This window comes from Scyliorhinus torazame, chromosome 3 (genome assembly GCF_047496885.1).
Source record: "Scyliorhinus torazame isolate Kashiwa2021f chromosome 3, sScyTor2.1, whole genome shotgun sequence".
In the NCBI taxonomy this organism is placed as follows: Eukaryota; Metazoa; Chordata; class Chondrichthyes; order Carcharhiniformes; family Scyliorhinidae; genus Scyliorhinus; species Scyliorhinus torazame.
The window spans coordinates 178,124,863-178,269,041 of NC_092709.1; the positions used below are offsets into that span (position 1 = coordinate 178,124,863).

The following is a 144,179-nucleotide window of genomic DNA, read 5'->3' on the forward strand; positions in this document are numbered from 1 at the left end:
CATCAGGCCCTGGGGACTTATCTACCTTAATATTTTTTAAGACACCCAACACCTCGTCTTTTTGGATCTCAATGTGACCCAGGCTATCTACACACCCTTCTCCAGACTCAACATCTACCAATTTCTTCTCTTTGGTGAATACTGATGCAAAGTATTCATTTAGTACCTCGCCCATTTCCTCTGGCTCCACACATAGATTCCCTTGCCTATCCTTCAGTGGGCCAACCCTTTCCCTGGCTACCCTCTTGCTTTTTATGTATGTGTAAAACGCCTTGGGATTTTCCTTAACCCTATTTGCCAATGACTTTTTGTGACCCCTTCTAGCCCTCCTGACTCCTTGCTTAAATTCCTTCCTACTTTCCTTATATTCCATGCAGGCTTCGTCTGTTCCCAGCCTTTTAGCCCTGACAAATGCCTCCTTTTTCTTTTTGACGAGGCCTACAATATCTCTCGTTATCCAAGGTTCCCGAAAATTGCCGTATTTATCCTTCTTCCTCACAGGAACATGCCGGTCCTGAATTCCTTTCAACTGACAATTGAAAGCCTCCCACATGTCAGATGTTGATTTGCCCTCAAACATCCGCCCCCAATCTATGTTCTTCAGTTCCCGCCTAATATTGTTATAATTAGCCTTCCCCCAATTTAGCACATTCATCCTAGGACCACTCTTATCCTTGTCCACCAGTACTTTAAAACTTACTGAATTGTGGTCACTGTTCCCGAAATGCTCCCCTACTGAAACATCTACCACCTGGCCGGGCTCATTCCCCAATACCAGGTCCAGTACCGCCCCTTCCCTAGTTGGACTGTCTACATATTGTAGAGTATTGTAGGGTATTGAAGCATGGCGTTCATCCTCCTCCTCCAGCACGTCGCCCCTCTGCTGCATGTTGTTGTGCAGGACACAGCAGGCCACCACGATGTAGGAGATTCTTTGTGTGCTATACTGGAGGGTGCCTCCAATAGCAGTCCATGTACCTGAACCACATCTTCAGGATGCCGAAGCACCGCGCGATCACGTCCCTGGTCCCCGCATTAGGCTTTGTTGTAGAAGGTCTCCGCATTGGTCTGTGGCCTCCGGATAAGCAGCATCAGCCATGACAGCAACAGATAGCCCCTGTCACCCAGGAGCCAACCCCTCAGCTGGGGAAGGGGTAGGGGCCTAGAAGAGGTCAAGAACTGTTGAGTGTGTTGGGATGAAGGCCTCATGCCCGGGTATCGTGCGTAGACGTGCATGATGTATATCTCATGGTTACATACCAGTTGCACGTTCATCAAGTGGAGTCCCTTTCAATTTGTGTAGACCAGCCTGTGATGGGCCAGTGCTCATAGGGTGACATGCACCCTGTCGATCACCCCTTGCGCATGGGTCATCTAGGCGATGCCGTGAACCCTACTGCCCTGGCATCCTGGCGGGCTCAGTCCACAATTAATTTGATAGATTTTGCCAACTGGACATATAGGGCCGCCGAGATGGCATGCATGTACCTGTGCACTGAGGTTTGTGAGATTCCAGCCAGGTCCCTACTCGGCGCCTGGAAGGAAAGGGTGGCATAAAGGTTCAGGGCGACCGTCACCTTGACGGCCACTGGAAGCGGGTGTCACCCCCATACCCCTGCGGTGCCAGGTGTACCATGATCTGGCAGATATGTCGCACTGCCCTCCTGCTCAGTCGGAGTCTTTGGCGACACGGCCAGTCCGGTAGGTCCTCGAATGACAGGTGCTGCTGGTACACACGAGGCCTCAAACGGTGCCTCTTTCCCACCTCCTCCTCGGCCAGTTGGGCGGCTGGTTGCATCCTCACCGGCTGCCTCCTGGTCCTCTGGGGCAGGCTCCACTGCTGCAGAGTCACCTCGAGCAGCTCCAGCTTGTACAGCGACAGTGTATCCCCACGGCTGCGGCAACTAGGATAGAGGCCGCCATTCCTGGTTGGATTCCGAAGTACATTATCTGTAGGGGATTCAAGGCAGACATATCAGCATGGTGCGTACCCCTGGTGTCAACCAGGTCCATCGGGCTAAACCGTGACCTCAATCTGAACTGCAAATCTTGCCCCAGCATGTCTCCATTGCACCCCCATCCCCACACCCACACCCAGCTGTTCCCACTGGCACTCTTCCATCCGCATCCCTAGCCCTGTCAGTGCAAAGCACCATGGGGCCTTTGGCTCTATCGCCCATCGCTGCTGCTAGGAGTACCACTGGCTGCCATTACCCATGCCAGCGGTATGCTCCATGGCCACCCTGCATATACTACCCCCTCCCCTCGCCTACCACCCAGCCAGCTCTGCATGTCCTACTCCTCCCTCTCCCTCATCAGCCATGGAGCTTAAAACCACAAGTGAAACTCACTGCTGGTAATTCCTCCCACCATAGCCGGAGCACTGCGGAGGCCCCGGAGAATACCGGGTCAGTTCCGCGAATGATACGTGGATGGTGTTTACTGTACGTGTGGGGTACAATGCATTGACGCCACTGTCGAAGCACTGGAGCATGGCATTCTGGTGGGCGCCCGGCGTCGGCCATGATTTTGGCCTCTCCGCCCAGTTACCTTTCCCGATTTTGGTGTCGGTCGACGGAAAATCCCGCACAATTATTTTAATAATCTTCATTTGTACCGATCATTCTGCTTCTCCATTGGAGTTGCTCTTTTCTTGAATATAGCAAGTGTCAAACACAAAAGTCCATGAGGGTTACTCCTTTCATGCATCCCATGTTGGGATACATGATCTTCCTTCGATCTGGCATTACACAATAGAAAACATATATGCTCCATTAAACACAAATATATTCACATTTCTACTTGCAAGGCTGCCACCAAGTCCTGCTTGAATTAGCAATTTGTTAAACTCCTTAAGATGTTTACACAATCTGAAGCATACATCATTTGAGAAGTCAAAGCAGTAAGACAAAATTCTCATGATATATTGTTCACCAATTGATTAAACAGAGCAAGAACACTCATTATTTGTTCTCAAAGACAGTTTTAAAACGTTAACGCCATGGACCACATCATTAGCAGAAACAGCTGAGTGACTATGACACAGATCTTAAATGTTGCCTGAATAGACCTTTTTTGCAGGGATTAAGAAGATTTTGTTGGCCTACATCATATAGATCGCGACAATGATATTGACAGGGAAATCAATATATAGCTTTATCCAAATTGTAGAAAGTTTTGATTAAGGGAGCTCAGAACCAGCCAAAAAGTCACTACATGGTGTATCATAGATCTTGACAAACAAGCCAACCTACGAAGACTTAAATACCCTCTGAAATCAGCTGGGAAGTCACTCAGTTCAAGGGCAATTAGGGATAGGCAATAAATGCAGGCCCAGCCAACGATGCCCACCTCCCAAGAACGGATTTTTAAAAAAACAATAGAATCAGAACGAAGACACCAGAGAAAGGGAAATAAAAGCTCGATATGAAACAAAAATAGAAATTGCTGGAAATTTGCAGCAGCTCAATCAGTCGCAAAGAAGAAAGTAGTTGTCAGCATTCTTTTGGGGAACGACACAAAATGTTGCTCTGGGTGGGATTCTCCAGCTTCCCAGCCGCGTGTATCTTGGCAGCGGAGGTGGTGCCCTGTTAATTGGTGGTGGAATTTCCCGCTTCTTCCGCTGTCAATGGGAATTCCCAAAGAAGCCACACCGCCGGGAAACCCGCGGATGGGAGTGCGCTGCCGGCGGGACCAGGGAATCTTGCTGCCAGCGAATGACCAGTGAATTCCGTCTGTCTTCTTTCAGATGTTGGCTTGTTGGCATTGCCTTTCCATTCTGCAGACAAGTTTTTACTTCTTGCTGAGAACCCTGATCATATTGTACATTGTATATAATTTATTCACCTAATTAAATCCAAAATTCAACAATAATTTTATATCTAATCATATATTTAACCAAATAACAAAGCAATTAAACTCTTTCTAGCAACATATATGTTTGCTTTTTACAGTAAAACCTTTCATCTACATTAAAGGTGGATTGTCCTTCTCAACAGTCCACAAATATGCCAGCATGATACAAAATTTCTATCAAATTAGTAACCTGCTGTGATGTAATAATGTCCACTTAAGTTGTACAAATTGCAGTAAGTAGTGTGAATGAGATTCACTTGCACAGCTATCTAGCTGTGCTTGGTTTCCGAATGGAATGATATTGTTTTTATAATATTACTAATGTTGACTCTCAGGAAACTTCAGTTTTGCTTCACAAATTAAGTTAAAAATATTTATCTCATATAAATATTTAATTAGTGCTCGCTGTTGGAAAGATTTTCCTGGTTGATTTTACTAGAAGGCTCAGTCCAGCAGAGTGCAAGAGGATTAATTATTTGTTATTGTTGCTTTAGCATCCACTGCGGACGCTACCATCATTTCAAATGTGACTTTGGCTCGGTTGTCAGGAAACACCTATCCCTACTCCGAGGCGTGAGCGCATGATCCACAATTTTCAGTACCGAGGAAGTGAAGTGCTGTACAGTTGGGATTGCTGTTTTTTTTCTAATCAGGCATTAAACCAATTATTGTGACTATAAAATATTCCATGACCCTATTTGAAGAATAGCTAGGACTTTGAAACATTAAATCATAGAATTGTACAGTGCAGAAGGAGGCTGTTCAGCCAATTGAGTCAACACAGACACTCTGAAAGAGCACCCCATCGAGGCCCACTCCCCACATTATCCTCATTACCCCACCTAGCCTGCACTTACAGAAAATTAATAAAATTGAACAGCTTGCCACTTTTCACACAGAAAAAATAGTTTTCTTGAATTTAACTCTGGGACCAATACCTGGAAGTTCCCATGCTTTTGTGCACTTTAGCCCAGATATTGGCATGATAGAAAGACTCTGGCGTTGTGAAAATTACACAACTCCCTGAAAATCACCACCCGCCCCCAAATATGGCATGGCACTTCCCATTTGCGCGAGACCATGGAAGGCGTTCGGGGTGGGGAGCATGCGCAGTTTACAGAAGTAGCGAGCCATTTAAATCATCAGCTGCCTCCATTCTAGTCTGATTTTAGTAGCCTAAGAGTGTGTAATCTGAAGTAGACTGGGTAAGAGCAGACCTGAACTTGGATAACCAGGAGAGGTTTGGAGAAGGGAGGGTACCCCTGATTCACTTCCCGGATGTGGCACAAAGCAAATTCTAACTGTCTTCCCTTAACCCAAGGGAGTGGGAAAGTGAGGCTCCTGGACTCGCAGGAAATTATTGTTCCCCCTACTGACTCATGTACGCAGGTGACAGTAAAAACTTTGTGCTGGCGAAGAGCACGTGGTATTTTGTGCAAAAGCACAAGACAGGCATGGCACCCTCATACATAGAGGCCACAGAAGTCAGTCAATGTGAGCAGCCACAGGCTGGTGGGAGGGCAGAGGGTCGGGAGGGAGAGGCTGCTGTCCATTGAACAGATAGGAGGATGAAGAGGGACAGGGCATATGGGATGGAAGTACAGACATCGAACATTTGTCAGTGGAATATCTTCTCTGAAGGGGAACCAGTGCAAAATGCGACTGACGCTAAGCCGTGAGGTGGTGATAGCTCCTCAAGCCACAATCTACCAACTCCCAAGCCCTGCCACCGGCTGTGAAGGTAACCATTGCTCTCAACTTCTATTCCTCAGGATTTTTCCAGAGATCATCAGGAGACCTGTCCAGTATATCCCATTCAGCAGCACACAGCTGCATTAAAGCTATAACTAATTTCCTGTGGGGATCACTTGAATTTCCTTATAGATTTGACAGCTCAGATGCAGAGACCTAGGGCTGGATTCTCCGATTCTCCGGCTATGTCCGCAGGATTTGTCTGGTCGGCACCACCCCTTCACCGATCCTCCGTCCGGTGGGGGTCTAGCAGCCGCGCTGCGTAAATCCCCCGGCTTTACCTGCGGATACGGCCGCAGAATGGCCGGGTCCATGGCCACGCATGCGCACAGCTGCGGCCTACAGCGGCCGGGCCATACAGCATGGTGCCGGCCGTGGACCCGACTGCCAAAAACTGCAGCCCTGTAACCCCTCTCACCACCCCTGGACCCCCCTACCCTCCCACCAGTTCCCCCAGCACCCGCTGAAGCCCTCCCTGCCAGAAGAACGGCTCCTTCCTGACTATGGTGGCTGGACACAGTCCATAGTCGCCATGCGAGGCCCCGAAAGTTGTGAGGACACATGGCTCACGTCGTTGGGGACTCAGCCCATCGGGGACGGAGCATCGGGGGAGGGCCTCAGGTGACGTCCTGAGTTGGGGGGAAGGAGACCCTGGAGGACAGACATTTGGCAAGCCCATAATGGATGTCGCTCACTTGGGTGGGGCCTTGCCAGTGATTTGAAAGAGGATGGACTGAAAGATTATTCTGACATCTTTGAGGAATGGGCCTGTCAGAGAGTTTAGGGGGTGCCCTCTCAAGGTCAGCGGAAACCTTAACACTTTCGAAATAGTTTCTAAGTTCCATTAAATTGCACCTGAGAAGTGCTCCCAGTGCCAGTGGGAAACACTGCTGACTCCCCACTGATGGCAACACTTAAGAATGAATTCAGCAGAATCGCGCCCCTTGCTTCTCAGCCAAATATTTCTACCACAACGTTTTCAAAGGGGCTAAACAATTTGACTCTCTTATCCATCTACACACTGTGCTTTCTATTGAAGGCAGACTATTCAAGAAGGAGAAGATAAATATACACTGAATGAGCATTTTGTGAACTATACTTTATGCATTTTTAATAATAATCTTTATTCGTGTTACAAGTAGGCTATCATTAACATTGCAATGAAGTTACTGTGAAAAGCCCTTCGTCGCCACACTCCAGCACCTGTTCGGGTACACTGAGGGAGAATTCAGAATGTTCAATTCACCTAACAAGCACGTATTTCGGGACTTGTGGGAGGAAACCGGAGCACCCGGAGGAAACCCACGCAGACACGGGGAGAACGTGAAGACTCCGCACAGATAGTGACCCAAGCCTGGAATCGAATCCGGGTCCCTGTCGCTGTGAAGCAACGGTGCTAACCACTGTGTTACTGTGCTGCACTATTAGAGCTCACTTCAAAGTATAGAACATTGCCGGCAGGGATCTTGAGAACCTGGTTGAGATCTAATTGAGAGCATTGCAATTGTCAGTTGTCTGCATAATTATAATCATGCTTTGATCTTCCTGAGCTACATCATTCTAGTTTCTCCTTTTTGGGTCTCACTCATTCTCAACTTTATTCCTTAATTCTCATTTATTGCATTTGCAGCAGGTTACTTACTCAATTCAGGTCAAATGCATTGTTGTGCCCAAGTAAACTCATCTAATGCTTCGCAATAAATCACTGTGATTGCCATTCTGAAACCATAGCAGGAGATAGTTTCCACACATTGTTATGATCCTTGTAAACCAAAAGAACAAAATTTGCCAAAGGATGGACAAATGAAGAAATTACCAACAAGATTTCACTTTTTGTAAATTTGATATCAACATGAATTAGAAACAAATAAATTAAACATGAATTAACAGAAAAATGGTGCTTCATCAGAAATAAAGTTAAGTTTCACTTTAATTAGTTATTATAGTAAAGATACATATCACACAATCACAAGAAACTACTTCACTCCCTGCAGCCATGATGCACCCCGTGCAGTTCCAAAGTTCTCCAACTCGGCCTCTAATATGTAGGATATTTAGCTTTTTCACTCAATTTATCTGGTCCTCAAATTGCAGACATCGGCAGCTGTATTCCATCCGAGATCCCTACAAATGATTGTTACTTGAATGGCGCACACTTGCAGAACTTCCTTCGCCAAGTTCATAACAGTCTTGATGGCATAGAATCCTGAGAGACTCCTTTATCTCGTCTTTATTAAACCATTTTAATCAGTCTTGTGGACCCTGGAAAAACTACAAGCAGCTTTAAAATTGCCTAATTTGTAATCTCTGCATTAACCATCTTTGACTTTATATCCTTCTTAGGAGTATTATATGCACGCAACTCCTTGTAAATGTACCTCATGTGTTCTCTCCTTTGTTGCAGCTTTCCTTTGTGTCTGGTCACATAGTTCTGTCTTAACTTCCTTCCTGTTGGTATTGCTTCCATATCCGAGACTACCAGGTCATGCATGGACCATACTTTATAATTATTTTAGAAAATTGTAATTGATGCCTTTACAATTGATGCACACTCTGTAAGTCCTTTTTGAACATTCTTAAAAACAGTCACAAATTTCTTAGATATTTGAAAGTAATTATGGACACGATTTAACCGGAAAAATATATGTCCGGTTTTTGGCACTTTTGGCAGTGAATTTCTTCGCGGCTGTACTGCTGAGAAATGCCCTATTATTCAACGGCACTTTGTTCTTTCTTTGGCCTCGGGGAGTTTCTCTCCACCGAGGCTGCACTTTGAATAATGTCCTGCTGGCGAGCCCAGCAAAAAAGACTCCTCGCAGATCAGCGCGCCATTTGTCTGACTGCCTGATGGTCTGGGAGATCCCCTCCCCCCACCAAGTGCCATTACAACTGGTTCAAGTTTGTGGAATCCAATACTAATCGGCACCCTGGCGAGGTCTCCCAGGTATGGCCGTTAGGTCCTGGGCACGAGGGGAATCCCGCAAATGCATATTTAAATAAGCCTAATGAGCCGAATAAGCCAGTGTGGCGAGATCCAGATTGCAACATCTTGAGAGATTCTGATAAATCTCGCGAGGCATTTCAAGCATCGCAAATCGCACAAGAGGCCCCTCACGAGATTCAACGGCCGAGTCCAGACACCAAGTCGGGCGCGCGGCAACGTCGGTAATTCACACCTGTCATACTTTCCTTAATCTATTGCTTCCATCTCATAAGCTTGTTCCGTTTTTCGCCTTGAAAGAAAAGAAACATTGACTGTAGATTGTAAACATTTCCCTCGAACAGTGTTTGAAATGTAGCAAGTTGTTAACATCATAAACAGTTTATGAACAAGCATATCACATGGTACGCAGGTAAAAACAATGATTGTATTTACAAAATAAGGTTAATAACAATGATGTTTGTTTTACCATCTTGTGGAGCCCAATATGTTATTGTGACTTCAAGCCGTTGGGTGGAATTCTCTCATCTGGGACGAAGTCCCATGGAGGGGTGGGAAAGGGGGGTTTCCCCCACTTTGGAGGTCGGTGAGAAACCATGCTATATCTTCCAGCCCTGACTTCATTAAATATGCAGCAGTGGGTTCAGTGCCATTTTCTCTGGCGGGGTAGGATTGTATGTGTGCATCCTGCCATCATATCTGGGTGACATAATTAAAAGGGACCCAGCATCACTGATCCACTGTTGAAGAAGGTGAAACTCCTGAAAAATAAGACGTATGTCGGAACATGCTGAATCTGGGGGATGGACATCCTCAATGATACCTAATATAGAAGATCCACCTGATAGATGCTCCCCCTGCTCCCACTGCTGTGGTGTTTTGGAGTCCAGGATCACTGGCGGCCTCCAACCTGATTCCAGTAGACCTTCATTCGCACTCCATTCGAGAGGTGCATATCAATTTCATGCTTTCCACTACAGTGTTTCCGGATCCACCATGGCAGGCACCAGCGGAATATCACATGGGAAATTCACGTCAGCATAAAACTGATTTATGGGCCTTGTGCAGAATTCTCCCTCCTCCCCTCCCCCACTTACCATTAAAACCACCGGTAGAGTCATGGGAGAATTCCGCCCTTTGTTATTGTCACTTGTTCTTTAAACTCTGAAGAGGGCATCGATAAATCAAGGCCGTGATTCACTGGAAAAATTTCCAAGTCCGGTTTCGGGCACGTTTGGTGGGATGGTTCCCGTTGGGTGTAGTGGCGAGATTGGGGAGAAACTCCAGGCTGAAAGTTCCAAGGTGCCCAAGTGTCGGGGTGAGCTTGTTACCCTATCCCCTACCACCCAAGGACTCTGATAGCCTGCAAGACTCCCCAAAGGTGCCATCACACCTGGTCAGCTATTATGGAAACCAACGCGAAGTGGCACCAGGTTGAAGCCTCACAGGCATAGCCGTTGACTACCGCGCACCGGGTGAATATGTCATTGGGATATTTGAATGAGCCGAATGGTTCATTTAAATATCATTATCTGGATTACGACCAGGGAGGGTGTGATCCAGATCATGCCAAGCACCGCGAGTTGAGTGACTCACGTGGGGTTTCACGCCCAGTGTGGAGCCCGGTTTGTGGTTCTCTTACAATTCGCCCATCACACTCTGCCAAAACAACCTTTGATTCTTGGCGAGAAGATTGTACCTTTGTTTTGCATTCTTCATGTTGTTTTTTCAAAATTTATATTGTATTGGACACAGTCTGGTTCTGGGCTAGTATTCATGATGGGTCTAAGGATGCAATTCAGTGGCCATTCGACTCATTTTGTATGGATCCGCCTGTTAATCCCTGTCTGTCATTGTTTTTTCCTTTTAATTTCTTTTCTTTTGGCTATTTGAATTTCTGTACCTGGACAAATAATGAGATCTATTAAGATGGACTTCATCTTTAATTTAAAAGAAAACAGGGTCCTCCAGCAGGATGTGATGTTTGATCTGACATCAGCGATGCCACCTCTTGATGGACTTGGCTGCCGGGCAATAGACTGTTTCAGATTGCCGGGGCTTAGCTGATTATGATTGGTGCTGACCGTTCTGGACTGTTCCTTTCTCTGTGAGTCTGTGTTTCAAGTTTTTAGTTTCATTTTGAACTCAGAGTTGGAGGAGGCACTTTGGGTTTCTCGCTACCTGAAAGAGTAAATCTTTCTCAGATACCCGATTGGAGACTTTGTTTTCTCCTTAGCACAGCTGAAGGACATTCTAGTGAGACTGGAAACCAAGTAAAAGTAAAATTTAGGCTGAGGCAACTCTCAGTGGTTTGAGGAGAGACAAAGAAAATCTGAAGGAAATCAAGGCAAGCCATCAGCTGAATGCAGGGTAACAGCTCAGAGTCTCAATCTATCATCTGATGGATTCAGTCTAAAGATCCAAAGTAAAGACCTTTCTCTCAGTACAGCCAGATTGAACTGGAGGAAATATCCGATCCAGTAGCAGCTCAAGGCAGGGTCAGTTGTTTAAAAACTTTTTAAAACAATTTGTGTGGGGAACTCTGTTCTTATCTTAGAAAGGCTGTTGGTCATTCTGGTGGAGTAGGAAACCAATAAGACTTACACAGGCCTGAGACAGATCTTCAGAGTGAAGACCCAGGTTAATACAAATGAAGTGACTCCCCAGAGAGATATCAACAGCTGGAGAGTACTGACTGAATGTACTTTCCAGGAGATCATCTTTAACCACACACTGTCCTGAGAGGACAGCCTGCTACAAAAACGATTTCAACATCCGAAGCCAAGGCACTCATCTTCAATTTCATAGTAATCCTCTTATTATTTTTACGCTTTGCCCTCCCACTGTGAGGGCAGGACGGTAAAAAGGAGTAGTAAATTAGCTGGCAGGTATTCTATTGTAAGTATTGCATGTTTTATCTCTATTTTTGTTATATATAGATAGTTGTATTTCACTTACAAATCAGTTGCCTGTATGTCACTGGAGCAGCCAAGGGCCAAAGATCTCAGAAACTATACACAAATGATTGTTTCACTCACTTGTGTTGGGAATCCGGGGTCTGTGGGGCTGGAATCGAATATATATTTGCCAGATTCCCTTCGGGCCCAGGACTCACTGGCCTTGCCTGGAAGACCTTGCTAAGGCGCTGTTTAGTACTGGTCTTCAGAAATATGGACTAGTTGCAACAGCACCTGGGGTGTCTCCCAGGCCATTGGAGGTCCCAGGTGGTCAGGAACAGGGTAGGTTAGCACCTGGGCACCTTAGCACTCCTGGAAAGAACATTGAAACAGTACTCTTTGGCTGTAGATTTCACTCTGGGGAGTCCCTTCAACTTGTATTGACCTGGCATTGCAAGTGTGCTCAGTGGCAATGCCAGGTGGAAGGGGCCCTGCCAGGGTACCAGGCTAGCAGTGCCAAGGTGCCCATGTGCCATGTTGCACACACCAGCAGTTGGTCCCGGAGGGGCCTTGCCAATAAGAGGTGTGGTGAGGGGGTGGGGTTGCTTAAGGACCCTGAAAGATGTAGTTTAGGTGAAGTGGATCCAGAGGCTGCGGTGAGGCTCTGAGGGGTGTCGAAAGATCAGGGCTGTCTTTAAAAATGGCACATTTATCTGCGAATAGTCTTCCTGCACCAGCGAGCTTAACTTAGATTGCCAGTGCAAGAAATGACTTAAAGTGCGGCCTTGATGGGAGTTTCTCGCCAAGGCCAAAAAAACAGCAAAATGCCATTGAATAGCAAGGTCTTTTGCGGTGCTGCAGGCACCAAGTAACAGCCTGCTAAATGCACCATTCACCAGACTTTAACTCAAACCTGCAGAATTGCGCGCTAGTTGTTTTACCATTGTTTAGTCTGGTTAACTTTGTCAACAACAACATTACTGACTGCCTGCAAACACCTGGCCACGGATGGTTGTCAAGACACTAAATTTCCACCAGCATTTCTCTTGTAGGCAATAGACTCTGAACCACTCTGTCCAGAGTTTTACCTCCTGACCTCTATCTCCTTCCATGTCTACATTTTTTTTGCATGCCCAGGTCTTGGAAAAAGGTTTTAACCAACCAAGCACCTTTAGTGAAAATTGAATTCAGTCTTTAAACTCAGGATCATTCCTAGTTTCAAATTCTTCTCCCTGATGGTTTTCTTTTCCTTGAGATGCAGGTTTAACACACCTTCCTTTTGAGCAAGTAGTTAATCGGTCTGCCACGTAAAATACGAATTGGATGCTTTAAGAATTTCATTAAGTTTCTGTCAATCTTCAGCTAAGAAAACTTGATACACCTGTATGTTTATTTCATGAACTTTCTTTCTTTATTTTTTCTTTTTGTTCTTCACTACCATCAAGCTTTTTAGCAAGGATGATTGCTACTTTGTTTTGAAGTTTTAATTTGCATTCAAGAATTCATATTATTTATTGTTGCTCTATAGTGTCAGCACTAGACACACTCTCCTTCAAAGCATGTTCTACTTATTTTTCATCATTAGCTTTCAGTACTGTTCCTATCAGCTGTGACTCATCTTTCTCATACTTTTTCTGCATTTTTAATTCAGAGGGTTCAACATTATCTCCAACTGCCATTTGTGGTGGAATATGCATCACTGTAAATACACAAGGGGTTAATGTAAATACACTACGACTAAGTAAACACTAGAGGGAGCACCAGAGATGTCATGACATGCAGACATACAGCTAATGAACACATAGAATAGGACACAACCAATGAGCAGTCAAGACACCCAGAGGTGACACTACCACAAGGGGGTATTATACAATCCATATATAAGGACAGGGCACACATGCTCTGTCTCTTTCCACAGGCGACACTTAGGGAGTAGGACAGGGGCAGATCAAAAGCATCACACCCGCCACGTGGCTTAGAGCAAACTGGTTAGTTAGACTGAGTTACTATGGCAAGATTAGCAGGAGAGTCGAACTCAAAGAGAACTGTGCTAATGGTTCAATAAATCACATTGAACTTACTTCAAAGTCTGGAGTATTTTTTGGTCAAAGCTGCATCGGGTTGCAGCCTGTGTTATCCCAGAGTACATAACACATCATGGTACCAGTAGTGCCTGATGAATCTATATAGTTCAACTCAGCAAGATCCAGGACTACCAGCAACAGCACCCAGGCAAGATAATCGAGATTCCGGTTCCTCAGCAGCTCAGATACCACGGCAATCTCAGTGCCAACTAGCGTGCATTCGACCTAGATGGCGTGACCGATGCTGAGAAGATAGATCTTCTACTCACCACTGAGGGTGAAAGTGCAACAGAAATCTTCAACTCCTTCAAGTACTCGAAAGGGCAGGAAAAGAGAGACTTCCAGACAGTCCTGGACAAGTTTGAAAACTACTGCGAGGTACACACAAAAGAAATCGGTAAAACTGGTGCCAATACTCACCACGAGGCAAAGGTAGGCTTGCAACAGAAGCAAACAGGAATTTTGATTGGCAGCCATCTTGCACAAGGAACCGCAGATACGCAGTTGCGAAAAGAGCGCACAGTGAAGGAAAAACGATCTATGCATGCGCAATCCATTCCTCCGCTCTACATCACAAGCGTCATGACGTCAGAGGACCCGGACCATGGCCACTTAAAGAGGAAATGTCAGAAAATAGTGAAAAAAAATTTTAAAGCCAGAAAACACAATTCCTTCACCTGGAACGATAGCACAATGCCTGAACTTCGACCAGTAGCTGAACATAACCTCCGCAGAACCCTGCAACAAGCAGTTAGCACCGCTCTAAGAGATGATTTTGTCCTTGAAGACTACGACTCAGACGATGATTTCACATTGGACGTGGCGACCTCAGTACCAAATCCAAACCGCAATAAGATGTGTTGTACATTGAAGCATCCGACTCAGTCGTGGACGAGTTCTTCAGATTTGAGGATCGTCAGCACGGCATGGACGACATCCCGACCCATGAGTACAGAATTCTGCTGCGGCCTGACGCCAAGAGACAGAGAGCGGCACAAGCCCACAGAGAGCGGCCTGATGACAAGAGAGTGGGCCACGCACCACAAAGAGATCCCGACTCCACACAGAGAGTGTTCCACGCACCACGAAGAGTCCCCGACTCCGCACAGAAAGTGATGACAGACTCCACAGCGAGACCACTGCACGACTCCATTCAGAGCACACAGATCGACTCCACAGAGAGACCACCGCACGACTCCACACAGTGTACGATGCCAGAATCCACAGCCAGAGCGATACAAGCCTCCACAGCGAGTTCGTTGACAGACTCCACGATGGAAGAGACGCAAGACTCTAGAGCGCAGTCCTTGCATGGACAAGACCGTGAAGGTCTAGCAACTTTATCTGAGCAACCAGCAGCAGACGATGCAAGTCTACCACGCTCAAGTGCACAGCAAGACGGCTATGACAGTCTACCACGCTCACGTGAACAACAAAAAGACTATGACAGTCTACCCAGATTATTTGAGCCACCAGAAGAAGACTCTGACAGTCTACCCAGCTCATCTAACTGACAAGAAGACACTGAAGGTCTACCCACTGTATGTGCGACAAGTGACAAAGGCTTCACAATTCCCATACAAGATGTGCGACATCTCAGCGAGACTGATAGATCTCAGCTAGTATGTACAGAGGCACTCGACACTCAAAGTGAGGCTACTAGTGACTCCAGTGGCACCACATTAATTCAAACCTCATCTCCTCGAGCCTCTCCACAAGAACCTGAAATGACTCCAGACGGGGAGCATCAAGAAACCAAAGGTGATTCAGGTGAACCAGAAAGGGCTCCAGGTGGGGAGCATCGACAAGCCAAAGATGATTCCAGTGAACCGGCCATGACTCCAGACAGGGAGCGCCGAGGAATCAGAGACGACACGCTCAATGAAACAGCAGATGCCACAAAGGACACTGACACAAGTAACTTTGTGAAGGACTCGAATTCTCCACTCGGTGTGGTCACTGAGTGCAACAAACACAACAACAAAACCTAGAAAAACAACAACACCGACAACAACAACAAGCGTACCAAAGGCACCAACGTCAACAACAAGCATGACAAAACCAACATCGCTGGAACAACAACTGGTACGACATGGTGCAACTCTGCCCATGAAGAACAATGTTACTGCTCAACTCAGAACAACGACGAGAGTGCAAACATACCATGGCATGTCAACGCATCTTACCAATTCACGTTTGCTACACCACGGACAAACAAGCCAGCTCTCAGGAAAGATGTCATCAAGAATTGCTACCACAAACATTTAAAAAAAAGAGAGTCCACCTCAGACAATGAAGTGATTTTACCATTTGAACACCTCCTGATGACTTCTTGGTTACATAAACACCTGACGGCGTTCACAAGGGAATGACAACATCAATATCGACACTTCCATAACAGCACAAGAAAGCCACTCGACCGTGTAAATTCATGAACTTTGGACTCATAATTATTATTTGGTATTGTATAATCCTCAATGTCATCATAACTATTCTTTGATCTTGTATCGTCATCACAGTCATCATAACTTGTACATGTCATCACTTATTTACATGTTTTTGTTCAATTTTTCTTTAACACTGTACAGAAAATATGTAACGCGAAAAAAGGGGGGATGTGGTGATATGCATCACTGTAAACATACAAGGGGTTATTGTAAATACACTATGACTAAGTAAGCACTAAAGGGAGCACCAGAGATGCCATGACATGCTAATGAACACATAGAATAGGACATGACCAATGGACCGTCAAGACATCCAGAGGTGACACTACCACAAGGGAACATTACACAACCCATATATAAGGACATATACTCTGTCTCTTTCCACAGGCGACACTTAGAGAGTAGGACAGGGGCAGATCAGAAGCATCACACCCACCGCGTGGCTTAGAGAAGACTGGTTAGTTAGACTGAGTTACTATAGCAAGATTAGCAGGAGAGTCGAACTCATAGAGAACTGTGCTAATGGTTCAATAAATCACATTGAACTTACTTCAAAGTATGGAGAATCTTTTGGTCAAAGCTGCATCGAGTTGCAGCCTGTGTTATCTCAGAGTACATCACCATTACCTTTTCCTTTTCAACCTGATACTCATGGGCTGGATTCTCCGTTTCGGAGACTAAGTACTGACACCGTGTGGTGTTTTACGACAGAAAAATGGCGCAACAGGTGCACCCATTCAGCAACTCTAAATGGACCAGCACCACCGCCACATAGAACGCAACCAGTTCCTAGCGAAACGGCGCCAGATTCGACGCGTCCGAGATTGGCGCACATGAGGCTCACACGCAGCAGTCGCACTTAAATGATTCTTCCCACACACACACCGTCCCAGCCAACAAGATGGCTGCAAGGAGACCAGCGCCACGGTCAGGGCCGTGGAGGAGAGGCGGATTATCCTGTACCCAGGCCTGGGAGGAAGGCCACAAGGCGCCGCCGTTCGCCATGCCTGGGTGCAGGTGGCAGACGCGGTCAGCGCCATGGGCAACGTCGTCCGGACAGCCGTCCAATGCAAGAGAAACTGCACAACCTCCTCAGAGCGGCCAGGGTGAGTAGGCAGCGCTGTACCCCTGGCACTGACCCTGCCCCCCCCCACACACATATAATCCGGCCCCTCCCCCACAGGAGACAGCCGACCCCTCACCCTGCCCCACATGCTGGCACCTATGCCAGCCGCAATGGCCGGGTGCCCTGGCCACTGATGCCATCACTTACCTAACCCCTAGGCTGCATGCGTCGGAACGTCTAACACTGTTGTTGTTTGTGTTTGCCCCCGCCCTGCAGAAGAAGGCCGCGCACAACCGCCAGGAGCGGGAGAAGACCAGAGGGGGCCCACCAGACCTGTGGCCCCTTACTGTGCCCGAACAGAGGGCACCAGACATTGTCTGCGGACCGGAGGAAAGGGAGGTCGCCAAGATAGTGGGCGAGCAAGTGAGACCCTACTTAGTTGCGGATCCCCATGACACATGTGTGGGCACCCCCCTCACCCCCCTCGACCCCCAATCCTCAACCCCTCCCTCCCCTTTCAGCCCCCTACACCACCCTCAGACCCCTTACCCCCTCTCAGCCCCTCTCACCCCCTCACCCCCATCACCCTTACCCGCATGCAGAAGCAGGGGGTGGTGCCGGTCATGCATGCCACCCAGTCCGACACCGCACGGGTGGCATCCGCGGTGGAGACAAATGGGTATGACGGTGTCGGATATGGGTCAGAGTGTGCAAGGCCTGGGGCATTCTGTGCAGGCGGATGCCAAAGCCCAGGACAGGGCTGCCCTCTTACAGCCATGTGCCAGAGCCATCTGGACATCACAGCGGTGCTCCTCAGCGTGGCCCAGTCACAGCAGGCAAACAACCAATCTAATCATCCATCTCTTGATATTTCATGCAGTTTCTTAACCTCTTTGCGGATATGATCCATGAGGTGGGTAATGTTGTCCGAACTATCGGGGATGTAGGTGCAACTTTCCGAACCGATCACGGCACAAGTCCCACCTTTGTTTACAAGGTGGTAATCGAGGGCCATTCGGTGACCCAGGCTGCTAATGCATCGGGCATACAAGTTTGCCCTGCCGGGGTGACCCACAATTTGTTTACAGGATCATAACAACATCCCAATTCTTCCCATAGTCTTTTTACACAGGCAGGAGCGTCCTCCTGTAATTGAATGACATCAGTGATGGTCAGCATTGGCTTTTCAGAGGGAGACTGACCCTTAGAGCTTTTAGTCTGGCTCATCATTTTTGGTACCACCATGTCTTTTAAGCGAAGCCTCTTTGGCTTGGTAGTCCGCCTGCCGATTACCCGCGTCCACCAGGGTTTTGCCTGACGTATGGGCAGTGCACTTTATTACGGCTATTTGTTTAGGGAGCATTAAAGCCTGTAGTAATTGTGTAACTAACTGTTTGTGGGATATCTGAGTGCATGCAGATGTAAGAAATCCCCTGTTCTTCCATAATTGACCGAAGTTGTGTGTGACTCCAAATGCATATCTGGAGTCTGTGTAAATGTTTATTTTCTTATTCTCTCCTAACACACACGCTCGGATAAGTGCAAATAGCTCGGCTTGTTGGGCGGAGAACGGCGTTTCAAATGCTGTTGCTTCCAAGGTTTCTCCCTGCTGATTACCTATAGCGTACCCTGATAATCTATCCCCCCTTTCGCCGACAGAAGTACTGCCGTCGGTGAAAACAGTTAAGTCTGCATCGGGCAGGGGAGTGTCACTGAAATCATCGCGCACGGAGGCTTCCTCTCTGAGGAGCGTCAGGCAATCGTGGCCCGGCTGTGAGCATTCCGAGGGTGGTTCGGAGAGAAAACTTGCTGGATTGATAGTGGTGCAGTGGCAAAATTGGAGCTTGGGATTATTCAGGAGATAAATCTCGTATTTGTTCTGCCGAGCCATGGTTAAATGTTGGGTTTGGAGCTGTCCGAGCAATGCCGTGACAGAGTGGGAACTGTAAACCACAATGTCCTGCTGGAGGGTAAGGTTAGCCGCCGACTGGAGGCTGTTGTAAATAGAAGCAAGGGTCTGAGTGCAGGCGGTATAGTCAAGAACTGTCAACTTAAGAAAACTGTCATTCTGAATATTGCTTTATTAATTTTAAGAAATTAACATATCTTGTTAGTAGTGCTTTCTTTAATAGAATCGACAAATTCATCTACAGAAAACCAAGAGACAGCATGAGATTGGTTCAGTTATATGTTTAATAAGTTATTGTGTTTGATATTTTAAAATAAATGTTTAGAATTAGCCTGGAAATTAAAACTTCAAACAATGTGGAAGCTGGTTTTAAAAAGACCAAAACAACTCTGATTAAAAGCAAATCTATATTCCAAAAGAAAAGATCATTCAAAGACATTTGATAACGGGAATTTGGCAGCAATCCAACTTTTACTCCCAGTCCACTTGAGAGACAAACATTTTTTTTTAAGTTTAGAGATGCGAATTGCATCATTCCAAGCTATACGCCTCTTTTTGTCTCTGCAAGAAAATTAACCCTTTCAACAAGCTTTTGTGTATAATCCAGAAGATGTCAAAGACTTGACAAAATCGAATGGCATTTGACTATGTGCTAGCTGAAAAAGGTGGCACCTGCGCCTGATTGGTGCAGAATGTTGCACTTTCATTCCCAATAACTCTAAAGAAGTTAAAGATTTGGCATGACATATCCAAAAAGAAATCAAAAAACTTGATCCACCCCAATTTATCTCTCTCTGGGATAAAATTTGTAGGTGGCTTGGACACACTGGAATGTCCACAATAAGAATAATCCTATTCTCCTGTGTAGCTGTATTCATCATTTACATAACATACCAATGTGCTAAGTGCATAAAAAACTATTCGCTAAACGCAGGGGACCAACTAAACTTGATTCAAACTAACCCAACTGTACCCCCAATCGATGAATTTGAGCTGAAATACTATTATTGAAATGTTACTGATCAATCAACTGTTTGACTGTATTATTAATATATTGTATAATTTATGAATACTGAATCAGTAGTATCAAATTTGATTAATTTATTAATTATAATAATTATTTTGAAATGCCTGGTTGCTGGGCCCCGGGGGTTGGCAGGGTTGTATGCTATATTGGGAACTTGCCAGACGGGGAACTGGCACTGCGGCTGATAATCGTCTGGGTAATCAGGGAAATCCACCTCCGGGACTAACTCTTGATTCATCTGTGGGAATTGATTAGCACGGGATTTAGAACGAGTGCGAGTCGCCGGACCTCCTTGCGGCGGAGGTGGTGGTGGTGGTGGTGGGAGCGGTGGATAAAGGGCTTGAATGTAAGGTGGAGGCGGTGGTAGTGGTGGGGGAATGGTCGGTCGTCCCCTATATTGCCAATTTTCAAGGTCATCCTCATCGTCTCCCTCGGTCAAGGCAAGGCCGGCCATTTGACCGCACGATCCTGATTTAGAAATGGGGGTTTTTACAGATTTAGGTCTTTTTTTATGGTGGGCACATTCCTTTCTCAAAACCTCCGCAGTCTTAACAATTCCCCCTTCTGTTAATTCAATACCCAACTTTAAAGCGTTAGCCTGCCAATAAAGATGTATTTTTTAATTTTTGGCAGTACTCCCGCCATAACTCAATTTCTTAGCCGTGGAGCTACGGTTATGTCGCCAAATAATCTGCTGTGCCTCCATACCGTGGGCAAATCTTTTGATCCTCCCAAGGGCCATTTCTCCTTTCCCAAATTCTTATGCAATTCCCCCGACAACTGCCGCAGCTGCTTAGAATGTTCCGGATACTGTTCGCAAAGAGTCTGAAGCCCGCTTCCACTATCAGAGGTGCTATCCAGAGTATTACCCATTGTCTCCTATCCTCGGATGATACTTGTGGTTACCTACTTAATTTTGATGGCGATCCTAAATCGCTTATTCAATCAAGAATTTAAACGGGGTTGTCCTGCCCCGTTACCCAATCAGGAGGCTTCGGCAATTGTTTGAGTGTTCCGACAGGGTACGCGATGGTGAAACCCTGTTTATTGTGGAGTTTAAGGCGTCATCCGCACCTGATGGGAAGTACTATAATTTGGAAGGAGTTATCCGTTCTCCTCTGTAGCCAATAGTCAACCCGGAGTGTCGAACAAGTCAAGACACTGGTTGAGACAATCACTTGTTTTAAGGGCAACCTTTTATCGCGAAGGTATCAAGCAACCAGAAGGATCATCAACAGCCAAGCACCTTTCTTCGGCCGAGGGCCTCTAACCCTCGCGCACGGGCCTTTAACCCTAATTCGAAGAGGACTCTAACCTCTTACAGGCCTCTAACCCTGTCTCGAAGAGGACTCTAACCTCTTACGGGCCTCTAACCCTGTCTCTAATGGGTTCGCCGGACTGACCTGATCTCGTAAGAATCTCTTCAGAAACAGATGGTAGGACTAGGTCGCGCTCGGTACAGCGGAGGGGGAAACCAAAGTGGTAACAAGGGCACTCACATTTGGGGGCCCAATCCCTCCTTCGCCTCCGGACACGATCTGTCAGTTACACCGACTGCTCCTGGCGAGGCTCATTGAGATCCTACCGCTGCCACCAAATGTGAATTTGTTTCCCCTCAGTCCGGATGAAATAATCAATCGAACACCAAGTTTCTTAATCGTATGTTTATTCTCGGCCGGAGCTACACCACTGTATCTTGGAGAGGTAAACAGCAAGCCGAAGTCAATACATCTAACAGCAGTTTATATACCTTTTGACACTGTTTCATTTCTGAGAACAGCCCCCTCGCATTCTGTCTGTGCTTTCAGCTCAATTATTATTATCTTTAAAGCTAGCAACCATTCCCAAGGTCGTTACTGCAATTTGTCTGGTGCAAAAGCAGAAGTGATTACAGCTTGCTAAAAAAGCCTGTCTTGACATTCCAGCACACAAAGCTTTATCTAACATTTTGTTTTCCCATAAAGTTCCAATCCATCTTGAGCCAAACTCTCAGAACCAGGTACGGGGTCCGCCCCGAAGGGCGGGAAGCCCCTGGGGACTATAAAGTAAAGCCCCCAAGTTCAAATCATTCTTCTTTGGCAGAGTCACTCAGCAACTTGAACCAACCCTTGACAGTGACCTGTCCTGTTGCCGCCAAGCAAGTAAGTCTCAAGTCAACGCTCGCTATGAGATAGGCGCTCCGAGCTACCAGTCCATACCAGCTTTTGAATCCTGCAGACTCAGGACCTGAACGAAAGGCTATTTGTTCCCCTGACCTGGTGGGCCAGTCCAAAGCTAAGTATAGGCCTTTTAGTGATAGGATTAGTCTAGAAAGTAGAGTTTATGCATGAGTAGTGATTTACTGTGTATAATAAATGTGTTTTGATTTGAATCTTACTAATTGGTGTGTTGAGTTATTGATCATTACTTGAACTTGAACCTCGTGGCGGTATCATAAAGATACCTGGCGACTCTAGAGCAATGGTTAAAGAAACAGAGCAAATTACAATTTAAGAGCCAACCAAAAGTTAGCAACACTCCACCCAATCGTGAATCCCCCCCAGGATCTCTCACTTTCTCATTGAATAGATTTGGCTCTTGAGTCACCTTCACCAGCAGTCCTATTCCAGGTGAGGTCCCCAGAGATGACCATCACCAAAATGGCGCACTTCTGCTAGATTCACAACTTGATGACCCAAATATCCCAGAAACTGCTTTACCTCCCATCTTTTAATAAACATTTGTTATGGACCAGGGTTTAGAAAACTCCAAAGTGTATCATGGAGTTCACCTGACCCACAACTGTTTATAGGTTTTGGTTATGAGGAGCACAAGGGCCGACCTTTCAAGTGTTGTTCAACAGAGTCCTGAAGCACTTTTAAACAAAAAAAAGTTTATTCTACAAATTCAGTTAACATGTCTATCAACACACACAGTGAGCATTTTTATCAACCACGAACATAAATACCTTAAACATCTACAGTTCTCTCTCTATATATAACACTTAATAACTTCCCTTTCAACTGTTTGAATTTGATAACAACATCCAATAAACCAGAAAAACCCTTTTCTGAAAACAGTAAGTTTGAATTCTTTCCAGAAAACAGTTATCACTTTTAAATTATCAAGTGATCTGGACACCTTTTAACATGCAGAGAGAGAAAGACAAGAGAAACCTTCTTTGTCTGGATCCAGCTTCCAACTGTGTAAACCAAAAGTAAAACTCAGAGCCACAGCCAGCTCCCAGTTCAAAACAAAAGTAAAAGCCAGAGCCACAGCCCAGCTCCACCCACACAATGACATCATTGAAGCCATTTGATAAGACAAACATTTCTAAAAGGGTCACTCCCATGACACTTTGTTAAATGGTCTGGTTAGCTCTGGTAACATTAACACAGCAGTAGTAAAATTGTCCAGTTCTCAATCTCTGTTGTAACCTTATTTTTGGATTTCTACCCTATTTCAGTGTATCTCTTGTAAGGGTCCTTCCTGTTTATTCCCTTATTTTCCCTTCCATTTATTTTGTCATTGTCATTTTTGATTCATGGATGATTAGTGGACATGTATCTTCAGAAGCAGCAGAGAGGAGTGAGGAATTCATAAGGTACAGGGGAGAACACTGCTTGTTGCTGCTAGTTTGAACAGCAGATCTCAGATGTCTCAGCACCAGAGAGAAAGGGAAATGGAGTGGGACTCAGTTTGATTGATTGGCTGGTGGTCAATGAATTGGCCCAAAAGGCGGTACTCTCCCCAGTAACATGTGGTGATTGTATCCCATCCTACTGGAATGATTTTCAGAGTCCCAAGGAGCTCAGTTGAGTCCTAGGCACACAGAGACAGGACCTACTCTCTCTCCTCTGTGTTTTCACCAGAAAGGCTAGTGGTGCTGTATTTCTGGAGCTGCAGAGAACCTGAATGAATAAAACTGCAGGAAAACCCATTACAGGTAGCGGACTAAGACAAGAAGCCCCTCTCTCTCTCTCTCTCTCTCCAGAAGGGCTATGAGTGCTGTATTTCTGAAACTACAAAGATGAATGAATCTACAGTAAAAAAAACTCAAACTGAAAGCAATATTTGAAGAGGAATAAGGTGTTGGAAACAACCACCTGAAACCAAGACTCTTTTTTCCTTTTACTTATGATTTATACCCCTTTCCTCCCCTCTGTGTTTGTCTGTCTTTTGTGTGTGTATGTGTGTGCGTCTGTGCAAGATGGGGGGAAAGTTGAAGTGGGGAATTAGGAATTAGATAATAGTAAATCAGTTGTATTTGCTGCATATTTCATTGCAGTTCTTGTTATTAATAAAAAGTAATTGTGTTTAAATTTACAAACCTCATGACTATAATTATTGGGCTGCCAAGGGCCAACGACTTTGGGTATTTTTACAAGAACTTACAAGAATTATTGGTTGATTCACCTGTGTTGTAACTCCAGGTCATATGGGGCTGGAGTTGACCGCACACTGGCCCAGAGTGTCGGAATACACTAACAAACGTACATGCATGAACACATGAACACACACATACACACACACTCTGCAGCTCTTTATATCTGGCCACACAACTCCATCGTAACTTTTTCCTGTCAGTCCTGTTTCCAGATCAAGCATCACCAGGTCACATAGACCATTAAGTCTTATTATTCAAGAAAATTACAACTAATGCTTTTACAATTGATGCAAAAATCTTTTCAAAACATTCGTAAAAATAATTTCGGATTACCTGGGCCTTTGAAAGAAATAACAAATGTTCCTTATTGTACTGTTTCTAGATTAAACATTACCACAGCACATAAAATCTTACATCTAACAATTTGGATTGGAAGAGTTAAATTGCTACTGTGCATCTCGTAGGAAATATGCCTAAAAATCCACATGCCACATCCAGTTATACTAACTTACAGAAAGAATAGTTCAAACTTTAGGACAGCTAACACACTACAGTGAATGTAACAGGATTTAACAATAATACCTCTGATATAATCCAATATCTGAGCACACAGCTCCCTTAGTGAGTATAGTATTTTTTTAAATGGCAGCTCATTTACACATGACCATAAATGATTGTTCCACGTAAATTTATTTCTTACATCTTTAAATATAATTAACTTTCCCTCATGCCTGCAGGCCAATCACTACCGTGTATAATCTTAACTTGTAAGCAGCTTGATGTGGCGGTCAATGGTGAGATAGTTGAGCAAGGAGGCAGCTAGAAGGATTTGTTTATGAGAAATGGCCTTACACAGAAGAAAATCCACTGACAATTCCTATTTGTAAGCACTAACCAATGATGTCTGCAGGAAAGTGAAGGCCAGTTGACATTGCGTTTCATTCTGATGCAACTTTAAACAAATTAACTTGATGACATTCACTGACTAGGCTCATAAATGAAGAATAGCCACCGGGCTAACTTATTAGAGATCTAGCTCCTTTGAATGTGCAAATAATTAATTAATGGAGCAAAATATTTTTGAACCCCGCCTCCCAAAGAAAATTACCAGACACTCAAAGAAGACTAACTGACCAGGCCAGGATACCATTTGGAAGATAGCATGAGTGACAATGTGTAAAATTTTAGAGATGGAACAGGACAGAGGACTCTTTAGTCTATGCACACACATCTTACAACGTGGCAGGCAAATTGCGAACACTGTTAAAATAAGTGTATGAGATCCATGACATTATTAATAGAGGAATAGTGTTCAAAATCAAGGAGTTATGCAAAATATTAGCGGCTTTCATTGCAAGGGGAATGGTGTATAATAATAGGGAAGTCTTGCCACAACTGTACAGAGCATTGGTAAGATCAATCCAAAAGTGTTACGTAGAGTGGTCTCCTTAATTAAGAGATTGCATTCATATACTCGTAGCAGTTCACAGAATGTTCACTAGGTTGTTTCTTGGGGTGAAGCAGTTATCTTACGAGTAAAAGTTGAGCAGGTTGTGTCCATACTCAAATGAGTTTCGAAGAATGAGAGGTGTTCTTATTGAAACATAGAAGACTCTGAGGGCGCTTGACTGGGTCGATGCTGAAAGGATGTTTCATCTCCTGGGGCAAATATAGAACAAGGGGGCACAGATTCAAAATACTATGGAGGTGAGGAGGATTTTTTTCCCCTCAGAGGTTTGTTAATTTTTGAAACTGGTCACCCCAGAGAGCAATGGAGGCTGGGTCACCGAATTTATTCAAGGATGTATTAGATGGATTTGTAGGACGTCATTCTCCGACCCCCCGCCGGGTCGGAGAATGGCCGTTGGCCGCCGTGAATCCCGCCCCCGCCCCCGCTGAAGTCTCCGAAGGGAGAAAAGTCGGCGGGGCGTTAATGGCGCCGCTACCGCGGAGAATGTCACGGGTCTGCGCAAGGCAGCCGATTTTCGGCCTGCTGATATTCTCCCTCCTGGATGGGCCGAAGTCCCGTCGACGTGATGACCGTTCACGTCGACGTGAAACAAGCCTCCTTTTCATCGGCGTAACCCGGTGCTCCAGGCTCACGCCGACCAGCGAGGAGGTGAGTGACGGCCTGGGGGGTTGGCTCTGGGCAGGAAATGGCCTGGCCGCAGACTGATTGCGTGAGGAGAGGTGTGTCTCGGCTTGTGTGTGTGTGTGTTCGGCGGGGGTGGGGGGGGGGGTGGTTAGAGTAGGCTGGGCTCCGGGGGAGTGCCGGGAGGGAGTCCGTGCCGGGGTGGAGGTTGTGGAGGGGGTCCGTGCCGGGGTGGAGGTTGGGGATTGGGGGGGGGTCCGTGCTGGGGTGGAGGTTGGGGAGGGGGTCCGTGCCAGGGTGGAGGTTGGGGGTTGGGGGGGTCCGTGCTGGGGTGGAGGTTGGGGAGGGGGTCCGTGCCGGGGTGGAGGTTGGGGGTTGGGGGTGTCCGTGCTGGGGTGGAGGTTGGGGAGGGGGTCCGTGCCAGGGTGGAGGTTGGGGGGGGGTCCGTGCTGGGGTGGAGGTTAGGGAGGGGGTCCGTGCCGGGGTGGAAATTTGGGGTGGGGGGGGTCTGTGCTGGGGTGGAGGTTGGGGGTTGGGGGGGGGTCCGTGCTGGTGTGGAGGTTGGGGAGGGGGTCCGTGCTGGGGTGGAGGTTGGGGGTTGGGGGGGTCCGTGCTGGGGTGGAGGTTGGGGAGGGGGTCCGTGCCGGGGTGGAGGTTGGGGGTTGGGGGGGGGTCCATGCTGGGGTGGAGGTTGGGGAGGGGGTCCGTGCCGGGGTGGAGGTTGGGGGTTGGGGGGGGGGTCCGTGCTGGGGTGGAGGTTGGGGAGGGGGTCCGTGCCGTGGTGGAGGTTGGGGGTTGGGGGGGGTCCGTGCTGGGGTGGAGGTTGGGGGTTGGGGGGGGTCCGTGCTGTGGTGGAGGTTGGGGAGGGGGTCCGTGCCGGGGTGGAGGTTGGGGTTTGGGGGGGGGTCCGTGCTGGGGTGGAGGTTGGGGAGGGGGTCCGTGCCGGAGTGGAGGTTGGGGGTTGGGGGGGGGGTCCGTGCTGGGGTGGAGGTTGGGGAGGGGGTCCATGCTGGGGTGGAGGTTGAGGGTTGTGGGGGGTCCGTGCTGGGGTGGAGGTTGGTGGTTGGGGGGGGTCCGTGCTGGGGTGGAGGTTGAGGAGGGGGTCCGTGCCGGGGTGGAGGTTGGGGGTTGGGGGGGGGTCCATGCTGGGGTGGAGGTTGGGGAGGGGGTCCGTGCCGGGGTGGAGGTTGGGGTTTGGGGGGGGTCCGTGTTGGGGTGGAGGTTGGGGAGGGGGTCCGTGCCGAGGAGGGTGATGGGAGGGCAAATGAGTTGGTCCACCTGGCCAGGTGCCAGCCTCCAACAGTTGGACGCATGCGGTCCATGCCACCTGGCTGGGGGGAGGAGGGGATATGGGCAATGATGACATGTCGTCGTTCCCCTCCCCCCCCCCACCAGGCCGTCATGTTTTCAGACCATCCAGTGATGTTGGCCGCCGTGGTGGCAGCCGCTCATGTCTATGTTGCCCTGGATGAGGAGGAGGAGGAGGAGGAGGAGGAGCGTGCCAGAGAGGCGGCGCAGGCTGCCGCAGAGGGGCAGGTGGCAGCCGCCCAGGCTGGAGGGACACCTGACCGACAGGATGAGGAGGGGGAGGAGGACGTCGCGGCCCCACGGCAAAGGGGGCACCCGAGGGCGCCCCGTGTGTACCGGCCCCGGCAGTCATACCAGGACCTCACGGACCGGGAATGCAGGAGGAGACTCCGGATGAGCCAGGAAACCGTGGCACACATCTGCCACCTGCTGGCACACCTGTCACCGCGTGGCACTGTCGGGGGACACCCTCTCCCCGTGTCCGTCAAGGTTACGGTGGCCCTGAACGTTTATGCAACGGGGTCATTCCAGGCACCGAGTGGGGACCTGTCCGGCATATCACAGACATCAGTGCATCCGGGCAGTGACAGATGCCCTTTATGCCATGGCACACCGCTACATCCGCTTCCCCGTGGACCGGGCCAGCCAAGATGCCCGGGCCGTGGGCTTCTCTGCCGTTGCCGGGTTCCCCATGGTCCAGGGCGCGATCGATGGGATGCACGTCGCCGTGCGGCCACCTGCAGATAACAGGGCCGTATTCACTAATAGGAAGGGGACCTATTCGATGAATGTACAGGTGGTCTGCGACCACCGCATGATGATCCTGCACGTCTGCGCCCGTCACCCAGGCAGTGTACAAGACTCATTCGTGTTGTCGCGGTCATCCATCCCCGGCATGTACGAGGGACGCCATCCCCGACTGAGGGGCTGGTTGCTGGGCGACAGGGGCTACCCATTGCGATCGTGGCTGATGACGCCTATATGGAGGCCACGCAATGAGGCGGAGAACCGCTACAATGATGCCCGTGTAGCGACAAGGGGAGTGATCGAGAGGTGCTTTGGCGTGCTGAAGATGCGTTTCAGGTGCCTGGACCTCTCTGGGGGCGCCCTCCAGTATCGGTCAGATAGGGTCGGCCGCATCATTGTGGTGTGCTGCGTCCTGCACAACATAGCCCAGCAGAGGGGCGATGTGCCGCAGGCAGAGGAGGGCGGAGTGGAGGAGGCGCAGTCCTCCCAGATGAGGGGGATGGGGGTAATGGTCAGGGAAGACGGGGTAGACACAGGCGGGTGGCTGTCCACCGTTACCGGCTGGCCCAGCGGGCACGGGACAGACTGATAGCCGCCCGCTTCACTGACTAGATGGGCGTGGGAATCGGGTAGTATGGCCACAGACCGCACACCATGGCAACAGCCGACCACCCACACCCCCCACCCATCCACCCACCCAGCACCCTCACCCCCCTCCCCAACCCCACACACCCCACCCGCATGCACACCACCCCCCCCCCCCCAATTGCCGATCCACCGGCGGCACAACGGGCCGGGCTCACCCAGTTGCGGGTGGACGCGTGTCTATCGCAGGCCATGGAGGATGATGACAACCCGCCCTGCGATGAGCTCCTGGCTCTACATCGTTGGACTATGTCTGACCCATGGCCACAGTACCACCATCCACCCGGACCATCCCTGCATGCGGCTGTGACACTGCAGCGCACGGTCCCGTCCTCTGCCCGGGGGATGTTGATGGCGGCCCAGAGGGAAGGGGGCAGACTCACCTGGGGCTGAGGTAAGACCACCCCTCACACACACACTTGCGCTCAACGTACATGACACGCCCGCACGCTTTGGACAGAGCACAAAGGCAGCTTCGGTAGGTGTAACATTGACTTTAATAACCAAAGGAGTTCATGCACGTGCCCTAGCCCCTAAAACTCATCTGTGCCCTGCACCCGTGCCAACTTACTCAGTGTCAAATTGTTTGGCCTTACGGGCCCTTTGACTACGTCTACGTGGTTCCCCAGACGGTACAGCAGAACTGGAGGTGGACTCCTGTGATTCCTGCCCTCTGACACTGGATCCCTTTGGCGGCCGTTTCCTGGGGCGTCCTGGCCTAGATGGGCCACGCTGCGGCCCGGGCGACTGGGATGGCGAGCTGCCAGCCTGTCCTGCCCGTTGCCCACCCGATGCACCTGGGACGGAAGGGGGGGAGTCTGAGGTGTCGCGGTGTACCGGGACCACCCCTACAGAGGGAGCCGGGACGGACCACACCACCTCCTCCTCCCTTGGGGTACTGATGGCCCCCAGGCCTCTACATGGGTGGGGGATGCGAACGGACTGGCCATCCGACGCGCCCCCGACATCTGGCGCTGCCAGTCCTGGAGGCCCGTGCTGGTATCGACAGGGGTCTGCAGGTTTGCAGCCATGGAGCCCAGGGGGTTGTCAAACCCTGTCTGTGACAGTGCGACGCCGGCTCGCACATGGCCACTGGCGCCGATGCCCTCAGCGATGGCCTGCTGAGACTGGGCCATGGCCTGCTGAGACTGGGCCATGGCCTGCAGAGACTGGGCCATGGCCTGCAGAGACTGGGCCTTGGCCTGCTGAGACTGGGCTATGGCGTTGAGCGCCTCTGCCATCTGGCGCTGGCACTGGCTCATGGCCTCCTGTGAGAGGGCACCCATTTCCTGGGCCACAGACGCCGCCTGCACGGAAGGCCCCAGGCCTCGCAAACCGTTCCCCATGTCTGACACCGTCGCACCCATTGCCTCCACCGCGGACGCCACCCGTGCGGAGGGCCAGCAGGACGGCCTTCCAGACCGTTCCATTCTCCCTTTCTACCTGCCCGTTCCCCCGGGGGTTGTAACTGGTCGTCCTGCTCGAGGCTATGCCCCTGCTGAGCAGGAATTAATGCAGTTCGTCACTCATAAAGGAGGACCCCCTGTCGCTATGGATATAGTCGGGGAAACTGAACAGTGTAAAAATGGTACCGAGGGCTTTAATGACCGTGGACGCTGTCACGTCGGGGCAGGGGATGGCGAAAGGGAAACGGGAGTATTCGTCAACGACGTTCAGGAAGTACGCGTTGCGATCGGTGGAGGGGAGGGGGCCTTTGAAATCCAAACTGAGGCGTTCAAAGGGTCGAGAGGCCTTAACCAGGTGCGCTCTATCTGGCCTGAAAAAGTGCGGTTTGCACTCAGCGCAGATCTGGCAGTTTCTGGTGACTGTTCAGACGTCCTCGACGGAGTAAGGGAGGTTGCGGGCCATAAGGAAGTGGTAGAAACGAGTGACCCCTGGGTGGCAGAGGTCCTCGTGGAGGGCTTGTAGACGGTCCACTTGTACATTGGCACATGTGCCGCGAGATAGGGCATCGGATGGCTCGTTCAGCTTTCCGGGACGATACAAGATCTCATAATTGAAGGTGGAGAGTTCGATCCTACACCGCAAGATCTTGTCTTTCTTGATCTTGCCCCGCTGTGCATTATCGAACATGAAAGCAAACGACCGTTGGTCAGTGAGGAGAGTGAATCTCCTACCGGCCAGGTAATGCCTCCAGTGTCGCACAGCTTCCACTATTGCTTGTGCCTCCTTTTCCACTGAGGAGTGGTGGATTTCTGAAGCATGGAGGGTTCGGTAGAAGAAGGCCACAGGTCTGCCTGCTTGGTTGAGGGTGGCCGCCAGAGCTACATCCGATGCGTCGCTCTCGACCTGGAAGGGGAGGGACTCGACGATGGCGCGCATCGTGGCCTTTGCGATATTCGTTTTGATGCGGCTAAAGGCCTGGCATGCCTCTGTTGTCAGGGGAAAAGTAGTGGACTGGATTAGTGCACGGGCCTTGTCTGCGTACTAGGAGACCCACTGGGCGTAATAAGAAAAGAAGCCCAGGCAACGTTTCAGGGCTTTGGCACAGTTGGGGAGAGGGAACTCCATGAGGGGGGCGCATGCGTTCAGGGTCGGGGCCTATCACTCCATTACGCACTACGTAGCCCAGGATGGCTAGACGATCGGTGCGGAACACACATTTTTCTTTGTTGTAAGTGAGGTTCAGGGCATGAGCGGTCTGGAGGAATTTTTGGAGGTTGGCGTCGTGGTCCTGCTGTTCCTGGCCACAGATGGTGACGTTGTCGAGATACGGGAACGTGGCCCGTAAACCATGCTGGTCAACCATTCGGTCCATCTCTCGTTGGAAGACCGAGACTCCGTTCGTGACGCCGAATGGAACCCTTAAAAAGTGGTATAACCGCCCATCTGCTTCGAAGGCAGTATAGGTGCAGTCAACGGGACGGATGGGGAGCTGGTGGTAGGCAGACTTGAGGTCCACGGTGGAGAAGACCTTGTACTATGCAATCCGATTGACCAGTCGGATATGCGGGGGAGAGGGTACGCATCTAGCTGAGTGTACCTGTTGATGGTCTGACTAGAGTCGATGACCATCCTCTGTTTCTCCCCGGTCTTAACAACTACCACCTGGGCTCTCCAGGGACTGTTGCTAGCCTGGATGATGCCTTCCTTCAGCAGCCTATGGACTTCGGACCGGATAAATGCTCGGTCCTGGGCGCTGTACCGTCTGCTCCTTGTGGCGACGGGTTTGCAATCCGGTGTGAGGTTCGCAAACAAGGAAGGCGGTTCAACCTTGAGGGTCGCGAGGCCACAGACAGTCAGTGTGGGTATAGGGCCGCCAAATTTAAATGTTAAACTCTGGAGGTTGCATTGGAAGTCCAACCCTAGGAGTGTGGGCGCACAGAGATGGGGGAGGATATACAGCCGGTAATTTCGGAACTCCCTCCCCTGCACCATTAAGTTAGCGATGCAGAACCCTGTGATCTGAACGGAGTGGGATCCCGCCGCCAGGAAAATTTTCTGGGTGCTTGGCCGAATTACGAGGGAACAGCGCCTTATCGTGTCCGGATGAATGAAGCTCTCCGTGCTCCCAGAGTCGATAAGACACGGCGTCGCGTAGCCATTCACTAGGACTGTAGTGGTTGCAGTCTGGAGCGTCCGGGATCGCGACTGGTCAAGGGTCGTCGAAGCCAGACGTGGTTGTTGAAGTTGAGCATCGTAATCAGGCAGTATGTGGCCGTCTGTGTCGGGGTCCTTCAGCCAAGATGGCGGCGTCCACGGATTGAGCGCGGTCGGGGGTGAACAAAATGGCGGCGCCCATCTCTCCTTCGTGGCGTCCGGGGTCCAAAATGGCGGCGTCCGTTGGTCACACGTGGATCGCTGGGGGGGCTGGGTCTGTGGTCCCGTTTCTTCCCCGGAGATAGCGGCGACCACGCGGGACTTGCACACCATCGCGTAGTGGCCTTTCTTCCCGCAGCTTTTGCAGGTAGCCGCGCGGGCCGGGCATCGCTGCCGAGGGTGTTTCGGCTGGCCGCAAAAATAGCAGCGGGGCCCCCCCGGTTGGTCTGGTGTTTTGGCCGCGCAGGTTTGCGGGGGTGGGGGGTGTCAGAGAGTCGACCGTAGCGGGGGTCCACGGAGCCCAAGGGGCTGTAGTGCGGTCGGGGGCGTAGGCGCGGGCGTTACACGAGGCCACATCGAGGGATGCCGCCAGGGCCCAAGCTTCTGTAAGTCCCAGAGATTCTTTCTCCAGAAGCCTCTGGCGGATCTGGGAAGAGGCCAAACCGGCCACATCCGCATCGCGGACCAGGAGCTCTGTGTGTTCACTCGCTGTTACCGCCGGGCAGTTGCAGTTTCGACCCAGGATCTGCAGGGCGTTATAAAACTCGTCCAGCGATTCCCCCGGAAATTGCCGTCGTGTGGCAAGCTGGTAGCGAGCAAAAACCTGGTTGGCGGGCCGGATGTAGATATCCTTCAGCGCGGCGATGGCACCGGTGAAACCGTCCTCGTCCTCGATGAGGGAGTAGACGTCAGGACTCACCCTGGAATAGAGGACCTGCATCTTTTGTTCGTCAGTCGGTGTGCCGGGGGCCGTTCGGAGGTAGCCCTCAAAGTATGCCATCCAGTGTTTGAAGATAGAGGCCCAGTTCGCTGCTTGGGGTGCGATGCGCAGGCACTCCGGGGTGATTCGGAGCTCCATGTTCCCACGTCATTTTCTTAAATTTAAATTCTGCTTAATAAATTGTAGCACCGTCAATATGACGCGAGGCAGATTGAGGTAATGTCAATTGAAGGCTTTATTAAGCAGAACTTTATCCCCAGCAGCGTCGTTACAGAATACAACTGCTGAGGGAAATGGAGGGAAAAACTGGGTTCTTATACCGGCATTTCTGGGTGGAGTCCAGTAGGTGGCAGGTCCTATCAGGACCTGGCATCCCTCCACCAATAGCCTGTCGACACGTGGTGTACCGTATTACCCCTAATACATACCACCACAACCCTCACAACCCAAAGATGTGTAGGATAGGTGGATTGGCCACGCTAAATTGCCCCTTAATTGGAAAAAATGAATTGAGTACTCTAAATTTATTTTTAAAATGTGTTAAAAAAAAAAATCATTCAGGTTTTGACAGAATAAATAGATAGGATGGGACTTTCTGTCCCTGTCACGGCAGGGCGGGGCCAGAAAATGCATCAAGCCATCCAAAGGTCCATTGACTCTTTCGGGACCGGGAAATCCCGCCGGAGGGAAGGGCTGTACAATTTCACCCAAGAAACTGATCCCAGTACTGAGGGGTCAGTAACCGGTGGGCACAGCTTTAAAATGCCACTCATGGCTCACTTGGCAACATTTTTGTCTCACAATTACAAGGTTCTGCAATTGAAGTCCTGCTCAAGGGCTTGAACACAAAAGATCGAGGCTGTCACTCCAGTGCAGTACTGAGGGAGTGCTGCACTGTGGGAGGTGCAGTCTTTTAGATGAGATGTAAAACTGCCCTTACTGCAGAAGATCCCATGGCACTATTTTTGAGGAGAGCAGGAGCGTTATCCTTGGTGACTTGGCTTATGTTTATCCCTCAGCCATTAGCACAAAAATAAATTATCTGGTCATTCTCACATTGTTGTTTGTGGGAGTTTTTTGTGTGCAGATTGGCTGCTATGTTTGCTACATTATAACAGTGATCACATTTCAAAACTTCCCCATTGGCTGCAAAATATTTTGAGATGTCTGGTGGTCATGAGAAGTGCTATATAAATACAAGTCTTTTTATTTGACAAAACAATCAGGGGCCACATGGGAAAGCTTTTCGAACCCGGGTCCCTGGCGCTGTGAGGCAGCAGTGCTAACCACTGTGCCACCATGCTGCCACATGACCCATTGAGTCTGCTCCACCATTCAATTTGTTCATGACTGACCTTGGGCTTGAACTCCACTTTCCTGTCCACTCCCCAAATCCCTTGATTTTCAGAGAGATCAAAAGTCTGTCTATCCCAACCTCAAATGTATTCAACAATGGAAGATCCACAACCCTCTGGGGTAGAGAATTCCAAAGATTCACAACCCTTTGAGTGAAGAATTTATTGATCCACCTCTTATCTTGACATTTTGCTGCTGTGTTTTAGATTCCCCAAACAGTGAAAACAACCGTTCAGCTTACTCCCTCTCAAATCCCTTTGAAATGTTGTATGTTTCAATGAGATCGCCTCTCATTCTTTTAAACTCCTGAGAAAATAAACCCAATTTGATCAGCCTCATCATAGGACAAGCCCCTCATCCCAGTGACCAATCTAATGAACGAACCTTCACTGTACTGCTTCGAATGAAAGTATGACAGAAGATATCCAGTGCTTCAGATGTGATTTCACAAAAACCCAGTACAACTGCAGCAAGACTTCTTTATTCTTGTACTCCAATCCCTTTGTAATAAAGGGCAACATGTTATTTGCCTTCTTAAGTGCTTTCTATACCTGCATGTTTACTTATTTGCGTGCCTTGTACGAGGACACCCCAAGTATCTTTGAACATCATCATTTACAATTTTCTCACCTTTTAAAAAATATTCAGCTTTCCGATTCCTTCGAATAATGTGAATAATTTCACACTTCCCTGTATTATAACCCATCTGCCATCTTGTTGCCCATTTTCTGAACCTGTCTCCATCTCTTTGAAGCGAATAAAGTTTTATGCCTGCACCAGAATGTCAGAGAATTCCATGCATCAGCCAAAGGCATTTCATGGCAGAATGGACAAAAGAGGTGGGAAAAGGTGCAATTGCCATGTTCTACCTTCTTGCATGCTGAAAGTTGATGTAAGTCATTTTTTTTCCATTTCTGTTCCTCTGGACTTCAAAAAGCAAAATATATATGTACTTTTCAAAAGGCACCACTGGGTGTCTGGAGCAGGATTATCAAATCCATTGCAGGAAAATGTAGGCTGGCACCTTCACCATCCAAGAAAATAACAGCGGTAGATTAGTTTTTGTTTGTAAGTACAACACGTGGAATTTAATCAACATTCCACCTGCTTTCCGTCGAGCGAAAGGGGCTAAATTTTCCCTTCCATGCTCTTCTTTGAATAACGTGGTGTTGTAAGACTTTCTACTTCTTTGAACTGTTACTTATTAATTGAGACTGGGAACTATTTTCAGAGCAGATGTCACAAAATAAAATTTGTAACAGCTTGGGTGATTCTAATTAATTTAAAATGTTAAGACCATTAATCACATCTGTTTTGTCGGCTTAATTTCTTCCACATAATAAGGACCTGTGCTGAGAAATCCAAACATAACAAGATTGGTTTTCCTCATTAAGTCATTTCCTTTAAATGGTTTTGGCAAAATCATTACTTTCAAAGCCATGATAAAGGTAATACGTAGAGTTATCCGCAATCTAATGATAAAAATCTAACTGTTACAATTCGAGAGGGATAGAACACCTTAATATTCTATGTCAAGACTTGGAAATATTGTGAACATCGAGGAGAATGTCAAGAGGAATTAGATAGATTGGTGAAATGGGTGAACAAGCAATTGAGCACAGAAAAGTGAAATGTGACACATTTTAGTGTATTTCAGCATTGCTGAAAAGCCTGTTAGTTTGCAGCTTATCAAACAACTTGTGGAAGTCCACATACACTACACCAATGGTATTGCTATGACTAAATTGTTGTTAATTTATGCTTCTTTTGACTTGAATAGAGCAGAGCCTTGCCTGAGGCCTTTTATTCAGGAGCTTCTCATTTCAGCCATTAATTAAGCTGTGCAAATAATAACATATGAATACATAACACATTTACGTGAAAGCTTTTTGAGCACTGTTTTAACAAACATCATGGGCGCGATTCTCCCATGCCACGCCGTATGGGAGAATCGCCGTTCGCGCCATTTTTTCCAGCGACGCCGGTCCGACGCTGGCAGCCGATTCTTCTAGGAGCGGAGAATCGCCGCCATTTGCGCCAGCGTGTTTGACGCGGCGCCGGTCGTGGGCCGCTGTCCGCGGCCGGGCCGCTGATTCTCTGGCCTTGATGGGCCGGGGGGACATGCGGAAATGACAGAGTCCCGCCGGCGCCGTTCACACCTGCTCACAGCCGGCGGGAACTCTGCGCGTAGGGTCGGGGGGGGCGGCCTGTGGGGCGGGGAAAAGCGCTCCTTCACCGGGGAGAGACCTCCGATGGGGTCTGGCCCGCGATCGGAGGGCTGGCCTCTCCAGCCCCGGCCCTATTTTATTATGCGGCCGGCCCCTGAACCCCCACGCCATGTTGCCTCGGGGCCGGCGCTTTGAGGAAGTCCCCAGCGCATGTGCGGGGTGGCGCGGCGCCACTGCGCATGCGCGGGTTGGCGCGGAGCCCAGTTGGCGTCGGGAAGGGAGGCTGGAGCGGAGTGAACCACTCCAGCGCCCTGCTGGCCCCCTGTGGGGGCCAGAATCGGTAGAGCCCGCGCCCGTTTCACGCCGTCGTGAAACGCGACGGCATTCACGACGGCGCGAACACTCTGTCTCCATTTTGGAGTTATTGTCTCGCATTCCAATCAGACCATGATGCCTTGACAGTGTGGGAGGCAACACGACAGAAGCAGCAGTCAACATCTGAGCTCCAGCACCGGGGACATATTGATGACCAGAGGGTGAGTGTGTGCACCAGGGAGGGGACCAGCACCCAGTGCAGGTAACATTATGTGCAGGTGTCTGGGGTACTAGATGTGGGGTCTGGTGACCACTGACCTCAGCTGCAGCCGGAAGTGCATAGGCAGGGCGGATTGGATGGCAGGGGATGTTGTGGAGGGGGTGGAGGGGGCAATGGGGGATGAAGGGTCCTGGGGAGGAAGACACTGCTAGTTGTCTGTCTCATACCCTCTCCAATTCCTTACAGATATTACATGGGATGGATGATAATTTGGACCCTGCAGAAGCTGCCCTCGTGGTGCTGCTGGCAGGCCAGGTGGCCAGACTCGGGAGAAGGCAATGGTAGCAGCGTCAACAGTGGCAGCGCATGTGCAGCCTGAGGACCCAGCGCCCATCAGGCCAAGGAAGGACCCGGGGGGGGTGGGGGGGGGGGGGGGTGGGGGTGGGGGGGGGGGTTGGGCAATGGCTCAAGGTGTACAGGCATCATTGGTCTTTCGAACAAATGACGGACAGTGTGTGGTGCAGGAGGCTCCACCTCAACAAGGAGACTGTGTGGCACCTTGCGGATTTGGCACCACGTAGAGAAGGAAGATACCCGCTCTTAGTGCCCATCAGGGTAACTGCAGCCCTGAATTTCCATGCCTCAGGATCATTCCAGGTCACGAGCGGAACTTGTGTGGCATCTCACAAGGTACAGCCCACAAGTGCATCCTTGAGGTCACAGATTCTCTGTTTGAACAGGCAGCAAACTGCTGACGTTGTGCTCTCAACTGCCGTCGCCACCCTAGCAGTGTTGGCCTCGGTGCCACATATTGCCGATGCCATCTCCTGTGCTCATAACTTCTGGGACACCTCCAATTGGCAATGGACCTGTTGGAGGGTCGCTGAAATCTCCTCTTTAATTTCATGGCCTATTGTCTGTATCAGCTCCGGGTAAACCTGGCCCAGAAGCTCAGCATCTGACTGGGAGGATCAAGCAGACCTCTGACTGCTGTCTTGCTTGGGCGTTCCTGCCTCCACCTAATTTGCATCAGCAATTGTGTGGTGCTCACCAAATTGTGCCCAGAAGGCTGTCCACTACTGTCGCCCACCCAGATGCGTGTCTCTGCGCTGGTGGAGGGTGGGGATGATAGCTGTGTCGCCAATACAGTGGTCTCCTTGGTGCTCCCCTCTGAGGGGTTCCCATGGGAGGCGGGGCGGGGGAGAGCCATCGGATGAGGATCCTGCGGGAAACTGGACACGTGGTCAGTGGGAGAGATGGGTCAGTCTGTATGGTATTAACTCACATCTGACAGGTCATCTGGGTGGGGGCCAGTGTAACCTCACCTCTGTGCCGCACACCAACCTCTACGTCCGTGACAGATCTGTCTTCAGCCACCTCTGCCTCCCCGAGAACCCTTCCATCCTTATAGGGTTGAGGACTGTGATATCCGGCACCGCAACACCACTGTAATCTGTACTTTCTGACCTGGTACTAATGCTGTTAAAGTCTATTCTGGAGTTGTACCAGTTTTTCTCTTTGATCATTCTTTAAATTTCATACTCACTCATGTTTGTCTCATGTTACATTCTGTTCTAAGTTCTGCTTCAAAATTGGAATTTGTGTTTTCAGCCTACAGTCCATAGAATACAAGGCCAGGGATTTACTTCTGAGGCTATATAAAGCTCTGGTCAGACTCCATTTGGAGTATTCTGAGCAGTTTTAGGCCCCTTATCTAAGGAAGTTGTGCTGGCCGTTGAAAGGGTCCAGTGGAGGTTCACATGAATAATCCTTGGAATGAAGAGCTTGTCGTATGAGGAACGGTTGAGGACTCTGGATCTGTACTCATTGCAGTTTAGAAGGATGAGGGGGCGATCTTATTGAAACTTACAGGATGCTGTGTGGCCTGGATAGAGTGGACGTGGAGAGGACATTTCCACTTGTAGGAAAAACTAGAAGCAGAGGACACAATCTCAGACTAAAGGGACGATCCTTTAAAACAGAGATGAGGAGGAATTTCTTTAGCCAGAGGGTGGTGAATCTGTGGAACTCTTTGCTGCAGAAGGCTGTGGAGGCCAAATCACTGAGTGTCTTTAAGACAGAGATAGAGAGATTTTTGATCAATAAGGGGATCAGGGGTTATGGGGAGAAGGCAGGAGAATGGGGATGTGAAAAACATCAGCCATGATTGAATGGCGGAGCAGATTCGATGGGAAACACGCAGCAGTTCCCACTTGCTCCACTCTTAGAAATGCTTTCATTAAATTGCGCCCGATATTTCCAAGTTTTGTAATCTCTGCGAATTTGGAAATTGTGTGCTGCACGTCCAAGCCTAGGCCATTGATATGTAACATACAAAACTCTGGGAAACCTTAATATATATCTTCCTCCAGTCCAAGAAATAACCATTCAGCACTCCACTATATCCCCGGTCTTTTAACTTATCTATTTGGTATCACAGTGTCTTTGGCCATTTTATTCCTTGGGCTTCAGCTTTGCTGAAAAGCCTGTTAGATTGCATCTTATCAAACAACTTCTGGATGTCTACGTACACAACATTAACTATGTTACCCTCAGCTTCGGCTAACTTGTGGCCTGGAAAGGTTTCCCCCTACTTATGACTATCTTAGTTTAACTCCGGTTGGTTTTTTGAAAAACCCCTTTCTTTAGACCATCGTACATTCAAAGCTCAGAGCTCTTGTGGTGCAGTGGGTAGTGTCCCTGTCTCTGACCCAGAAGCTCCAGCTTAGAGTTACATTTCAGGAGTTGATGTCAAGGAAGGTGCGGCCTTCGCGTGGCCAATAGTTTGGGTATCAACCCTGCAAAATCCTTCCAGCACACCAATGGCAGGCAGTAAGTATGGGAGAGACTTCTGGTCAGCCATGTTTGATACGGAATGGTGCCCCTCAAATTATAAGCCTCTGTCAATAGGCGAGTGACTTGTTCCGGGAAAAACCTCACCATGGGAACAGATGAAAATCTGCCTTTTGTACCATTAGGTGTGAGAAGAGCAATAACAACTTTCTGAGCTTCTAGGTAAGTTTCTCTCTCTTGGACAGACAATTCCCGGGGTTTTCAAACTCAGGGACGCGACACGCGGGTGAGTTGCAGTCAGGTTTCGGGAGGGTCGCAGAGTTCCTGATCGCAGGAGGAACGGCAACTGCCTCGACTGGTCTTGAAAAAGGCTGGCCGGAACGGACTTTTGAGATTGGCGACCATTATTCTACATCTCTCCCCCCCCCCCCCGCCCCCCCCAGTATAATCTCAACTTTTTTGATAACAATCTTAAACTATTTTTAAAAACTGTTTACATCACCACAATCTCCCACCCAAAGTCTGAACTTCACGGATTTGCAGTACTTTTACAGCTCTCCCTGATCTTGTTCTTGTCATTGTTGATTGAGGATGATAGTCTTTAATCAGTTCACTGACTGGATCACCATTCTTTGAGGTGATTGATGGAGTCTTTGTTTCATCATGCAATAACTTGTTATTATTCAAACTCATTTGTTCTTTCAGCCGCCAATAACATGAGAACATTTTGGTTATTCCTTGTTCCAAATGGAGTTTGAACGGTATAAGAATGTGGTTGGTCTGTTGGTTTAAGGACTGTGTCTGCAGACTTTCGATCTGTAATCTGTACTTTCTGACCTGGTACTAATGCTGATGAAGTCTATTCTGGAGTTGTACCAGTTTTTCTCTTTGATCATTCTTTAAATTTCATACTCACGCATGTTTGTCTCATGTTACGTTCTGTTCTAAGTTCTGCTTCAAAATTGGAATTTGTGTTTTCAGCCGACAGTCCATAAGCAAATCTGCCAGTGAAAAGCCATTATTTAAGGTATTGCTCTAGATTCAGTAAAGCTAAATGCCAATCGCTATTCTTTGTCATTAGCATTTTTATTGTTTTCTCCACTCTCTCGGACTCCCCATTGGCCTGTGGGTGAAGAGGTCAAGAGATAACATGATTGATTTCACAATCTGCTGTAAATTTCTTGAAGTATTTGTTCAAGAACTGTGCGCCATTTTCTAAAACAATTTTGTCAGGCAAACCATGCATTGAAAAGATATTCCTTAATGCTCTTATCGTAGTGTGGAGTATGACACTAAATTATAGAAAGCTACAGTGCAGAAGCAGGCTATTTGGTCCATCAAGTCTACACCATCCCTCTGAAAGAGAACCCTACTTGGGCCCATTCCCCCACCCTATATCCGTACCCCCACCTAACATTTGACCACAAAAGGGGCAAAGTTATTGTGGCTAATCCATCTAACGTGCACATCTTTGGACTGTGGAAGTAAACAGGAGCACCCTGTGGAAACCCATTTAGACACGGGCCAAATATAATAATAATAATCTTTATTGTCACAAGTAGGCTTACATTAACGCTGCAATGAAGTTACTGTGAAAATCCCCTAGTCGCCACATTCCGGCGCCTGTTCGGGTACACAGAGGGAGAATTCAGAATGTACAACTCCATATAGATAGTCAGCCAAGATTGGAATTGAACCCAGATGCCTGGCGCTGAGAGGCAGCCGTGCTAACCACTGTGCCACCGTGCCACCCCATTCTAATCACCTTAAATAATATTCAACTGTGATAAGGCATGCTTTTACTCTGAAGTCAAAGAGATCTAATCCCAATTTATTCCAAAGCCTGTCTGGAAAATAGACAGTTAGAAAAATTCTGGGTGTTTGGTCATTAATAGCACATGAAAGTATGACATGAATGAATTGCTTTTAAAATTACGGGTCACCACACAGATTGATGTGCAAGAGCTCTGCACCACACTATTCCCAAAAGACCACCATGGATTCCATGAAGAATCTCCTCCCTCATAACCTTGGGTATTACCAGTCAGTGTATTACCAGTCACCAATAGTGACATATAAGGGGCATCTTGATAAATACATGAATAGGATGGGAATAGAGGGATACGGACCCAGGAGGGCCGAAGGGCCTGTTCCTGTGCTGTACATTTCTTTGTTCTTTGTTCTTTGTTTTGTTAAATACTAGCCATTAGAGGTTTCCTCTGTTCATGGTACTTTTGTAAGAACTGACCGATTGGACTATATTTTGACAAATGTCTCGGCAAAATGTTCCTAACCTGCAAACATCTTCCTTTGTGCTTCCTGATTTCTTGCAGTTTTTTTTCTCAGGGGCTGGCAGAGAATTAATTTAGACTGATGAAAATACTTCCATGTCTGAAATAGATACCAAGGGCATGATCGGACAGCCTCATCGCACCCGACTTGGCCTCTCGTGAGATTTGCAATGCTCGGAACAGCTCGCGAGACCAAATGGGATCTCACGAGGCGTAATGATGAGGACCTCACCCTCGCTGGGTGAGAACCAGATTTACATATTCAACTGAGCAGTTAAGCTCACTTACATATGTGGGCACCCGATACTCCCGAGGCCCGGGAACAAACGTCTGGGACCTCGCCATGGCACCGTTGAGCAGTGATCCACACAAACATGAACCAGCTGGAATGGCACTTGGCGGGTGGGGGAGGGGTCTACTAGCCTCAAGACAAGGTGGTACCCTGGCACTCCTGCCACCCTGGCACTTTCAGTGTGCCTCGGTGCCATTGGCAGGCTGGCAGGGTGCCAAGGGGCGCTACCAGGGTACCAGGCTAGAAGTGCCCAGGTGCAAGCTTTCCTGTGGCAGGGATCAGACCCGGGGCTAACTGCCCTTATGAAGTGGAGTGAGGGGGGATTCAAGAACTCCTCAACAAGTAAGTTGGGGGACTGGTGGTTGTCCAGAGGCCATGGTGGAGAGTCCGAGGGGTTTGAGAGATCGGAGCGGCAATTAAAATTAGAAATTAAGTTAAGTGCAGCATTGGTGGGGCATCCCTTGCCGAGGAATCTTGTGGGTTACAACTTGATCAACCGTAGCTCTAGTTAATTGCCTGTAACTTCCTGGCACCCCAATGTTCGATTTGTGGGGTACCTCTATAGTGACCCTCTCAGAAGTTTCAGGTTATTTTTTACGCAACAATTGTCCAGAAGCCCTGTACAATTGCCTTACACTGGGAACCATCTGACAAAGCATTTTAAATAACTAACTTGAGACGAGAAATAAAAGCACTTGTAACTTCAGCGTAACTATTTTAAATACCTTTAAACTCACAGGCTTTGGAATTTTAGCACATGCCAATGTGTACGGAGTGGCAATCCGATGTTGATTGCCACTCTAAGAAAGTTATGGCGCTTTTAAAGTGTCTGCTGTGATCTGCCTAGAATATATACAGCAATATAATGATAAACCATCAGCCTGAGTCTAAAATATTGTCAGAGTAGAGGCATTTTGACAATCCCTGTAAAATTCAAGAGGCTAACAAATGGTTTATGGCCTGTCTTGATTTGAAATTGCAATCCCATCAAATAATCAGAAAACCTCTCAGGTGCCCAGATTACTGCCAACACTTCTTTGTATATAGCCACAGAGTATTGTTCTGTTTCAGTTCATAACCTAGAAGCATAGTAGGCAGGTTTCCTGTTATCATTCTCCTGGATCTGAATAAGTACAGCTGCAAGGCCTGTTGATGCATCTACAGCCACCACCAGGGGCAATCTGGCATTAGAGTGATCTGGCATGTCTGAACAGAGGAGTCTTTCCTTTATCTTCTGAAATGCATTGGTTTGTTCAATACCCCCAAACCACTGCTGGCCTTTGTGCAAAAGGTCTCTCAGTCTCAGTTATCGTAACTAAGTTCAAAATTAATTTACCAATCCTATTGTCGAAATCTCTGGATATCAGTAACACACTTTTGTTCTGGTTGCTGCTGGCTTTTGTTTTTTGAGGGCCTATCATTATGCCTTTGTATTGTATAATGTGTCTCAAGAATGTGCACATTCACATTGTTAACAAAAGTTAACAATGAATCCATTATTCTACTGCAGCCTCATCAAAAAACTCAATCAAGCTGGTAAAGATGATTTACCTCAGAACATCTATACTGCCTTACATTAATTAATCCACGCTTGTTTCGTTTTATCGCAGATTACAATTTCCTAAATGTTCTTCCCAACTAAGAAAATGCTGATTGACTTGCAGCTGCTGTATTTATTCATAGAATTTACAGAGCAGAAGGAGGCTATGTGGCCCATCGAGTCTGCACCGGCCCTTGGTCAGAGCGCCCTACCTAAACCCACCCACCCCACCCTATCCCCATAACCCAGTAACCCAACCTAACCCAATCCAATCTTTTTTGACACTAAGTGCAATTTATCATGGCCAATCCACCTAACCTGTACATCTTTGGACTGTGGGAGGAAACTGGAGCGCCCTGCTTGAACAAGGGGGTAAGATTTGTAATTCTCTGTCCTCTGGCCCTACCCCTGTATCAGTGGAGGACTGGATGTTTATGACCAGTACCTCTGCACTTTCTACCCATACTGCTCTCGGATCATAGAATTTACAGTGCAGAAGGTGGCCATTCAGCCCATCGAGTCCGCACCGGCACCTGGAAAAAGCACCCCACCTAAGCCCATATCTCCACCTCATCCCCGTAAACCCAGTAACCCGAGCTAACCTTTTGGACACTAAGGGCAATTTAGCATGGCCAATCCACCTAACCTGCAGATCTTTGGACTGTGGGAGGAAACCGGAGCACCCGGAGGAAACCCATGCAGACACGAGGAGAAAGTGCAAACTCCCCACAGTGACCCAAGGCTGGAATTGAACCCGGGTCCCTGAAGCTGTGGGGCAGCAGTGTTAGCCACTGTGTCACCGTGCCAAACTCAGGAATGCGATCCAATCGTATCTGGTGATTTTTCCAGTAGCTGCTCTTTCACAATATTTAGCCCATTCAGTGACTCAACTGGGTCCCCTTTCAATAATACTTTGGAAATATCTTCTTCCTTGATGAAGGCAGATGAAAACTATTACAGTACCTCTTTCATGTTCTGTGCCACCTTTTTGGTCCCTAACCGGTCCCACCTCTCCCCCCTGCTACACATCCATTATTTTAAACTCTCACAAAGACGTAGACATGATATTGTAGATTTTGTAAAATGGACACAATGGAGCCTTAATATTGTCTCCCAAAGTTATCTGATATTTCTTAATTGCAATGTTTGCCAAGCTTCGAGAAGGTCCGAAATAGATTGCAGATACGTATAATCAGATATGTGAAGACATGGAAATTCAATGCACATTTCCACATAGGTAAACAGTAACTCATTAACAATGGCATTCTTTTTTCTTTCTCACCAAACCTGAAAGCATGGATCCATTCAAGTTAATGGCTGTGATGTTTAAAAGGTTAATTACCTCAGCTACAAAGCAACGGCATTAACAAGGTTTACCTAATATTGAGGCATGATTCAACAGTTTGTGATAATTTGAGTTTTGAACTGTATAAAGTCTGATTGATAACAGCCATTTGTAGAATCCCAGGAAGACAGAGAGACATCATTCAAGAGGGCTTTTGGCCAAGGGAGGGGAAAGGAAGGCATTCAGAAATCAACTGCAGTTCTGTCAAAAGAGTCCAGGCAGTCTCAAAGTACCATAACCACAAAACTTATGAGGATCAATAAATCTTCTCTCCATCTCTTAAAAACCTGCTGACTTGCTGAGCCCACCTACAAAGGCAACCTCTGACTATTCAACTACAGAAATCATCGAAGCTTCAGAACACTACTCTTCAACTTCTCTTCACTCTAGACAACCAATACTTCAATTCCAAATTATGGGCCGGTAACAATGCCTTAAAGGACTGAACTAAATGTTGCTTTGTAAGTATATTTTATACCTTATCTGTATTTAATCATTGTATGTATTTAGTTGGTAATGTTATCACTTTTACTTAAGTAACTTACAGCAGCATTTTGTAATAAACCAATCTTTTGTTTGTTTAAGACTAAAGCTGTGCTGTGGGCTATTTTTAAATTGAACGACTTGCAACTTAAAAGTGGTTACATACAAACATACTTAGTTTCGGGACCACTTTGATAAAGGCCTTTCACATGGTCATGAAAATGCTTTTAGATTCCCTTTTTATGTTTGGCGCTGATTTATTCCCATATTTTCTTTACTCCTCTAAGTTCCCTCTTCACTTCTGCTTTGAACTTTCTATATTCAATCTGATTCTCACTTTTATTATAAACCTGACATGCGTCATTGTAGATGCGAAATATGCACCCATTGTTTTGTTCCCATATCTTTCATCATCCAAGGAACTCTGGCTTTGTTGGCCCAACCTTTCCCCCTCGCGGGAATGTGTGTTGACTACACCAGAGCCATCTCCTATTTGAAGGCAGCCTATTATCAGATTACATTTTTGCTTGCTAATGTTTAATACCAATTTTGACAGGTCAGATCTATTCCTCCTCTAGATTGCTCCTTGTTCTTTTCCATAACAATCAAAACATTATAATATTTAGGCCAGAAATAAACCGCCAGCAAACTGCATTACAACATTCTCAATGAATAATTCTACTAAAAGTGACGTGCCCTTAACTCCTCAACATAGGTTTTACCTTCTCATCTACTTCCTCTAATGTCACAGAAGAAAAGTAATCAGTGTAAGAAGAAGACTTAGTAGATCCTCTGGGCAGGATTTTCCACTTCCGTCAGCAATGGGTGAAATGGCAGGTGGGAGACGAAAATATCGGGCGGGTTTCTCCAGCCACGCCCACCTGGCGACCGGAGGACCCCTCCAGAGGTCAATGGACTTTTCCATTGTCTGCTTCTCACTGTGGCGATCTTGTGGTGGGCTGGGAGGAAGAATCCAGCCCATCATGTGGGCACCAAAGTAAGGTTTACGCTGGCTTGAAAATAGGTCCTAATCGTCTGCTCCAGACCTCAATGGTAGCACATGTTTCCCACTACATCGCGACGAGAACGGCATTTGAATACCATGAATGCTCCTTATGCAGGCAACTCACCGGTATTACTAAATCAAAATGTCACGCCAGCATCTAATTAGACTGGTGTTATTCACGAACAAATATAAGGGATGTATATCTGGTGAATTGCACTTCATTCAAGACTGAGTTATATTTACCTGCTGTAGCGCACAATGACTTATGAGAGATGAATAGAGATGAAGTCGATGAGGCTTTATTAAGCATGACTTGTTCCCCGCAGTTCAGCAACAGACTGGAGCTGCGGGGAGAACTCCTGGTTCTTATACTCCACCTTCAGGGTGGAGATGGAGATCACCAGCCAACCAGGACCCGGGATCTGTCAGCCAATGGCATCACGGCTTCACAGTCCCACATGACCCCTAATGCATACTACCACATTCACCCCTTGTTAAAAATGAACCCGGCGGGGTGGTGCTTCGCATGGTGGTAGGAGTTTACAAGGCTGGTCCTGGGAGGAAAAACGTTTGCATGTCATTACAGTGCCCTACACTTTGCCCTACACTGGGCTATGTACAGGGTTTGTGAACTATTTACAATATTCGTAAGAAGAAAAAAAGAACATTCTCGTTAAAGTCCACAACATTCTTGTGTTACACCGATGCCACAAGTCGAGCGAGCGGTCTGGTCTTCCTTGTCGATCGCCTCAGCCCCGGTGGTGGTGCAGGTGCTTGTTCCAGCTTTGTCGTCTCCAGGAGCTTTACGGTGTCTGCTTCTGCTTCACTCCTGGTCGGACATGGGAGGAGGACCGATCCTCCCGGGAAGGGGGCGGTCGCGGGGTGCGCCGGTGGCAGGGAGGGGGTGATTGGTGTCGGGGGGTGTGCGTGTTGCCGGCGGGCGCCAGGTCTCACAGGGAGACCGTGTCCTGTCGGCCGTCGGGGTACGCCACGTAGGCGTACTGCGGGTTCGCGTGGAGGAGGTGAACCCTCTCGACCAACGGGTCCGACTTGTGCGCCCGCACATGTTTCCGGAGCAAGGTGGGTCCTGGGGCCGCCAGCCAGGTCGGCAGCGACGTTCCAGAGGAGGACTTCCTGGGGAAGACAAGGAGGCGCTCATGAGGCGTTTGATTAGTGGTAGTACACAGCAGCGACCGGATGGAGTGTAGAGCGTCCGGGAGGACCTCCTGCCACCGTGAAACTGGGAGATCCCTGGACCGTAGGGCCAGTAGGACGGTCTTCCAGACCGTGCCGTTCTCCCTCTCTACTTGCCCGTTCCCCCGGGGGTTGTAGCTGGTTGTCCTGCTCGAGGCTATACCCTTGCTGAGCAGGAACTGGCGCAGCTCGTCACTCATGAAGGAGGACCCCCTGTCGCTATGGATATATGCGGGGCAACCGAACAGTGTGAATATGGTGTTAAGGGCTTTAATAACTGTGGCCGCTGTCATGTCGGGGCAGGGGATGGCGAAAGGGAAACGAGAGTACTCGTCCACCACGTTCAGGAAGTATGTGTTGCGGTCGGTGGAGGCGGGGGCCCTTTGAAATCCAGACTGAGGCGTTCAAAGGGACGGGAAGCCTTGATCAGGTGCGCTCTATCCGGCCTGAAAAAGTGCGGATTGCACTCTGCGCAGATGTGGCAGTTCCTGGTGACTGTACGGACCTCCTCCACGGAGTAGGGGAGGTTGCGGGACTTGATAAAATGGTAGAACCGAGTGACCCCCGGGTGGCAGAGGTCCTCGTGGAGAGTTTGGAGACAGTTTACTTGTGCGTTGGCACATGTGCCGCGGGATAGGGCATCGGACGGCTCGTTCAGCTTACCGGGACGTTACAAGATCTCGTAGTTGAAGGTGGAGAGCTCGATCCTCCACCTTAAGATCTTGTCATTTTTAATTTTGCCCCGCTGTGCATTATCGAACATGAAAGCTATCGACCGTTGGTCAGTGAGGAGAGTGAATCTCCTGCCGGCCAGGTAATGCCTCCAATGTCGCACAGCTTCCACTATGGCTTGGGCTTCCCTTTCCACTGAGGAGTGGCGGATTTCTGAGGCGTGGAGGGTTCGGGAGAAAAAGGCCACGGGTCTGCCCGCTTGGTTAAGGGTGGCCGCCAGAGCTACGTCGGAGGCGTCGCTCTCGACTTGGAAGGGGAGGGACTCGTCGATGGCGCGCATCGTGGCCTTTGCGATATCCGCTTTGATGCGGCTGAAGGCCTGGCGCGCCTCTGTCGACAGGGGGAAGGTAGTGGTCTGTATTAGGGGGCGGGCCTTGTCTGCGTACTGGGGGACCCACTGGGCGTAATATGAAAAGAACCCCAGGCAGCGTTTCAGGGCTTTGGAGCAGTGGGGAAGGGGAAATTCCATGAGGGGGCGCATGCGTTCGGGGTCGGGGCCTATTGTCCCATTGCGCACTACATAATCCCAAGATGGCTAGCCGGTTTGTGCTAAACACGCACTTGTCCTCGTTGTATGTGAGGTTCAAGGCTTTAGCGGTCTGGAGGAATTTTTGGAGGTTGGCGTCGTGGTCCTGCTGATCGTGGCCGCAGATGGTGACGTTGTCGAGATACGGGAACGTGGCCTGCAACCCGTGTTGATCAACCATTCGGTCCATCTCCCGTTGGAAGACCGAGACCCCGTTTGTGACGCCAAATGGGACCCTTAGGAAGTGGTATAGTCGCCCGTCTGCCTCGAAGGCTGTGTACTTGCGGTCACTTGGGCGGATGGGAAGCTGGTGGTAGGCGGACTTGAGGTCCACGGTGGAGAAGACCTTATATTGGGCAATCCGATTGACCATGTCGGATATGCGGAGGAGAGGGTACGCATCTAGCTGTGTGTACCTGTTGATGGTCTGGCTATAGTCTATGACCATCCTTTGCTTCTCCCCTGTCTTTACTACTACCACCTGTGCTCTCCAGGAACTATTGCTGGCCTGGATTATGCCTTCCTTCAGCAACCGCTGGACTTCGGACCGAATAAATGTCCGGTCCTGGGCGCTGTACCGTCTGCTCCTAGTGGCGACGGGTTTGCAATCCGGGGTGAGGTTTGCAAACAAGGATGGGGGTTCAACTTTGAGGGTTGCGAGGCCGCAGATAGTGAGTGGGGGTATTGGGCCGCCGAATTGGAATGTTAGGCTCTGCAGGTTGCACTGGAAGTCTAATCCCAGTAATGTGGGCGCGCAGAGTTGGGGAAGGACGTAGAGCCTGTAGTTTTTAAACTCCCTCCCTTGCACCGTTAGGGTCACTATGCAGAACCCTTTGATCTGTACGGAGTGGGATCCTGCAGCTAGGGAAATCTTCTGCGTACTGGGACGGATGGTCAAAAAACAGCGTCTTACCGTGTCGGGGTGGATGAAGCTTTCTGTGCTCCCGGAGTCGATCAGGCATGGTGTCTCGTGTCCGTTGATCAGCACCGTTGTTGTCGTCGTCTGGAGCTTCTGGGGCCGTGCTTGGTCCAGCGTCACCGAGGCCAGACGTGGTCGCAGTGTCTCAGCGTGTTCTTCGAACCCCGTGGAGCCATCGATGCTGGGGTCCATTGTTGTCGTCCGAGATGGCGGCGGGGGTGAACAAAATGGCCGTCCCCATGCATCGCACATGGCTGGGGGGTCCCAAGATGGCGGCGGGGGTGGACAAAATTGCCGTCCCCATGCATCGCACATGGCTGGGGGGTCACAAGATGGCGGCGCCCATCCTCCCCTCATGGTGGCCGGGACCCAAAATGGCGGCGCCTGCGGGTCGCACATGGGGCGCTGGGGGGGTTGGGGAGCATTTGGGATGCGCTGGACTCTTTCTTCTCCGGGGACAGCGGCGACCCCCCGGGACCGGCACACAGCCGCGAAATGGCCCTTTTTGCCGCAGCTCTTGCAAATCGCTGCGCGGGCCGGGCAGCGCTGCCGGAAGTGTTTCGCCTGGCCGCAGAAATAGCAGCGGGCCCCCCGGGATGCGTCTGAGCCGCGCAAGCCTGTGAGGGGGGGGGTTTGTCGCGACGGGGGTCCACGGAGCCCAAGGGGCTGCCGCGCGGTCGGGGCCGTACGCGCGGGCGTTTTGCGCGGCCACATCTAGGGAAGCTGCAAGGGCCTGTGCCTCTGAGAGTCCTAGCGACTCTTTTTCTAACAGTCTTTGGCGGATTTGGGGAGAGTTCATACCTGCCACAAATGCATCGCGAATTAACATGTCCGTGTGTTCAGCCGTGTTTACCGGCGGGCAGCTGCAGGCCCGTCCCAAAATTAGCAGCGCGGCGTCGAATTCGTCTAGCGATTCTCCGGGACTTTGCCGTCTCGTTGCGAGTTGGTAGCGTGCGTAGACCTGGTTCACTGGGCGAACGTAGACGCTCTTTTGTGCTGCGAACGCCGTCTGGAAATCCTCTGCGTCTTCTATGAGAGGGAAAATTTCCGGGCTTACCCTCGAATGCAGGACCTGCAGTTTCTGGTCTTCTGTGATCCGGCCGGGGGCCGTTCGGAGGTAGCCTTCGAAACAAGTCTGCCAGTGTTTAAAAATTGCTGCTGAGTTCACTGCGTGGGGGCTGATCCTCAGGTTCTGCTTCAAAATTGGAATTTGTGTTTTCAGCCGACAGTCCATAAGCAAATCTGCCAGTGAAAAGCCATTATTTAAGGTATTGCTCTAGATTCAGTAAAGCTAAATGCCAATCGCTATTCTTTGTCATTAGCATTTTTATTGTTTTCTCCACTCTCTCGGACTCCCCATTGGCCTGTGGGTGAAGAGGTCAAGAGATAACATGATTGATTTCACAATCTGCTGTAAATTTCTTGAAGTATTTGTTCAAGAACTGTGCGCCATTTTCTAAAACAATTTTGTCAGGCAAACCATGCATTGAAAAGATATTCCTTAATGCTCTTATCGTAGTGTGGAGTATGACACTAAATTATAGAAAGCTACAGTGCAGAAGCAGGCTATTTGGTCCATCAAGTCTACACCATCCCTCTGAAAGAGAACCCTACTTGGGCCCATTCCCCCACCCTATATCCGTACCCCCACCTAACATTTGACCACAAAAGGGGCAAAGTTATTGTGGCTAATCCATCTAACGTGCACATCTTTGGACTGTGGAAGTAAACAGGAGCACCCTGTGGAAACCCATTTAGACACGGGCCAAATATAATAATAATAATCTTTATTGTCACAAGTAGGCTTACATTAACGCTGCAATGAAGTTACTGTGAAAATCCCCTAGTCGCCACATTCCGGCGCCTGTTCGGGTACACAGAGGGAGAATTCAGAATGTACAACTCCATATAGATAGTCAGCCAAGATTGGAATTGAACCCAGATGCCTGGCGCTGAGAGGCAGCCGTGCTAACCACTGTGCCACCGTGCCACCCCATTCTAATCACCTTAAATAATATTCAACTGTGATAAGGCATGCTTTTACTCTGAAGTCAAAGAGATCTAATCCCAATTTATTCCAAAGCCTGTCTGGAAAATAGACAGTTAGAAAAATTCTGGGTGTTTGGTCATTAATAGCACATGAAAGTATGACATGAATGAATTGCTTTTAAAATTACGGGTCACCACACAGATTGATGTGCAAGAGCTCTGCACCACACTATTCCCAAAAGACCACCATGGATTCCATGAAGAATCTCCTCCCTCATAACCTTGGGTATTACCAGTCAGTGTATTACCAGTCACCAATAGTGACATATAAGGGGCATCTTGATAAATACATGAATAGGATGGGAATAGAGGGATACGGACCCAGGAGGGCCGAAGGGCCTGTTCCTGTGCTGTACATTTCTTTGTTCTTTGTTCTTTGTTTTGTTAAATACTAGCCATTAGAGGTTTCCTCTGTTCATGGTACTTTTGTAAGAACTGACCGATTGGACTATATTTTGACAAATGTCTCGGCAAAATGTTCCTAACCTGCAAACATCTTCCTTTGTGCTTCCTGATTTCTTGCAGTTTTTTTTCTCAGGGGCTGGCAGAGAATTAATTTAGACTGATGAAAATACTTCCATGTCTGAAATAGATACCAAGGGCATGATCGGACAGCCTCATCGCACCCGACTTGGCCTCTCGTGAGATTTGCAATGCTCGGAACAGCTCGCGAGACCAAATGGGATCTCACGAGGCGTAATGATGAGGACCTCACCCTCGCTGGGTGAGAACCAGATTTACATATTCAACTGAGCAGTTAAGCTCACTTACATATGTGGGCACCCGATACTCCCGAGGCCCGGGAACAAACGTCTGGGACCTCGCCATGGCACCGTTGAGCAGTGATCCACACAAACATGAACCAGCTGGAATGGCACTTGGCGGGTGGGGGAGGGGTCTACTAGCCTCAAGACAAGGTGGTACCCTGGCACTCCTGCCACCCTGGCACTTTCAGTGTGCCTCGGTGCCATTGGCAGGCTGGCAGGGTGCCAAGGGGCGCTACCAGGGTACCAGGCTAGAAGTGCCCAGGTGCAAGCTTTCCTGTGGCAGGGATCAGACCCGGGGCTAACTGCCCTTATGAAGTGGAGTGAGGGGGGATTCAAGAACTCCTCAACAAGTAAGTTGGGGGACTGGTGGTTGTCCAGAGGCCATGGTGGAGAGTCCGAGGGGTTTGAGAGATCGGAGCGGCAATTAAAATTAGAAATTAAGTTAAGTGCAGCATTGGTGGGGCATCCCTTGCCGAGGAATCTTGTGGGTTACAACTTGATCAACCGTAGCTCTAGTTAATTGCCTGTAACTTCCTGGCACCCCAATGTTCGATTTGTGGGGTACCTCTATAGTGACCCTCTCAGAAGTTTCAGGTTATTTTTTACGCAACAATTGTCCAGAAGCCCTGTACAATTGCCTTACACTGGGAACCATCTGACAAAGCATTTTAAATAACTAACTTGAGACGAGAAATAAAAGCACTTGTAACTTCAGCGTAACTATTTTAAATACCTTTAAACTCACAGGCTTTGGAATTTTAGCACATGCCAATGTGTACGGAGTGGCAATCCGATGTTGATTGCCACTCTAAGAAAGTTATGGCGCTTTTAAAGTGTCTGCTGTGATCTGCCTAGAATATATACAGCAATATAATGATAAACCATCAGCCTGAGTCTAAAATATTGTCAGAGTAGAGGCATTTTGACAATCCCTGTAAAATTCAAGAGGCTAACAAATGGTTTATGGCCTGTCTTGATTTGAAATTGCAATCCCATCAAATAATCAGAAAACCTCTCAGGTGCCCAGATTACTGCCAACACTTCTTTGTATATAGCCACAGAGTATTGTTCTGTTTCAGTTCATAACCTAGAAGCATAGTAGGCAGGTTTCCTGTTATCATTCTCCTGGATCTGAATAAGTACAGCTGCAAGGCCTGTTGATGCATCTACAGCCACCACCAGGGGCAATCTGGCATTAGAGTGATCTGGCATGTCTGAACAGAGGAGTCTTTCCTTTATCTTCTGAAATGCATTGGTTTGTTCAATACCCCCAAACCACTGCTGGCCTTTGTGCAAAAGGTCTCTCAGTCTCAGTTATCGTAACTAAGTTCAAAATTAATTTACCAATCCTATTGTCGAAATCTCTGGATATCAGTAACACACTTTTGTTCTGGTTGCTGCTGGCTTTTGTTTTTTGAGGGCCTATCATTATGCCTTTGTATTGTATAATGTGTCTCAAGAATGTGCACATTCACATTGTTAACAAAAGTTAACAATGAATCCATTATTCTACTGCAGCCTCATCAAAAAACTCAATCAAGCTGGTAAAGATGATTTACCTCAGAACATCTATACTGCCTTACATTAATTAATCCACGCTTGTTTCGTTTTATCGCAGATTACAATTTCCTAAATGTTCTTCCCAACTAAGAAAATGCTGATTGACTTGCAGCTGCTGTATTTATTCATAGAATTTACAGAGCAGAAGGAGGCTATGTGGCCCATCGAGTCTGCACCGGCCCTTGGTCAGAGCGCCCTACCTAAACCCACCCACCCCACCCTATCCCCATAACCCAGTAACCCAACCTAACCCAATCCAATCTTTTTTGACACTAAGTGCAATTTATCATGGCCAATCCACCTAACCTGTACATCTTTGGACTGTGGGAGGAAACTGGAGCGCCCTGCTTGAACAAGGGGGTAAGATTTGTAATTCTCTGTCCTCTGGCCCTACCCCTGTATCAGTGGAGGACTGGATGTTTATGACCAGTACCTCTGCACTTTCTACCCATACTGCTCTCGGATCATAGAATTTACAGTGCAGAAGGTGGCCATTCAGCCCATCGAGTCCGCACCGGCACCTGGAAAAAGCACCCCACCTAAGCCCATATCTCCACCTCATCCCCGTAAACCCAGTAACCCGAGCTAACCTTTTGGACACTAAGGGCAATTTAGCATGGCCAATCCACCTAACCTGCAGATCTTTGGACTGTGGGAGGAAACCGGAGCACCCGGAGGAAACCCATGCAGACACGAGGAGAAAGTGCAAACTCCCCACAGTGACCCAAGGCTGGAATTGAACCCGGGTCCCTGAAGCTGTGGGGCAGCAGTGTTAGCCACTGTGTCACCGTGCCAAACTCAGGAATGCGATCCAATCGTATCTGGTGATTTTTCCAGTAGCTGCTCTTTCACAATATTTAGCCCATTCAGTGACTCAACTGGGTCCCCTTTCAATAATACTTTGGAAATATCTTCTTCCTTGATGAAGGCAGATGAAAACTATTACAGTACCTCTTTCATGTTCTGTGCCACCTTTTTGGTCCCTAACCGGTCCCACCTCTCCCCCCTGCTACACATCCATTATTTTAAACTCTCACAAAGACGTAGACATGATATTGTAGATTTTGTAAAATGGACACAATGGAGCCTTAATATTGTCTCCCAAAGTTATCTGATATTTCTTAATTGCAATGTTTGCCAAGCTTCGAGAAGGTCCGAAATAGATTGCAGATACGTATAATCAGATATGTGAAGACATGGAAATTCAATGCACATTTCCACATAGGTAAACAGTAACTCATTAACAATGGCATTCTTTTTTCTTTCTCACCAAACCTGAAAGCATGGATCCATTCAAGTTAATGGCTGTGATGTTTAAAAGGTTAATTACCTCAGCTACAAAGCAACGGCATTAACAAGGTTTACCTAATATTGAGGCATGATTCAACAGTTTGTGATAATTTGAGTTTTGAACTGTATAAAGTCTGATTGATAACAGCCATTTGTAGAATCCCAGGAAGACAGAGAGACATCATTCAAGAGGGCTTTTGGCCAAGGGAGGGGAAAGGAAGGCATTCAGAAATCAACTGCAGTTCTGTCAAAAGAGTCCAGGCAGTCTCAAAGTACCATAACCACAAAACTTATGAGGATCAATAAATCTTCTCTCCATCTCTTAAAAACCTGCTGACTTGCTGAGCCCACCTACAAAGGCAACCTCTGACTATTCAACTACAGAAATCATCGAAGCTTCAGAACACTACTCTTCAACTTCTCTTCACTCTAGACAACCAATACTTCAATTCCAAATTATGGGCCGGTAACAATGCCTTAAAGGACTGAACTAAATGTTGCTTTGTAAGTATATTTTATACCTTATCTGTATTTAATCATTGTATGTATTTAGTTGGTAATGTTATCACTTTTACTTAAGTAACTTACAGCAGCATTTTGTAATAAACCAATCTTTTGTTTGTTTAAGACTAAAGCTGTGCTGTGGGCTATTTTTAAATTGAACGACTTGCAACTTAAAAGTGGTTACATACAAACATACTTAGTTTCGGGACCACTTTGATAAAGGCCTTTCACATGGTCATGAAAATGCTTTTAGATTCCCTTTTTATGTTTGGCGCTGATTTATTCCCATATTTTCTTTACTCCTCTAAGTTCCCTCTTCACTTCTGCTTTGAACTTTCTATATTCAATCTGATTCTCACTTTTATTATAAACCTGACATGCGTCATTGTAGATGCGAAATATGCACCCATTGTTTTGTTCCCATATCTTTCATCATCCAAGGAACTCTGGCTTTGTTGGCCCAACCTTTCCCCCTCGCGGGAATGTGTGTTGACTACACCAGAGCCATCTCCTATTTGAAGGCAGCCTATTATCAGATTACATTTTTGCTTGCTAATGTTTAATACCAATTTTGACAGGTCAGATCTATTCCTCCTCTAGATTGCTCCTTGTTCTTTTCCATAACAATCAAAACATTATAATATTTAGGCCAGAAATAAACCGCCAGCAAACTGCATTACAACATTCTCAATGAATAATTCTACTAAAAGTGACGTGCCCTTAACTCCTCAACATAGGTTTTACCTTCTCATCTACTTCCTCTAATGTCACAGAAGAAAAGTAATCAGTGTAAGAAGAAGACTTAGTAGATCCTCTGGGCAGGATTTTCCACTTCCGTCAGCAATGGGTGAAATGGCAGGTGGGAGACGAAAATATCGGGCGGGTTTCTCCAGCCACGCCCACCTGGCGACCGGAGGACCCCTCCAGAGGTCAATGGACTTTTCCATTGTCTGCTTCTCACTGTGGCGATCTTGTGGTGGGCTGGGAGGAAGAATCCAGCCCATCATGTGGGCACCAAAGTAAGGTTTACGCTGGCTTGAAAATAGGTCCTAATCGTCTGCTCCAGACCTCAATGGTAGCACATGTTTCCCACTACATCGCGACGAGAACGGCATTTGAATACCATGAATGCTCCTTATGCAGGCAACTCACCGGTATTACTAAATCAAAATGTCACGCCAGCATCTAATTAGACTGGTGTTATTCACGAACAAATATAAGGGATGTATATCTGGTGAATTGCACTTCATTCAAGACTGAGTTATATTTACCTGCTGTAGCGCACAATGACTTATGAGAGATGAATAGAGATGAAGTCGATGAGGCTTTATTAAGCATGACTTGTTCCCCGCAGTTCAGCAACAGACTGGAGCTGCGGGGAGAACTCCTGGTTCTTATACTCCACCTTCAGGGTGGAGATGGAGATCACCAGCCAACCAGGACCCGGGATCTGTCAGCCAATGGCATCACGGCTTCACAGTCCCACATGACCCCTAATGCATACTACCACATTCACCCCTTGTTAAAAATGAACCCGGCGGGGTGGTGCTTCGCATGGTGGTAGGAGTTTACAAGGCTGGTCCTGGGAGGAAAAACGTTTGCATGTCATTACAGTGCCCTACACTTTGCCCTACACTGGGCTATGTACAGGGTTTGTGAACTATTTACAATATTCGTAAGAAGAAAAAAAGAACATTCTCGTTAAAGTCCACAACATTCTTGTGTTACACCGATGCCACAAGTCGAGCGAGCGGTCTGGTCTTCCTTGTCGATCGCCTCAGCCCCGGTGGTGGTGCAGGTGCTTGTTCCAGCTTTGTCGTCTCCAGGAGCTTTACGGTGTCTGCTTCTGCTTCACTCCTGGTCGGACATGGGAGGAGGACCGATCCTCCCGGGAAGGGGGCGGTCGCGGGGTGCGCCGGTGGCAGGGAGGGGGTGATTGGTGTCGGGGGGTGTGCGTGTTGCCGGCGGGCGCCAGGTCTCACAGGGAGACCGTGTCCTGTCGGCCGTCGGGGTACGCCACGTAGGCGTACTGCGGGTTCGCGTGGAGGAGGTGAACCCTCTCGACCAACGGGTCCGACTTGTGCGCCCGCACATGTTTCCGGAGCAAGGTGGGTCCTGGGGCCGCCAGCCAGGTCGGCAGCGACGTTCCAGAGGAGGACTTCCTGGGGAAGACAAGGAGGCGCTCATGAGGCGTTTGATTAGTGGTAGTACACAGCAGCGACCGGATGGAGTGTAGAGCGTCCGGGAGGACCTCCTGCCACCGTGAAACTGGGAGATCCCTGGACCGTAGGGCCAGTAGGACGGTCTTCCAGACCGTGCCGTTCTCCCTCTCTACTTGCCCGTTCCCCCGGGGGTTGTAGCTGGTTGTCCTGCTCGAGGCTATACCCTTGCTGAGCAGGAACTGGCGCAGCTCGTCACTCATGAAGGAGGACCCCCTGTCGCTATGGATATATGCGGGGCAACCGAACAGTGTGAATATGGTGTTAAGGGCTTTAATAACTGTGGCCGCTGTCATGTCGGGGCAGGGGATGGCGAAAGGGAAACGAGAGTACTCGTCCACCACGTTCAGGAAGTATGTGTTGCGGTCGGTGGAGGCGGGGGCCCTTTGAAATCCAGACTGAGGCGTTCAAAGGGACGGGAAGCCTTGATCAGGTGCGCTCTATCCGGCCTGAAAAAGTGCGGATTGCACTCTGCGCAGATGTGGCAGTTCCTGGTGACTGTACGGACCTCCTCCACGGAGTAGGGGAGGTTGCGGGACTTGATAAAATGGTAGAACCGAGTGACCCCCGGGTGGCAGAGGTCCTCGTGGAGAGTTTGGAGACAGTTTACTTGTGCGTTGGCACATGTGCCGCGGGATAGGGCATCGGACGGCTCGTTCAGCTTACCGGGACGTTACAAGATCTCGTAGTTGAAGGTGGAGAGCTCGATCCTCCACCTTAAGATCTTGTCATTTTTAATTTTGCCCCGCTGTGCATTATCGAACATGAAAGCTATCGACCGTTGGTCAGTGAGGAGAGTGAATCTCCTGCCGGCCAGGTAATGCCTCCAATGTCGCACAGCTTCCACTATGGCTTGGGCTTCCCTTTCCACTGAGGAGTGGCGGATTTCTGAGGCGTGGAGGGTTCGGGAGAAAAAGGCCACGGGTCTGCCCGCTTGGTTAAGGGTGGCCGCCAGAGCTACGTCGGAGGCGTCGCTCTCGACTTGGAAGGGGAGGGACTCGTCGATGGCGCGCATCGTGGCCTTTGCGATATCCGCTTTGATGCGGCTGAAGGCCTGGCGCGCCTCTGTCGACAGGGGGAAGGTAGTGGTCTGTATTAGGGGGCGGGCCTTGTCTGCGTACTGGGGGACCCACTGGGCGTAATATGAAAAGAACCCCAGGCAGCGTTTCAGGGCTTTGGAGCAGTGGGGAAGGGGAAATTCCATGAGGGGGCGCATGCGTTCGGGGTCGGGGCCTATTGTCCCATTGCGCACTACATAATCCCAAGATGGCTAGCCGGTTTGTGCTAAACACGCACTTGTCCTCGTTGTATGTGAGGTTCAAGGCTTTAGCGGTCTGGAGGAATTTTTGGAGGTTGGCGTCGTGGTCCTGCTGATCGTGGCCGCAGATGGTGACGTTGTCGAGATACGGGAACGTGGCCTGCAACCCGTGTTGATCAACCATTCGGTCCATCTCCCGTTGGAAGACCGAGACCCCGTTTGTGACGCCAAATGGGACCCTTAGGAAGTGGTATAGTCGCCCGTCTGCCTCGAAGGCTGTGTACTTGCGGTCACTTGGGCGGATGGGAAGCTGGTGGTAGGCGGACTTGAGGTCCACGGTGGAGAAGACCTTATATTGGGCAATCCGATTGACCATGTCGGATATGCGGAGGAGAGGGTACGCATCTAGCTGTGTGTACCTGTTGATGGTCTGGCTATAGTCTATGACCATCCTTTGCTTCTCCCCTGTCTTTACTACTACCACCTGTGCTCTCCAGGAACTATTGCTGGCCTGGATTATGCCTTCCTTCAGCAACCGCTGGACTTCGGACCGAATAAATGTCCGGTCCTGGGCGCTGTACCGTCTGCTCCTAGTGGCGACGGGTTTGCAATCCGGGGTGAGGTTTGCAAACAAGGATGGGGGTTCAACTTTGAGGGTTGCGAGGCCGCAGATAGTGAGTGGGGGTATTGGGCCGCCGAATTGGAATGTTAGGCTCTGCAGGTTGCACTGGAAGTCTAATCCCAGTAATGTGGGCGCGCAGAGTTGGGGAAGGACGTAGAGCCTGTAGTTTTTAAACTCCCTCCCTTGCACCGTTAGGGTCACTATGCAGAACCCTTTGATCTGTACGGAGTGGGATCCTGCAGCTAGGGAAATCTTCTGCGTACTGGGACGGATGGTCAAAAAACAGCGTCTTACCGTGTCGGGGTGGATGAAGCTTTCTGTGCTCCCGGAGTCGATCAGGCATGGTGTCTCGTGTCCGTTGATCAGCACCGTTGTTGTCGTCGTCTGGAGCTTCTGGGGCCGTGCTTGGTCCAGCGTCACCGAGGCCAGACGTGGTCGCAGTGTCTCAGCGTGTTCTTCGAACCCCGTGGAGCCATCGATGCTGGGGTCCATTGTTGTCGTCCGAGATGGCGGCGGGGGTGAACAAAATGGCCGTCCCCATGCATCGCACATGGCTGGGGGGTCCCAAGATGGCGGCGGGGGTGGACAAAATTGCCGTCCCCATGCATCGCACATGGCTGGGGGGTCACAAGATGGCGGCGCCCATCCTCCCCTCATGGTGGCCGGGACCCAAAATGGCGGCGCCTGCGGGTCGCACATGGGGCGCTGGGGGGGTTGGGGAGCATTTGGGATGCGCTGGACTCTTTCTTCTCCGGGGACAGCGGCGACCCCCCGGGACCGGCACACAGCCGCGAAATGGCCCTTTTTGCCGCAGCTCTTGCAAATCGCTGCGCGGGCCGGGCAGCGCTGCCGGAAGTGTTTCGCCTGGCCGCAGAAATAGCAGCGGGCCCCCCGGGATGCGTCTGAGCCGCGCAAGCCTGTGAGGGGGGGGGTTTGTCGCGACGGGGGTCCACGGAGCCCAAGGGGCTGCCGCGCGGTCGGGGCCGTACGCGCGGGCGTTTTGCGCGGCCACATCTAGGGAAGCTGCAAGGGCCTGTGCCTCTGAGAGTCCTAGCGACTCTTTTTCTAACAGTCTTTGGCGGATTTGGGGAGAGTTCATACCTGCCACAAATGCATCGCGAATTAACATGTCCGTGTGTTCAGCCGTGTTTACCGGCGGGCAGCTGCAGGCCCGTCCCAAAATTAGCAGCGCGGCGTCGAATTCGTCTAGCGATTCTCCGGGACTTTGCCGTCTCGTTGCGAGTTGGTAGCGTGCGTAGACCTGGTTCACTGGGCGAACGTAGACGCTCTTTTGTGCTGCGAACGCCGTCTGGAAATCCTCTGCGTCTTCTATGAGAGGGAAAATTTCCGGGCTTACCCTCGAATGCAGGACCTGCAGTTTCTGGTCTTCTGTGATCCGGCCGGGGGCCGTTCGGAGGTAGCCTTCGAAACAAGTCTGCCAGTGTTTAAAAATTGCTGCTGAGTTCACTGCGTGGGGGCTGATCCTCAGGCATTCCGGGACGATCCTGAGCTCCATAGTCCTTTAAGCACGCTTAATAAATTGTAGCGCACAATGACTTACGAGAGACGAATAGAGATGAAGTCGATGAGGCTTTATTAAGCGTGACTTGTTCCCCGCAGTTCAGCAACAGACTGGAGCTGCGGGGAGAACTCCTGGTTCTTATACTCCGCCTTCAGGGCGGAGCTAGAGATCAACAGCCAACCAGGACCCGGGTTCTGTCAGCCAATGGCATCACGGCTTCACAGTCCCACATGATCCCTAATGCATACTACCACACCTGCATTGCTTGCGGTTCCTCCGACTCCATGCCAGGCTGTGCAGGCAATAGTACAATGATTTCAGGGTGCTTTCAGAGCCAAGGCTCTATGTAACAGTCCATTGCTTTGAGGGAGAGGTTAAAATGAACTGGAGAAAAAAGGCTTGACTGGAGTTGGGGGCAGAGAGGACAGAGGCAAACGAAGGTGCTGAAGGGCAAAAGCCTGACTTTAGGTGAGGGGCGAGGGGAAGACAGCACAGAGGCAAGTGAAGGGACTAGAGGGCATTTCTGTCGGTGGTGGTGGGTGTGGGAGGTGGATACTGAGGGAGAGTGCATTCAGACACATGATTGGGTCGGGTGTGGTGGAAATATCCTCGAGGACAGAACGGAAAGTGAGTCTATGGTTGAAGCCCAAAAGTGAGCTGCATAAAGAAGCGCTTTGGTTTAGACCGCTGAACTTGCAAAGACTGTCCTTGTCCCCGTCCAGGGATTGGGAGGGCATGTCAGCCCATTGTCAGTTGTTCCCAGAAAGGTATGCAGGGTTTGGTCACCACTTCACGCCCTTTGTGTCGGGAGTTTTAGGCATAGTATTCGGCCGAAGATGGCACAGTCACGGAAGGAACCTTCAGCCTGCAGATCAGGAACAGGAAGTGGAGGAGTGGGCACCCTGAGATCTCATGGTGGGGAAGTCTCTATAAATGCCGCCTTTCCCGGCTGCCACCACATTTAGTCTGAGAAGCAGAAAACCCTGCCCTTTGGTTCTGACCACTCAGCGTTGCATTGCATTTACTGTGATTCATCCTCTCCCTCCTAATTTCCGGGCTAGGTATATCCACCTGAGGACATAGTGAGTCACAGGGTCAAGACTTGAACTCTGCGCCAATGGCTACAAAGAGCTGGGGCTGGAAGATAAGGTTGTTGAGTGGAGGTTATTTGCTTTTTAAGATAAATACGTTTTATTATTTCACGGGATGTGAGTGTGGCTGGTGCAACAGGCCGAGATCGCAGTGAAAAAACGTATTGACAAAGAGCTCTAACGTACCAAGTTGTACAGGGTTATTTCTACTGGGTTTGAAAATTTACAGGAAGGTATTTTTTAAGGGCTTCACAGCTCTCTCTGGCTTTAGTTTTGTTGGAGGGGCCCAACAATGGGTCCAAATGCAGGGCAGCCCCACCTTGCCCAATTGAGGGACCCCAGCCACAATTTTCAGCGGTCCAACAACTAATCAGTTAATTTTGAAGCTCCCATCCCTTTAAAGACTGGACACCCATGGCCAAGAACTGCTGACCAATTGGACGGCTAGCAGCCCAACATTCTCAGCGATGCCAATGGAAGTCATGGCTACTGCTCCCCAGTGCTTAGCAAAAAGACTTTCTTGGGATCACGCTGCTCTCCCAACCAGGTAAGCAAGGTTTGGAGGTCTGGGTGCATCATGTTAATCAGGCATGTTTGGTCGAGGGACGGGTAAGTTCGGAAGGTGGGGAGCAGGATGGTTGCCGCAGGGATGGCCATTGCTATTGGGGACCACTCCATGGGCCAAAATATGTTCAGTTAAGTGAGCCACAGGGTTCACCAGGCAGTCTTTCCATTCAGTGGAGGATCCACCCACTGCTAGTAAAATGTCATTGGTGGTGGGAAGAGGCCCTTAATTGGCTACCTAGGTGGCTCAATTGGCCACTAGGTGGGAAAGACATTCACTACCTTCCCTGCTTCTTGATAAAAGGCCATGGCAGCCTGAGGCACTTTAGTCCTTAATTCATCACCTCCCCCGAAAATTTTACGGCATGCCCCCACCTCCAGCTTTTTCCCCCAAGGGCTGGTAAAGTTCAGCCCAGAGTTTCTGCTTTCCACATGCTTAGTGATGAGAGAAATATGCTAACCTTGTATACAACGATTGTTATTGTTGTCCTATTAAGAGTTGAGTCAATTGATAATTCATGACATAATCGGCTACTTTGCAGGCTTTGAGTCAGTCTAGAGTAACCTTTGTCCAGGTAACAACCATCTAATAAATGTCTGTTGATTACTGCGTTCAATCCATGTGCTGCGGTATTACTGCGTTCAATCCATGTGCTGCGGTATTACTGCGTTCAATCCATGTGCAAGTATAATATACATCAGGATAAAAAAGAAACTGCCGATAAGGAACAGATTACAAAAATTATTTTTTGAAGTGAGAAGGAAATTGAAACTTTTCTTGGCAACATATCGGAACACCACACATGCAACTACACAGAGTTCCCCAGCTTGACGACTAACGAAGAGGAAGCTGAGAACCACAGTTGATCTACTCTTACCGGAGGAGACAGCCGAGATAGTAGAATGTAATCAGCAGTCACAGATCATGAGAATAGAAGGTAATTCGAGAAAACGCTCGTTTAAACAAGGAGAGCAAGTTGGCACACAGCTACACCATTAGTTCGAAGTGCAACTGTATTGGCTCAAGCTGGACCAATCTCTTGTACAGTACAACTGAAGATGAGTTAGTGTGGAGACAACACACAGATCAGTTGTTACCTGCACGTATCGATGTGCCAGTGACACCTCCAGTGGAAACACCATCCATGTCACAAGATGATGTGACTATGACTTCTGGTCAATCTGCTGAAAAGAGATTGCCGAAGAATTCCCTGTTGCTACTAGTCTTCCTTCTACAAAAGAGATTTTAGCCTCTCCCAGGGTAGAAACATCCACAGAAGAACCTAAGAATACATCTAAGGTCAAGTACAATCAAACCCCTGAAGTGTGCAGGCAACCAGTGCTGAATAAACTCCCACCAGATCATCTTTCCTATTGACTGTATTACCAATGTGTAATAATTTAATGCCTGCCCTTGTATGTATGTTTAATTAACTATGTAAAAATGCTATAATCATAATAATCTTTATTAGTGTCACAAGTAGGCTTACATTAACACTGCAATGAAGTTACTGTGAAAATCCCCCAGTCACCACACTACGTCATCGCCTGTTCGGGTACACTGAGGGAGAATTCAGAATATCCAATTCACCTAACAAGCACATCTTTTTGGGACTTGTTGGAGGAAACCAGAGCACCCGGAGGATGCCCACGCAGACACGGGGAGAATGTCCAGATTCTGCACAGACAGCGACCCAAGCCAGGAATCGAACCCTGGTCCCTGGCTCTGTGAAGCAACAGGGCTGACCACTGTGCTACCATGCTGCCCTAGTTATTTGTTGTGTTGGGCCTTTAGACGTAAAGGGGGAGGGATGATATATATGTCGGTAATATTGTTGTGTTGTGTCGGTAATATTGTTGTGTTGTTACATGGACACTTAAGAGCTTAGTCATGTGATAGTCTGTGACACCTTCAGCTACTTCGCGGGCTTAGAGTTAGTCTAGACAAAGCCAGTTTACAGTTAACAATCATCCAATTAGTCTCTGTTGATTATTGCATTCGACCCATGTGCTTCAACATTTCCATTCTTTTCTCCTCGAAGTAAAATATACAACAACAACAGGGGCGTGATTCTCCAACCCTCCGCCGGGTCAGAGAATCGCCGGGGGGGGGGATTGAATCCTGCCCCCACCGGCCGCCGAATTCTCCGGCACCGAAAAATCGGAGGGGCGGGAATCGCGCCGCGCCGGTCGGCCGGCCCCCCCCCCCCGTCGATTCTCCAGCCCGCGATGGGCCGAAGTCCCGCTGCTGTCTTGCCAGTCCTGGCGGTGTGAATCAAACCACCTCCCTTCCCGGCGGCACGGGCGGGCTCCGGGGTCTTGGGGGGGGCGCGTGGCGATCTGGTCCCAGGGGGTGCCCACATGGTGGCCTGGCCCGCGATCGGGTTCATGGATCCGCGATCGTGGCCTGTGCCGTTGGGGCACTCTTTTCCTTCCGCCTCGGCCATTGCCTCCGCGATGGCCGATGCGGAAGTGACCCCTCCCCTGCGCATGCGCGGGGATGATGTCAGCAACCGCCGACGCTCCCACGCATGCGCGGCCTTCTGCCGACCGGCGAGGCCCCTTCGGCCCCGGCTGGCGTGGCGCCAAAGGCCTTTTCCATCAGCTGGCGGCGTGCCAACACCAGTCCGGTGCAGGGCTAGTCCCTCAAGGTGAGGGCTTGGCCCCTAAAGGTGCGGAGAAATCCACACCTTTAGGGCGGCCCGACGCCGGAGTGGTGCCCGCCACTCCATCCCGCCGGGTAGGAAAGAATCCCGGCCCTGATGTCAGTGTGTCTCAGGCCCAGCAGCATATATGTGACCGCCCACCAATCCATTCAGATACCTGCACATGTAGTGGAATGAAGCCAAAATTAGGGTAAGCAAGCAGTAGCACAAGCAGTGCAATGTATATCAGGTCCATCCTAAGGCTTAACTGTTGTGTGATGAGTGGCAGGTCAGTCCCGAGTGGCACATAATAGGACTCAGCAGTGAAACCACACTTATTCATTCCTCCTAGGAGGCCTACAAAGACGCAAATTGCATAGTTGCACCACAGGAAGCACTAAAATTATAATTGCCATAAAATTCACGCACGTATTATTTTTTCACAAAGTTGAGATGCAGTTTTCATAAGGTGGCATGAATGTGGATTGATGCACACAAGAGAACTGTCTGTAGACAATTGAATCTTCATGGTGGGAAGGGCAAAGATGTAAATGTTCATGCAGCGAGCATATGTAGCAGTCAAGGAAAAGATTGCCAGATTGTCATGAATATGCCTTGCATCCAGCAAGGGTTTGTGCTCTGCGTTTTCATCATGCTGCTGATTCAAGTCTGCCTGATCCATCATTTGTCCTTTAGGAGCTTTCCCCTCCAGGCATTCAAGCAGAGATGTCTTTGTATGGCAAAGTTGTGCTGCAACACTACCACTGTTCGTGAGTCCCTCAGCAGGTTATATTGTAGAGCATTTATTTAATTCAAGAATTTGAAGCATGCCTTTATAATTCCAACAGTACACTCCTTGATGAGTCTGCAGGCACAATGGATTTTATTATAATGTTGGATAATTGATGTTCAAGAAAAATACACAGCTGTTGTCAGATGTGAATGTAGGGAGTAGCCTTGATCTCCCAGGAGCCAATTAGACACAAAAACTGAGGGAGGCATCTTCTGGTCTGGAGGAGAAGTTGAGAGGCAGGGGCGGAATTGAGAGTAATTAGAGCGGAGAAGGATGAGGGGCGACTTGATAGAGGTTTATAAGATGATCAGGGGAATAGATAGAGTAGACAGTCAGAGACTTTTTCCCCAGGTGGAACACACCATTACAAGGGGACATAAATTTAAGGTGAAAGGTGGAAGATATAGGAGGGATATCAGAGGTAGGTTCTTTACCCAGAGAGTAGTGGGGGCATGGAATGCACTGCCTGTGGAAGTAGTTGAGTCGGAAACATTAGGGACCTTCAAGCAGCTGTTGGATAGGTACATGGATTACGGGAAAATGATATAGTGTAGATTTATTTGTTCTTAAGGGCAGCACGGTAGCATTGTGGATAGCACAATTGCTTCACAGATCCATGGTCCCAGGTTCGATTCCGGCTTGGGTCATTGTCTGTGCGGAGTCTGCACGTCCTCCCCGTGTCTGCGTGGGTTTCCTCCGGGTGCTCCGGTTTCCTCCCACAGTCCAAAGATGTGCGGGTTAGGTGAATTGGCCAATGATAAATTGCCCTTAATGTCCAAATTGCCCTTGGTGTTGGGTGGAGGTGTTGAGTTTGGGTAGGGTGCTCTTTCCAAGAGCTGGTGCGGACTCGAGGGGCCGAATGGCCTCCTTCTGCACTGTAAATTCAATGATAATCTATGATTAATCTAGGACAAAGGTTCGGCACAACATCGTGGGCCGAAGGGCCTGTTCTGTGCTGTATTTTCTATGTTCTATGTTCTATGTAATTGCTATTCAGGACAGTTGGCTACATGCCATCTCACACTGGTCAGTTCATTAGATATGTATGTGCAAGGAACATGGCAAATCTTGCAGCGGGGGGTAAGCAACATGTTGAAGCCCCAGCCACTTCCTCCTCAGCTGGAATATCCAGGTCGTAGTTCTGAATTGCCTGGAGCCAGCATCGTGTATGCCTGAGGTGATCTAAGCAAATTGCACTGATCCATCTGGTCAACTTCTTCTTTTAAGCTGTCCCTCCGACTGAATATTTCAGCCAGTGGGAAGCCCTGGACCCTTGGCCTCACCACACCCCCCTCCCCCTGGACTCACCGCCACACCCCATCATGATGAAGCCCATCCTGGAGGACCACACATGGGTTCTCCTCTTGTTCATACATCCATGTGCATGGAGACTACAGCAATGAAAGCCATGTCTGCGCACCTTCCCTCGAAAGCGTCTGTGCTTCCCTCTGTCACCCTCGCATCACATTCAAGATTCCCTTACCTTGCCCAAAGAGGAAAACAAACAATGGCTACTCCAGCTACACCATTGACTAGCTTGCCTCTGCATGCCACTTATAGGCAGTCGTAAATCTTCAGGTGCATGTTTCTCCAGCAGTGATTACATCATTGTGAAAGGGATCTTAATTCTGGTGAGATGACATTTTAATTAGCACATATCACACAGAATTATAGAATCATGTAATCCCTACAGCACAGAAGGAGGCCATTCGGCCCATCAAGTCTGCACCAATCCTTTAAAAAAGCACCATATCTCGGTCCACTCACCCATCCACCTGCCCTACCCCCGTAACCCTATGACCTAACCTGCACATCCCTGGACGATAAGGGGCAATTAGCATGGCCAATCCACCTAACCCGCACATCTTTGGACTGTGGGAGGAAGCCCACGCAGATACGGGCGAAGGTGCAAACTCAACACAGACAGTGACCCAAGGCCGAATTGAACCCTGGTTCCTGGCCGTGTGAGGCAGCAGTGCTAGCCACTGTGCCACTGTGCTGCCCATATCCAAATGCCTGCAAATGTGCTTCCTAATACTTGTCATCAGGAAGCTTGACACTCCTTCAAACTTCCCGGAACCTTAATTGCAAAAGTGCTGAGAGGCTGATTTTTGACCACCCACTCAATGAGTTCCCTCGCACCCTTGCTTCCTGTTCTCAGAATTTGTACTATATTCCTCCCTGGTTAAAAATCATTCAAGCATCCCAACATCTCTCCCCCCCCCCCTCCCCCCCCTCCCCCCCTCCCCTCCCCCCCCCCCCCCCCTCCCCCCCACCCCCCCTCCCCTCCCCCCCCCTCCTCCCCCCCCCTCCCCCCACCCCCCTCCCCTCCCCCCCCCCTCCCCCCCCCCCCTCCCCCCCCCCCTCCCCCCCCCCCCTCCCCCCCCCTCCCCCCCCCCCCCTCCCCCCCACCTCCCCCCCCCCCTCCCCCCCCCCCCCTCCCCCCCCCCCCTCCACCCCCCCCCCCCCCTCCCTCCCCTCCCCCCCCCCTCCCCTCCCCCTTGTGCAATCCTACCATGCTGCCCTGTAGGACAAAAGTAGTGGAACAAAATTATTAATTTATGGATCCTCCTTGAGTGGTGCTGGCAGTGAGGCCATGATAATAAGAGCACAGGTTTATTCATCGGAACATATCCATATGGCATATCCTTAAATGCCAGGCTCCCTGACAATGAATTGGAACAGGCCGTGTGAAAACAATGTGGGCAATGAGAAAGACATAAGGGCACACTCAAGCAAAACCATGAGTTATATCATGCCAATGGCAACAGCTAGGAAAATCTCATCGCTGATTACATAAGCTGATGAACAGCTATGCAGGTTGGTGTCAGCTGGTGTGAGTATGTTGATCGCCCAAAGAAGAAATGGTATTAACAGAAACATGAGGAGCAACAGCCTGCTGACCCCCGATGGACTGTTTGGATCTGAGATATGCTCAGGAAGTTATCCCTCATCGCACTGGTCTTAATAGTCCAGAGCACAAGTAAAAAACAGGTTCTTTCTCTGCCAAAGTTCATCATCCTCAAGTAGAAGGGATTACCAGCATCAAAACGCAATTGCTTAAATTAACAATGAGCACTCACAATGAGTTTGCCTTTGCAAAAGTGGGGCATGTGTAAGTCTAACCAGGTCGTTTATCAACATTCATACAAATGGAACCTTAAAAGTTGTGTTCTTCAATATAAAGTATGCATTGCTTCCATCAGAAAAGTGTACTTTAGTCCTCATGAAGAATTTAAGCTGTACATTGTCGAAAACAAAAAAAAACGGAAAGTCACCTTCAATCATCGGTGCTGCATTGCTCGAGGAAGAAGAACGTTCACACAATAAATGTGTTTTTTGTTTTGACTGAGCAGCTCTTGTAATCAATCACTGACAAATGATTCAAACTAAGGCAAATGTCGGAGTGGATTAAGAGTCCTTTTCTGAAAGGTAGCAACTAACACGAAGCATCAGTACTCGAGTTCCTAAGAAGCATTAATTTACATAAGCATAATAATGAGAATAAACCCTTCAGGGTATTTTTTTCATCAATATTCCTGATGTGATCACTTGCTATCATTTGCATACTTCAATACTGTAGCGCACAAAGACTCCGTGAGACGAATAGAGTGAAGTCGATGAGGCTTTATTAAGCGTGTCTGTTCCCCCGCAGCTCGATAGTAAACTGGCCTGCAGGGGAAGACTCCGGCTTCTTATACTCCGCCTTCAGGGCGGAGCTAGAGGTCAACGGCCAACCAGGACCCGGGAACTGTCAGCCAATGACATTAGGGCTTCCAGTCCCACATGACCCCCAATACATACTACCACATTCACCCCTTGTCAAGAATGAACCCAGCGGGGTGACGCTTCGTATGGTGGTAAGGGTTTACAGGGCTGGTCCTGGGAAGAAAAAAAAACATTCACAAGGCAATACAGTATTGTACAATTTGTCCTGTTGCAACTATTTACAGAGGGTATGGGAAGAAAAGCAAAATGTTCTTGTGAAAAGTCCATATTTCGTTTTAGATCGACGCCACGAGTCGGTCGGGTGGTCTGGTCGTCCGTGTCGATCGCCTCGGCCCCGGTGGTGGTGGTGCTTGTACCGGTGTTGTCGCCTCCAGGAGCCTTACGGTTTCAGCTTGGGCTTTATTCTTGGTCGGTGCTGAGGGGAGGGGAACCGATCCTCCTGGGAAGGGGGCGGTCGCGGGGTGCGGTGGTGGCAGGGAGGGGGGGGGTTGGGTTGATGGTGTCGGGGGGGTGTGCGTGTTGCCGGCGGGCGCCAGATCCCGCAGGGAGACCGTGTCCTGTCGGCCGTCGGGGTACTCCATGTAGGCGTACTGGGGGTTCGCGTGGAGGAAGTGAACCCTTTCGACCAACGGGTCCGCCTTATGTGCCCGCACATGCTTTCGGAGCAGGATGGGTCCTGGGGCCGCCAGCCAGGTCAGCAGCGACGTTCCAGAGGAGGACCTCCTAGGGAAAACAAGGAGACGCTCATGAGGCGTTTAATTAGTGCTCGTACATAATAACGACCGGATGGAGTGGAGAGCGTCCGGGAGGACCTCCTGCCACAGTGAAACTGGGAGGTCCCTGGACCGTAGGGCCAGTAGGACGGCCTTCAAGACCGTGCCGCTCTCCCTCTCTACTTGCCCGTTCCCCCGGGGGTTGTAGCTGGTCGTCCTGCTTGAGGCTATGCCCTTGCTGAGCAGGAACTGGCGCAGCTCGTCACTCATGAAAGAGGACCCCCTGTCGCTGTGGACGTAAGCGGGGTAACCGAACAGTGTGAAGATGCTGTTCAGGGCTTTAATGACTGTGGCCGCGGTCATGTCAGAATAGGGAATGGCAAAAGGGAAGCGGGAGTATTCGTCCACCACATTAAGAAAATATGCGTTGCGGTCGGTGGAGGGGAGGGGCCCTTTGAAATCGAGACTGAGGCATTCAAAAGGGGGCGGGAAGCCTTAATCAGGTGTGCTCCATCTGGCCTGAAAAAATGCGGCTTGCATTCCGCGCAGATGTGGCAGTCCCTTGTGACTGTACGGACCTCCTCTAAAGAGTATGGGAGATTGCGGGACTTGATGAAGTGGTAAAACCGAGTGACCCCCGGGTGGCAGAGGTCCTCGTGGAGGGTTTGGAGGCGGTTAATTTGTGCGTTGGCACATGTGCCGCGGGATAGGGCATCGGACGGCTCGTTCAGCTTTCCGGGACGATACAAAATCTCATAGTTGAAGGTGGAGAGCTCGATCCTCCACCTTAAGATCTTGTCGTTTTTGATTTTGCCCCGCAGTACATTATCGAACATGAAGGCTACCGATTGTTGGTCCGTGAGGAGAGTGAATCTCCTGCCGGCCAGGTAATGCTTCCAATGTCGCACAGCTTCCACTATGGCTTGGGCTTCCTTTTCTACTGAAGAGTGGCGGATTTCTGAGGCGTGGAGGGTCCGGGAGAAAAAGGCCACGGGTCTGCCCGCTTGGTTAAGGGTGGCCGCTAGAGCTACGTCGGAGGCGTCGTTCTTGACCTGGAAGGGGAGGGACTCGTCGATGGCGCGCATCGTGGCCTTTGCGATATCCGCTTTGATGCGGCTGAAGGCCTGGCAAGCCTCTGTCGACAGAGGGAAGGTCGTGGTCTGTATTAGGGGGCGGGCCTTGTCTGCGTACTGGGGGACCCACTGGGCGTAGTATGAAAAGAACCCCAAGCAGTGTTTCAGGGCTTTTGGGCAGTGCGGGAGGGGAAATTCCATGAGTGCGCGCATACGTTCGGGGTCGGGGCCTATTATCCCATTGCGCACTACGTAGCCCAGAATAGCTAGCCGATCGGTGCTGAAAACGCAGTTGTCCTCGTTGTACGTGAGGTTCAAGGCTTTGGCGGTCTGGAGGAATTTTTGGAGGTTGGCGTCGTGGTCCTGCTGATCGTGGCCGCAGATGGTTACATTGTCGAGATACGGGAACGTGGCCCGCAACCCATGTTGATCAACCATTCGGTCCATCTCCCGTTGGAAGACCGAGACCCCGTTTGTGACGCCAAAAGGGACCCGTAGGAAATGGTATAATCGCCCGTCTGCCTCGAAGGCTGTGTACTTGCGGTCACTTGGGCGGATGGGGAGCTGATGGTAGGCGGACTTGAGGTCCACGGTGGAGAAGACTTTATATTGAGCAATCCGGTTGACCATGTCGGATATGCGGGGAAGAGGGTACGCTACTAGTTGTGTGTACCTGTTGATGGTCTGGCTATAGTCAATGACCATCCTTTGTTTCTCCCCTGTCTTCACTACTACCACCTGCGCTCTCCAGGGACTATTGCTGGCCTGGATTATGCCCTCCTTTAGTAGCCGCTGGACTTCGGACCGAATGAAGGTCCGGTCCTGGGCGCTGTACCGTCTGCTCCTAGTGGCGACGAGTTTGCAATCCGGGGTGAAGTTCGCAAACAAGGACGGGGGTTGCACCTTGAGGGTTGCGAGGCCGCAGATAGTGAGTGGGGGTATTGGGCCGCCGAATTTGAACGTAAGGCTCTGTAGATTGCATTGGAAATCTAATCCCAGCAAGGTGGGGGCACAGAGTTGGGGAAGGACGTTTAGTTTGTCGTTTTTGAATTCCCTCCCCTGCACCGTTAGGATAACTGTGCAGAATCCCTGGATTTGTACGGAGTGGGATCCTGCAGCTAGGGAAATCTTTTGTGCGCTGGGATAGGTGGTCAAGGAACAGCGTCTTACCGTGTCGGGGTGTATAAAGCTCTCCGTGCTCCCGGAGTCGACTAGGCATGGCATCTCGTGGCCGTTTATTAGCACCGTTGTCGTCGTCGTCTGGAGTGTCCGGGGCTAAGCTTGATCGAGCGTGATTGAAGCGAGACGTGGTTGTAGTAGTGGAGTGGGGTCCGTTGTTGCCGTCCAAGATGGCGTCGGGGATGGACAAAATGGCCGCCCCCATACATCGCACGTGGCTGGGGGGTCACAAGATGGCGGCGGGGGTGGACAAAATGGCCACCCCTACACGTCGTACAGGTCTGGGGCGGTCCAAGATGGCGGCGCCCCTCCTCCCCTCGTGGTGGCCGGGACCCAAAATGGCGGCGTCTGCGGGTCGCACATCGGCGCCCCTCCTCCCCTCGTGGTGGCCGGGACCCAAAATGGCGGCGTCTGCGGGTCGCACATGGTGTGCTGGGGGGGCTGAGGGGCGCTAGGACCGCGAGCGCTAGGACCGCGAGCGCAAGGACCGCGAGCGCTAGGACCGCGCGGAGTTCCCTCACCGGGTCAGCGGTGGTCGGGGCCCAAGTAGGTGGCGCCGGCGGGTCAGGCGTGGGGCGCGGGGTGGGGGTTAGGGTGGCGTTAGGGACGTGCAAAACTCCCTCCTCTCCGTGGAGAGTGTTGGCCGGGACCCAAAGCGGTAGCGCCGGCGGCGGGTCATACATGGGCTGCGAGGGGGGTTGGGGAGCGTAAGCGGCGTGCAGGGCTCCCAGTTCTCCCGGGCCCACGGTGGTCGGGACCCAGAGCGGCTGCGCCTGCGGGTCGTGCATGGCATGCTGGGGGGGTTAGGGCGCGTAAACTGCTTGCAGGGCTCCCTGTGCTCCCAGGACAGCGGCGACCTCGCGGGACCGGCACACAACCGCATAATGGCCCTTTTTCCCGCAGCTTTTGCAGATAGCTGCGCGGGCCGGGCAGCGCTGTCGGGGGTGTTTCGCCTGGCCGCAGAAATAACAGCGGGCGCCCCCGGTGCGACTCGGCGTTTGGACTGCGCAAGCCTGTGGGGTGTCCGGGGGGGGGGGGTAGGGGGTTTGCCGCGACGGGTACGTACGGGGCCCAATGGGTTGCCGCACGGTCGGGGCCGTAGGCCCAGGTATTACGCGCGGCCACGTCTAGGGAGGCTGCTAGGGCCCGTGCCTCTGAGAGTCCTAGCGACTCTTTTTCTAGAAGTCTTTGGCGGATTTGGGAGGATTGCATACCTGCCACAAAAGCATCGCGCATTAACATGTCCGTGTGTTCATTTGCGTTCACCGATGGGCAGCTGCAGGCTCGTCCCAAAATCAGCAGCGCGACGTAGAATTCGTCCATCGATTCTCCGGGAGCTTGCCGTCTCGTCGCGAGCTGGTAGCGAGCGTAGATTTGGTTAACTGGGCGGACATAGAGACTTTTCAGTGCTGCGAACGCCGTCTGGAAATCCTCCGAGTCTTCGATGAGGGAGAAAATCTCCGTGCTCACCCTCGAGTGCAGGACCTGCAGTTTTTGGTCTTCTGAGACCCGGCCGGTGGCTGTTCTGAGGTAGGCCTCGAAGCAAGTCTGCCAGTGCTTGAAGGCTGCTGCCGCGTTCACTGCGTGGGGGCTGATCCTCAGGCATTCCGGAATGATCCTGAGCTCCATAGTCCTTTTTAGGCACGCTTAATAAATTGTAGCGCACAAAGACTCCGCGAGACGAATAGAGTGAAGTCGATGAGGCTTTATTAAGCGTGTCTGTTCTCCCGCAGCTCGATAGTAAACTGGCCTGCGGGGGAAGACTCCGGCTTCTTATACTCCGCCTTCAGGGCGGAGCTAGAGGTCAACGGCCAACCAGGACCCGGGATCTGTCAGCCAATGACATTAGGGCTTCCAGTCCCACATGACCCCCAATACATACTACCACAAATACCTGTCACTCTGTTGAATGAAAGAGACAAGATGAAGTATTTGAAAGTTTTTAAGCATGTAATCCAATAAACTGTATATTGACAGGAGTAATCACATGATGCTGACGTACAAACTCCTATCGAAATGCTGTTGTTCCTTGACACTTTGGTTATATGGGGCACGATCTAACCAAATCCGTTCTAAGTGTGGTAGTGAGTGGGAAATGCCGAGGGTTCCCTGAAAACTGAACCGGCGAGGCCATCACTAGTTACTAATGTTAGTTAGGCCACTTAACGGGGTCTCATGAGCTTCACACCACAAATTATTGTCCCACCAGCTGAATCGCCAGGATAGCGCAAGGCAGCTCCTCAAGAGGAGCAGCATTTAAACCGGTCCCACAGAGCGAACCCCAGACAACACACAGCCATGCCACCAAGGAGACCAATGCCGCAATTCAGCGATGCCGACCTGGCCAGGCTCATGGGCCCGGTGGAGTGAAGACGGGAGCCCCGAGGGAGTCGGTGGGTCAGTCACAGGTCAGCCAATGCAGCCTGGGAGGCAGTGGCAAGAGCCGTCAGCCTGCCTAGTCAGACCAGAAGGACCACCTTAAAGTACAGCAAGAAGTTCAATAACCTCTACCAGGCCAGATGGGTGAGTTGGCATCGGTCCTGTCACCAGTCCTGCTTGCTACCTCATGGGGGGACCCCCAACGACCCCATGCCGATCCTCCCAAAGCAATATCGCCACATGCTCAGCACACCCTGGCATGCCTGGCAGACCCCACCTGTGGTGTACCTGCCTGTCCCCCGCCATGCCACCCACCCGCATGCGGCTTACGATGTCCTCTCTCTGTTCCCGCGGAGAAGTTGGCGCAGAACAGGTGGGAGAGGGCCCAGATGGGCAATGGAATGCCAGACCTCAGGGTCCTTATCCCCTTCGAGGAATGGCCCTGGAGGTTGTGGGTGTGGCTGAGGACAGATAGGTCTCCGACGTTGAGATCGGCCTACACCACAGAGGTGAGTATCCATCGGCCACGGCCCAGATGACCTATCACGCGTGAGTTGTGCATGCCAGAATGATGATCCTTCCCTCCCACTGACCACATGTTCATTCTCCCACAGGATCTGGCAGTGTCGGCCCATCTGGCTGGCCCCCAAACAGCACCCCCCGCCCCAGCTTCCAACAAAGAGAACACCTCGGAGGAGAGCTCTGAGGATGCCACCATCATCGCATCATGACTGCCATCCCCATATCCCATCAGCACAGAGACACGCACCTCGGAGGGTGAAAGTAGTGGACATGCTTCTGGGGCACAACTGTCAGTGTCACCCCATCCTGCCTCCACCATTTGGCGGTGTTATCCATTTTGGCTGGCGGAACCTGTGGCTGCTGCAGATGGGGGCTTTAATGGGCAGTTTTGTTCGATCGAAGTACTGCCTTAGCTGGTTCCACCGGAGTGTGACTATTACCACTGGGCATGTCCACACTGACTGACTCACTCACTCAGCCATGATAATTTTTTCCACAAATATGGGATGTAGATTGGTATGGGTCTGAATAGGAAGAGGAACTTGGGCAGTACGTTCATTTTTATTGTCTGTACCCTCCCTGCCAGGGAAACTTGGAGTGTGTCCCACCTCTGCAGGCCCTTTTTAATTTCCTCCAGCAGACTGGCCAGGTTCCACTTGTGGATCCATGACCAGTCATGGGTTATTTGGATCCCCAGTTGGCAGAATTTGTTTCAGGCCTGTTGAAATGGCAGTCCCTCCAGCTCTGTCCTTCTCCCTTGCAGATTCAGCGGGAAGATTTCACTTTTGCTCAGGTTGAGTTTGTAGCCCGCGAAGGCTCCAAACTGCTGCTTTGTGGGTCTGGTACATAGAGGAACAGGTCATCTGTATACAGCAAGACTCTGTGCTCTCTGTCTCCTCTCCAGATCCTCTTCCAATTCTTTGCCATTCTGAGCACGATCGCTAGTTGCTCAATCACTAGGGTGAACAGAAGCAGGGACAATGGGCACCCCTGCCTTTTGCCCCAATACAACTGGAAGTATTTAGACCTGGTAGTGTTTGTGCACACACTTGCCATGTGAACACTGTACAGGGGTTTCACCCAGGCGGTGAACCGTTTTCCACACATGGCTGTGTGTTGTCTGGGGTTCGCTCTGTGGGACCGGTTTAAATTTCTTTTCTGCATCCAGGGAGATGACCACCTCTGGTGTTCTCTTCCTAGATGAGGACATTATCATGTTCAGTGGGCGCATGATGTTCGACATTAGCTGTCTACCCTTGACAAAGCCCGTCTGGTCTTCCACCACCACCTCTGGTACTCAGTTCTCCATTCGCCTGGCTATGATTTTGGCCAGTATTTTCATGTCTACATTGAGCACCAAAATGGGTCTGTAGGTCACGCATTCTGTTGGGTCTTTGTCCCTCTTGGGTATCAGTCAGATTGAGGCTTGTGCTAATCTAGGCGGTATGGTGTCCCTCATCAGTAAGTCTGTGAACATCTCCCGCAGGTGCGGGGCCAGTAGTGTACCAGGCCACCACAAATGTTTTGTAGAAGTCCACCGGGTATCCGTCTGGTTCCGGCACCTTGCCCGTCTGCATGGAATTGGTGCTCTCCATAACTTCCTCCAGTTCTAATGGTGCTTCCAGCTCCCGTTTCCTATCCTCCCCCAAGACGAGCATGTCTAGTCCATCGATGAACTGCTTCACCTCCAAGTCACATTCAGGAGGCTCGGAGGTGTACAGTTCCCGGTAGACGGCCTCGAATGTGTCGTTGACATTTTCTGGCTCGACTACTAGTTTGCCTTTGCTGTCCCCAATCTGAGCTATTTCACTCGTGGCTGCCTGCCTTCTCAGCTGGTGAGCCAGCAGGAGGCTGGCTTTGTCTCTGTGCTCGTACAGGGTCCCCCATGCCTGGCAGAGTTGGTGCACTGCTTTCCTTGTGGAGAGCTGGTCAAAGTCCATTTGTAGCTTTTTCCTCTCCGCCAGGAGCTCTACAGTGGGGCTGTGGGCTATGGCCTGTCTACCTCCAGTATGGAGTTGACTAGCCGTTGCCTAGCCATTCTCTCTTCCCTATCTCTTTGTGCATTGTAGGCAATAAATTTGTCCCTGATCACATCCTTCAGCGCCGTCAGACTTCCTCATTTTGGTTGTTCGTAATGTAATTGTCTCTGGCCTGCGATATTTTCTCACAGAAACACTTGTCGGCAAGTAGGGTCGTGTCGAACGTCACTGGGGGAATTTGGGCACGGCCCAACTCCGACCTCACATCCATGTAGTGTGGAACATGGTCTGAGATTAAAATCGTGGAATATTCCACTTTTACTATCCCTGGAAGCACCGATTTCCCCACTACAAACAGATTGGCCATGAATAAACATTGCGTACTTGGGTGGACAAACCACCATGGGTCTACTGCCCCATTTGCTCCATGAATGTGTGGAGTTCTTTTGCTGTGTTAGAGATCTTCCCTGTTTTGGGGTTCGACCTGTCCATCTGTGGGTCCTGTACATAGTCACCATGCTTACCATGAGGCATGCTTACCATGAGGCAGCCCCTGCGCCCCAGGGTTTCCCTTTGTCCAGGGGCCATCCAACATGACTGCCAACCGTGTGTACACCATGTGGGTGAGCCCCTGCACTCCAGGGTTTCCCTTTGTTCAGAGACCCTCCAAAATGGCTGCTTGCCATTATGTTCCAAGTCTCCACGTGTGGCCTGTTGTTGCCAGCCTAGAGCCCTGGGGTCGGTTTTGTGCCTATCCTTCGCCCACCATATGATTTTCCCTCCCTCTATCTATCCGCCCTCTCCTGTGCTCCACTTCCCTTGTCCCTTCTTTCCTACGTTTTGGCTCCCGCGTTCAGAGATACGCAGTACAGTCTCATGCCAAGTGTCTCTCAGGTTAATGCAGTCCCTTTGGGTGATCTTTTCACCGCTGAATTTGCTGATGTTTTTCCAGACCGTTTTCTTGGACAAATTTTTCCGCGTCCCCAGAGTTTGCGAAAAAGTTTTCGCTGCCCTGGAATGTGACCCAGAGTTTGGCCGGGCACAGCATCCCAAACTTCACTTTGCTTTTGTACAGAGCTGTCTTGGCTCTGTTGAACACCGCCTGGTGCTTTGCCAGGTCTGCCTAATGTCCTGATATGTCCTGATCTGGTGCCCTTCTCAGTTGCAGGTTTTGGTTTGCCTGGCCCAGCGCACAATTCTTTTCTGGTCCTGGCACTGATACATTTTGGCAATTATCACTCTCGGCTGCTCATCGGCCTTGGGTTTCGACCGGAAAGCCCAGTGGGCTCTGTCTATTCCTTGCAGGTTGGGGAAGCTGTCCTTTTCAATCGGTTTCCCAACATCTGGGCCACATAGTCCGTGGGGTCTCTGCCTTTGATTCCTTCCAGCAGGCCCATTATCCTTATGTTCTTGTGCCGTAACTGACTCTCTAGGTCCTCTATTTCCCCTTTCACACTCCCATATATCGCCACTAACCTCATTATTTCAGTCTTTAGGGTGGCGATCCGGTTGCCCTGATCTGTTGAGACTTTTTCCAGTTCCTTGATGGTGTTCCCCTGGGCCTCCAGTTGCCTCTCTGCTTTGTCCAGGGCCACCTGCATGGTGGCCAGGGCCTCCGCGACTGCCACCCTGACCGCAGATTGAATGTTGGTCTTTATCTCTTCCCTAAGCTTCCTTAGTTCCATGGAGAGGAACTTCCTCCATCCACCCTCCAATGAGGGGGAGCCCCATGTGCGATTTGCAGGTCCCTCTCATTCTAGTGTGGCCGGCACTTCCTCACTCATGTGTCAGCCATCTCGACCACTTGTTTCTCCTCGTTCTTGCAGCTTTTAGTTTCTTCATGGCCTCTGGAACTACATTTGCTCGCTATCTTCACTTGTGCTGTTGTTAGATAGGGTGAGGGGATATGTTTTTCCCTGTTTTAGCGGGTTATTGTGAATAAAGAAGACTAATTTCAGGCTCTTAGGAGGAGAGCCACTTCTTGTGTGACTATTCAGCACATCCCTGTCACCGGAAGTCACCATTCGGGAAGTCCCTCGAAGATGCGGGGGATGTCCGACTGCCCCAGGATGCAGCTGTCGTGCACACTCCCTGCAAAGCATGCACACACGTGTCTGATCTTCATGTGGTGGTTGAACATGAGCTGGACATTCAGGAAGTGGAAGCCCTTTCTATTGATGAAGGTCACTCTCAGACCGCCCAGTGCGTGCAAGGCGACATGTGTGCCATCTATCACCCCTGGGCCTGGGGCTTCCTGGCAATGGTGGAGAATCCTGCTGTCCGGGCACCCTGCTGTGTGCGGTCCAGGTCAAAGCTTATATACTTATCTGCCTGGGCAAACAGGGCATCCATGACTTCACGTATGTGCTTGTGGGCTGTTGATTAGGATATGCCATACAAGCCCCGTTCATGCTCTGGAATGATCTTGAGGTGTAAACGTTCAAGGCTGCAGTTACCTTGATAGCCACTGGGAGCGGGTATTCTCCTCCTCCATGTGCTGCCAGGTCCACAAGGACATGGCACAGATGCTGCCCTGTCCTCTTGTTGCACTGGAACCTCCTGCAACACACGCTGTTAGTTATCTGTTTGAAAGGTCAGCGACACCTGTACATCTTGGGCTTTTTCTTGCCTCCCTCACTGGGTCTGTCCCTGATGGGCCGGCGGATCCTCAATGATGTTGTGCAGGGCCCTATACATGCGCCGCTGCCTCAAGCCTCTGTTGGCACGGTCGCCTCTGCCTTCTCCGGCATCTGGCCATCTGGCCTGCCACCAGCACTGCAATGGCAGCCCCTGTGGGGTCCAAAATATCATCTATATTGTGATATCTTTAAGGGATTGGAGAGTGTGAGGGACAATCAGCTATGGCCCCCAGGTCCCGGAGAACTCCTCCACCCTCACATCCCCTGCCACCGCTCATGGTGCCATCCAACACACCTTGCACATGTATCCTAGGCCACAGCAGACGTCCTGGGCAGCAGACCCCAGACCCCAGACACCTGCTGGAAACATTACCTGGACCGGACGCTGCTTCCCTCCCCGCTCCACACACCCACCCTCTGGTCGGGAGGATGTTCCAAGTACTGTGGCCCAGCTTCTGAATGTTGGCCGCTGCTTATGTGGTCTTGCTGCCTCTGGGGTTCGGGCAGAGTGTCCCGGCCTCACGGCTGATTGGAATGAAAGCTTTAACAACAGCCTGCTTCACGGCACGTGTACCCACAGGAATCCACTTGGGAGCTGTGAAGTGCTCACATTGCTAGAATTGCAGATTCCCCATGAGCAATAGGCTGCAGCTGCGTGACCAGCGGACACCACAGTCAGTAGGAGTTAAAGTGACCATCACCATCTTACCACGGATGGGGCTCTGTCACAGGGGTGTTCAGCTACAGCAGCCTTCTTTATAGGTATACACGATCCGGGGGATGGCATAGCAGGCCTGTGGGTGTAGACCCCCTGCCTGGGAGAAGGTCAGGGAGCATGACCAATCAGGACCAAATTTGGTAGTGCATCTAAATAAATATCTATCCTTGTATCCTACTGTGAGTCCTACGAGTGTTTCTCACCCGTCGGATTCTACACTGGTGACTAAAGTGGAGTTACCGCTGGCACCACGTGTTCCACTTCATCAAGGCCACAAGAGGTCTCACCTAAACCGACTGAGATGCCTCTTATAGGAAAGCTGGAGGATTTTGATGTGAGTAACAATGATTGGGCTCAATATACAGAGCGTATGCGATTTTTCTTCAGACCAACGCTATAATTAGAGATAAACGGCAGACTGTAACCCTAGTAATGGCGGCTTGCGGGCAACATGTGTACTTATCAAAAGCTTGACACATCCGGACATGCCTGACTCCCGGTCTTTAAGTAGCTTTGGTGGAAAACCACTTAAATCCAAAGCTGACATTCATCTTTCGCCGATCTGCTTCCATATTGCCATCCAAGCCCAAGGTGAATTGTACAGCGTTTTTCTGGCTCATTTAAGGAAACTGGCTGAGACTTGCGAGTTTAAGGCGACCGTGAGCAAATTCCTTCACGACCATTTTGCCTGTGGGATCCGGGGCACCATCATGCAGAGGAAGTTGCTGGCCGAAACCCAGCAGACTTTGCAGTAGGCAATTGAGATTGCGGTTTCCCGCGAAAGGGTCATCCATGGTCGTGCCTTCACATAAACTTTGCCGATCTTTTACAGGGATAGACGTTCCTGATCATTATAGTGGCTTGATATCCACAGGATGCAGGCGATGATCGCAAGGGCAATTGTGGACAACCTGTCCTACATATTTAGCTCATGGTATCCCGCAGATAGTGGTCTCTGACAACGGAGCCGAGGTATTCGTGGCCGCTAACGGGATTCACCATGTATGGACTGCCCATATTGCCCGGCCTCAAATGGACTGGCCAAACGGGAAGTGCAAACATTTAAGAGAGGGATGACGAAGCTGACCAACGGAACCTGAGAAACCCGATTGGCCCATTTTCTGTTTAGTTACAGGACCACACCGCATGTGGCCACGGGGATAGCACCAACTTTGCTATCATGGGTCAATGCCTCCAGGCGTGGTTAAGCTCGGTCACTCTAGACATCAGGAAGAAGACCCAGCAGAGTCAAAAAGCGGTCTGAAGCCGACGGCAGTTCCACGGGTTCACTCCTGAGGTTGCCATCTATGTCCGAATTCCAGCGATGGAGCCACTTGGATTCGGGGATCATTGTACACCACACAAAGCCGTTATCTTACTCTATCCAGGCATTGGGCCGGGATCTAGCCATGTGGAACATATCTGCGGCCGCCTCTAAGAATTAGCCAGCACCCGCCACTGACGCTCAGATTCTACGGATCCCCCAGCCACAACCTCCCTCCCGACCATCGACGGCCAGGAGGTTGAGATGCCCAACGCCTTGGACTCTGACTCGGATTCCGTCATGGACATCCATCCGCAGGAAGAACCAGATCCGCGGCTATCGACACCCACACCGATAACCCCGGCCGGTCCTCCTCTGACATCAGCCCCATCGGCTCTGCCTCGGCACGGAGGTGCCACTCAACACCTTTAATGCCGGAACACCTACACCAGGTAAAATGGACAAAGGGCATTGATATTTCTCCGGACTGGGGGGGAGGGGGGTGTTATGACTCCCTGGGAAGTAAGGGAGTGTGCACCATTTGGTTTCCATTAACTTATAATGAGTATGAGCTCCCCAGTAACTGGGGGTGGGTCTTCCCCCTTAACAGGGAAAGTTCCAGAGTATAAAAAACTCAGCCTGTTTGCAGGATGGGGAGGATGACTCTTCGGGGTGTGGAAGTTTAGTAATCTACCTTAATAAGTCTATTTCCTTGTATCCTACTCCGCGTCCTATGAGTGTTTCTCTCCCATTGGATTCTATAGTTGCAATGGTATAAACCATGAATTTTCAAACTTAAATTCTCCTTTATATCCCCATCAGGAGGAATCAAGCATTCTTCAAGATTAGCTCTTTGAAATCTCTTTTTTGGAACCCCATCACAGTATGAATTTCTGGAGGCCTCAGGCAGCTTTTAAGCTCATGCAGACACTTAGGTTTTGCAGGAGCAAATCATTCCTGACTGTCTTCCTGAGGTGGAATTCCTATCAAAGAAAAACATAACAATTGGGATGCTGGCAACATTTTGCCACCTTAGCAGGGTGTCTCCTTTGAGGATATAATTTTGTCAATTAGTATCTTTTTTGTCATGCATAGCTTTGGCCAAAAATCCAAAAGACAAGACACTACCAGAAATTAGTGAACAAAAAGAAAAACGTTATTCAATAATTTCAATCCACCGTAGTTTTGTTCTCATTTGTAAATGCAAAATACAGCTAATCTGTTTCCTGCTTCTATTTTTGATTATAAATATTTACTCCTGAGTTGAAATTATATTCAAACAACAGGTGACAACAGATTTTAAAGACTTCCCTTTGATGCAAAAGCTTTAATTGAATGATACTGTTAATTAAGCTAAATAGACATGGAAAAAAAATCTGTGTTAAAGCATTTTTTAAATGTAGTGATTTAAGTATATTATTAATGCTTAGAGATGTATTGAAATTCTTTTGTAAAATCAGAACAATAATCTGTTTTATATTTTCATACAAATTAAATCTGCAATTATTTAAGGGAAAAAATTGACTCAGTAGTGTCTGAATTTTGGTGTTTATGGGTGTCTTAAGGGTGTCAAAATGACATCCACAATGCACTCATACTTCTGACCTAAAGCACAATGGACTCTATCTCGATCAAGGGGTTACAAGTTAAATGTCCTTCAGAATCAGGCAGATAATGATGTTGATTTGCATGCCACACAGATTTGATGCCAATGCTGCCATCTCCGTACTCCATGTTTGAGCCAACACATTTTCTTAATGTTCAACATATTTCAAGCAGCATAAGGATCCTGCCATCACCAGTGTTGGTTAAACATTGCAGGTTATGGCTCCTGGCTGGTGCTCTAATTTTACATGTTTTTGGTACTTGCCATGGTTGTTTCAAGTTTCAGAATAATTGCTGCCAGACATGCAACTGGCGGTTCTTCCTTTTGGAATCAAACTTAACTGAGAGAATGAGCAGGAACCATGCAGAGTAGGACACACCGCTGCAAGAGATAGGACGAGAAGGACGCTCAGCAGGAGGCCATAGCTGCCTATGGTATTCAGCAAGCAATTTTCCGACCTGAACTGCAGTGGTGACCAATGTTTGCAATGTCTGTGCTTCACTCGGAAGGTTGGCATTGAAATCCTCCACCTGCTGCATGCACAACTCCAATCTTAGAGCAGTGCAAGAACTGTATTGCCAGTCCCTATGACGTGAGCATAGATTTATGCATCTGTTGTCTTCCAAGCTGCTGCTGGAGATATGAACAACATCTTTGCCAACTGTCGAGGCCTGTTGTGTAAGAGGTGTCACTACATGTTTCTATCCAAACGATAATTTCCATTAATTTTTTCTTATCAAAGAGAAGCTGACAGAGTGGGGATAAAGGTTTTCAAGGATTGCAGTCTACCCCATGCTGCAGGGTGACATTGACTGCATTCATATTACTTTGCAAGCCCCTCATGCCAACTTTGCCATGTACTGGTATCAAAAGGGATTCCAGTCCAACAACATGTAGCTGATGTGTGACCATAGCAGCAGTCAGGAAGTCTTCATTCTTCATCTGTCTGCTTTACCAGCTGTTCTTCAGCCACAGTGGAAAACCCAAAGTGAGTTCCTGCGCATCCAAGGCTATCCACTCATGGTGTGGCTCAGGATGCTGGCTTGCAACCCACACCATCATGTGCAGGATGCATTCAATGAGAGTCCTACTGCTATAAGAAATCTGATAGAGTCCACCACTGGCAAGCTGAAGCAAAGATGTTGTTGCTTGGACCACTCTGGAGGAGCTCTGCAGCACACAGTTCAGTGAGTGTCCACTTTTTTGGTGGTTTGCTGCTTCCTGCACAACCTTGACCTCATGAGGCAACAGCCCTTGCCACCAATCACCAGGTGAGAAGCCCAGGTGTCTTGGGCCTCGGCCCTTGCCTGCCCAGAATGCCCCAGGCCTTGCAACCATGATCCATGTCCGACACCATTGTCCCCATTGCCTCCACCGCGGACGCCATCCGTGCGGTTTCAGCCTGGGGGGCACGCATAACCGGCACCACTCCCTGCTCCTGCACATGGATGGACTCCTCCACAGGTGCAGGTGCTGGTAGCTGGCCATCATCTCCTTCTCTAGTCCCTGGGTCTCTGACTGCACCGGAACTATGGGTGGGACTAGATCTTCCAGGAGCCTGGGACCCATCTGGGGTGGCAGCTGGTTCCTGGGGTCAGACTGCCCTTCAACTGTGCGGCCCCTCAGCTGCTCCTACCTTCATCTGCTGTACCGGACTGACTGTGTGATGTGCACCAATGAGTGTCCCAGGAGCCTCTTCACTAATTTGCTCAACCGAGGTGATAGTCTCTGAGATGGTGGATAGTATTGGAGACAGCTGTGACAGAAAGTCAATGTCCTCCTCTGACCCGAACTCCGGGGTATCCTGGGTCAGGGGCAGAGGTCTGTGTTCCGTTTGCTCTCCCCATCAGTGTTCGGCTGTCTGAGGGGCGCGGCTGTTGCACTGGCTGGGAACGAGGGGCCCCGGATGGGCCGGGCCCATCCCCGGCCGGTTCTGTAAGACACAAGACGACATGTATGGTTAGACAGTGGGACAGGGGTGAGGCGTAATGTGGTGAAGGCTGGGGTGATGGGGTTGGGGTGTGGGATGAGGGGAGTTGGGGTGTGGAGTGAGAGGGTGTGGGATGAGGGGGTTGAGGGTGTAGGGGGTTGAGGTAGGACACATTTGACGTGGGGACCCACAACCAGGCTGGGGGTCTCACATCGTGGCGCGGCGCCGACCTCCACATTGGCAACTCCCTCTCCTCCGGCCCGCCAACAATGTCTACTGCCCTCTGCTCGGGCACGGGTGAGGGGACGCAGGTCTGGTGGTCCCCCTCCGGTATTCTCCCACTCCCAGCGGTTGTGCGCGGCCTTGTCCTGGGGAGGGGGCAAAACACAAACAGCAACAGTGTTAGACGGTCCGAGTCATGCAGCCCAGGGGGTTAGTATCTGATGGCATCAGTGGCCATGGCACCCGGCCATTGCGGCTGGCATGTGTGTAGCCATGTGGGTCAGCGTGGGGGTCCGGTGGTCCCCTGGGGGTGAAGGTTCCGGGTCACATGTGTGTGGAGGGTAGGTTGCTTGATGCCAGGGGCACAGCGCTGGGTACTCAACCTGGCCACCCTAAGGAGGTTGTACAGTTTCTTCCTGCACTGGTCTCCAGTCCGGGCCACCATCCCGATGGCACTGACAACAGCTCCCACTGCCGCCCAGGCGCGGCGAACGATGGTGCCTGATGACTTCCGTCCCGGCCCAGTGTACAGCACCAGCCTTCTCTCCTCCATGGAGTCAAGGAGGGTCTCCAGTTCGGCGTCCCGGAAGCGGGGTGCTGCTCTGCTTGTTCAAGTTGCCTGCAACGCTTGTATGTGTGTGAATTGTGAGGAACAGGAGCAGGGAGTGGTGCCGGTTATGCGTGCCACCCAGGCTGAAACTGCACGGATGGCGTCCACGGTGGAGGCAATGGGGACAATGGTGTCGGACATGGATCATGGTTGCAAGGCCTGGGGCATTCTGGGCAGGCGGGGGCCGAGGCCCAAGACACCTGGGCTTCTCACCTGGTGATTGGTGGCAAGGGCTGTTGTCTCATGAGGTCAAGGTTGTGCAGGAAGCAGCAGACCACCAAAAAAATGGATTGTGTGCAGCCGTGGCATCGTGTCAATCACGGAACTGGTGAATCGGCCGCCGGTCCGGTAACAGTGTGTTGAGTTTCCCGATACGCTCGGACTAGCCATTTGGGAGCAGTTAAATCGCTGCAGCTGCGGACCCGATCACGCCGTCGTGAAGCTCCACCGTTTCCACGATGGCACCAACACTTAGGCTGGGATTCTTCACGCCGGTGTCAACGGGCCTCTTGGCCCAGCGATTCCGTGACCCACAGGGGGCCAGCATGGTGCCAGAGTGCTCCACGCAGCTCCAGCTGCCGAAACACGGCCCTGCACTGCAGGCTGTGGTTCCGCGCATGCGTGCGGTGGCCGCTTCCACGTCGGCACCGTGCAACATGGTGGACTCACACAGCAGGCCACCGCGGATGAAGGTAGGCCCCCCCCAGATCACACGAGCCGCCAATTGGTGGCCCCTTCACAGACTTGGCCGTCGTGGAGGCTCCCCCTGGAAACTGATTCCCCCCGCCCCCCCACCAGGACGGCCACCACAGCCACGACGCCGAGCTCCTGCCACGTGGAACCATACGTGAACCACACCGGCGGGAACTCGGCCAGTCGATCGTGGAGAATCGCCACAGGGTCCTCTTTCAATAGCCCCCGATCGGCGCAGCGGCGACCACGCACGTGCGACTTGTGCCAATTTTCCGGTCGCCGGGGGTTCGCGTCCCGGCGTCAGACCCAATCGTGGGTCTGATGCCCCATTCTCCGCCCCCGTGCCGAGCTCGATTTTGCCGTGGATGCTCGGAGGATCCCGCCCCGGGTCTCCAGAATGGAGAATTCAGCCCTCATGGCTGGATTATCCCCCATCGGGATTCTCCGTTGCCCGGGGATTTCCCGGCGGCACGGGGCTACCCACAATGGGTAATCCTATTGGCCGGCTGACAAGATGGAGAATCCTGGAGGTGCGGTGGGACGGAGGAACCCACCCAATGTCTTTTACCTTTTCTCTTTAATATGGTAAGAGTGTCTTACTTACGTAACAGGGTTAAAGCTTTACATAGGGCAGCAAAGTGATACAATGGTTCGCACTGCTGTCTCACTGCGACACGGATCGGGTTTGATTCTGACCTTGGGTAACTGTCTGTTTGGAGTTTGCACTTTCCCCTGTGTCTGCGTGGGTTTCCTCCAATTTCCTCCCACAGTCACAAAAATGTGCAGGTTAGGTGGATTGGCCATGCCACTTATGTCCAAAGGCTAGGTAGGGTAACAAAGATTATCATAGAATTTACAGTGCAGATGGAGGCCATTCGGCCCATTGAGTCTGCACCGGCTCTTGGAAAGAGCACCCTACCCAAGGTCAACACCTCCACCCTATCCCCATAACCCAGTAACCCCACCCAGCACTAAGGGCAATTTTGGACACTAAGGGCAATTTATCATGGCCTATGTACCTAACCTGCACATCTTTGGACTGTGGGAGGAAACCGGAGCATCCAGAGGAAACCCACGCGCACATGGGGAGGATGTGCAGACTCCGCTCAGACAGTGACACAAGCCGGAATCGAACCTGGGACCCTGGAGCTGTGAAGCAATTGTGCTATCCACAATGCTACCGTGGTGCCCAAGATAGGGTGGAGGAGTGGGCCTAGGTAGGGTCCTCTTTCGGAGATCAGTGCAAACTCGATGGGCCGAATGGCCTCATTCTACACTGCAGGGATTCTCTGGTTCTATGTGAAAGGGAGTAAGACGAGATGGATAAGTAATGAGGGCAACAGTGATTCTCCCATTTACATTACCATTTGATTATTGGAAATAGCTTTGACCTCTGTGGCAACAATATAATACAAAAGGTGGTACTGCAGGTCCCAGTGACCTAGTAACCATTTTGAAGGTGCATTAATCAGCATTAATAAAAAGAAAGACATTGTTATCTTAACGTTGGACAGAGGTGGGGCAGATTTCCAAGATTTTGTTCTCGCAGCTGCAATATCACTCCAAGAAAATATAAGCTGGTTCTATCAGTAGAGACAGTTATCTCAATGTATCACTTTTTCTCGCCATCGGCAAGCTGAAAGTCTTTCAAGCTGACAAAACATTTTTTGCTTCGCTGTTCTGTTCAGACTTTCACTTGACACCCGGGAAGCACAAAAGCACAATGGCCAGTGTGTAGCTTCAAACGCTGTTTTAATCTGAAATGAGCTCAGCATTGGTAATTGAAAATAGTATGCTGCAAGTTGAAGCAGATCCACATTGAAGCATGGAAGAGAAACAATGAATAAACCGATATTCATTGGGGATGGCAAAAATGTAAGTTTCAAAAATAAAAAAAGAATGAATCAGATGTCATCATAGAATTTACAGTGCAGAAGGAGGCCATTCGGCCCATCGAGTCTGCACCAGCTCTTGGAAAGGTCAACACCTCCCCCCTATCCCCATAACCCAGTAACCCCACCCAACACTAAGGGCAATTTTGGACACTAAGGGCAATTTATCATGGCCAATCCACCTAACCTGCACATCTTTGGACTGTGGGAGGAAACCGGAGCACCCGGAGGAAACCCACGCACACACGGGGAGGATGTGCAGACTCCGCACAGGCAGTGACCCAAGCCGGAATCGAACCTGGGACCCTGGAGCTGTGAAGCAATTGTGCTATCCACAATGCTACCATGCTGCCCTCAAATGAAAATCGCTTATTGTCACAAGTAGGCTTCAAATGAAGTTACTGTGAAAAGCTCCTAGTCGCCACATCCCGGCACCTGTTCGGGGAGGCTGTTACGGGAATTGAACCGTGCTGCTGGCCTGCCTTAGTCTGCTTTCAAAGCCAGCGATTTAGCCCTGTGCTAAACAGCCCCTTATCTTCAGAATGGGCTGGATTCTCCAGTCGCCCAGCCGCCTGTTATTTGGCAGCGTGCCATTCGTTGGCAGTGGGAGTCTCGACTCCCGCCTCTTGTCAATGGGATTTCCCATTGAAGCCACTCCAAACAGCTGGTAAAGCAATGGGCGAGGATGTGCTGCTGGTGAGAACAGGGAATTCCAACAGCTGCTGAATTCTGACCAATGTGTCTTGCCACTCTGCATCCCTCCTAATTTTTTTTTGATAACTGAGGAACTATTATTTTTGACTCTTCTATTCTTGTAATGAAATCGTCCTTCAGCACCTATGTCTAAGGTAATGTATACTTCTTAAAAATGCCATCCCATTGGGGCAGCAAGGTGGCACAGTGGTTAACACTGGGACTACGGTGCTAAAGACCCGGGTTCAAATCCCGGCACTGGGTCACTGTCCGTGTGGAGTTTGCACACCCAAAGCTGTGCCGGTTAGGTGGATTGGTCATGCTAAATTTCCCCTCAATTGGAAAAAAAATAATTGGGTACTCAAAATTTATTTAAAAAATTAATTTCCATTAGTGTATTGACAACTTCATTCTTGATATTATAGACCTTTACAAGACAATTTGCTGCTAGCTGGTTTCAGATTAGCAGAGGAGAATACACTTATGGAAGTAGAAGTGATTAATTTTCCTTTTTTAAAATTCTTTTCAGCAGTCAGGCCAAATGCATTTCCTCATAATTGATGTCAGATATCCCATTGCCTCCTGAGGAAGTAAAATATCCGGACTGAGAAGCAGGTGTCTGCATCTATCTTCAAAGCTTTCCAGAGCAAAAACTAAAATTTCTACAGTACATTACATTGCATTAAAATTGTCAATGCAATTTTTAGAGTGATGGGCCAATGAGTGAGGCGAGGGGAAAGATGCTGGAAGGATCAAAAGTCGAATTGAAGAGGAGAATCGAGTCTGAAGAACAGTTGCGAAGGCAGAGTGTAATTTGGCAAAGAGGTGATGCCAAGGAAGTTTAAAAGGGCAGTTTCAAGGTGGCTCAGGATGGAGGTCAATGATGGAAACTAAAAGTTGTACCATTTATTGGGTGGCTGGACAACAATAAAGTTACAAATACTCAGGCTGAAGAAGACTACCTCTGTTGGATAATAAATGTCTTTAGCAATATTTATTTTCACTTAGGGATAGGAACATATTAGGAATAATAGGAATCGATGAATTGGAGGACTTTGTTACCTGTTTCTGTTTGAAAAAATAGCCAATGAATCATTTTGCTGAGGAGATTAAGAAAGAAACATCAATTCAAAAAAAATCTGCAACAAATATTTTTTTCTGAAGGAATGAGACTCCTTTGTAAAATTATTTTTTCAAAGTCAGAGAGGTTTTTCAACATCACTATGACTTGCTATATTGTTAAAAATTCAGTTACTCTTGATTGAACAAGGCTTATGCTTTTCATTGGACCTTGGTGCAACATGAGTGGGTAATATGTTTGCAACGTAATGTGATTTATGAGGTTGTAGCCATCTAAGATGGCCACCTCCAAAGGACCATGGGAATTATGGCCAACCCAGGACTCAGACAGATACACAGTCTATGTGTATCAAAAACACAGGTAACCAGACCTGATCGAAACCCCCGGTCGTTTGCATTTTAATGGTCCATTTTCCCAGGACAATAGAACTCCAATCAAGCAACCGATACAACCACAGACTGATCGGCGCCACTCCCCTTACTCAGAAAGCACAACTGCCAAGGTCAATGACCGCTAAGGACCCGCCCAGCCACCAAGGCACCCGCCCCTTTATTGTCCAAAATCGCAGAGAGTGATCAGAGCCCTGTCGAACTATTGGGTCCAAGGTTAAGGACCGCCCCAAAGAGCGTGAAATCCCAGAGGGATAAAAGAGGACACAGCCATGTGTTCTGTCTCTTTTGGATCCGGCCTGTGCCACCCAATTGCAGCAGGAACAGCCAGCTAAGTTCAAGACCAACGATCGCTACTTGACGGATGAGCCCAGCAGAGACAGAGCCACTTTCTTCGAACCAGCCAAGTGAAATCCAGATAAAGGCCTTATCCATTTGCACAGTGCCAGTCACCCTGAAGTTAAATTTAGGTTATTGTAGCTGATAGGTGTAGTTTTAACTCGTAGTAGATATTGTGTTTGCATGTTGAGATAACTCTTGTGTACGTAAATAAACCATCTTTTGAAGTAACTAACTGGTTGTGTGGTCATTTGATCGATATAAGGGAAGGCTTGTGGTTCACTAAGATAAATAGAAATACCCACAGTATTGGCAAAGCTGTTGGGACCGAAACAGAGCAATATTTTTGGCGAACTCTGACGGGACTCGATTAGGAGTGTCTCACTCTGAGAGAACCCACAAACATTGAATCCAATTACGAGAAAGAGAAAGAACCACAAGTGCAAGTCCCATATCGATCAAATAACCAAATTTCGGAAGTGTGTATTAACCCGCAGGAAGAGGAAGGTAAACTCGTTAGATTTGTGTACAACTCACCATTTGACTTCCGGCGGCGATCGCGAATGGAGCGGCCGCAGCAAAGATGCTCCCACACAGCCACGAAATCGCGGCTTTTTTGGAGGGGTTTTCCCGGGGAATTAAAAAAAAAAAAAAAATTCTTTAGGCCCCGCGAATTCGGCCCTGCCCAGGTACCCAAGCTCCAATCCACGGATCTGGAGAGGGAGAGAGACATAAAAGGAGAGACTGGGCCCGGTGAGCTGCACGTGGAGGAGGAGTGGGGATCGCTCAGAAACGGCCTGAAAGTCGGAGCACGGAGAGGATCACAAGAACAAAAAAATAATTTATTTTTCGCACCAAAACCCGGGAAAAAAAAGAGAAAGGCACAGACAGAAATATGCCTCCAAATAATAAATTAGGGGGACGGCTTGATGTAAGAAGGAACAGCAGCGAAAGCGAAGGAAAAAAGCAGGAGCTGTGACCACGCAGGCAGACGACCCCACGGGGCAAGGCGGAGGTTCAGGCAAATCAGGAAGCGGAAAAGCTGGTGAGCCGAGCAGCGGAGCAGGAACAGGACGCGGCAACCAACCCCCGTCCCCCCTCCCACCCCTGCACAGGGGGAGGAATGGAGAAGAGTGCTGAAAACGGAAATAAACGCCATAAAGGAGGAGGTAAAAACGGAGATAAATGCCATGAGGGAGGCACTCAGGACGGAGCTCCAAACAATGATGAAGGAGATGCTGGTGGAGACAACAGAAAAAATACAGCGAACCATCAACGGCCTGGAAAGGAAGGTGGAGGTGCAGAAGAAAACTATTCAGGAGTTGGAGAGGGCCGCCGCGGACCAGAGCGACAGGATGGTGCCTCAGGAAACCGAGGGGAAAAGGCTGGTAACGACCCAGGGGAGCCTAAGAGGGAAATTGGAGGATCAGGAAAATAGGTCCAGACGGCAGAATGTTAAAATAGTGGGTCTGCCAGAGGGCATGGAGGACAGAGACCCAACAGGCTACGTCACCTAAACGCTGGGCAAGCTAGTGGGAAGGGAGAAGTTTCCAAACCCCCCAGAAATCGACAGGGCGCACAGGTGGCTCCGACCCAGGCCCAAAGCCGGCGAGCACCCCAGAGCGATTATCGTGAAGCTGCACAGGTTCCAAGACGGGGAAAAAATCCTAAAGTAGGCCCGGCAGACGAAAGCGAGCACGTGGGAAGGGAAGACAATAAGGGTGTACCAGGACATTGGGGCGGACCTGGCCAAAAGAAGGGCTGAATTCAACAGGGCCAAATCAGCATTCTACAAAAGTAATGTGAAATTTGGGATGTTATTCCCGGCCAAACTCTGGGTAACATTTGAGGGGAAGGAGCTGTTTTTTAACACCTCAGCGGCAGCGGAGGAGTTCGTTAGAGCGAACAAACTGGGGGAGGGACAGCCACAACGGCCATCATGAAAGCGACGGGGTTGGAAAAGAAAGGAAGAATCGGAACAAAGAGCAGCGGGCAGACCGCAAACAGAGACAATACGATCACGAACTGTACACACGTGTTTGGTGCACTGTGCGGGACTGTGCTGACTCGTTCCCGGCTCGTTCCACCTCTCAATGCAATGGGGGGGAGCAAAGCAAGGTGAATGAGGGTGAAAAAGGCGGACAGGAGGGCGAGTCAAGGGCTAGCAAAAGGAAGGTAAAACAGGACCAGAATAGGGCAAGTGCTGGAGGGGGGCCACCGTGCTAGCGAGGAGGGCTAACACGGGAGGGCAGGAAGAAAGGAGGGCCGCGGCGTGCTTCTCAGGGGAGAGGGAGCGCCTGGCACAAAGGGAAGGGGGAGCAGGGCAGAAGGGGGGGGAAGAACATGGGGGGTGGGACAGAGGAACAGGGACTAAAGGGGGGGGAGAGGAGTCGGGAGGAGAGCGCAGAACAATAGAGAAGCAAAGGGAAGGGTGAGGTAGATAAGCAGCACGAACACGGGCCTCGGCAGGCATGGAGCGGGGCGAGGAACCAAGATGGTGCCACAAACAGCCACTCGGGAGGGCTTCAGGATGAAGGGAGAGCCTGGAGTGCTGGGGCGCAGCCACGTGGCGTACACACAGCTGGCGGCCATGGTGGGTGCTCCTGGACAAAAGGAAATCCCGGAGCCCTGGGGCCCGACCTCATGGTGAGAGCGGTGACCACGGCCATTTTGTACGGGCCCTAACGAAGGGAAACCCCGGAGGGCAGGGGCGCATCCACCAGGTAAATATGGGTGACCCCAAAGGACCGGGGGGGTCAAAAACCCCCACCAGGATTGTTACCTGGAACATAAGGGGACTCAACAGCCCGATCAAAAGATCCAGAGTCTTCACCCACCTAAGAAGCTGAAAAGCAGACATAATCTATCTACAAGAGACTCACCTGAGGGAGAAGGACCGACTGCTGGTAAAGAAGGGCTGGGTGGGACAGACATACCACTCATGCTACGGGATGAGCATGTAATTAGTAAGAGAATGAGGTTTACGGACCCAGGGGGACGGTACATCATGGTCAGCGGTGTCCTAGAAGGGGCACAGGTCGTACTGGTAAATGTGTACGCTCCCAACTGGGACGACACAGAATTCATAAAGAAGACCATGGCAGAAATCCCCGACCTTGACACACACCGACTGATCATGGGGGGCGACTTCAACAGTGTACAGGACCCACTGACCGACCGATCAAACCCCAGAGCAAGGAAAAAAGACTGGCTTGGCGAGGGAACTAGGAGCATTTATGGAGCAGATGGGGGCGGTGGACCCATGGAGGTTCCTGCACCCTGGAGAGAAGGAATTTTCATACTTCTCACAAGTACACAAGGTATACACCTGTATCGACTTCTTTGCAGTGGGGAAATCGGTGCTTCCAGGGATTACGGGAACGGACTGCTCCGCGATTGTTATCTCTGACCATGCTCCACACTATATGGATGTGAGGTTGGAAACAGGCCGTGCCCAGCGCCCCACATGGAGGCTGGACATGGATCTCCTGGCCGACAAGGCCTTCTGTCAGAAAGCATCGTGGGCCATAGGCGACTACGTGAGTAACAACCAAAACAGGGAGGTCTCACTCTCCACGTTCTGGGAGGCACTGAAGGCCGTGATTAGAGGAGAGATCATAGCCTACAAGGCAAGCAGAGATAGGGAAGAGAGGGTGGCCAGGCAACAACTGGTGGACTCCATCCTGGAAGTTGACAGCAAATACTCCGAGGCCCCGACTGTAGGGATGCTGGCAGAGAGGAAAAAGCTGCAAATGGACTTTAACCTGCTATTCACTAGGAAAGCAGTGTACTAGCTCCGTCAGACACGGGGGATCTTCTACGAACACGGAGACAAGGCTAGCCGCCTATTGGCTCACCAGCTGAGAAAGCAGGCAGCCACAAGGGAAATAGCGCAGGTAAAGGATAGCAGAGGCAGACTGGTAACAGAACCAAAGGAGGTCAATCGGGCATTTGAGACCTTCTACCGGGGACTGTACACCTTGGAGCCCCCCCAACGGGGACGCGGGGATGAAACTGTTACTAGACGGACTGGAACTAGCAGTTGTGGGGGAAGACAGGCGGGCGGAGCTGGAAGCACCAATAGACCTGGGAGAAATCATGGCGAGCATCAGCTCCATGCAAGTGGGGAAGGCATCGGGACCCGATGGGTTCCCGGTGGACTTCTGCAAAAAATCTGCACCAGTCCAGGCCCCACAGCTAAGGGACATGTTCGTGGACTCACTGGCAAGGAGCGCCCTGCCCCCAACGCTAGCGCAGGCCATAATTTCACTGATACCCAAAAAAGATAAAGACCTGACGCAATGCGGATCATACAGACCCATTTCACTGCTGAACGTGGATGGGAAAATACTCGCAAAGGTCCTGGCCAAAAGGCTGGAGGGCTGCGTCCCAGAGGTGGTCGCAGAGGACCAAACCGGCTTTGTCAAGGGTAGGCAGCTCACAGCGAACATCAGGCGGTTGCTGAACGTAATAATGACCCCCTCTGGGGAGAGAACACCACAGGTGATCATCTCCCTGGACGCAGAAAAGGCCTTTGACAGAGTCGAATGGAGCTACCTCCTCGAGGTACTGGAATGGTTTGGGCTAGGAGCGGGGTTCACCGCCTGGATGAGGCTCCTGTACAACGCTCCCAAAGCGAGTGTGCGAACTAACACCACTAGCTCTAAATACTTCCAGCTGCAGAGAGGAACAAGACAGGGCTGCCCCCTGTCCCCACTCTTGTTCGCGCTCGCCATCGAACCCCTGGCGATAGCCCTGCGGGATGCGAAAAGCTGGAAGGGAATCCGGAGAGGAGACAGAGAGCACAGAGTCTCACTCTATGCAGATGACCTGTTCCTCTATGTCTCGAAGCCACAGGACGGACTGAAGGCAATACTGCAAATGCTGAAAGAATTTGGAACCTTCTCGGGCTACAAACCTAACCTGGGCAAAAGCGAGGCATTCCCAGTGAACCCAAACGGGGGAGGGAGAGAGCTGGGGGGCTCCCGTTCAAAACAGCCCAGAACAGATTCCGCTACCTGGGGATCCAGATAGCCAGAGACTGGACACAGATCCACAAGTGGAACCTGACCAGCCTGGTGGAGGAAGTAAGAAGAGACCTTCAAAGGTGGGGCTCACTCCCACTCTCCCTGGCGGGGAGAGTGCAGACGATCACGATGAACGTACTGCCAAGGTTCCTCTTCCTGCTTAGATCCATTCCGATCTTCATCCCCAAGGCCTTTTTCCAAAACGTAGACAGTCTAATCATGGCGTTTGTGTGTGTGTGTGTGTGTGGCGGGGGGGGGGGGGTAAGAACCCCAGAATCCCAAAACAGACACTGCAAAGAAGGAAAATCAAAGGGGGCTTGGCCTTACCAAACCTACAATACTACCACTGGGCAGCAACGGCAGAAAGAGTGAGGGGATGGGTACAAGAACCCAACACAGATTGGGTACAAATGGAGGCGGCATCCTGTAAAGGAACGACCCTCCCTGGCTACAGCAGCTCTCCAATCACCCTCAAGAAGATACACAACAAGCCCTGTGGTAGCGGCCACGCTGAGAACATGGACCCAGCTCAGGCAACACTAGTGATAACTAGAATGTCCCCAATCTGCGGCAATCACAGATTCCTCCCAGCCATGCTAGATACCACCTTCAAAAGATGGAGGCGGGACGGGGGCACCGTGACGGTCGGGGACTTCTACGTAGGGCACACACTGATGACACTAGACGAACTGACGAGGAAGTGGAGGCTAGCAAAAGGACAAGAAATGAGACACCTCCAAATAAAACACTTCCTCCGCAAAGAGACAGTGGGATACCCTGGGGCTCCAGAAACCACACTACAGGTGGACATGATAGGCACAAGCAACGGGAAGGGGGGACTATGTGGGAAAATATACGGACAGCTACTGGACAGAGACCGGACTCCACTGGACGAGATCAGGCAAAAATGGGAGGACGAACTGGGGACAGAGGTAGGATGGGGACTCTGGAGCGAAGCACTGAGCAAGGTGAGCTCCACCTCCTCCTGCGCAAGGCTAAGCCTAATGCAGCTCAAAGTGGTGCACATAGCGCACCTGACCAGTGTAGCACAATCAATCACTCACGAGGCATGAAGAGATGAAGTCAATCGATGGCTTTATTACGCAGACTTGTTCCCCAGCAGCTCGGTTACAGAATGCGGCTGCTGGGAGAACCTGGGTTCTTATACTCCGCCTTACTGGGCGGAGCCAGCAGGCGGCAGATCCAATCAGGACCCAGTGTCTTCCACCAATAGCCTCTCGACATCACTGGGTACCGTACTACCCCTAATACATACCACCACATTCACCCCTTGTTAAAAAAGAACCCGGCGGGGTGGTGGGTCGCATGGTGGTAGGGGTTCACAAAGTCGGTACTGGGATTCCATTAACACAGTGGTTATGCATCGATATCAATGGTTAACTATTTACAATGCCGCTTTTACTGGGCTACTGAATTATTTACAGATCTTGCTTTGTCACGCAGATTCAATGAGTCGAGTGAGTGCCCTGGTTATTCTTGCCGATCGTCTCAGCTCTGGTGGTGGTGCAGGTGCTGGCTCGGGAACTGTTGTCTCTGGGGGCGTCGCGATGTTTGTTCCTGTTCGGGCACGGGAGGAGGACCGATCCGCCCGGGAAGGGAATGGCTGTGGGGTGCGCCGGCGGGAAGGAGGAGGTAATTGGTGTTGGGGCAGTGTGGGGAGCTCCGGCGGGTGCCAGGTCCCGCAGGGAGACCGTGTCCTGTCGGCCGTCAGGGTATGCCACGTAGGCATCTTGAGGGCTCGCATGGACGAGATGAACCCTCTCGACCAACGGGTCCGATTTGTGTGCCCGCACATGCTTTCGGAGCAAGATGGGTCCTGGGGCTGCCAGCCAGGTCGGAAGTGACGTTCCGGAGGAGGACTTCCTAGGGAAGACAAGGAGGCGCTCATGAGGCGTTTGATTAGTTGTGGTACACAGCAGTGACCGGATGGAGTGGAGGGCATCTGGGAGGACTTCCTGCCAACGGGAAACTGGGAGACTTCTGGACCGTAGGGCCAGTAGGACGGTCTTGCAGACCGTACCATTCTCCTTCTCTACCTGACCGTTCCCTCGGGGGTTGTAACTGGTCAGCCTGCTTGAGGCGATGCCCTTGCTGAGCAGGAATTGACGCAGTTCGTCGCTCATGAAGGAGGACCCCCTATCACTATGGATGTATGTGGGGAAACTGAACAGTGTAAAGGTGGTGCAGAGGGCTTTAATGACCGTGGCCGCGGTCATGTCGGGGCAGGGGATGGCGAAAGGGAAATGGGAGTATTCGTCAACCACGTTTAGGAAGTACGTGTTGCGATCGGTGGAGGGGAGGGGGCCTTTGAAGTCCAGACTGAGGCGCTCAAAGGGACGGGAAGCCTTTATCAGGTGCGCTCTATCTGGCCTGAAAAAGTGCGACTTGCACTCTGCGCAGATTTGGCAGTTCATGGAGGCTGTTCGGACCTCCTCGATGGAGCAGGAGAGGTTGCGGGTCTTCACGAAGTGGTAGAACCGAGTGACCCCCGGGTGGCAGAGGTCCTCGTGGAGGTCTTGGAGACGGTCCACTTGTGCGTTGGCACATGTGCCGTAGGATAGGGCATCGGACGGCTCGTTCAGCTTTCCGGGACGATTCAAGATCTCATAATTATATGTGGAGAGTTCGATCCTCCACCGCAAGATCTTGTCGTTCTTGATCTTGCCCCGCTGCGCATTATCGAACATGAAGGCTATCGACCGTTGGTCAGTGAGGAGAGTGAATCTCCTACCGGCCAGGTAATACCTCCAATGCCGCACATCTTCTACTATGACTTGGGCTTCCTTTTCCACTGAGGAGTGGCGGATTTCTGAAGCATGGGGGGTACGTGAGAAGAAGGCCACAGGTCTGCCCGCTTGGTTGAGTGTGGCCGCCAGAGCTACGTCGGATGCGTCTCTCTCGACTTGGAAGGGGAGGGACTCATCGATTGCGTGCATCGTGGCCTTTGCAATATCCGCTTTGATGCGGCTGAAGGCCTGGCAGGCCTCTGTCGACAGGGGAAAGACGGTGGACTGAATTAGCGGGCGGGCCTTGTCTGCGTAGTTGGGGTCCCACTGGACGTAATAAGAGAAGCTCAGGCAGCGTTTCAGGGCGTTGGAACAGTGAGGGAGGGGGAATTCCATAAGGGGGCGCATGCGTTCAGGGTCGGGGCCTATCACTCCATTACGCACTATGTAGCCAAGGCTGGCTAGACGGCATTTTTCCCTGTTGTAGGTGAGGCGTTAGTGGTCTGGAGAAATTTGCGGAGGTTGGCGTCGTGGTCCTGCTGATCATGGCCGCAGATGGTGACGTTGTCGAGGTACGGGAACGTGGCCCGTAAACCGTGCTGGTCAACCATTCGGTCCATCTCCCGTTGGAAGACCGAGACTCCGTTAGTGACGCCGAATGGAACCCTTAAAAAGTGGTAGAGCCACCCGTCTGCTTCGAAGGCAGTGTACTTGCAGTCGCTCGGGCGGATGGGGAGCTGATGATATGCGGATTTAAGGTCCACGGTGGAAAAGACCTTGTACTGTGCAATCCGCTTGACCATGTCGGATATGCGGGGGAGAGGGTACGCATCTAGTTGCGTGTACCTATTGATGGTTTGACTATAGTCCACGACCATCCTCTGCTTCTCCCCGGTCTTTGCAACTACCACCTGAGCTCTCCAGGGACTATTGCTGGCCTGGATTATGCCTTCCTTCAGCAGCCGCTGGATTTCAGACCGGATTAATGTTCGGTCCTGGGCGCTGTACCGTCTTCGCCTAGTGGCGACGGGTTTGCAATCCAGGGTGACGTTCGCAAACAAGGAAGGCGGTTCAACCTTGAGGGTTGCGAGGCTGCAGATAGTAAGTGGGGGTATAGGGCCGCCGAATTGGAACGTTAAACTCTGAAGGTTACATTGAAAATCTAACCCTAGGAGAATGGGAGCGCAGAGGTGGGGGAGGACATAAAGTCGGTAATTCTTAAACTCTCTCCCCTCCACCATTAGGTTCACGATGCAGAACCCTTTGATTTCTACGGAATGGGATCCCGCTGCAAGAAAAATCTTTTGGGTACTCGGGTGGAGTGAAAGAAAACAGCGTCTGACCGTATCCGGATGGATAAAACTTTCCGTGCTCCCAGAGTCGATCAGACATGGCGTTTCGTACCTGTTAACCAGCACCGTCGCCGTTTGGAGCGTCCAGGGCCGCGACTGGTCCAGGGTCACCGAAGCCAGTCGCGGTTGCTGCATCGGGGCATTTTCTTCAGGCCCTGTGGAACCGTCCTTGCTGGGGCCCTTGGTTGTCAGCCAAAGTGGCGGCGTCCACAGATCGCACGCGGTCGGGGGCGGACAAAATGGCCGCGCCCATGAAGCGCACGTGGCCGGAGGGTCAAAAGATAGTGGCGCCCACCCCCCCCCGCATGGATTCTGAGACCCAAAATGGCGGCGCCCGTTGGTCGCACATGAATCGTTGGGGGGGTTGAGTCTGTGGTCCCAGTTCTCCCCCGGAGATTGCGGCGACCCCCGGGACTGGCACACCGCTGAATAGTGTCCTTTCTTGCCGCAACTTTTACAGATGGCCGAGCGGGCCGGGCAGCGCTGCCAGGGGTCTTTCGACTGGCTGGAAAAATAGCAGCGGGGCCCCCCCCCGGGTGGTCTGGTGCTCTTGCCTCGCAGGCTTGCGGGGGGATGGGGGGTGCCGTGCCGGGGAGTCGGTCGCGGCGCGTGTCCATGGAGCCCAAGGGGCTGCCGCGCGGTCGGGGGCGTAAGCGCGGGCATTCTGCGATGCCACATCGAGGGAGGCCGCAAGGGCCCGTGCCTCCGTGAGCCCTAGTGAGTCTCTCTCCAGCAGTCGCTGGCGAATTTGGGATGAGGTCATACCTGCTACAAAAGCATCCCTGATTAGGAGTTCCGTATGTTCGTTAGCCGTCACCGGTGGGCAGGTGCAGCTCCTTCCCAATATTAGCAGCGCGCTGTAGAACTTGTCCAGCGATTCTCCGGGGATTTGCCGTCTCATCGCGAGTTGGTGGTGTGCGTAGACCTGGTTTACTGGCCGAATGTAGATCCCTCTCAGCATGAGCGTGTAGATCTCCGAACTCACCCTGGAATGCAGGAGCTGCATTTTCTTGTCTTCTGTAGGTCTGCTGGGGGCCGTTCGGAGGTATCCCTCAAAGCACGCTAGCCAGTGTTTAAACATGGCCGCTGAGTTTGCTGCATGGGGGCTGATTCGCAGACACTCCGGGGCGATCCGGAGCTCCATAGTCCTTTAAAGTGTGCGTAATAAATTGTAGCACAATCAATCACTCACGAGGCGAGAAGAGATGAAGTCAATCGATGGCTTTATTACGCAGACTTGGTCCCCAGCAGCTCGGTTACAGAATGCGGCTGCTGAGAGAACCCGGGTTCTTATACTCCGCCTTACTGGGTGGAGCCAGCAGGCGGCAGATCCAATCAGGACCCAGTGTCTGTCCACCAATAGCCTTTCAGCATCACTGGGTACCGTACTACCCCTAATACATACCATCACAACCAGAACCCGAATGAGCAGGTTCTTCCCGGAGGTGGAGGACAAATGTGAGCGGTGCCAGAAGGGCCCGGCCAACCACACCCACATGTTTTGGGCTTGCCCCAAGCTTGCTGGGTTCTGGACAGCCTTCTCCGTGACAATGTCCAAGGTTGTGGGGGTGAGGGTGAAGCCATGCCCAATAGTGGCAATCTTCGGGGTATTGGAGCAGCCAGAGCCACACATGGGGAAGAGGGCCGACGCCCTTGCTTTCGCTTCCCTAATCGCACGGTGGAGAATCCTGCTCAGCTGGCGATCGGCAGCACCACCCACAGCTGCAGACTGGCTCGCTGACCTCTCGGAATTTCTCCAGCTGGAGAAGATTAAGTACGCCACCCGAGGGTCAGAGGAAGGCTTCCTGGATACTTGGGGGCAGTTTGTCGGTCTGTTCCAAAATCTGTTCGAGGCCATCAATAAGAATTTTTTAAAAGCACAGCCGAAGCCAGGTGGGGGGGAAGGGGGAGGAACCGAAGACCGATCCAGAGGACTATAGGGTCAGTTAAACAAAGGACAAGCTAAACCTCTGTATAATAAAGGAAATTAGCGCAGGCGAGAAAAATGTGATGTGTATATATACAACTGTTTATAAATATGAGAAATGCCAATAAAAATATTTTTTAAAAAAAAGAATTGTGTACAACTATTGAGGGATTGTGAGCCAGAAAATACTTTAAGCTGTTCAAATCGCCGCTTTATTCCCCTGTCCCAAATTAAAAATAGAGAAAGAGTTAAGAGAAGTAATGGCCACTAAAGCAATGGAAAGATTGATGAATCCACAGGAACCCGAGGTCGCAGGGACCAACAGAGCAGAGCAATGCCCCATATGGGAGGAAGAATTAAGGAAATACTTAAAGGGGAAAGGATGGCCCCTTTGGTCGAATCTTTGCACTAATGATGAGTCAGGTCCAGGAAAGATAGGACAGACTTGGTGGGAGAACCTAAGCGGGGTCCACCAGAAAAATGTAGGTAAAGTCAGAAAGCCGATGGCAATGGTGTCCTGCTTGGCACAGTTGTGAGGCACAGAGGAGGTTGTGAAGACGCTCCGTAGGCAGTTAATTGAGAAGGAAGAAAAGAACGAGGGAAACAGTAACGAAAACGAGAAGATAATTGAGCAACTCAGGGAACAGTTTGTCATAATATACACCAGTATATCATGGTGCAGACACACACTGATGGACACAGTGGGACCAATCAACATACGCAACACCACAGCCAATCACAGGGGACATCAGAGTTCCCGCTCATTCGAGTAGCAGCCAGCAGAGAGCATAGAGCTCACAGCCTGCAACACAGACGTTCACCATGTGCTGAGTGCATCAACTGGTTAGGAATAGGCAAAGGTCTATAGTTAAAGCTGGTATCGTATTTACCCACAATTCAAGTATGTTTATATAGTTAGCTTTGCAATAAAATGGTGTGATCCAGATCACCCAACACATCAACTATAAAGACAGAGGGCATCAGTTTTCCCGCTCATTCAGGATGCAGCCTCTCAGAAGGACAGAGCTTACAGCACAGATCTTCACCATGTGCTGAGTGCTTAGACTGGTTAGGATAGACATAGGTCTTTAGTTTAATCTAAGATCGTGTTAACCCACAGTGAAAGTATGTTCAACAGTTTCTAACTTAATAAAATAGTGTTGTTCTATTTTAAGTGTTGGGAGCCTGTATGTGTTCCATGGATCCAAAGCACCCAACACATCACAGTTAGCAGCTAAGGACAAGGAAATGGCCAATGTAAAATGCGCACATCAATCGTGTCTCGTTCACCTTAGTAACTTCCAGACCCAGTACGATAAAGCCTACCAAGATACACAGCACGCAGTCCTGGTAAGAGAGGAAACAGAACAACAGGTCGCCCAGCTAACTAGAAAATACGCAGATTTAAAAGCAGCTTTGAAAGCGCTCCACAACTCCACTAAGGAACAGAGGCAGAGTACCGTTGACCATGCTAAATGCCGACAGAGGATAGAAAAGTTACAGTCGCTACACTCAGTACAGAATGGCTTCAGGTACACTTTCGGGCAGAATTTAGATGAGGAAGATGCTCCCGATTGGCAAGAGTTAAACAAAAGCGCCCAAAGATACATAGAGGACACAGGAAATCAAAATCGAGCCTCCCACGCCCCAAAAAGAAAAGCACCCGCAGCACCGACTGCACAGGCAGCACACATCCCCACACACAATTCGACCCCCATGAATCCGGTTCCACACAACGCATGTCATCGGATCAGGAGGAGCTTGATATCGTTTACACCACCCCACTATCCATAACCCAATTAAGAGAAGCTTGCACGAAAATTAGTCCATTCCAGCCCATCGCAGACCCGCACAGCTTCTTTGAGGAGGTGCACCATAAAAAGTTATGTACGGCCTAGATGAGAGGGAGGAAGTAAAGCAAATAGTTATGAGCCTTAGCCAGTCCGTAAGATCAACTTTGCCAGAACCCCAAAATGTAGCAGGAGAAAGCCTATAGGAAATGAAAACAGCCATATTAGATGCCATCAGGCATAACAAAGGAGATCCATTCGAAAAGAAGGGAGAACATCCGACCGCATTTGCTGGTCGTTTATGGATTCATTTCATGGCAGTCTACGGCCAATTGAACCGCGCACACCTAAATGAGGAGGACACCACTAAATGGTCCCGCAACTTAGTCTTGCATGCCACAGACGCAGGTTATGGTAGTCTGTGTAGAGGTATTATGGTACCTGGTAATGCTGGAACACCATTGGTAGATATTGTATGTTTCCTATTGGTCAAGCTGTATGGTAGTTCCGCCCTGCAAGGTGGGGTATAAGAGCCCGTGCCGCCCCAGCAGCCTTCATTCTGGACCTGAGCTGCTGGGGGAAACATCTAGCTTATTAAAGCCTTCAGTTGGACTACAACCGGTCATTGATCGTGCATCAATTTAATAAGCTAGATTTAAAAGGATGGAGCTCCGAATCAAGCCGGAGTGTTTGCAACTCAGCCCTCATGCGGCGAACTCAGCGGCAATCTTCAAGCACTGGCTGCCGTGTTTTAAAGGATATCTGGGAACTGCCGAAAACACACCCATGGGAGAACAGAAAATGCAAGTCCTGCACTTGAGGGTGAGCCCGGAGATTTACACCCTCATCGAGAACGCGGACGACTTCGATGCAGCAATAGAGCTGCTGAAAGGACATTATATTCGCCCAGTAAACCAGGTTTACGCCCGACATCTGCTAGCAACAAGGCGACAAATCCCTGGGGAATTGCTGGAAGAATTCTACCGTGCGCTCCTGGTGTTGGGGAGAAACTGCAGCTGCCTGCAAGTTTCGGCGAGCGACCAATCAATAACTCTTGATCCGGGCCGCTTTCGTGGCAGGTATGCTGTCCTCCCAAATCCGCCAGCGATTGCTTGAAAAAGACAAACTAGGCCTCAAGGAGGCACGGGCCCTTGAAGGTTCCCTGGATGTGGCCTCCAGAAATACCTGCGCTTACGTTCCTGACCGCGTGGCAGCCCCCTGGGCAGCGTGGAACCCCTCCGCAGCCGACCCCGAGACATCCCCCATCCCCCCCACAAGCTTGTGCTGCAAGGCAGCCTGGCAACCCCGGGGGGCCCCGCTGCTACATTTGTGGGCAGGCCAAGCACCCCCGGCAGCGCTGCCCGGTCCGCGCATCCACCTGCAAGGGATGCGGTAAAAAGGGCCACTTCGTGATGGTATGCCAGGCCTGTGCGGTCGCCGCGGTGTCTGGCGGCGAATGCGGACCGCCACCACAAACCTCTCCATGGTCCCCGTGCGACCAGCGGGCACCACCATCTTCCTACTCCAGGGCCACGTGCGGCCCCCGGGTGCCTCCATCATGTCCCGCGGACGCCACATTCGATGGACGGGCGCCACCATTTTGTGCACCCCCAGCCATGTGCGACCAATGGGAGCCGCCATCTTGGATGGACTCCCATGACCCCAGCTCGGCTGACCGCACACCGCCCAAAGAGAACACTCAACTGCTGAGATTAGCCTCGGTGGCCCTGGATCAGTCCCGGCCTCGAACACTCTCAACTGCGACAACAACAGTACTAATCAATGGGCACAAGATGTCCTGCTTAATCGACTCTGGGATCACGGAGAGCTTCAAACACCCCGAAATGGTAAGGCGCTGTTCTCTCCTCGTCCACCCCGTTAGTCAAAAAATCTCCCTGGCCTCCGGTTCCCACTCAGTAGAGATAAAGGGGTTTTGTGTAGCAAACCTCACAGTCCAGGGAAGGGAGTTAAAAAGTTACCGGCTCTACGTCCTTCCCCATCTCTGCGCGGCCACACCCCTAGATTTAGACTTCCAGTGCAATCTCCAAAGACTAACTTTCAAATTCGGCGGTCCTATACCCCCCCTCACTGTCTGCAGCCTCGCGACCCTCTGTCTTCCCTGTTTGCAAACCTCACCACAGATTGCAAACCCGTCGCCACCAGGAGCAGACGGTACAGTTCCCAGGATCGGATCTTTATTAGGTCAGAGGTCCAAAGGCTACTGAGGGAAGGAGTCATTGAAGCTAGCAATAGTCCCTGGAGAACTCAAGTAGTGGTGGGAAAGACCGGGGAGAAGCATAGGATGGTCATTGACTACAGTCAGACCATCAACAGGTTTTCGCAGCTGGACGTGTACCCTCTCCCCCACATATCCGACCTGGTAAACAGGATCGCGCATTGCAAGGTCTTCTCCACGGTGGATCTTAAGTCCGCCTACCACCAGCTCCCCATCCGCACTAGTGACCGCAAATACACTATCTTCGAGGCAGACGGGCGGCTCTATCACTTCTTAAGGGTTCCCTTTGGTGTCACTAACGGGGCCTCGATCTTCCAGCGCGAGATGGACCGAATGATTGACCGGTACGGTTTACGGGCAACATTCCCGTATCTCGATAATGTCACCATCTGCGGCTATGACCAGCAGGACCACGACACCAACCTCAGAAAATTCCTCCAGACCGCAAAGATCCTTAACCTTACATATAACAAGGATAAATGCGTGTTTAGCACCGACCGCCTAGCCAACCTCGGCTACGTAGTGCAAAATGGAGTTATAGGCCTCGACCCTGAACGCTTGCGCCCCCTTATGGAGTTCCCCTCCCTCACTGCTCCAAGGCCCTGAAGCGCTGCCGAGGGCTTTTCTCTTACTATGCCCAGTGGGTCCCCATCTATGCGGACAAGGCCCGTCCCCTGATACAATCCACAGCTTTTCCCCTGTCGATAGAGGCCCGCCAGGCCTTCACAGCCGCATTAAAGCAGACATTGCAAAGGCCACGATGCACGCCATCAATGAGTCCCTCCCCTTCCAGGTCGAGAGCGACCCGTCTGACGTAGCTCTGGCGGCCACCCTCAACCAAGCGGGCAGGCCCGTGGCCTTCTTCTCACGTACCCTCCATGTTTCCGAAATCCGCCACTCCTCAGTCGAAAAGGAGGCCCAGGCCATAGTAGAAGCTGTGCACTCTCCTCACTGACCAACGGTCGGTTGCTTTCATGTTCGATAATGCACAGCGGGGCAAGATAAAAAACGATAAGATCTTGCGATGGAGGCTCGAACTCTCCACCTCCAACTACGAGATCTTGTATCGTCCCGGGAAGCTCAATGAGCCTTCTGATGCCCTGTCCCACGGCACATGTGCCAACACACAAGTGGACCGCCTCCGAGCCCTCCACGAGGACCTCTGCCAACCGGGGGTCACTCGCTTTTTCCACTTTATCAAGACCCGCAAACTGCCCTACTCCATCGAGGAGGTCAGGACAGCCACCAGGAACTGCCAAATCTGCGCGGAGTGCAAACTGCACTTTTCCCAGCCAGAGAAAGCGCACCTGATAAAGGCTTCCCGTCGTTTTGAACGCCTCAGCATGGACTTCAAAGGCCCCCTCCCCTCCACCGACTGCAACACGTACTTCCTGAACACGATTGACGAGTACTCCCGGTTCCCATTCGCCATCCTCTGCCCCGACATGACCGCAACCACCGTCATCAAGGCCCTCCATAGCATCTTTGCACTGTTCGGGCTCCCCGCTTACATACATAATGACAGGGGGACCTCCTTTATGAGTGATGAACTGCATCAATTCCTGCTCGGCAAGGGCATCACCGCGAGCAGGACGACCAGTTACAACCCCCGGGGAAACGGGCAGGTAGAGAGGGAGAACGGAACGGTCTGGAAGACCGTCCTACTGACCCTACGGTCCAGGAATCTCCCAGTCTCCCGCTGGCAGGAAGTCCTCCCGGATGCCCTCCACTCCATCCGGTCACTGCTTTGTACCACAACCAACCAAACACCTCACAAACGTCTCCTTGTCTTCCCCAGGAAGTCCTCCTCTGGGACCTCGCTCCCGACCTGGCTGGCAGCTCCTGGACCTATCCTGCTCCGAAAACACGTGCGGGCGCACAAGTCGGACCCATTGATCGAGAGGGTCCATCTTCTCCACGCTAACTCCCAGTACGCCTACGTGGCGTACCCCGACGGCCGACAAGATACGGTCTCCCTACGTGACCTGGCGCCCGCCGGAGCCCCACGTGCACCCCAGCCACCAGTCCCACCCTCCCTCCCACCAGTGCACCTTACAGGAGGATCGATCCTTCCGCCGGCCCCGTCTAGGCCCCCCCACCCACCGATGCACCCCGCAAACGCTCCCTTCCCAGGTCAACTGCTTTTCCCACCAGCGCCGTCTAGGGGTGTCGAAGCTGCCACAGAGATCGAGGCCACGCTCCCCGTGCCACAGACACCCGAGCCTCCACCGGAGTCACCACCAAAACTTTGACGATCACAGAGGACGACCAGGGCCCCCGATCGACTGATTGCTTCATTTTAAAGTGTATAGTTAATTATGAATCATAAATTGTAAATAGTAAATAGAATTGTAAATAGTTACAAAACGCTGTACGGAGGTATTACGGTACCTCCATAACTATAATTTCTACCACCTTACCATATTGTAATATCAGGCCACGACTCCCGCCGGACTCTATTTTAACAGGGGGTGAATGTGGTAGTCTGTGTAGAGGTATTACGGTACCTGGTAATGCTGGAACACCATTGGTAGATATTGTATGTTTCCTATTGGTCAAGCTGTATGGTAGTTCCACCCTGCAAGGCGGGGTATGAAAGTCCGTGCCGCCCCAGCAGTCTTCATTCTGTCCCTGAGTTGCTGGGGGACACATCTAGCTTATTAAAGCCTTCAGTTGGACTACAACCTCGCTTTACTGGTCATTGATCGTGCATCACAGGTCAAAAGGCTTGTGTAAACTACGACCCCGCAGACCACACACACAATGAGGTTTGGGTATTGAAACAACTTTGTAGAGCATGGGAACAAACCCTACACCGACAGACAGATCAGGATTATTTAGAAGCAAACATGCACCCAGTTAGGACTAGCCAGGACCCAGCATGGATAAACGAGGGTAGACATGAGGGACAGCACCCCAGAGCACAGGCACCACGAGGTTGTTACAATTGTGGCCACATGGGACATTACGCCTGCGACTGCCGACAAAACCCCCCGAACCATCAACGATATCAAACCCCCCCCACCCAGGAACAATGTTAGGCCCATGCATAATGTTAACGCCCGTTCAGACGACTTAGCGTTTAACTCCACAGATTGACGGTGTGCGGACTCCCCAACTTGGGTCTGTGACACACGCTGGGACAAATCAGGCAGACCAGTAGTTACAGGCACAGTCCAGGGACATACAGTCGATTTCCTTTGGGACACAGGAGGAGCCCGCACCACTTTGAACTCCTCCACCATGTTTCAACAGGACAAATGGCCCACCATAGTCATCATCACCCTGAGTGGATTCACAGGCCACATGCAACAAGGATATATCACAGCTCCCATACCCATTCAGATAGGGAACATTGGCACCAAACACCCCATCGTTTTAGTTGACTTAACTCAAACCGCAGAGCACATTTTAGGCATTGATTTTATGAGCTCCCATAACCTTTCGTTTGACCCAGTAAACAAATGTGTCTAGCGAATGGCTAAAACAGCTAGGGGTCCCGCTACGCTCATAGTAGGGGATTATGAAAGCAGGATTTTCTCAGTAGGGGACTATTGGTTTAATCCGAAAACAATTAGTGCAGACCAGATGATTAGAGAGGTCCTCAGGAATCACAAAGCTCTGTTCGCACAACACAAACACGACTGTCGGAAGATCCCAGGTACAGTAAAGATTTCAGGTCCTGATCCAAAGCCGCAAAAGCAATACGATTTCCCACAGCAGGCCGAGGGTGAGATTTCGAAGGTGATTAACAGTTTGTTAGACCAAAGAATTATTCGACCCATGGCGTCCACAAATAATGCCCCAATATGGCCCGTAAAAAAGCCCGATGGTTCATGGCGACTAACGATCGACTACCGAGAACTTAATAAGGTAACCCCTTTAGCAGGCCCCACTGTTGCCACGAGTCCCGCGACCATGCTCAAACAGGGAGTACAGGCAAAGTACTTCACAGTGCTGGACATCAGCAATGGCTTTTGCTCCATCCCGTTAGATAGAGCCTGCCAGTATAAATTCACGTTTACGTTTCAAGGGCAGCAGTACACATGGATATGCCTCCCACAAGGATTGCCTAACTCCCCCTCCATTTTCCACCGACAATTGGTGAACGGACTTTCTAAATTTTCCCGACCCGAATGCCTCATACAATATGTAGATGATCTGCTCTTGCAAACGGACACTAAAGAGGAACACGTAGAGCTCTTATCTGAATTACTAGGCCTACGGCAATCAATCGGATGTAAGGTCAACCCCAAGAAGACCCAGATTTTAAAGGAAAAAGTTATTTATTTAGGCACCATCATCAACCACAGGAAGAGAGAAATTGAGCAAAAACAGATTGAATCCATCGTTAAATTGCCCCTGCCCCAAAATGTCACTGCACTCCGGCCATTCCTAGGTTTGGTGGGATATTGCAGAAATTATATAGATGGTTTTGCCACCAAAGCAGGCCCACTCTCAGAGCTCCTTAAAAAGAACGCCCCATGGGAATGGCTTCCGCAGCACACTGACGCCATTGATGATTTAAAACGCACCCTCGGCACAGCCCCCGCTTTACAAGTTCCAGACCCAGACTTGCCCTATGCCATAGAAGTAGCAACCACCGACCGAACCATAGCAGCAGTGCTCCTGCAAGAACAACACGATCACTTAGGACCCATAGCCTATGTCTCAAGAGTATTAGTCCACGAAGAGCAAGGATTCTCAATCTGCAAACGGCACTTGCTTGCAGTCCTTTGGGCAGTACACTACTTTGTGTACGTCACAGGCCTCAACCCAGTCACGATCTTGACCGAGCACGCCCCCACGCAACTATTACTAGACGGTAGATTAAAGGACGGTTCAGTCAGCCAAATCAGAGCAGCTCGCTGGACACTACTGTTACAAGACAGGGGCATTACGGTAAAACGCACCAAAACCCACACATTTCTGGCCGATAGTCTCCAATGTGCAGGGACCCCACATGAGTACCAGATCATAGCAGCCCAACACCACACAGGACCCTTTATCCCAAAGTCACTACACCCACGAGCAGGCAGTAAGACACAGGATTCCCGAACCACGGGTGATACTTTAAAAATTCATGTAGACGGTTCGCCCACAATCGAAAATATAGTTAGAATTACTGATTGTGGAATTTACGTGGACGACGCGAAGGGACTCCCGCTGGAAGAGATCTCTTTAAAATTGCCCGGCCACCTAGGTTCACAAGTAGCAAAACTCGCAGCCATAGCCTATGTAATTCAGCACCCCGACTCTTTTCCAACCCCCGCAGACATACACACGGGCAGCCTGTATGTGTGCAACAGTTTAAAAGAATTCCTGCCCCTGTGGGAATCTCGAGGTTTTGTTTCAGCTGATGGAAAACCTCTACCTTCTGCCCTGTTGTTAAAGCACATTCTCAAGACAGCCTCAAATCGCACATGCGGTATCATTAAAGTAAGAAGCCATCATCGCTCCTCCCCACCTGGTAATGTAAAGGCAGACGCCTTAGCCAAAGCAGGATCACGCCATGGTCACTTCTGGCAGCCACACGAATGCGAACCGGTACACTCAGTCCAGGTTTCCCAGATCAATATTGAGGATATATCTCAAGCCCAAAAAGCAGACAACACCCTCAAACAGGTTTTAGACGACACCTTCCCAGCCCCCTATGATAAATGGAAGGACGCACTGACTGTACATGACGGCATATTTTTTAAAAACTGAATTTATGTGGTCCCCACCCAGGACAGAAACCAGCTCGTTTACCAATTTCATGACGGACACGAACATCAGGGATAGATAATACCATTGCCCATTTAAGACCTTTGTGTTGGTGGCCCGATTTAAAAAGTGATGTAACCCATTATGTCGAGAATTGCCTTATCTGTGCTCAGAAAAATCCCGAACGTTACTCAAAGAAAGGACAATTACATCACACCCGAACTGTGAATGACCCTTGGACAAATTTGCAAATCGATTACTTTGGCCCCCTTCCCCCTTGCAGAAATGGTTTCAATCGACACCTAAATGGGTAGAAAATTTCCTTCATGGACAAACACAGCAAAGGCCACCGCTAATATTTTGACCCAACAGATATTCACACGCTGGGGTCTCCCCCGCAGCATTGAGTCAGACCAAGGTTCTCGGCAGAGTCATGCAAAATGTTTTAACAATTTTTGGGATCAGGCAGAAATTACATGTAGCATATCACCCCCAATCCAGTGGCATTGTCGAGAGAATGAATCGAACTTTAAAAGCGACTATTAGGAAGATGGTGCACCAGAACAATACCACGTGGGACACAGTCCTCCCATTTGCTCTCATGTTTATTCGGAAAACCGTTTCCAGTTCAACAGGTTTCACCCCCCACACTCTCATGATCAGATGGCCCATGAAGGGTATTGAATATTTATTAGACCTCGATTTGACAAGCCCTACAGTAACTGCCCTCACTCACGAGAAAGCAGTCCAATAGGTTACAGATAACATTAAAGCGGCATAACTCGCTGCAGCTGCCCGATTATGTGCTAGAAGGAAGCAGAGTAAAGCCTGTTTTGACAAAACCGCCCACCCCGTAGAGTACACAGTCAGTCAGCAAGTAATGGTTTCACTTTACACCCCAGTTCTTTCCTCTCCCCCCAAATTTGCAGGACCCTGCTCCATTTCCGACAAAGTGAGCCCCTCCGTGTACAAGATAACATACCCCAACGGTAAAACTGGTTGGTTCCACATCAACCAACTCAAAGTCTACGGATCACAATGTAGCCACTCCCACCACATCTCTCTGGCAATAGGAGACGATTACACCCCACCCATCGACAACCTAGTCCGACGACTACGTCAGTCCTCCCCCAGCATTTATCCCTTGTCCACGCCCACAGAACCAAACTTGTCTCCACCCACAGGTACAGACTTTCACCTTGTACTTGACTCCGACGATAGTGAGAGCCTCCCAAATTTTATTACTATCCCTGAACACAGGTGCGATCTCTCTGCCACCAGTCACCCCAGCCCCTGGTACCACGACTTAGATATCTTTGACCCCCTATATGCCCTTCCCCAGACACCGCCACATCAACCGCCCAACCACAGTAACATTCCCTCCACTCCCACCGCCCCTACGCCTCACAATAAACCAGCCCCACTTTGGCACCGCGACAACTCTTGCAGACTAGTGAGGCACAACGATTCGGACCATCCGACGGCCCACGCGGCCAAGGCATAGGAATGGCAGACACGAGTCTGGCAACCGGGAGATGGTGATGATTTAGATACTGAGTCTCGTTTCGGTAATGCTTTTACAACACTCTGTTTGGTACAGAACCCTGAGGTGTCCGGATGATGAGAAAGATACACCGCCTAAGTATTAAGGTGTCCAAAGTTCTGATGGAGCCTGCCTGCCTTTTTCCTTCTTCCTTTTTCTACTACATGGTTTTAATTCATGTCGCCCGACACAAAATTACTCTTCTAATTCGAGGGTATGATGCCCTATGACAGTTAAAGGCACACGTTTGTTGAGAAATAGATAACTGTTCTCCCAGTCTTTAAGACAGGTTTCCACACAACTACAAACTCTTACCGTCCACCCAGGTAGGGAATAACGGCACTGATCCCCGCCCTACCTGAGGACCCCAAATTCATCCGGTCAGTTAAGCTCGGGTAGTGGAGTAACGGCACTAACCCCATCCTACCCGGGGATTCCACCCATTCTTATCCCACAGCAGCCCACACGCACCTCATATTCCTGTCACTTCATACGCTCTGGAATGGTTCTCTATACTCTGCATTGCATTTGGCAGGTCTTAGTTTCACCTTCTCCACTCTCTCTTTGGTTGTGGTATAAAGAATGCATTTTGCCACATTCCGTACACTCACCCCTTCGTTCCTTTACCTCCCGCGATCCCCTGGCCACTCCCCACATGCTATTTACACATGTGACACAATTGGTAGCTGATTACTGCTGCTACACACACTGCTACACATGAACTACCTATGAGCCCTGTGACGAAAATCTATAAAACTGTCCGCCCTGAAATTCGGCTGGTTAAGATAAGCCTCAACCACCACTGGGTGCAAGTAAAGAAAAGACTGGTCGAAGAAATTGTCCGACCACTCCACACATAGACCACAAGCTGCGAGTGTCTCTATACTTTAAAAATTTGCATTTCTTGTCTCTCCAAAATGGTATTAAAAAAAAAGAAAATGAGGAAGTCACATATGGTGACAATCATAACGGGTAATTGGAGTAAGGAGAGAAAGACTAATAAATCGAGATATTAACCAACGATAATAACAGATACTATGCTTGCACCCACAGGATTACCCGGAAAACAGAAGACACAGGGTGAAGCAAAGACTGCTGACAGGCGTTTGGATCATCGCTGGACTTCTGCAACTGTGCCGCAACGGACTGTTTAACAAACACTACACCAGCCCCGAACACTACCACACAACAGGCCACCACCAGCCCGGACACGACACCACACATAAAGACAGACATCAAAACCCCCACCTGGTAGAAAACATTGCCAAAATGGAACCCCCTTTCATACATAGTAGAGGCCCTTCTAGTAATTGCAATAATCTGCAGTGTCATTCAGACACTCCAACTCCATAAATGGCGAGCAAAAGGCTCCCGCTCCACCGATATATACAGTCCGATCCCCCTTCTTTGGAATTCAACAAAATTGAACTCAAGTAACAATCGCTGCTAAAAATAAACCATGTACCTCTTTAACTTTGTTAGGATTAAGTAGAAATGTGATGCTGCTGTTTTAAATTTTGTACTGTATATAAGTTCTTTGATATTCACCAGCAGCATGAGAGTAGCTTAGATAGCATTAGCTGGAGATCAACTGTGCGGATAAATTAAATGAAATAGTGACCTAAATTATAGTAACCGTTAGAGATGAACAGATTTATGAATGTATCAATGAAATATTAGGTAAATGTCGCAAACCATAATATAGAGTAGAGTAGAACCTTGCCTTGCCCAAGGGTGACCAGTCTACCAAGGATGAACAGGGATCAATAGTGTGATCCACCACGCTTTGTGTACAGGATCAAAAGGACGGAATGTAGCCATCTAAAATGGCCACCTGCAAAGGGCCATGGTCAACCCAGTACTCAGACAGCTACACAGTCTATGTGTATCTAAAACACAGGTAACCAGACCTGATCGAAACCCCCGCCTGTTTCCATTTTCATGGCCCATTTTCCCAGGACAATAGAACTTCAATCAAGCAACCGGTACAGTCACAGACTGATCGGCGCCACTCCCCTTACTCAGAAAGCACAACTGCCAAGGTCAAAGACCGCTAAGGACCCGCCCAGCCACCAAGGCACCCGCCCCTTTATTGGCCGAAATCGAAGACAGTGATCAGAGTCCTGACGAACTATTGGGTCCAATGATAAGGACCGCCCCAAAGAGCGCGAAATCCCAGAGGGATAAAAGAAGACACAGCCATGTGTTCTATCTCTTTTGGATCTGGCCTGTGCCAGCCCAATTGCAGCAGGAACAGCCAGCTAAGTTCAAGACCAACAATCGCTACCTGACGCATGAGCCCAGCAGAGACAGAGCCACTTTCTTCAAACCAGCCAAGTGAAATCCAGATAAAGGCCTGATCCATTTGCACAGTGCCGGTCGCCCTGAAGTTAAGTATAGGTTATTGTAGCTGATAGGTGTAGTTTTAACTCGTAGTAGATATTGTGTTTGCATGTTGAGATAACTCTTGTGTATGTAAATAAACCATCTTTTGAAGTAACTAACTGGTTGTGTGGTCATTTGATCGATATAAGGGAAGGCTTGTGGTTCACTAAGATAAATAGAAATACCCACAGTATTGGCGACACTGTTGGGACCGAAACAGAGCAACAAGGTGAACTTATCAGTGAGAATTCAACAGCTTACCCCATAGAGGAGCAGGATAAAACTGACATCAACTTCTGGACTTCCAACTTTAACTGTGCATGTGTGAACAACAGTTATTGTTTTCAGTTTCACCCAGTAATAATGGTAAGTATTGATAGCCTCATCATAATTGCTGCAACAAATTCTGGTCCATTGCATTTTTAACTGTAACAGTCTTAATGATCATACTGCCCCTTTACGGAAACAAATGCCAACAGCTGTCAGGTCACCATTGTGGAGGGGGTACTTTTCCACTGCGCAGACTGTGACCACAGCTGTGGCCAAGTAGACAACGGTCTGGTGGGAGGGAGAGTTGAAAGGCATGCTGTTTGCTGACTCCTCCCTGCCTCCCCTCCGTCATCAACAGGTTGCCTCCAGATAACTGCTGAGCTACTGATACACAGGAAGCTGTAGACTGACTGGAAACTTCCAATCAGCCTCTGATAATTGACCTTAAATGGCTTTTAAATTATCCAAACAAGCTACCTGTTGCTTATGGGTGGGCAGTTGTTTCACTCCCAAACTAGCCTCCATCAAAAGTGACTCAAGGATAGGCTGACAAAATTACACAGCCACCCCGTATCGCGTAAATACCATGCTCATGTCTCTCTATTCAGTAAGTATCAGTTTATAAGGTATTACTAACTGCCTGTGTCATCAATTTCAGTGGATTTCCACATGATAAGAAAGCAAGTTTTACAAACCCTTAAAATCTACTGACTGTGGCCAGAGCTAATCATTGCAAAATTCAGCAAGCTTGTCAATGTTGAAAATATTAAAGGGTCATTTTCCTATGCTATATTCAATAAAATCTACTTATTTGTAATTTTTCTGATGTAAAACAAGAGATTTAAGAAACAGAGGGCTGGGTTCTCCAATTTTGGGGCTAAGTCTAAAGGATCCGTGGCGTTTAACGTAAGAAAAATCAGGGAGGCCCCAACACCGATCCTCCGACTGGTGAGGGGCTAGCGGCCACGCCACATAAAACGCACGGCCTTCTCGATATAAATGCCTGGAGAACTGCCAGGTCCGTGGCCACGCATGCACACAGCGACGGCCTGCAGCGGTCGCGCCCTCCAACATGGCGCCGGTCGTGCCCGGGCTTGACCGGCCAGATAGTGCCCCCCTGGACATCCCTTGCCACCCCAGGCCAGTCTCCCCAGCCTTCGCCGAAGTCCCCCCGGCCAGCAGCATGGCTCCCGCCCGACTGTTGACAGCCGCCATGCCGGGCTCCCGATGGCTGAGAGCACACGTCAACCGTGTGGTCTGGAACGCAGCCATTCGGGGCAGAGCATCGGGGGGGGACCTTCAGGTAATGTCCTGAGGCCGTCCCAATGACATGTGGCGTGCTCCTCGATGACGCCGTTTTGGAGGAGGTGGAGCATCCGAAAACAGGGGTCTCCCCATTCCATCGTAAAAAGATGTCGGGGAATGGAGAATCACACCCAGGGTATTTAAAAATATCAAAAAAATGTACAAGCTAATAATCAGGAAATGAGACAAGAGATTTCCTGTGTGAGACTACTCTACTTTTAGGAACATAGGAATTAGCCCAATTTAATATCCCTTTACAGAAAATGAAATATCAAGGATGACAGTGTTAAATCCCCCATTAACAACAGACCAGTGAGCCACTTAAAAGTGAATCATAACTCATTGTTGGTAACACTTTGGATGCCAGTATACTGAGGTCTGGCAACCCTTGACTTCCTCTCCATTGCCATTTTGAAAGACTTATGAAAAGAAAAGAAATGGGAGGAAATTATTTCTTGTAGATGTTATCCTAAAAAGAGTTTGATTGGTAATCTAGTCTACAGTTTAATATCATTGGATCTGCAAGATATCTTTTTCATCTTCTTTTTCCTTCATTCTTTCATGGGATGTGGGCATAGCTGGGAGAGCCAGCATTTGTTGCCACTCCTTAATTGCCCTTCAACTGAGTAGTTTGCTAGTCCATTTCACAGACAACCACATCGCTGTGGGTCTGTAGTCAAATGTAGGCCAGGCCAGGTAAGGATGGTACATTTTCTCCCGAAAGGGCATTTGTTTCATGGTCACCGTCACGACTTTCAGAGAATTCCAAATTAATTAACTGAATTATATTTCACCAGCTGCTGTGTTGGGATTTGAACCAATGTCCCAAAAGCCTGGGCCCCTGATTATCCTCCAGTGACAGAACACTACCCTCTCAGCCTATGTTTACCTCATCCGCTCACTTTTTCTCTAGCTGCTTTCAGGTATTAAGAGAAAGTTGATTGTATAGAATCGCAATGTTCAGTTATGTGTACAAAATACAAACAACAATTCTTTCTCGAATGCAACTCCTTTGCGGACGAAGCTCATTTGTATAACAAGGTTGCTGAAATTCCAGGCCAATCACATCACCTGGAATTCAATTTGCTACTTTATGTGTAAGTTAATTACATGCAAAATGCTACATAGAATCTGTTTACCCTCTGTGTCTTTGTTTTATTGTCCTCAATTCCTGGATGCCAATGTCACTTGCTGTTATGAGGACTCAGCATTTCTGCTCCTTTCACACTCTGAGCAAAGGATACAAATATCGACTATTCAGAGGCAGAACTACCCCATTATTTATAGTCAGTCATTAATTCTATTGACTCTACTAAGGCTGCAACAGGACTTTGTTACTCGCATGTCAAATGCAGGTAGGTCAGATCAGCACCCAATGCAATTTGTTGTGATGCGGTTAGAGGGGAAAAACTGACATATAAAGTAGTGTTTTTTTTTTAAAGTATCAAAACTGGAACAAAATGACCAGCTGGCATTTCTGGTCTCGGTTTGAAGATCGCTTCCGAAGGGCGGTATGGTGGCGCAGTGGTTAGCACTGCTGCCTTATGGCACTGAGGACCTGGGTTCGGTCCCGGCCCATGTACAGTTTGCACATTCTCCCCGTGTCTGCGTGGGTCTCACCCCCACAACCCAAAGATGTGCAGGGCAGGTGGACTGTACACGCTAAAATTGCCCCTTCATTGGAAAATAAAATTGGGTACTTTAAATTTATGAACAAAAAGAAGCTTCTGAAATATAGCTACTAGGACACTGCAGCACTTACTCAGAACTGAAGCATTAGCATGGAATATATGCTGAGGTCATGAAATGGAGTTTGACTCCTTTAACCTTCTGACTCAATAGCAAGTACCACAACTGAGCCAAGGCTGATACTTCTACAGCAGATCATCTAAGTCAAGAGAAGAAGTTGTGCTGGATCACTGTATTGGCTGCTGAAGTCAGAGGTCAAGTGGCATCTCGAATGAAGTTCAGGTACAGACAGCAGGAAAATAGGTGGAACAGAGAAATCCACACTTTGAGTACTGCTTGATTGCAATTATTTACCAACTAAAATTAACTGACACTCCTCAAAAATCAACTTATATTCACACACCATCCTGACTTGGAGCTATATAGCTGTTGCTTCACTGTTCTGGGTCAAAATCCTGCACCTCCTGTCCTGTGGGTGTTTCTACACCACACGGACTACAGAGGTTGAAGAGGCAGCTCACCACCACTTTCTCACGGGCAATTAGGGATGGGCAATATGTGCTGGACTAGCCAGCAAATCCCATTTTTGTTTCATCCAGATATGTACAGCATTAAATTTTGAACAATGATAATTGATAGAAACTTGCCTGAAGAGTCAGAGGAAATGCACTGGGGCCACACAGCCCAAAGTTCAATGGATCAAAATCATTCTCTGTTATTTCAGCATTGAAGCATGATTACATTTGCTAAATCTTTAATGAAACCAGAAAATGCTGGAAATACTCAGCAGGCTGACTGCATCTGCGTTGAGAGGAATAGACTTAAGGTTTTAGGTCAATGACCTCTCACGAGAACCGACAGCTTCTGCCAGACCTGTTGCATATTTCCAGAATTTTTTATTTTTATGCTTGATTTTCAGTAGTTCCAGCATTTTACTTTGAATAAACCTTTGCCTGGATCTGTAGTGAAGTGATGATCATCATATTTGCATAAGATACAAAAACTATTTGGGCTCAGTGCTAGGTTAGAGGCATGAAGTCAATTTTGGACAGCTGTTGTGAAGGACATTAAGGTGTTCGATTCAAATTCTGATGGGATTTTCCTTCATGGGTGTGAACATCCCTTTCAGTGGATTTGGAACCTTATGAGTTGCCGATAATCAATGCACCTTTACACATAATTTCTTACTTTGAAAGCTGTTTTGATAGTCAGTGTGCTCCTTATATATACTGGAAATGTCATATGGGTTTATCTCAACAATAATCATCATGTTCGACTCATTAACCGGATTTCAGGCTCATTTATTACTTTTTAAGAAAAAACAGCAGCTATATGAGAGATGAACCAAGTAAAAGAGTATGCCCATGTCTCAATGTGTTGGCTTTTTAAAATCCACACGGACAGCCTTTATAATGGCCCATAACTTCCTCTCCAGACAGCGACTTACGTCGTATGTGCGGCGTGATGACCCGAAGTGCGGGAATTCAGGCATGCGTGCTGGAAGTGTGTGCCGTTTAAACTCCCAGCTGTTTTTTGAAGCTCTGCTCTGTGCTGGGGGAGCTGAATGAAAAATCCAGCCCAAGGCGCCAACTTGGGCCACTTACCCAGATGTTTGGTGAGTTTTTACACTGTTTTATTTGCACTGAAACTTTTCAGTCCAGCAGAGGCACGAGACATCGGGAGACCTTTTCTGGTCGATTAATTTTTTAGATTATTAATGATTGGCGATTATAAATATGTTTTAAAATGCAAATAAAATGAATGGAAGATATATATATTTTTTTAATTTTGGTTTGTCATGAGGCTGTTAATTCCATTAAACGTTTGCTTTACTGTCTCAAGTGATTTTGAAGTCACAGAAGTTGAAATAATTTTTTTTAAACTTTAGTTTATTACGAGGAAGTTAATTCCATTAAAGGAACTGCAATGGATAGAATGTGGTGATCACTCACTAACGAGTATGATTGTCCACCTTGAAGTAAACAAGGCAGATACATAATAACTTGGGTAACACGGTGGTACACTCGTTAGCACTGCTGCCTCACAACACACGGGCCCATGTTCAATTCGGACCTCAGGTGACTGTGTGTTTGTACATTTGTCCCATGTTTGCATGAATTTCTAGAATCATGGAATAGAACCATAGAGTTCCTACAGTTCAGAAGGAGTCCATTCAGCCCATCAATTCTGCACAGACACTCTGAAAGAGTATTCTACCTGGGTCCACTCCTCACCCTATTCCCGAACCTAACCTGTACATCCCTGGACATGAAGGGGCAACATAGCATGGCCAACCCACCTAACCAGCACATGTTTGGACTGTAGGAGGAAACCAGAGCACCCAGAGGAAACCCACTGAAACACAGGGAGAGTCCACACAGACAGTTACCCAAAGCTGGAATTGAACCTTGGTCTCTGATGCAGTGAGGCAGCAGTGTTAACCACTGTGCCACCATGGCGCTGCCATCCATTTCCACTGGGTGCTTCGGTTTCCTCCCACAGCCCAAAGATGTGCAGGTTGCCTGTGGCGTTCTTGTGGCGGGTGGGGCGGCGCAATCCAGCCCATGAAGCTACATAGTAATATTGTGCAGATTTAAGTCGTTCCACAGATTTAAAACAAATGACCAAACCTACGTTCACATATAAATAATCTTCAAGTAATTTTAAATTTTATTTTTTATTAAGATCAAAAAATACCCATTTAAAAGAAAGAGCAAAAAACTGCGACCAAAAAAGTCTACATACCTTTAAAAATGTTACCTGTTATTTTCCATCGAAATCCCTCAATTTGCATTCCCAAGCTGGCCACGCCAGGGAGCCTGTGAAGACCGGGGCACTGGACGCCTCAGGCTGCCGAATAGAAAGGAAGGTTCAGAGTGCAGGTAAGTGCGCTAATTTCTCTTCTAAAATCAGCAGTCCGTGGCTTCCCACTGCTAGCCAGAAATTACGTGTCAATATGTGGCTGGACAGAAATTTAAATAAGGTTTGGTTAACCTTCACAAAAATTATTGTAAAACATCTGATGCACTGCAGCTTTAATTAAATGATAACTTTACCACATGAACAAAACATTTCGAAATGATGATATAGTTTCACTGCGAGATTAAATTACTATATTATATTTCTGCCATAAATACTGCACTCTTAACAGTTTCTATGAACCATTGCAATCTACAAGCTTAAGGAATTTTTGCCTGAAAATGAATTGTAAAGGTCATGTCTTATCTGTAATATGGAATTTAGATTTATTTAAAAAATTAATCTTCTTCCATTATTATCTCATTAAACAGCAATGTGTACCTGTCCTATGTTCCACTGATACTAAAGGGACATATCCAAAGACTGTGTGAATAATATTTGAAATGTTAGTCATGATGTTCTTTACTGATCCTCCCACTCTCTTTCAGTAGTTCTCCCTTGAGCATATTATAAGGCTTTTCATTTGCTTCATTGACGTGCACAGGGTATGACAGACCTCAGATGGGAATTCCAGCCTAAGGGATAGTGTCTTAGAGAAAAGTATGAATGTTGAATTAGTTGAGGGAAAAGAATCACAAATTACCGACAATTTCATAAAGGATTTATTTTTCCACTTCACATAAAAATGAACATGGCAGAAAGACCTGAGGTCAGATAGCTTTACTTTAAATGTTACCTATCTGTAATTGGAAGCAACATTTGGAAATACAGTAAAAACTGGTTGTCTCTATCAACTATAAAGAAATTTTTTAATATAACTTCAGCAAAGTAAGGTAGAAACTCATTCGAGGCTTAGAATTGTGAGCAGAAATATTTATTTCAAAATTCATATTTACTGAATGGTTTTAACATTAATGACAATTATTATTTAGTAAAGATATGGAAGTGAGCTGACCATTAATGTATGGGAAACTTTAAGAGGCATGAACAGCTGGATTGCAGAGATGCACGTGCTTAAAATCAGTGAAAAATCGAGTGGAAGCAGAACCCAGTTCCAAAGCATGGGCCGGGATTCTCCGAGTCGGCGCTGGCTCGGAGAATTGGTGTTGACGCTGAGACGGCCCGCGTCGCCAGTGCGATGCCAAGACGCGATTCTCTGGCGACCAAAGAATCAGCGGCAGTCGCGCATGCGCGGTCGACATGGTGCCGGTCAGAGGCCTTTGGAAGAGGCCCCCGCGCCGATTCTCCATGGTTAGCCGGCCGAATTCCCGCCGGTGTGGTTCATGTATGGTTCCACCCAGCGGGAGCTTGGCGTCGCAGCTGCGGTGGCCGTCCTGCTGGGGGTCGGGGAGATCACTCTCCGGAGGGGTGGGGGGCCTCCACGACGATCAAGCCCACAATCGGGGGCCACCGATTGGCGTGCGCGCGCGATACGGGGGGGGGGCCTACCTTCTTCTGTGCCAGTCCGCTGTGTGGCTCCGCCATGTTGCGTGGCACCGGTGCGCAAGCGGCCACTGCGCGCATGTGCGGACCCGCACCGAGCAGTACAGGGTCACGTACGGCAGCTGGATCAGCAAAGAGCACTCCAGCGCTGTGCTGGCCCCCTGTGAGCAACAGAATTGTGGGCCAACAGACCCACTGACACCGATGTTTACGCCGGCGGCAACATTTAGTCGCGTTTTCAGGGAATCCCGGCCATGGAGTTCTGACTTTAACTGAGGTGCATTTGGATTCTGCTGAGAGAGCTGCTCAGCAAAATTGGGGATTTAATTACTACAGGCAGGCAGGTAATTATTGGGGTAATTAGCATCCTTACGAGATGTTAATGAGGTGTTTGAAAGTTGTTTATAACTTTGCTCCAAATTTAAAAGACTGGACAACATTGCATATGGAGAAGAATGAAAGACATTCATCACTCAGTTTTGAATGAGGAAAAGATAGAGGAGGAGGATGATGGTGGAACACTCATTCCCAGAACAGCAGCTTACATTGTGTCCCAGGATGCCAGGGACTGTGCAGGTTATGTGGGGTTATGGGTTTACGGGGCGGGGTGTGAGCCTGGGTGTTATCCTTTGTTGCTTCTTTTATTAACAAACCGCAAGCTGCGAGTATGTTTCTTGCATTGACCAAATGACCACGCAACCGGTTTGTTAGTTCAAAGGACAGATTATTATCAAACACAAGACTTATGTCTATGTGCAATGATACACGTGGCCACGCATTAAACTACACCTATCAACTAAAATGACCTTTACTTAACTTCTGGATGACCGGCTCTGTGCAGGTAGTTAAGGCCTTTATCTGAATCTCCATGTGTGTCGGCTGGAAGTCGTCAGGTTCGTCTTGGCTGCGGCTCATCTCTCTCAGGTAGCGATTGCAGGTCTTGAACTTGGTTGGTCGTTATGCTGCAGTTGGTGTGGGCACAGGCCGGTCCCAAAAGAGACCGATCCCTAGTTGCGCAGTGCCTCTTATCCTTCTCCTTTTCTGCGCCCTTTTGGGCGGTACTAACTCAGGATCCAATGGATCGATGGGGTCTTGATCACTTTAATTGATTCTGGCCAATTAGGGGCGGGTACCTCGATGGCTGGGCGGGTCCTAGTTACCATTGTCCCAAGTACGTATGTCTTTCCAAATAAGGGGAAGCGGCGCCGGTGAGTCTGCTACTGTTGCTATTCCTTGATTGGAGTCTATTGTCCTGGGGAAATCGGTGATTGACCTTTAACAGGTGCAAGTTTCAGTTCGGTCTGATTTTCCTTTGCCCAATACACAGGGGCTGTGTACTGTCGTGTCCCAACTTGACCACAATTCCCATTATCCTTTGCGGGTGTCCATTTTAGATGGCCACACCTTACAGGATTGCAAAGGGTTCACCTAATATGAAACATAACAAAATAAAATTATGCCATTTGCACCCCCATCTGCATAACCCCCTCACCTTTACCACTGCTTCCTTTGTACTGTCCATCAATCATACATCCACCTATTGCACATCCACCCAATGGGTCTTGTCATGTATTCATCAAGAGAAGAGATGAGTTGACAACCAGAAGGCAATAATGGGCAATATACGGAAGTGGTGCGAATAAAAATAAATGATGTAAAACCCAAAACAGGTGCCAGTGGATAGGTCTTGGGTTATATACCCGAGCAAATTTTCTGTTCCATTGAGTGATGGATAATGGGCTGATGGTCCACTGCCAACTGTTTTGCACCACTGCTGACGTTGAATACAAGTCCATTATATTCAGGCAGACATTGCCTTAACTGTAATCTAATTAGCCCTCACATGTTTAAAATGTGACAATTTGTAATAATAATCTTTATTGTCACAAGTAAGCTTATATTAATACTGCAATGAAGTTACTGTGAAAAGTCCCTAGTCATACAGGCACCTGTTCGGATACACAGAGGGAGAATTCATGGATGGGATTCTCCAATAATGGGGCTATGTCCCCACGCCCGTGGAAAAACGCGGGCGAATCACTCCGGACTTTCCTGAAGAAAGTCCGGAGAGATTCACTTACCTGAAGGGAGCTAGCAGGGTCCGGAAGTGTTCCTCGTAGCTCTGGCTGCCGATGTGGGGCCCTTCACTTCTGGTCAGGGGTCCGCGCATGCGCACGGCGGTGGCCTGCGTCTGCTGCCCTGCGCGACATGGTGGATCCACACTGTGGACCGGCACCGAAAATATAGGTGCCCCCCAGATCACGCACGGCCACTGATCGGTGGCCCCCGATCGGTAGCCTGGCTGTCCTGGAGGCCCCCCCAGTGAAGGAGCCCCCCTCCCCCACCAGGGCGGCCGCGGACGATGTGCCCCGATCGGCGCTGCGTAGACCGCGCGTGCGCGATTCACAGCAATTATCCGGTGACCGGAGAATCGCGGGAGCGGCGTCGGACCCGATCTCGGGTTTGACGCCCATTCTCCGCCCCCGCGCCGATAGCGATTCCAGCGCGGAGGCTCGGAGAATCCCGCCCAGAGAGTCCAAATACCTAACAGCACATCTTTCAGGACTTGTGGGAGGAAGCTGATGCACCCGGAGGAGATCCACGCAGATACAGGGCGAATGTGCAGATTCCACACAGACAGTGACCCAAGCCAGGAATCAAATCTGGGACCCTGGTGCTGTGAAGCAATAGTGCTAACCACATTTATCACCATTCTGAAAAGGGTAGAAAATATAATGGGGTGAAACTGCATTTTGGCAATGGTGCAAAATAGGCAATAAGGAATCAACAACCCATTTTACAATGCATTGACGTCTTTCGAAAGGAAAATCAGGTATTTGCCTGCTTTGTGCTACTGTTCAGGGCCGATTTCATCCTCTGAGAGTGTGCCACTCTTTTGTCTCTACTGGAACTAAAAATGTTGCCCATGACTAAACAAAATAAATATGTCAAATGACAGGAATTAAATAAAGCAGCAAACATCCCATTTGCCATTAAGGAAATTAAAAGTTATCAGTGGGGGATGTTTCCTGCATATTTTGCCATCTGTTACTTTAGATGTGTGGCTTCGGTAACAACATTTATTTGATTGGAAATGTCTCATGTGTATTTTCAAAGCAGGCCAAAGATTAAAGAAGAAAAACAGATTCCGGTGAAAAACCCTACAAAATCCAAAATAGAAACAAAAATACGAGAAATGCACTGAAAGTTAAGCATCATCTAACAAGCAAACAAAAGGGGGACAGTTTTAAAACTAGCTGCATGATGGGAACGATGGAGGGTGGCGCTTCAAATTATCCAGCTCACTTATCCTGTCTGCAAACAGTGGGAACCCTGGTAAATATGAATTTTACTAAGCTAGGAGTGTCTTGCTTTAAATCTAGAGATCAGGTCCAATGAAATCGTGGATGTAATTTTACCACAGCCTTGACTGGCTTTCTCACTTCTGAATTTTGCTTTCACTAGTGAACTGAGGAAGATAAAGAATATGCGGTGATTGGACCTTTAAGGGCAACACAATAGTTTAAGGGTCATCTGGCCTGTGGATCAAATGGGACTCAAAGTGGTGAATCACCCCAGGGGGTGAATCTTTGTTAGGCAAGAGACATCCAGAGAGCTAGCTGGAGCCATATAGCTACTGAACAGTTCTTATTAATAAATCCTTTTTGTGTTCATTCATGAAGAATGTGAAAGCGTATCTTTACCTCTGGTGATGAGGATAAATTATCATGACACTGTCTTTGGCCCAACAGCTGTGAGTATTCTGTTTTAATGGAAGTTTGAAGCTTTAAAGAGAAATCACCAGAACGTCTCTCTTTGGGGTGAAGAGACACATTTGAGATATTGTCACACCCTGAGTAATGTAGAATGAAAAAGATTGGCAGTTATAAGATGGCTGAGCAACAGAGAGAACACTGGAAGACCCTTGAGTCAGAATTCACAAGATGGGTGAGTGAAATACAGAAACGTACCTCTACTTACATTGTAGACTAGGAGACGGTCCGGAGACACAGTGCATCGGAAAAGTCTAAAAAAAGAATTGCTGCTGTCCCGAAGAAACAGAATCATTGTCGCTTTGAAAGAAAAAGGCTCCAAAGCTTCCAAAGAAAGATGGCTGGTACTAGAAAGGAGTGATGCAGCTTTAACTTTAAAAAAAATGACCAAAGTGAACTGCAGTAAGATGTCCTGAAAATCACGAACCTGAACCTGATAAACTCCCAATGTGCAGGGTTGGAGCAGGGTCTGCATGGTTCCGTGGCAGCAATCTTACTGCACTGATGTGCTTCAAACAAGAGAGGAGAAGTTCGCAACAATTATTAAAAAGAAGATATGTTCGCCAGTTTAAAAACAATGGATCGTGAAATAGACAAAAACCAGCACATTTTTTTTTAAAAGCAGAAAATAGAACAGACTCTCGAAACAGCCAGAAAAAAAAACTTCAGAGATCACTGAAGGGGTTTTCCTTTCGTAAAAGGAGAAGTTTTCAAAGTTGGCCAGGTTTGTGCCAAAACTCCAAAACACAGAGAAAAAGTCGACAGCTGCTGACAGCTGAGTTGATTTGATTTATTGTCACATGTACCGAAGTACAGTGAAAAGTGTTTTTCTGCAGCTGAGGGAACGTACACAGCACGTACATAGTAGGCAAAAAGAATAATCAACAGAGAACATTGACAATTGCTACATCGACAAACAGTGATTGGTTACAGTGCGGAACAAGGGGCCAAACAAAGCAAATACATGAGCAAGAGCAGCATAGGGCGTCATGAATAGTGTTCTTAAAGGGAACAGATCAGTCCAAGGGGAAGTCGTTGAGGAGTCTTGTAGCTGTCGGGTAGAAGTTGTTCCTATGTCTGGATGTGCGGGTCTTCAGATTCTGTATTTTTTGCCTGATGGAAGGGTCTGGAAGAAGACAATGCCTGGGTGGGAGGGGGTCTTTGATAATGCTGTCTGCCTTCCTGAGGCAGCGGGAGGAGTATACAGAATCAATGTGGCGGTGGCAAGCTTGTGTGATGCATTGAGCTGAGTTCACCACACTCTGCAGTTTCTTACAATCTTAGACCGAGCAGTTGCCATACCAAGCTGTGATGCAGCCGGATAGGATGCTCTCTATCGCACATCTGTAGAAGTTTGTGAGAGTCGAGCTGAGTGAAAAAGAAGGATGTTCGTCTTAAAGCAGCAATACCCTTAAAGAGATAATACATTTACTGTGGCAATGTACTTAAAGCAGCAACCACAAGAAGGAGCAAACGTCTATGGGCATGAAAATTAGAGAAGACCCTATATAGAGGGCGACACTCAAAAAAAAGGCACATAAGCAACAAAGACCTTACAACAGCAGCAGCGGAAGACGTCAGAGAAGGCAATGACGATCTCGCAGAAGAAGCAACAAATACCTCAGATAGATGGCAATAGAAGACCCCAAAAAGAGAGCAAAAGACTGACCCCTGATGGAGATCAACTCCCAAAAAGATATCCATAGGCAATAACAACCTCAAATTGGAGGCAATAGAAGACTCCAGAAAGTAGACAAAAGAAGACCTCAATAGAGGAGAATAAAAGTCCCCAGAGAAGGACAATGAAAGACCCCAGAAAGAGGGCAATGAAATACTCCAGAAGGAGGGCATTGAAAGATGCCAGAAGGAGGGCAAGAAAGACCCCAGAAGGAGGGCAATGAAAGACCCCTCAAGAAACCCAACAAGAGAATTGCAAAATGGAAGCAAGTCAATACTTCATCAGAGGCAGACCTGACCAAAAGTGAAGACAAAAGGTTTGGCTGAAGTAAAGACAAGTAAAAATGTAAGTTCCATTTGTGAACTTTGTATGTCCAGTAAGAACATGATGGATTCCCCTCAGAAGAAACACAGAAATTCAAGAATTCAAAAGAAACTAGAAATTATTCAACAAAAAGAGGAATCAACAAAAATAATTAAAACGCAAGAGAAGACATTAAAACAATATGATGAAATTACAGACAGCAAACTTGAAATAAATTACAAAATGTAATGAAGAAAAAGGTGAAATTAATAAGACAATGTAGAAGAACCTGAACTCCATGAAAAATAAATTAGTAAATAAGAAAATGCCCAGTGAAGATTGAATCTGGAGAAGACACAATTTAAGAAGGGAAGCTTGAAAATGAGAAAATAACTGGAAAGACAAAAGCTTTGAAATTGACTTCAGAATCAGCAATTCAGGCATAAAAAGAAATGATTACGAACCCGGAAAAGATTGTTGAAATGATCATGCAAATGGAAAAGCACAAACACCAGTACAATAAAATAGTTGATGAAAAAGGTGCTGAATGGAAATGCTGCAAAGATCAGAAACTTTATTACATGATCTAAGTATCGGAAACAGAGTACTATGAACATTTCTTCATGTGACAGACTGAGGTTGTGAAAGAACTGCCCACCCCAATCCTATCAGACATATCCTATATGTACTTGCATGCATTATAACACAAGTGCTTAGCAGAGCAAGGGTTAATGTGTGATGGAGAGTGGCACCACCCACAGAGTGATATTTGTAGTCACATGGTCAGACAACAGTCCAGAACAGAACTCAATAAGCAGCAAGTCTGCATGGAATAGCTCCATGCAAGACCATATTTGGAATTGTACATAGTTAAAGCATACCAATAAAAGTGTTTAAGTTAAAGCACACAATCCTCAAGATCTTATAAATGAGCCACCTCTGCTGCAACAATAAAAAAACATATTAAGTGCATAATATGAAACAGCACTCTTCCAATTAGAGTTCCTCTTTGTTCCTTTTCACTTCACTCTTCCTGAAAATCTCTCTTCATTCTCTAGTTTCTAGAACAAATTGTCCTTTAGCTTCTCTAGACTTTCTTTTTTGCCCATTTCTTCAAAGTCTGGCTTCCCTGCTTCCAGCAGAGCTAGGAACAGTCACTCTCTCGCTTCCTAGCTCCAACTACCATTTGTATTCAGTTAAACAAAATCGAAAAGTTTTTTTTTAAAGGTGGCTCCTGGTTAATAAGCAACCGTACATTTTTCCTTCAAGCTCATGTTTATTTTTCCTGTCGCAAACTGTCTCTCAGTGCAATAGAAGCACAGTTTAAACTGAAACCAAAAATAAAACACAGGCAAACACCTTTGTTTAACATGAATCTAACAAGAATTTTACTCTTTTGCACAAAAATACTAAATTAAACTCACTTAAATCTATTTCTAAAACCCAACAAAACAAAAATAGATTACTTACATCTACCTCTGCTTCCTGACACATACAGCTTGAACAGGCGAACAATAAGTACCAATTTACAGATGATGCGACGTAGATTAAGCTGCTGCAGCCAGTGCTTCGCCCATTGCGTTCACCTTTACCCCTCCCCCTGCATTTTTGTTGTGTAAAGATGAGATTTGAAGGCCAGTTATAGGCGAGGTGGTAACATAGTTCTGGAACCTTGCATCAATTTGATCAGACACCCTAAGCATATAGTTATGGGTGGGATTCTCCGACCCCCCGCCGGTTCGGAGAATCGCCGGGGGGCGGTGTGAATCCCGCCCCCACCAGCTGCCGAATTATCCGGTGCCGGGGTTTTGGCGGGGGCGGGAATCGCGCCCCGCCGGTCGGGGGCCGTTGGCAGCGGCCCCCCCGGCAATTCTCTGGCCCACGATGGGCCGAGTGGCTGCTCGTTTTCGGCCGGTCCTGCCAGCGTAAATCGCAACAGGTCCTTACCGGCGGGACCTGGCTCCACGGGCGGCCTGCAGAGTCCTCGGGGGGCACGGGGAGATCTAGCCCCGGAGGTGCCCCACGGTGGCCAGGCCCACGATCGGGGCCCACTGATCTGCGGGCGGGCCTGTGCTGTGGAGGCACTCTTTCCCTCCGCAACGGCCGCTGTCAACCTCCGCCATGGCCGGTGTGGAGAAGAACCCCCCTGCGCATGCGCTGGGATGACGCCAACACACGCTGGCGCTCCTGCGCATGTGCCAACTCACGCCAGCCGGCAGAGGCTCTTTGACGCCGGTTGGCATGGAGCCAAGCCCTTCCATGCCGGCTGGCGCGGCGCCAAACACTCCGGCGCCGGCCTAGCCCCTGAATGTGCGGAGGATTCCGGGGTGGCCTGATGCTGAAGTGGTTCACGCCACTCGTCGGCGCCGGAGTGGCCCGCCCCGCCAGTTCATGGAGAATCCCGCCCAAGGTGTTTGGTTACGCTGTAGTTTTTCTCAGGCTGGTGTCCTCACTGTGGACAACCTCGGCCATTCTGTCAGCATATTCGGTGGGTGCAGGGCTTGCTGCCTAGCCCTCTGGAGGAGTCTCCATGTCCACTGTGCCGAGGGCCAGTGTTGGAGACTAGATGACTGGAGTACTATGGTGTCTGTTGGTGCTGGTTTCGGTACTTGTAGGAGGTGACAGCATTTGCGTACATAGTAGGTTCAGTTGCGGGACATGACTGTACCACCACCAATGTGCCATGGCCACATGCTGTCTGGATCCTGACCATCTTATGGGTGTTAAAGGGTTGAATCCATGTGTGCTTTGATCATCGTGTGTTTTGCTTCTCAATCTGTACTGCATGAAGGTATCATTCACATTGGGTTCAAGTTTGGGCTACAGCATAACCTTGGAAGTAGGAATTGTGGTTCCGGTGCGCCTAGAAAATACTTCTTGTGCTGTCAAGGGCAGGCCCTTCGTGGCAGATTTTGCAGGCTGAGGACAGCAGCATAGTAATCTGTGCGATCCTTGGCACATATCTCTAGAAGATGCTTAGCTGATTGTACCGCCCGTTCTGCCAGGTTATTTGACTGTGGGTATCGGGGGTTGCTTGTGATATGCTCAAAGTCCCATGTGTGTGCAAAGACGAATTGACGAATGTTGTCTGTCATGAATCCCTGCAGGATGCCATATGTGTCAAAGTATCTCTTGAGCTTGATGATGACTGTGTTACTCATCATGTTTGGCAGGTAGTTGAGTTCAAACCACCTGGAATAAGAATAAACTAAGTGTTGTTTACCATTCCATTCAAAGACGCTGCAAATGGCCATGGGAGGTCTGGAGCCTCATGTAAGTGCAGCGGTTCTTTTGCTTGCTGCAGCTTGAGTGCATTGCATGGTGCACATCTGGATACTTCCCTTGTCATGTCAGTGTCCATGGAGTGCCAGTATAGTGATTCTTTGTCCCTGTATCTGGTTGCTTCCAGCCCAGGGTGCCCCTGGTGAAATTTTTGGGTGTGGTACAAATTGCTGGCCATGCAGTATCAGCCCATCCTGTGCGGTTAGTTCATCTCTGATGGATAAAAATTGCTGAATTCATGAGGAAGTTCCCTTGATGATGATAACTTGCAGCTGTCTGTATGTGATGTCCGCCTGTCAGACATCTGTGAGTTCCTGGATTCTACGAGAGGACAGCAGCGCTATTGTCATGATGCCAATGTCTTCCTCATGACCTTCCTTGTTTCTCGTGGGTAGGAAGGCTCTGGAGAGGCTTTGGCTACATACAACCCCTTACCACGTTTATAGACGACACTGAGATTATTACAATGAAGCTTTCGCACCATGAGTTGCAGCCTTGCAGACGCAGTGTGGAGAGACTTTTTTAAGATAGTTATGAGTGGCTGATGATCTGTTTCAACAATTTCAAGATGATCATATATTAAATCAAAAAATTTCTGACAGGCGAAGACTAAAGCAAAAAGTTCCTTTTCGACCTGTGCATAATGAGTCTCAGTGTCAGTGAGGGGCCTTGAGACATTTTTGATGTAGATTGCAACAAGTCTTTGTCGGGAGCTGTCTGCTGACATAAGTATGGGTTCTCGAAAATCAAAGTATTGTAACACTGGTGGGGCTGCGTGTGCCTGTTGAGTCTGTTGAAGACTGCACCATTCATCATGCGCTTTAGGGATTCTATGAACGTCCTAATGGCGGTGTTGCCAAAGAGGTCCAGTGACCTCACTACACTTGGAATGAACTTAGAAAGATAATTTGTCATACCAAGGAATTGCTGTAAAACATGCTTTGCAGGAATGGCCATCTGTCATATAGCCATTGTCTTGTCTGGATCTGGCTTTACAACATCAACTGTGAGTAAGTGACCCAGGTAGGGAATCTGGTTGACCTTGAATCTGTGATCAACAGAGTTGAGCTTCAGCTGTATGTCCCTGATTCTGTGAGGAGGAGACAAAGACATACATCATCTTCTTGTATTGTATAACCCCAAACCAGGATGCCATTGATGATGATTTTGAACATTTGGCCTGTGAAGAGTTGCTGCAGGCGCTGTTGGAAGACCTCACTGCTAGTGGAGATCCCATAGGGCACATGAAGAAAACAATATCTACCTACTGGGACCATGAATGTGGTAAGTTTTGAGGATGCATCAGAAGCTGCATTATACCTCCAGGATGCTGGAAACCTCAGCATTTTGCATGCCTTCTATTGCCTGTTCCACTGCTTGCATAGGGTGATCATAGAATTTTATCATAGAATTTACAGTGCAGAAGGAGGCCATTCGGCCCATCAAGTCTGCACGAGCTCTTGGAAAGAGCGCCCTACCAGTGTTACCCTACCCTACCCCATAACCCAGTAACCCCACCCAACACTAAGGGCAATTTTGGACACCAAGGGCAATTTATCATGGCCAATCTACCTAACCTGCACATCTTTGGATGAGATCTGAGCAGTTCCTCGTTGAAGTGTACTGGGTCAATGCAAATTCTGACCATTGCTGATACACATTCTGTGGCCTTGTCGATAGGAGACACGCTTGTGCTGGCATCTGATGCAGCTCACTGACCACCTTGTGCTTCGTGGCTACTGGTGCCCTTCTTGGAACAGAAACTGTTGGTGATACTAAGACATCGAGTCTCATGTAGTGTTATACTGGTAACTTACTAATGATGTCACAATTGAGGAGTCTTAATACTGTACCATTTCTGGGGTCTGGTGTTGTAAAGCATGCACGTCCAGACCAAGTTGACTGAGCCCCGGTGGGGTGTTGTCCTGAAGACCTCACAGTGGCTTTATGTTCTGGTCACTTGTATGAAACTTTAAACTGCCCTGTGTGCAGTGGAGAGTGGCAGCTCCTTTAGTGCATGTCGTTTGCCCGCCATAAGCCACGAGGCCCTCCTGAGTGCTGGTCCGGTGCTGAGCATGGGTCTAGTTTCTGTAACATTAGGCTGGTTCCATTTTGCTCCAGTGTCAATCTTTACCTTCAGTCTTGCATTGCTGCAAATCATGTTGAGGGTGGTGAACATCTCACCCTTTTCTATGACGGTGTAAAATGTCCTCAAACTTTTTAAGAATTATTTTAGGTTTCTCTTTCTCCTCCTCCATTTGGAAAACAAACAACTTGAGTAACCTGACCGCCTCAGGGCCCTCTAGGTTTATTAAGGTACTAGCTTGAACCTTTTTTGACTGGTCAGATAATGCAGCACGACAATAAATACGCCATTCCTTCTCAAACGTTTCCCAGCTTACTGCAATGTTTTCATCAAAGATGAGCGGGTCGACGCAGCAAAGTGCTCGTGCCATACAGCCAACATCTGACACCATGTTGAAGTGCTGGGCTCCCGAAACAGTGACAACAAGTTCTTGTAGTAATCAATACTTTATTTACTAGCTGAGGAGCTACTCCACATCGTACTCTGCCTGTGCTTCGGGGAGAAATCCCACGCTCCCGAAATGTGACCCTTTTTGTAGCCACATCATTGCGTGACCACTCAGTCTACAACATCAAAAGAGCAACAGAAAAAGCGTGTGGTTCAAATATCTTAAACAGACAAATAGGGAAGCAAGCAGTCAGTTTATATGTCCAGGGGCAGGATTCTGCGCAAATCATCGGGGTGGGAGTAAACGGCGCAAACACTGGCGGGAACCACTCCGGCGTCGAGCCGCCACGAAGGTGCGGAATCCTCCACACCTTCGGGGGCTAGGACGGCGCCGGAGTGGTTTGTGCCGCGCTGGCCGGCGGGAAGGGGCTTGGCGCCACGTCAACCGATACCGAAGGGCCTCCACCGGCCGGCGGGAGTTGGTGCATGCGCGAGAGTGCCAGCGTCTGCTGGCGTCATCCCCGCGCATGCGCAGAGGGGGTTCATCTCCGCGTCGGCCATCGCGGATTGGTACAAGGCTGCACGGAGGAATAGAGTGCCCCCACAGCACAGGCCCGCCCGCGGATCGGTGGGCCTCGATCGTGGCCCAGGCCACCATGGGGGCACCCCCTGGGGCCAGATCGCGCCCCCCCCCCTCCCGAGGACCCCGGAGGCCGCCCACGGAGCTGGGTCCCGCCGGTAGGGACCAGCCTTCATTTACGCCGGCGGGACCCTCGTTAAACGGGCGGGACTTCGGCCCATCGCGGCCCGGAAAATTCGGGCAGCCCCGGGGCCAATTGCGTTGCGCCGGTCCCCGCCGTTCTCCGAGGCGGGTGGCGCTATTCAAGCCAGGCTGATTTTTGGGGGGCCGGAGAATTCGGAGGACAGCGGGGGTGGGATTCACGCTGACCCCAGGCGATTCTCCGACCCGGTAGGGTGTCGGAGAATCCCGCCCCAGGTTTATAAGTTTCTTTATAAAAAACTTGGAAAGAGATGACAACAAGTCTTGAATAGAATATTTCCTGCATCATATTTTTCTTGCTGATCTTTTATTTATTATGTTTCGGCATACAGGGCAAATTTGCTGAAGAAGTGTAAGAAACAGTTAAAACTATTCATCCCTCTCTGTACCCTCTACCCTTATATCAAACATAAAAGGAAGGGCTGATTTAGCATTTTTTAAAAAGCAGCTGGATGTCTATGATGAATTACACACTGCTCTTTTGCCTTGTGTTTCGGACTACATTAATCATACACAAGTATATTTAAAATCAAGCCAAAGGTTCAATAGGAAGTGTTTCTAGAAATAAATAAATTGTCTGACAGCAAGGAGCCTGAGCACTTTACCCACACTGACGGCCTGACATCAGTAATACCAGCAGATTTTCACTAGATATGTACTACAAATGACAATGGGAGATGAGCATTCCCAAGATATTTTTTAGTTGGGAGAATGAATGCTGTACATGTATCGAGGCCCCTTGAACTGCTAAAATAATTAGCAAGTCCAAAACACAGTAATTACCGACAGGAACTTGATACAGGATTCCTTGAGAGAAAATGGGTTCTGCTGCTCTCTGTTAGGCATGACACACGCTCCCAGTGCTTGAAAATGATACAAGGACAATTACTAATATTTATATAGCACCTTTAACATGGCAAACTATCCCAAACTGCTTTCAGGGAGCATTAGAAAACAAACCAAGATGCTGAGCCACATAAGGAGATATTAATTCAGATGATCAAAATCTTGGTCAAAGAGGTAGATTGTAAGGAGTGTCTTGAAGGAAGAAAGTGAGATAGAGAGCTGTGAGGAGGGAATTACAAAGCTTAAGCCTGGGCAGCTTAAGGCATGATCACCAATGATGAAGCAATTAAAAAAAGGGATGGAAAAGAGGCCAGGATTCAATAAGCGTATACCTCTGAGGGTGATGAAGCTGGAGGAGATTACAGATATACAGATGTGTCAAAGTAATATAGACAGGAATGAGGTTTCAGCAGTTGAGCTGAGATAGGCGAGGTGTACAGAGGTAGAAATAGGCAGTCTTAGTGATGGCACAGACATATGGCCAAAAGCTCACCTCAAAGTCAAATATGATAGCAAGATGGGCAGCACGATGGCACAGTGGTTAGCACTGCAGCCTCACGGCGCCGAGGCCCCAGATTCGATCCCGGCTCTGGGTCACTGTCCGTGTGGAGTGTGCACATTCTCTCCGTGTTTGCGTGGGTTTCAACCCCACAACCCAAAGATTTGCAGGGAGGGCCTGGTCTAGCTCACTGGACTAAATCGCTGGCTTTTAAAGCAGACCAAGGCAGGCCAGCAGCATGGTTCAATACCCTGAACAGGCGCTGGAATGTGGCGATTAGGGGCTTTTCACAGTAACTTCATTGAAGCCTACTTGTGACAATAAGCAATTTTCATTTTCATAGGTGGACTGGCCACACTAAATTGCCCCTTTATTAAAAGAAATCTATGATAGCAAGATCACGAACAGCCTAGTTCAGCTCAGATGTTTTGCTATAGCGAGTAATGGAGTTGGTACAGGGAATAGATACAGAAAACAATAGCTTCAGGCTGGAATTCTCCAGTATTGCTGGCAGTGCACCCCCACCTATGGGTTTCCTGGCGGCATGAGGTGGCTTCAATGGGAATTCTCATTGACCGCCACAGGAACAGAGAACCCCGCAACTTGTGAACGGCGTGCCGTCTCCTGTCACCCAGAAACACACGGCTGGGAGAAAGGAGAATCCCACCCTCTGGTTTCTCAATATTTAATCAGAGGATATTTCTGCTCATCCAGGGCTGGATGTCAGATAAGTAGTCTGATAATTTAGCAGAAGTGGAGGAGTTGGGAGAGTTTGTAATAATGAGTGTCATCAACATACATATGAAAGCCATTGCTATGCTGTTTTAGACTGACATCAGTGATGACTTGGAATGATTGATGTGGTTGGTGTCTAATGAATGGGCCCAGGAGGCTGTGCCCTGCCCAGTGACAGGTGGTGATTGGATATTACCTCACTGCTTTGTTTCTCAAAGCCACGAGGTTCCATTGTAGTTTCAGTTTTGATTCTGCAGGCTGGATGGAAGAATCTAACCAACTCACTCCAGGAATATCCAGTTAATTCACAAAAGGCCACTGTGAGATTCACTTCTCTCTACAGAAAGGCTGTGCAAGCAGGGACCAGAATCTGATAACCCTTTCTGCAGAATAGACTGCAGGTTTGTGTAGAGCGGCCTGTCATCTGCTGGTGATCATAGGGGGACATACATCCCGTTGATCACCCCCTGGCAGCGAACTCCGCTGCCCGGGCATCCTGGTGGGCTCGGTCCACATTGAAATGGATGTATTTTGCCGCCTGTCATATAGGACCTCTGTGACGGCTCACATGCACCCATGCACTGAGCTCTATGAGATTCCCGGACAGGTCCCTACTCGGCACCGGGAAGGACCCCATGGCGTAAACATTTCATGACTGTCACCATGATGGCCACCGGGAGCGGGTATCCTGCCCCAATCCTCTGCCGTGTCATCATCTGGCAGATATGTCACACTGTCCTCCTGCTCAGCTGGAATCTTCGGCATGTCCAGTCTGGTAGGTTCTTGAATGACAGGTACTGCAGGTACACGAGGCCTCATGTGGCACCTCCTTTGCACCTCCTCCACCTCCGCCTCGGCCTGTTGGGAAGCCGGCTCTCCACCTTCACCAGCTGCCTCCTGTTCCTCTGGGGCCGGCTCCACTGCTCCCTCCTCCTTGGGCTTCTCCATCTAGTACAGCTGCAGTGCATCCCCAGGGCTGCGGCGACCCATAGGAAGGCCACCATTGTTGGTCGAATTCCAATGTCCATTGTCTGCAAGGTTTAAAGGCTGACCTGTTAGCATGGTGAATAACCCCGTGCCCAACCAAGTCCAATGGGCTACATGGTGGCCACGGTTGGCACAGAAGACTTGCCCCACATGTACCCTCCCCTCCTCCTCCCCCATCTCTGCACCCTGGCACCATGGGAGCCACTAGCCCTGGTGCCTGTCCATGCTGCCAGGGATACCGTCAGCTGGTACTGCCATGCCAGCTGTATGCTCTGTCTTCCTCCTCAGGTGCCCCCTGTAAGGAATACAGTGGGTATTGCCCTTGGGTGGGCCGCATGATGCCCCGACGGCGGGTGACATCTGGTTCGGAGCGAGATTGTGTGGTGGGGATTGGGGTGCAGGGGTGATGGGGTGGAGGGTGGAGGCTAGGATTCAGGGGTTTGTGGGGTGGGGGCACACACATGACCAATGTCATTCTGTGGAACCACGGGCAAAGGTTGGTGGTCAGTGGGGTGAATTTAAGATAGCTGCCTTGCAGGCCGCACGATGGCGGTCCATGCCTGGGCACTCTGGGTCCATGGGGTTCACCCTGGCCCCACAGCCTGTTCACTGGTCCCCCCCCCCCCCCACCGGTCTCACATCTCCCCTCCCCGGCCCTGGCAGGGCATCCCTCTCCCAGCCAGCCTGGCCAGTGTCAGGACCGGCAGCCCACGGTCATATGTCTGCACGTCATACCTCCTCTCTCTCCCTCATGAGCCACGGCGCCTGTTTCCTGATTTTTAAAAGCACAAGTGAACTTGTCCGTCAGGAATTCCCCCCAGTGGAGGTGGAGAAAAGCGGAGGCTCCGGTGAATACCGGGTCAGGCCCGCTCATGAAATACCAATGGCGTTTACTGTATGTGCAGAGCGGGATGTACTGGTGCTGCTGTCGAGGCACCAGATAATTGCGATTTGGTGTGAACCCAGAGCCGGCCACAATTTTGGTGTCAAAACCAATTCTCCGTCCAATCACCTTTCCCGATTTTGGCGTTGTATGATGGTGAATCCGACCCCTGAAGTTTCTCATCCCCGAAACCATTCTTGTAAACATCTTTTGCACTTTCTCCAATGCATTCACATCCTTCCAATAGTGTGGCACCCAAAACTGTACACAATACTCCAGCTGAAGTTTAACTAGTGTCTTGTATAAATTCACCATGAACTCCAGGTTCTGGAATGCAGTAGTTAGCACAGTGGTTAGCATTGCTGTCTACAGCGCTGAGGACCCGGGTTCGAATCCCGGCCCTGAGTCACTGTCTGTCTAGAGTTTGCATGTTCTCCCCATGTCTTCATGGGTTTAACCCCCACAACCCAAAAATGTGCAAGTTAGGTGGATTGGCCTCGCTAAATTGCCTCTTAATTGGAAAACAAAAAGACCTGGGTACTTTAAATTTATTTTGAAAAATCTAAAAATATAAAGTTCAGTATACTATATACTCTATTAACTGCTCTCTCTACCTGTCCTGCCAACTTTAATGACTTATGCACATATACACCCAGGTCTCGCTGCTCCTGCACCTTCTTAAGAAATTTACCCCTTATTCTATATTGTTTCTCCGTGTTCTTCCTACCAAAATGAATCAACTTGTACTTCTCCACATTGAACTTCATCTGCCATGTATCTGCCCACTCCACCAATTGTCTATGTCCTTTTGAAGCTCTGCACTATTACAATACTTCACAATTTACAAAACTTCAAAGGTTTGTGTCATCCACTAACTTTGAAATTGACCCCTGCATGCCAAGACGTAGACATATATCAGGAAAAGCAAAGGTCCTACAACGGACCCCACACAGTTCATCTTAGGTTTTCCACCAATGCCTGCACCACGCAAATGCAAATGAGGAAACTGAGGAAATCTATGTTTTGCAATTTCCAGCCACCACTGGCATAAATAATTCTGAGAAAATCCTCGGCCATGGATTCTCTATGCAGACTGAAATGAAATTCTGTCAAATTTGCTAGTCCGCTGAAATATAAGTATTATAGTTGTGTTCTGGCTGTTGGTGATTGAACTGAGAAGTGGTAAATGTTTACAAGTAAAAGTTAGCTGCAGTTTACATGCTGTTAGCTGAATGTGGAGATTCTCAAAGCAATAGAAAGTTAAAATACCTGACATTTTTCAAACCTTCCGACATTACACCATGTAATTGAAAGCAATTTGCTCTACCAGGTGGCCGTTCAGAAGTTAGAAGTTGTGAATGAGCAATCTGAATGTGAAATCCATTAATTATCAAATGCATCATTTGAAATGTGCAAAAATAGCAATCAAGATTATAGCCCTGGAATTGTTTACCATGATTGAACCATTTTAACTAATGTGTGACTAAATTAAATTTGAATAACTTATCATATACAGAGGTTTGATTCCAGGCATAATGAAGATTTTGTTTTGAATAAAAGCTGAGGGCAGAATACACATTGTTCTGGATATAACACCAAAGAAGTGAAGGATTTTCCCCCTGATTCCCATTGACTCCAGTCTAGCTAGGGCTCCTTGATGACATACTCAGTCAAATGCTGCTTTGATGTCAAAAGCAGTCACTCTTTCCTCACCTTTGGCATTCAGTTGTTTTGTCCCTGTTTGAACCAAGGTTATAACGCGATCAGGAGCTGAGTGACCTGGGTGGAACCCCCAAACTGAGTATCTGTGAGCATGTTATTACCGTGTAAATGGCGCTTGATAGCACTGTTGATGACCCCTTCTATCACTTTACTGACGATCGAGAGGAGACTGATGGAGCGTGTCATAATAAGCACCCATACACATCATGAGGTAAAAGCAGGCAGTGACAGACACCCAGGTGAGCCAATCAATTCACAGAACAGAACACGACCAATCATAAATCAGGACACCAGAGGGGGACTTACACCTATATAAAACACACGAGGCATCAGCACTCTGCCTCTTTGCACTGGTGATAGCTATAGTGATAGTCAGGGTGTACAAATCATTCAACACCTCCAACGCGTGGATCAGAGCTAGTCTGGACTAGATAATCAGCTTTAGTTTACTTACGGTAGTAGAGAGTCAACCCACAGGCAGCTGTGTGTTTTGTTGCTCGAGTTCAATAAATCTTTTATTGAACCAA

At 49.5% G+C, this 144,179-nt stretch overlaps 1 long non-coding RNA gene across 1 annotated transcript; it reads left to right on the top strand.

The window, feature by feature from the left end:
- Window positions 1–56,496: 56,496 nt before the first annotated feature.
- On the top strand, window positions 56,497–118,179 carry LOC140409557 (uncharacterized). Its single transcript, XR_011940395.1, has 2 exons — window positions 56,497–56,987; window positions 116,733–118,179. It is a non-coding gene; the product is annotated as an uncharacterized lncRNA (long non-coding RNA).
- Window positions 118,180–144,179: the final 26,000 nt, after the last annotated feature.